The 144,179-nt window shown below is 41.6% G+C and overlaps 1 long non-coding RNA gene across 1 annotated transcript; it reads right to left on the bottom strand.

The window, feature by feature from the left end:
• Positions 1-44,739: 44,739 nt before the first annotated feature.
• LOC115790661 (uncharacterized) lies at positions 44,740-132,200 on the bottom strand. Its single transcript, XR_004020798.1, has 4 exons — positions 132,123-132,200; positions 58,066-58,202; positions 47,620-47,706; positions 44,740-44,816 (listed from the first exon to the last, which is right to left on the bottom strand). It is a non-coding gene; the product is annotated as an uncharacterized LOC115790661 (long non-coding RNA).
• Positions 132,201-144,179: the final 11,979 nt, after the last annotated feature.

Raw genomic sequence — 144,179 nt, 5'->3', positions numbered from 1 at the left:
CAAACCAGGGCTGAAAGACTAAAAGTTTGGTATTATTTAAGTGAGAAAACTGTTCTCTGTATGTATCTAAGTGCTGATATACAAATGCATGACTGTCCTCCTGCAGTGCGTCAGCGTGTGCACGTTGCACCAACAGCAGTGACAGTTAATGTCCTCACTGTCCTTTACAAGTGAGAAAGTGTCTCAAAGCCCATTTGGTCACATTGTGTAGGATTATCCCCCAACTGCAGAATACAATGCAATACAAATCACTGAGAGACAGAAATATAAACCATCAGTGGGGGATGATTAGGTCTGAAGTTAGCAAATCCCTGATCCACTAATGAATTAAGACTCCAGTCAAGAGCAGCATTCCTTTCTTTGTGACAATTTCTCTGAGCTATTCCCTTCACTTTCCTCACAAACAACAGTTTTGCTTAATCGTACTTAACGCATGAATGAGGAATTAAAACAAAGCACTTTTTCCTCTCCTGTTCAGCTCGCACAATTTGCAGTTTGTGCAATTAATAACGCACATGATCGCCTTAGTTATATCTGCACACACTTTTTGGGAGGTCTGCCCATTTGCTGGATATCAATTACCATTTTTTTTTCTGCCTCCTATTTATTCCCTTCTTAGGCCACGATTGGAGATTAATGTGCACTTCTAAATTACCACACATGCCGGCCATTTATCAGCTCCGAGAACAATCCTGCAGATTCATCCCAACGCTAAGTGGCGGAATATTCATGAAATAGGGGAAAAAAGGAGTAATTTTGTACACCCTTTGATGATTAAAAAAAAAGAAGGAATTTCTCATCTCACTCATTTACTTTGTGGGGTTTTTGTCATTGTTTTCTTGTGTGGCCACTCAGAAAAGGACAGGCTTCATTGTGGAGGCAAATCCTTCTTAATTTAGCTGAAAATATGGACTTGTATTTATGGGTTGGGGTGGGGTGGGGTGGAAAAAGGCGATACATTACGGTCAAACAATGTGATAATGGCGATAGCACGGTGCATTGTGCTTGTTTGTAAAGCCGTGGTGCAGAGGCCCATAATAGACCAGCATTCAATCCCTGACTTCAGTAATGACTTCGGTAAACAGAGCTTTCAAAATGAGTTTCTAAATCAGTGCATAGAGGCAGGAGAAGAAAAAAAAAAAAAAGAACAGGGGCTGGGGGCTTCTGGTCCTCGACACCCTGGCTTTAATCAGGCATTAGGAAAAGGGAGTGAAGATGTTATGAAAATGCGGCGCTGGCCTTTGTTCAGCGTCTGTCATGGCATTGACTTCCCTGACACAATGCTACAATGCATGACGGATCAAAGTAATTAAAGTTCCAATAATTTACCTTCCTCTGTTGCGTGTCAAGTCTGCCAGACCGGCTGCTCTCAGGCCCTTCATTGATTTCCTCACCGCTATCAGAGCGCAATCCTTAAAGACAGAAAGACACGAGGGCAGGCTGTGTGTGTGCGTGCGTGTGTGTTTTAATAACTTTCCATGCTCATATAATAGCAACGCTTCAGATGTTTAACCATTAATGATCACAGACAGATGACGGAGATAGAGAGACAAGTGCGTCTGAACCCTCCTCGCCCATTGCCTCCCTGTCAAATCGCTCTTCTTCTGCTCCTGTTTTCTGAAGTTGCCTGTCAAGCGCGCACGCATTAAGTTTCCTCGCCGGCTCAGAGCGGTCGAATCGGAGCTCGTCTGCTTCACCTTGTTAAAACTTCGGAATCTGGGAGAAAACTCGGCTTTATCCGCAAATCCGCGGGAGATTCAGACACCGGTATGTGAGGATTGTGATATCATTATCGGTACACAGAGGAGTAATTCTGTCTGCAGTCTAGGCCCCGGATTGATGTGTAATGCTTAGGAGAGACTCCCTGTGTCGTCGTGGCAGCCCTGTTTCACCACAACAGTCAGAATAAAAACTTGCCTCACTCATGTTCTCGAGGTTACTCCATCTCTGTCGTCCTCCCTCCCTCGTTTTCCCCTCTAAGGCACGACAATGTGTCATTGTCATTGTGGTTTTGCAGCCGGTTTTTGCGGCGAGGTGCTGGTGGAAGGAGAGAAGAAGAGGGGGAAGAAAAGGGAGGTGGGGGGGAGTCTCTTTTGAAGGCTTACCCCCCCAAAACTGTCTCTCCTCCCTTGACGAAAGTTAAATGGTTGAAGTATTCCTGTTCTGAGATGTGATTAGCATGTCACACATTAAAAATGCCATATTAAATAATCCCATCCTTCAGGCTTTACTTCCTCACCAGGTATTAGCTTAGACGGAGAATAATCCTAAGCTATTTGGAAGTGGGGAATCCACATAAAGATCTTGGCACTCGGTGTTTGAATTTCTCGATCTGCCTGGTAGGTGCGATGCTCAACCGACTTACAGCACAGACAGCGGAGGAAGCCGAGACGGGGCGCTTAGAGCTCACCGCCACGGCGCCAGGTTTTCTGCTTCTAATCTCATCTCTCTTCTCAGTCAAGACTTCGAGATTTGAGGTTCAGTGTGGTTGAGTTGGTTGAGTCTGTTTATACAAGTGATGGATGTCCAATTTGAAGCTTTTTGAGTGCTTTAAGAAGGGAAAGTTCACCTCGAAATCTAATTTACAAGTTTTTTTTTTCCTCTCTGGCCTTTTGTGGTATCGATCCACCTAGAATTTCTTGGTGGTTTTCCCAGTTTAGGAGACATCATCTACAGGGATACCTGCTTTCTCTTGAATATAAATGAACACGATGATAATGCTTACGTCCTGTTTGAACAAAATCCTGTCATCAAGGGTAGACGGACACTTCTTTCTGCACAGTGATGTATTTAAAGGGTGTAGTTCAGTTGAAATAAAATAGTTCCCATACGAAACTCCTCACAGCAAGGTTTGATTATGTCTTTGATGAATTCTGGAAAGGCGAGAAACATCTCCAGAACTGGGTAACATGGACTGAATCAGCCTAGACGAGTAAAGTCAGAGGGCAAAGTTGTAACATCAGGTTGATGGGGGTTGGTGATATAACCTAAAAATTATATAAGTAAGCAAGCACCGTTCAGGAACAAAAGTCTAAAATTGTTTTACGGTATAATACATAATAATGAAAAAGCATAGATGCAAGAATTAAAACAGGTGGGTCTTAGGATCTCTGGGTACCGAAGCTTAAGTTTAAAGAAAGCAAGTTCTCCAACTTAGGAGGCCCAACCTCAAAAGAGCAATCTCCTTTGGCCCTTGGTTTGGGCTGAGGTACCACCAGTAAGCATTGGTCAGATCAAATTCGCTCAGTGACAGCGGGGATAGGCTCCAGCCCACAACCATGACCTCAAATTTGATAAGTAGTTAAGAAGATAGATAGGTTGGGTGCCGGAGTCACTCAGTAGAAGAGTCAGAAGTTGACTGGTACTGTACAAGTCACATTGCCATGGTGCAGCCGGCCCAGGCTGAGCCATTTAGTTCCATTATACTGAAGAGAAAGCAGAAAGGCAACATCTCCAGAAACAGTGATTATATGAATAAAGAAGTCAATTAATCTAAAAGTGAGTTTCAAAACACTGATGTTCAAATAGAAAAATAAAATTACTTTTCTAATCTTCTACAATCAAAATACAAGTTCAATATCAAGATTGTACACTTGATGGAAATCAAGCTTGTTACGGCTTCTATCTCTCTGCGTAGCTTGCTGCTTGTGAAGTGATTTCAAACCTGATAAGTTCAGAGTTCATGTGACTTTATGAAGAACTCATTTACATCTAATGGAAACATAAACAGATTACACAACTGCAGGACAGATGTCTTTATCTTCTGTTGCCCGGAGGAGAGATGGAATGATGTTGCAATCAGAAAGTACACAATGGTCTCCTGTTGTTTTATTGTATCAAGAGTGTGATGATGGTAAATCTGATCAAAAGGGGCCCTTAAGGTCGATTTTGTTACAGCTGATGGAGACTTATTGGTGCGATAATTTGAAATTTGCCAGACATCATGGAAGAGTAATTTCAGTTCAGACACTGGAAACTATACAATAAATTTAAATATATTACACATTGGAGCATGTGAACAAGTCAACGGGCGCGGTGTCAATGTCAGACAAAGAGAGCTTTAAAGTCAGTGGGTTTGTTTTTGTCTGTGCTTGGAGGTCATCGCCCTGTGGCTGTGGATGGCTAATTATCATCCTGCAAATGGGTCACGGTTGTCATTACTTTAGGTCACATGATTGTATTCATCCAACATGTTTTTCTGTCTTTTTTTAACGCGCGATGACAATGGAGCTACAGTGATGGGGAAACTCCTCAGAATTTCCCCCTGGAGTTAAACATTTGTTACGCGGTCACAAGTCATATCAGTTCAGCGGTACGAGCGCACGCACATCAGGTCGCAACCTCATTCATTGGTTTAAAAATACACATTAGCTGTCCTTAAAAGATCATAAGTTTTATAATACTTTTTATATTAATTTTTATAAAGAGGAAAGTTGTCGAGACATTAACAGACTGTATTTTATGCAATAAAATATTCGATTAGGAACTGAAAACTTCTATTTTACCACAGATTTCTGCAGATCCACTTTTTTTCTTTGGATATCATAAATAAAATAAATAATTATTATACATTTCTTCAGTTCTTATGATACCTTAACCATTTTAGTCTATGGTTGCTGTCATAACTTTGGGAATGAATGTCATGGTAATTTCAGGCTTTTAATGATTTCTTTGAGCTGTTCTTTCTCCAGGGTGGAATGATTGTACAGCATACATATTTAATTACTTTAAAAAACAAGAATTGGGTGCGCAAGTTTCAATTTTTTTTTTGATTTTCTCTAATCCACATAGGGTCAAAAGTATGCATAAAGGCTTGAATATATATACATACGTGCTGAAGGTTCTACAATGTCTTAACTGGACAAGGCCTATTAACTTCTCATTAGTGGTCATTATTGACTACAACTGGTAGTTTCTCTTTGCCAGCATAGAAGGAATTTGTTTGACAATAATCTTTGGATTGACCAATACTCAGAATAGTGGGAAAGTCCAAGGAACTCAGTGAAGAGCTAAGAAGGAGAATTGTAGACTTAAATAAGTTGGGAAGGTCTCCTGGAGCCATTTCTAAACAACAGCAGATTCCACAATCGTCAGTTCAAACAACTCTACGTAAGTCCAAGTTATTCTGATCTCTCACCACTTTGCCAAGTCAGGAAGAAGACCAATTGGCACCTACAGATGAGATGAAATTGGTTATATTATTCACGAACAACCCACGAACCACCAAGGCTCAAGCCTGCCGTGAACTGGAGACTGTTGGAACATCAGCATCACTGTCCACAGTGAAGTTGAGTTTCACCATGGACCATGAGGGTGCCGACCAAGAAAGAAGCCCCCGCTCCAAGCTCGACTGAAATTTGCAGCTGCCCACATGGGCAGCCAAATGTCAAACTAACCAATTCTAGACCATATATCCCACTCTTGCACCCATAGAGCATCTTTGTCCTGCAACATCCTTAAAAATTGTTAATGTATATATGTATGCATTTTTTCAAGCTTTACGACTGACTAACAAATAACTGGTGAGTATTTGCAGACAAGTGAGTATCTTCCATGCAAACTATAGGCAAGAAAAGCACTTGCAAGGCGCAACAACGTCCTTGCAACCAATTTCACCTGGTGACAGGTCGACCTCCAGCAACCCCTTACCATTGGTGAATGGCCATCTTTCCCTAGCAACTGGAGGTTGCCAGGAGGTTGCCAACTGGTCTCTAAGCCTGTATGACTGAGGCCTAAAACAGTAGACTACTAATGTGTAGTGCCTTGGTGACTGTGTATGTCTTTTATATACCAACAAACTAACACATATGCCGCAGTCAGATGCTGCTATACTTCTGTTTTCCCTGCTGGTGTGGGAGGATTAATTTCCAAATACTCCTCAAGTTTTCAGGCCTGAAAGACAAAACAGGCTGTTTGCTTGTACTCTCTAAAATCAACCAAAACAAGTGTTACAAAAACAATTAGCATGATAACATATGTTTACATTTAGGAATCATAGTCACTCGGGATCATTGTCAGCTAACATCCACTGTGGATACAGTGGCTTTGAGTGTCAGACCATCCAACCAAACCGCATCCTAAAGAGGACTTAAGGATTTACGTGGTAACATCACGCTTTGCTCCAAAGAGGCAGCAGTCATTGTTTGTATGACCACAAGAGCACACTTATAATTATACTTTTAGGCATTTGAGGGAATAACAGATGTGTTTTGAGTTGAGACAGGCCCCAGGTATCTATTAAAAGGGTTCAAAGACACCACCAAACAAATTATAACATTGTATCACAACTTTTTCTAAATATGGGTCTATTATGGAGCTAATTATAAATACATGAATGAGAGCCCGGATAGTAAGTCAAAAACAAACCTCGGAGCAGAGTTGGAGGCACAAGAAGACACATGAAGAACAATTTCTACACGTTTGGCTTTCCAAAACAGGGATGTTTGTTGTAAAAGTATTAAAAAAAAAAAAAAAAGCATAATAGGTGATGGATAAAAGTTTTCAACAAAGCTCTTTCTTTCTGTTTTCATGATTTTTGGAGCCAAAGTGGGGACTGTGACCTCGGGGAGAGCACGAGCGCAGAGACAAAAAGGGCATTTTACTACTGAGTTTAGACTGTCCATAGGCATAACTGGCGACAGGATAAAAATATTATTTACACGAGTGTTATCACTCCACCACTGGCTACTGCAGCTGTGCTGGAGTTTTCATAATGAAACCTTTTTTCTTCTGTTCGGGAAAGAAAAAAATTAAGGACACAATCACTCTGAAATTTAGAACCAATAAACAAATAAATAAGAGTGTTTTAGTAATGAAGTCAATGGGATTTATGCTTTATTACTTCTATTAATTCTCTATGGCTGTATGCATAACTAAAGCCAGGTGGCAGATGATGCTTGAAGGAAAGCAAATAACCCATTTGTGTTTGTTGCATCGGTGAACATTGTCCATCCACTGTGGGCTTGTTGGGATGTGACCCAGGGCACTGGGAGTGTAAAAAAGCTCCTTCAGTGTGTCTCTAAATGCTAAATCCAGACTGGGAGGGTGTGTTTTTCCCTAAAGAACAAACTCTTTCAAGGGATTTGATTACAAAGAAAACCGCACAGAGTTTAGATCCCTGCACTTTTATTTGTGTAATTCAAGAGGCGTGTAATGCTGTTAATACACTTTCTGTGGCGAGTGTTGTACAAAGACAGTGGAAACGATGCTCCGTCTTCTATTTGTCTTTGACAATGTACGGATGGATTACGCCCAGAAACCATGAGTTATTCAATTTCCACCTGGAAAAGCTTAGCTGGCGTTCATCATATTATGAGCGTATCTGCTCGATTGGATATAATTCACACCTCAACGGAAGCTTACACCTGCTTGAGGGAATTAGGGCTGAGGCCTTTAATAAACGTTTAAACCTGTCAGACAAATGAGATAAGTGCATTCATGACCTGTTCCTCCCGTTCGCCGCCTTAATTCCATCTGAGGGGATCCCACACCGTACCTGCGGAGAGCGGGATATCCTGCATGGCTTTAGAAAGCGGCCCTTTGGACCAGCAGGGTGCCAATTCACCGTCAAAAGCAATTAGAAATATATTTGACGAAGGTCACTGGGCGCCATGGAAAGTGACAGGAATGATGGTATTTAGAGAGAAGGAGGAGAGGGAGGTAAATGCTAGACCTCTTTTTTTCCTCATCATCCATTATAAAAGCCTCCTCTAGAGAGCAAGTGTGTGTGTGTGTGCGCGCATGTGTGTGTGTGTAGAGGGAGGGGTAAGGGCCATGAGTGGGGCCCCGCCGAAAAAGACAGTAAGCGGATGCTAACTTCCCACTGAGAGAATTTCTCCAGGTCGAATGCAAAACGTTCCCGACTAATCATCCGCGCAGTGGAAACGCCAGCTGCGGCCCGTGGTAGGATTATCATTCTCATAGACCTCTTACCGAGCTTTTAGCTAAATGAAAAATCTGCTCCATAGCCTAGGGAGAAGGCAGCGTGCAGATAAGAAGGAAGAGTGTTTACCAAGAGGCAGCGCCGGTGAAAAACAGAACAGGTTTTTTCCTTTCCTCTGCAATGTAAAAATGGTAGGGGAAGAGATCATTAAGCTGGGAAAGAGGGAGGGGAGAGGGGGGAAAAAACAGCAACGGAAAGAAAATAGACTCGAAAGGAGAAAAGATCAATGTATTTACACGATTCATTTGTGACAAAGTTCTTCTGGGCTCATTAATTTAATGTTTCTGTCTACCTTCTGTCCTCGGGGCAACATGCAATTTGTTATTCTATTGTTCCCCACTCCTTCCCTGCTTCCTCGCTGCTAATATTTTCCATTACAAAGCTGACTTATAATCCTGGATCTCAAACGTCGGCCGAGGATAATCGAATCGTCGTCTTCATCAGCCCGCTGCCGGACCCGCTGCCACCTTTGGGCGTGATCAAATGAAATAATCAGTTTTAAAAGGAGTGCAGAGGTCAGCCAGGAGTGCGGTAATCTTATGAGGCTCTTTGCCCTCCCCCAAACACACACACACACAGCCAACCTAAGGGTAATGGATCTCTATTAGCGCTCTATTACCGACATCTGTAACAACGGAGCGGTGCGCCAAACATTGCTAACAAGGGCAATGTATTTGGAAGTCACTAGTCGGCTCCCTCTGGACACTGCCTCTCATTACGAAGCTATCAGGACCACTCTGTTTGCCCGGACACTGAGGTGGGTGGTGGGTTGGGGGAGTGAAGATGGGGCAGAAGAGGAGGGAGGAGTGGTGGGGGCACTGAAATAACAATTAAAGGCCTCTGCGGCAGTCCCACCACAGAGCTGTTAGGGGGTTTTGGGGGGGTCCCTAGGGTGCCCTAGAGGTCCAGTTGCTCTTGACCCTCCCTCCTCTGATCTGACAATGCCTAAGCAGGGAGGTTAGTTTATTATTACGAGACCCAAGTCACAATTGACTGTGAGGTTTGGAGTCAAACGTGAGTGGGAAAGTGCATAAATGATTTACAAGCCGAGGGATTTATATAAATATTACGGAGGAATGCCACTGAAGTCCCCCTCCCTGGTTGATTTCTCATGCTCCGCTCCAGCCTTAATCAAATAAACCTCTGAGTCTTAAAGGAGACCAAACCAATTTTGCTTTGGAAAATAAAGCAGCCTTTCTGTGAACTAGTTCAAAGTGATTACTCTGATTATAGCTCAGTGTAGAAGCATTAGATACGGTCTCTGTCAGTGATATTTTGATCTTGACACGGGTCTTTTTTGAACCGGAGGATCAGGGTGACAAGAGCCCCGATATTAAAGACATAGCCTGAGGGCGAAAGATGGGGCCTATCTTAGGAATAAAAGGTTACAATCACTTCCTGGCACTGAGGAAGGCAGCTGAAGGTGTCGCTCTAAAGCCATCATTTTTAAAAAAAAAACTGCTCAACCCTTCTGACACCGTCGGTCACAGTGCATTTAGATAAACACTCACGCGCACACACACAAAAAAGAAGGATTTAGAATAAGTCCATCACAGCAGCGCTCGGTGCCTGATGCTGACCGTATGTAGGCTGTCAAACAATGTGGAAATATCCCCAGCATGATGAGGCTTAATCCAATTGGCATTGGAGCCAAACTTGTAAACTAATCTATGCATTAGCCCAGCTGGCACCACGCACCCAAACACTCCTCTGGAACCTGGAGTTTGGAGCTGTTTGTCGCCCGTCAGCGATAAGAGCCCCCTGCAAGCCCTCTGAAAAAGTGGGCTTAGCTCCTATTCTTTTCAGCTGGAATCACTTTAGTCCATTTATCACTCTACCTGTCTCTGAGACCTATTTAAGATTAAGGTCAGCATAAGGGGGGGAAAAAAAAAAGGCTCCCCTCTCAGTTCTTTGGGTACTTTTAAAATTCATAAGTCAAGAGGCTTAGGCTTTCTCAGCGCAATTCTTCATAACAATGAGATTTCTAATATTTTATGTAAGAATAGCTGACAGGAGATTTTTTTTTTCCCCTTCTCCCCTCTTGCTCTGTTTCGCCCTATCAAAAGTATAAATACACCAGCGGTTTGACAAGACGGGAAGACGAGCACGCTCGCTCCTGACGGACACAAATCCCGCCCAATCGCATCACATGCATATCCCAGCGACGGAGCCCGAGAGGTGCGCTCTCCTCTCGCATCTGTGCAAATTTAAGAAGCAATAAACCTTTTCAGTATGCATCCAGATTCCCTGTCTGCTTTTCAGATGCTCCGAGTTACACAATCTTTGAGGTCGAACTTAAAGCGCGGCAGCTGCCACATCTTCTGTTGTTATTCCTGGTGTGTTTTTTAACTGCTGAATTCATTATAGTTGAGCTCTTAAGCTCCCGCAGAGATGCAGCAGTTAGTGGTAACTCATGCCAACGTTGCTCCTTATTATGGCCAGACTTCAAAAGTTAAGAGTGGCGATTAGATGATGCCAACGCACGGCACCGACTGAACGCTCAGCCTCATAAATGCATATACCGGCAGATGCCACGTCGGTCACGAGTGGCCGCCATACTTTTAAGGAGGAGTCGGGCCTTCTAATGCATGCATGTATATGGAGGTGTATGGAGGCGGAGGACTGTGAACAGTGTCATAACTCTAATTAAAGAGGGTTGGGTGGCTATAAATGGTAGAGCTGTGTGTATATATATATATATATATATATATATATATATATATATATGATAGCTGAATTTCAAAAATACACAGTATTTTTACAGAAAATATTTTTAGAGTTCAATGTACTGTTTTAAAATGAAAAAATTTCTGTATTTATTTTTTATTTGTTAACCACGCATCCGCACTGACCATTACCATTTATGGAAGCTTCCGTAAAAAAATGCACAGTACATTTTTGTTTATTTACAGATTTACATGCAGATGTTAACTATTAACATTTTTGCACTACTTAAATTGAGATTCTGGGCTGCATGAGAGCTAAAGCTGGACACAATCTGAATTTTTCTTTACCTGACATAATTTGGAGTCGAAGGATTACTTACTGTGAATATACAGCAAGTCCTCACCTGTTAAGCATTATTCCCAGTTGCTTGGTTTGGGGATTTCTTTAATCAGAACATCAAAAGCCACTGTGAAAATTTGGCATTTTATGTAGAAACAGATCAGATGGCTGCAACAAATATGCGTTTTGCAGCTCTCACGTACTTTGGCCAATCAGCTGGATTTTATTTTTAATTTTTATCATTCATATATCACATAAACAACTGTAAAGCTGTAAATTCTTTAAATCCAAAACAGGTACATATCGTTTGTGGGCTTCTGATTGGCCAACATTTCTTCCTCTTTCAGTTAAATTGCTACCTGTTGCTTTGGCATGCTCTTGAGATCATTTTTTTCTGTTTTCATGTGGACTGAGACACTTTTCTCTGCAAACACAGGAAAAATACCTGTTTTCAAAAAATACCCATGTATATGTGGATGTAGCCATACTCTGCACTAAAAACTTTGTACTTTTTGAAACTATTTGGAGGATTTAGTCGTTTTTGGCTTTGCATGTTTCCTGTATGTGCAGCAGCATTTAATCCCAGCACGTCATCATTCTTTGGTTAGTATTTAGCAGCACGCTCTTTATTTTATTTTCAAAGTTCACACCCATCCCTGTCCTTAGCTAGGTGAAGGGTATCCCGTGGGATAGAGATAACCTATTTGTACCACCAGTGCAGTTAAAAATGTCTAGAGATGCAGAATAGAAAATATTAAAATAACTTATTAACTGGTATGAAAGTGGGTTACATAGTTAGCCGGAGAGGCTAAAAAAAAAGCTTTTGTTATTTATCACATGTCCACTCCACACTCAAACATTTACCTCATGCCTATCCCTTAAATTTAAAAAAAAAAAGCACATAGTACAGTATATATATGTACAGAGCTGTAAACTCCCAACGTATTATTGAAACATCCTTAAGACCTTTAATCAATGGAAAATGCCACTTTGGGGTGAATGTAATGGGTTTCTGTTCCCATGATCTTGTGGTTAAAAAATATTCAAAATACAATACAATTCAAACTGTCTTTTTTAAAAGATATATTTTTGGCTTTATTAGACAGGAAAGTAAGGAAACTTCATGCAGGATATGGTTGGGGGCTGGTTTAAACCCAAGTATTGTACCCTGCAGTGGCTTTTGGCATAAGGGTCGCCTGCTCAACCAGGTGAGGTATAGGGACACCAGAAAAACATTATATTTTTAAAAAGAAGGTTGAAAAAACTACAGCCTGTGAGACCCTGACATATACTTTAAAGTTTTTTTTTTTTAAAAAAAAGGGTCGAGATCAGGTTTTATTTTAGTGAATGGGGCACATACAACCCAGTTTGATCTCAGGTAGGGGAGACCAGTAAAACCAGTGAACAACAACCTAAAGAAACGTGTTCCCCTTCTTGAGTTTAGTGCAGAGAGGTTTTCATGAAGTCCTGAAATAATTCACTGAGCCATCTTTACAACAGCCAGGACTGAGAGGCAGAGCTGTACCACTGAGGCCTGGATTGACCTCCTCACTTCATGTGGCAGGTCAGAGTCATGTCACTAAGAAGGGGGATTCAGTCTCCTGACTGGAATGAAACTGACAGTTTGAACATCTATTCTCCTGATGTGATGCATTCCTAATAACACACAGGATGCTTCCCGGTCCAGGTTTGATCACTAGGGGCCATATTCTGATCCACTGGCCACATGTTTGGCTGATTTTTAGAATTAAACTATCTTTCATTTGTTGGGAAAAATTAAACACAGCATTGGCGCTGATTGAATATGTTTATTTTATTTATTTTTTTTGCTTCATCTGTGATGTTAAGAAAAAAAAAAAGACATTTTCAAGGTTGACTTTTTAGATCTAAGAAATTAAACACATCTGTAACGCGCAAACACTCCAATCTGTCACTTAGTGCAGTTCAGAGAGTAAACAAGATGCAAATTAACAACAAAAAAAAAGAAAAGCTAGAGAAAAAAAAAGGATGAAAAGTACAATCCAAACTCCAAGAAAAAAAAAAAAAGGAGCCCTAGCTTATGCGCCCACACACTCGTCCTGTTAACAATCTATACCGCAGTCCATTTCTATAATACGGAGTAAATCCCAGAGCAGTTCAGCAGTGCAGTTAGCCTACAAGTAAAAGCAAATGCCTTGCAGTCTTGGCTGCTCGCCACCAGCTGGTGCTCCAGTCAGCTGTAGGTAAAGGGAAGGAGGGAGGGGGAAAAAAAAGAGCATGTTTTACATACTCGCAAAGCCAAGGGATTGGTTTTGGACCGGTGTCAAATTTTCTCCGAAAAACTCGAGGAATCTCTGAGTGCTTCTCACAACTCGGATGGCGGTGGATGTCTGCCACGGGGTCACGTACAGCTTCGAGTGCAGAGCGCACACTCACACATACAGACACACACACACACACACACACACACAGACACACTGCAGTGTTTGGATTGGTAGCACATGAAAAAGACTTTGAGAAGTATCTCTGCTGCAAGTTAGAGAAGTAATAAGGCCGCATTAGATGTCTCAGCTACCTCTAGAAATGCAAACAGACTTGACTGCAGGTGTTTTAGGGGTTGTTTAGGGGTCAAAAGCATACATTTTCACCTACATGGACTAATTCACACGAGGCTTTCTTCCTTTATTTGTGTTTTTCAACTTAGAAAAATTTTTGTTAAAGTTTGTGTTTAAAAAAACTCCTAAAAGGTGATTTTGAGTCACGTCTGTATTTGGGTCATTGTATTGGTGAAGGATGCAGGGGGGGTGATGGTGGTGGTATCTTGGAGGGGTGGAGGCTCAGCACGACGCACCAATAAATATGCCAAGCTGCTTTCTTTCCCCTTTTTTTGAAAGGAAGAAAAGAGAGATTTATATGAGCAATATAATATTCTTGCGTGTAAGTGATATTTGGGCTGGGGCGTGAGAGAAAATGCCTCACAGATGAATTGAATAATGGACCCCCCCCACCTACCCATTGAAGCTAAATAAGAAAATTGAAAGCACAAATGCAGAAATTAATTTCTCCTCTCTGGCTTTTTTTAGTTTTAGAGTGGGAGGAACAGAGATCTTCTGTTAAGCATTTTGTCTAATTGAATATTTTTGAATCAGGGCAAACTTTTTTTCTTTCCTTACACGACTAATTGCTTCACTTTAAGTCTTTTTATTTTTCCCCTTTTATAGGCATGCAGTAGCCCTCTAACTGTGAGCCAAAAGTTGATGTTGTTTTCCATTATGCCGCGGTAAAGTCTTGGCAGGAACACACTGGTACATCATACAAGTCAGCCTGCCCTGCAGTCCTTTATGTGAACGGTTCATCCCGAAAAATTCCTAATTTCATGTCTAATGATGCCTATTGTGGCAGCTGGCTTGCAATTTTCCTCGTGAGCCGCCTCCTCCATCCCTTAACCCGAGCGTCAGTGTCTTCTGTAAGGTGCGGCGGCCGGCCTCGGCTTCATTTTCGACACATAATGTAATGAATGCCACTTCAATTAGCGCAATCATTTCACGTTCCAAATGGAAACGCTCGCCGGCAAATGACAGCCTAATCTTGGCCACGCCGGATTTTCCCCTCCTGCCGTAAGGAAAAAAAAAAAAAAGGGGGGAGAAAAGTTCATTTGAGTAGAGTAGTTAACAATACCTCCTCATCACCTTGAGGCCATATTTAAATTCGCCATTGAAAGCTAAACCCCTCTTTCTCCCCTCTTTCTTCTCGTCTCTGTCGTTCTGTTTCTCCCCCCAATCAAAATGAAACAACCTAGGCCCCGGCTAATTAAGTGTGTGAATATCTGGACCCTAATTAACATATTTGTGAGACAGGCAGACGTAGGGAGGGCCTAGCCGGAGCTCCCGTGTTTGCTCACAGCTTGAGCGGCGTCTTCAGTTAAAAAGGAAGCCGAGGCGCGTTCGGGCTCCAGGTCTGCCCAGGCCCCTCCGAACAAGGGGTGGAGGGGGGGTGGGGAGAAAATGCCAGTAATTGGATGACCGTCTTATTATCCCTTTGTTGGTTGCAATTCCCTGATTAGCATTTTGGAATATTTTAAATTATAATCCAGGAATTAGGGGATTTTTTTTTTCTAACACCCCACCACCACCTCCACCCCCCACCTTTCTCCAATTAGCTCTGACGCTAAGCGGCAGGATGAGTCCGCTGAGGGTTTTTTTGTCTTTTTTTTTTTTACACATGCAGGCAGGTAGAAACACATGTCTCTTTGTGCGGAGGTGCATTAAACACTTCATTCATAACTACAAGATTAAAACACAGAGGGGATCAAAACTGCTTTTACCTGGATTTATTTCTCACCGGCGAGCTCACACAGAGCTTTGTGTTTCACATAACAGTCCAAACCATCTAAAACACTTGTTTTTTTTGTAGCCCTGTGTGCCCCACACCCTGTCATCCATCAAATATTTAAACGTTAAATTGTGCATTTCACAAAGTCTCCATTGTTGCTGAGAGGTGATTATCTCGACTGATTTTTGACTTCTCTGTATTTCTGGGTGCTTCCTGTTTATTTGGGTCAATGGAAAGCTCCAAACTGAAGCTTGTTTTTTTGTTGCAGTAAACTCGCTGCTCTGAAATCTTTTGTTCTGATTGTTTCAGTGACCCGAGGCATTGTGGATGCGTGCCTGAAGTTTCGTGACTCGGTTAGGTGGTTGACGGGTGCGGGTGTGTGTGTGTGTGTGTGTGTGTGTGTATTCCTGTTTGGCTCATGTGGATGTAAATACAGATGTATGTGGGTGTAAGCTAGAGCTTCTGCACAGCATGTGCATTTCTGTGTGCTCAAGAGAAGGAAAAACTGTGTGTGTGTGTGTGTGTGTGTGTGTGTGTGTGTGTGTGTGTGTGTGTGTGTGTGTGTGCATGCTTGTGAACAGGGCAGTGGCCCATGTCGTCCCAGGCCTCCTTCATTTAATTGGAAACGTAGATTGTTGAGTCAGCGTCAGCGCTCTAATCAGGGGCTTGTCTCTGAAACTAAGGGGACTAAATTTAAATCACAGCCGACCAAAATCGTCACTGTTTGTGAGGATCACTTTAAAGCCTGGAGGTGGGGGAGGTTGTTGTTGTTGTGAAGGACACAAGTCAATTCAGAGGATGGAGCCGAGTCCTTAAAGTGAATTATACAGCCGGGCAATCAGCTCGGCCTTTCACTGCAGCATCTAAAAATAACTTCAGTGGACAAGAAGTGGCAGAAATGTGTTTCTTTTCCAGCTGTAATAGTTTGAGGTGGAAGGTTTAAGCCTTCCTGTAGCTTCTATAGATGCTACTGAGTGTTGGGTCAATGATACAGCCTGATGTGCACCAGAAACGGAGCTGTAAATCTGTGATTAGTCCGGCTTATAAGCCCATAAAATGAAGAATGACACCAGAGTTGATTAAAAAAATGGGGCTCTCATTTAAATGACTTCATATTCTAACAAGAAAATCTAATGACAAGTGTAAGACAACATAGCAGAATGACCATCTGAAGCCAATCCCGGTATGGCTTTTGTAACACCAAGTACAAATGTGGCTGATTCCAACGTCTTCTCATTTTTCTGCTTCTGCGTTACATAAACTTTTTGGCTCCAACACTCAATCACAGCAGGGGTGCTTCTGGGATTTGTAAAATGGGGTGCTACAGACCCAGTTGGTGCTGCCTCCATAAATACGTAGTAGAAACATGGCTGCCCCGTAACAATATGGCGGTGGCACTGAAACACAAGCTTGAAGGGTGAGGTAATGGAGCTAATAAAATATGATCTGGTTACAGCAGTAAATCTGTTTAATTTTGTTGAGTGGCAGACGTAAATAACAGCGTCTCACACAACCTTGTTTGCAGGAGTTTGGGACTGGGAAACAGTGGATTAAACCACTGTGTAGTACCAGAGGGGAAGTCCATCTTAGGAAACTTATGAATGTATTGTTTTCCATATACACTGCTCAAAAAAATAAAAGGAAAACTTTTTAATCAGCGTATAGCATCAAGTCAGTTAAGCTTCCAGGATATTGATCTGGTCAGTTAAGTAGCAGGTACTGGTGCCATGAGGTGACACCTGGACCCTACAGAGGTCGCACAGGTAGTTCAACTCCTCCAGAATTGCACATCAATAAGTGCTTACTGCCAGAGGGTTTTCTGTGTCTCCCAGCACAGTCTCAAGAGTATGGAGGAGATTCCAGAAGCTGAGAAGTTAGGAGAGCTGGACAGGGCTGTAGAAGGTCCTTTATCCATCAGCAGGACCGGTATCTGCTCCTTTGTGCAAGGAGGAACAGGATGAGCACTGCCAGAGCTACAAAATGACCTCCAGCAGCCGCTGCTGTGAATGTCTCTGACCAAACAATCAGAAACAGATTTCATGAAGGCAGCCCGAGGGCCTGTCATCCTGTAGTGGGTCCTGTGCTCACTGCCTGCACCAGGGAGCCTGACTGGCATTTGTCATAGAATACCACAGGCGCCCTGTGCTTTTTACAGATGAGGCAGTTCCTGGAGGATGAAGGAATTGATACCATTGACTGGCCCCCACACTCGCCTGACCTAACAGAACACCTCTGGGACATATTTGAGTTCACCACTCAAACTGTCCAGGAGCTCAGTGATGTCCTGGTCCAACGTACAGCAGGCCATATTATATTGGCCTCAGTATACTGTTTTCCAAATAGAATTAAAGCATACATACCTATAGCATACCTACTTACAGTGATGTGTTGAAGAGAACAGAAATTTCTGGGGTGATGTGCCACCATGCACCCCCTTTAGCCCCACCCCTGCATCACAGTGGCATCAAAAACCACCGTCAGCTACTGTTTCAAAAGTTTCATTTTAAAGTAACAAAGGCAAGTAGAACTTGCTTAAAGTGTGATATTTCCACCTTAAGTTTGGAATTTATTTGTACAAAAATCTTTATTAAGCAAAATAAATCCCTTTATTTTGGTGGAGAGTGATAGAAAATGTAAAAGTTATGTTGGCGTGTTTACCACTATTGCTCAAAAAGTTATACAGTAATCCCTCACTTACCACGGGTGTTACGTTCCAGTGAAAATCTGCGAAGTAGGGATGCTATATTTATTTTAATACTTATACATTATTTTAGTAGTTATACACTATTTTAAGTTTTTATAAACCCTCCCCACACACTTATACACCAAATATATACATTACTGTACAACACATACTACGCATGTGAAGAACCAGTACCGCAAAAATCCGCGAATCAGCAAGTCCGCGAAAAGCGAACCGAGAAGTAGCGAGAGATTACTGTATGTGGATGTGGTCTGAAGATGTTGTCGGTGGTGCAAATTGGTCCTACTTCTCATGAACTTTGATTTTTGTGAATTTCAGGACTCCTGTTTTGATTTTTTTTAAATTTTTATTATTCAGGCTGATTGCAACTTTTATTTCTTGTGATGCTGACCTTTAACCTCATGGTGATTCTACTGATGTCTTTCCATTTTGCACTCCTGTGCTGTTCATGTCTTGATTTTTGTGATTAGTAGCAGTTTTAGTTCCCTCAGCATTTCTCTGTCTGTTCCTTCCTCCATCTCATCTTTCTGTTGGGCCCTGTTACCCTGTCTTTGGTATCATATCTTTTTGTCTAATCATTTCTGTGTCTTGGGTTTGTCTTTTGGTTATTTACAATTTTAATATGAAGGGAAGTTTTCTTGTGTTTTGATCTAGTTTCACTCTGACAGCCTCTGTGCCTCAATTCCTACCAGTGTCCTGTCATCTGTGTATATAGTCCTGTATTCCTTTTGTCAATGTTCATCACCTGGGTTTATCCTGCATTTTGATTATTTTTGTCCTAGTTTATCACCCATTAAAGGTTAATTTGATTTCATTCTTTTGTTCCTGCATTTGTGTCCTCACTCCAATGCCATACTCCAATTATTGCACATTTTGTGCCACATCTTCACAAACACGTAAAAAACGGAAATGAAAAACATCGGGCGACATTGTCTTGATGATCTCTTGAAAATATCTCAAACTAATCTGAAACTTGTTGTGCACGCTGTCAGTTATTGTTGTTGGAAAATCCAAATCAGGACAAACTTCAATCAGGAAGTCAAAATTGTCAGTTATTCTGTCTGGAGCTGATTGATTTTTTATTTATTTTTCAACTTTTTTTTTTTTTTTGCATCGTTGGGTGCAGATATACATAGCCCATATGCCTCCCAACATACGTAAAAACGACGCACATTCCTGTCATTCTATAACAATAGGACTCATCACCACAATTGTACCCACAATCTCTTGACAGTACTGACATGCATTCAGCACATTAAGATGGAAGAAATGTCACTTTAAACAATGGGAACGTTTCAACAAGTCAGTGAGTCCAAGGTTAAGGCCTTCTTGGATTCTCTCTGCAGGACAGCAAAGAAAAGCCCCCTTCAGAGCAGAAAACGACTAGCTCCAACTCTCTCGACTCTGCGCTGGCTCGGCTGCAAAACCTCTTAAGCCATTTTTCAAACACCAAGGGCACACGCCGCTCACATGGCGCTTACCACACGTATGATTTATTACATTCACCTAATGCAAGAAAATGTCATCCTTTCTATGGTGAGACACCTCCCGACAATACCAGTCAACAGCGCTTTGAATCGCACGCCTTCTTTTGTGCCGCTCCCGACGCCAAATTGCATTTGTTCCAAGTGTCACGTTAATGTATGAAAAGTTTAAGATGTCACTGGCGTAATCTGACAGCAGAGGTTTTAGTTAAAGCAAACGTGTCATATTGTACTTCTATTAGCAGGTCGCCATTGCACTATTAGTGACATCCCCAAGTCACTGGCGTGTCACCTTAATTTAAAGTTAAGCACTGTGACAGTTTAATATGCCAGGGAGATGAAAGCCCCCTCTGTTTCGGCGCCACGTCAAACCTTTTTTCAAATGGGCGATAAATAGGGCTTATTGTTTCAGCAATTGAGAGGAACTGTCTGTCTAATGTGCCTTTATTCCAACCGCCGCCACCCCACCCTCCTCCTCCTCCTCTGTCATCCTCCACCTCTTCTCCTCTCCCTTATGGAGATTTTGTTTTCAAGCTTGAGCGGCGCTACCTAGAGGTTGAAGATTACGCTTTGAACACAGGCTGAGTGTCTGTCAGCCAAGGGTCGAGCTCGGCTAAGTTGAGGAAGAAGAAGAGAGGCAAGGAGAGGAGAGGAGGGAGGGAGGAGGTGAGGCGTGGGGCCGGGGAGAGGACTTTAAACTCGAAGACAAATTGCTGTGTTGTCTCTAAGCCGTTTCCTGTCTTCCTCTCTTCTTTCCCTCCCTCACAAACCTAATCCACCCACACCCGCACCCCACCCATCAACCCCAGACCCTCTGAACTTTGACTCAATTTACAAAGGACAATAGCCATCCAGGGTGGCAAATACAGATCAGTCCTTCAAATGGGCGGGCAGCTACGTCCCTCACATGAAATTAGCCTGGCTCGCACATGCAGGGAGCTTCGCCTCCATCTTCTACCAACTCCTGCGAGGGGCCCCTGCTCTTCCCTTAAAACCACTTCCTTCCCCGTGACTGCCAAACCATATGTACAAATTGCCGTCAATAATTTCAGCGGCAGCAACAAGCAGCCTCTTTGGGATGCGGAGACGCCTCGCTGTGGGTGTCCTCTGACATGTCGTTAGCGATGGCGAGCTGAAAGTGACACAGGTTGCTCGCTCAAGAGAAACCAGCGCCCATTAGAAGAGCAGCAAAGGCCATCCCCTCCTTCCTCCTCAGCTGTCCTCAGGCTACAGGTGGGCAATTTTGATGGTTGCACAAAAAGGAGCCTGGGGGATCCTGGAGTCGAGATAAGGAGGGACTATTAGACCAGGCAACGGTGGAGGTGTGGGGCAGCGAGGGGCATTAGGGGGGGAATATCACCACGTCAGGCGAGTCCGTTTGTTTTTCCACGCTCCCTCCTTTCCCTCCTGCACCCCCACCCCACTCCCCTTCTATCTTTTTATGCGAGGTGGAGGAAAAACGAGGTGCCGTGAAGCTTGAAAGAGTGCCTGACATCTGAAGTCTTCTGATAGCTCCCCGCGATGCTCGGGAAAAAAATTAACTCTGACGCCCAGATCAAGCCTCAGGAGCTTAATTACATCAAAGAGAAAAGGATCCTTGTTAGATTCAATCCAAACAAAAAAAAAAGGGGGGGGGGGGGTGGAGAAAAAATGATCAGTAGTTTTCAAGGCTTTGTTTGACATTGAGAAGACGTGAATGTAAAAATAAGAGAAAGAGTGTGTGTGTGTGTGTGTGTGTGTGTGTGTGTGTGTGTGTGTGTGTGTGTCGGTGTGTCGGTGTGTGAGTGTGCAGAGGATAGAAAAGAGGAAGTTTGTCGTGCAGAAAGGCTCAGAGGAAGAGAAGAAGAGCGGGGATTATCAAAAGAAGACAAGTCATTTGAGGGCCTGTACACGACGCCGATGCAAGGACGCATCAAGTTGAAATAAAGTGACCAACGTGAAGGTCCAAAGAAGACAATGCAGTAGCTCTTTTAAAAAAAAATAAAATAAAATAAAAAGGTAGCTTCACAGGGGCCCTCTCCTCCCCCTCGGCCATCGTATTGACAGGGATGACAACGGTCCCACGACGCACCATTATCCTTGACCGTCAAGCCGACATCAAATGGGCAGGGAGCTGTCCCTGTCAAGGCCTCTCAAAAAGTACAGAGAAAGAAGAAGGAGAAGAAGAGGAGGAGGAGACAGAGCGAATGAGAGGAGAGCTCGTTACATACGTTTCTTTCCACCTTGCTTTGTCAAAACAGGCTTATTCAGTGTGTACACAAGCCTTGAGGGATGTTTCTTTCAAAAGAGAGGGAAAGAAAGGCGGGAGACAGGATAAAGAATCAGACATTCAGACACGAATCCAACGACTTGTTCTCTCTTCAAGGGGGCGATGCTCTGCATATGTTTACGTAAACCTTTACTTCACACTTGAAATGAAAGCAGGGGGGGGCAGGAGCGGGGAAGGAAAAAAAAAAAAGTGTGGTGGGTTGTGATGGAGGGAGCTTTGAAGCGAGATAAAACAACGCCGCTCCTCTGCAACGCATGTCGCCTCATCTTTGTGATGTTAAAAGCAAATTGATAAACAAGGGCTCTCGCTTTCAAGGGGTCCTGTCACAAATTCAGGGTGCACAGGCTTCTCACTTTCATCAGCTGAAGAGTCCCACATGAGTAAACTCTCGCTTAGCCGCCGCGCAACTTTCCTTGTTCTGATGCTGCTCATTATGATATACCATTTTGTCTCAAATCAAAAAGGTCTCGCTGGCTCCAGGCGGGCACTTCATAGCTGTAACCAATCACCTTTCTAAATATTTGCGCCGGTTTGGAAAAGCAAGAAATTGAGGCTCTTGTAGAAAATGAGTCTTTGTGCCCCTTCAGGAAGAAATGAACACTGAGAGGCTCACACGAGCGTGGTGGTGGTGGTGATGATGTGTGTTTTGGAGACATTCACAGTGCAGGGACCTGAGGCTGCTGGAGCACACAGGCAAGAAATGATAAAACGTGAGATCATTTGGTTTAATTTGGTGTATAAATTGTGTTATTCCTACAGTTTAACCAAAGAGTAAAATTAGCTTTTGCAGAGGGTTATCATCGTCTTCTGCTCTGGCAATATGATGAATAAATTACCTTAATTCATAACTTTCATCACAGATCACAGTGTTAGAGTGATATTAGCTGTGTTTACTGTCAATTCTAAAATATTATCTGAACATGTGGACTCATTCTAAAAAATAAAAATAAAAAATCAGTATTAATTATCTCTAATGTGTAAATCTGACGTCCAGTATGAATTAAATGTACCTTACAAAAGGTTTAGGTGGGCGTGCAATCACTTCTGATCATCAGCCTACACACAACCCCGCACACCGCCCTCCACCAGCCGCCCTCGGGCTGATGCACTCTTGTCATTGTAAGAGCCTTAACTCCCCTAATGGGAGATTATCCACTGCTGCAAGGTTAAAATCAATCAGCATTACACAGGGAAAAAGTAGCAAACACAGACGCCCACACTGTACACGGATTATTTCCACGGTGCAACTTATTTAAGTCACATGATGGCTGAATAGCTGAGTGAGAATATAAAACAAAAATGAGTCCTGAAAATTAACAGAACTTATGGCTATGTAATCTACACTGAGCAAAAATTCATTAAAATGGTTCCTTTAGGAATACGCTAGCAAGTGTTGACCTTTTGACCTTAAAAAAATAGACTGTATGTAAAAGATGGACACTGTAATGCTGGTGTTATGAACTGAAACTCGAGAAATTAAATATAAGCTGGAACTCTGACTAGATTGCAAAAGGTAAAGGCAAAAAATTAAACTAAGGAAGCTAAAGCGTAAACTGAGAGTATAATCATAAGTCAACAAACCAGAAAATATCTGCTACATGAGAAGAATGCAAAACTCCAAAAGAAATCAAAGCAAAAGTGAGAATAACGAAACACCACAGAACCCAAATATTAACATAAAAACTCAAAGTTCAGGCACAAAACCCAGAATCCATGACAGCTGGAGTTTTCAGCTGGAGTTTTAAAGCATTATGGCCACCGCTAAGTTTTATTTGTATTTCTTTATTAAAAATTTTAAGCCAGAAGTGACCATATTTGGACAACAGTTGGACTGCTAAGCTAACAGTTACTGCTAGCTACCTTAGTTAGCTTGGGTACTTGCTAATTAATTTAAGTAACGTATAAATAATATCAGTATTAGAATATACTAGAATTTCACTCACCAAAACTGGAGCACAGACTTGTTGACTGGTTGTTAGCACAATAAACAGTGCCGTAAAGTGAATTATTTGTTAAATTTTTGTAAAAAAAAGACACCAAAATGCCACTGTGGGCGAAAAGTCCAGCTCAGGACTGCATACCTTCAGGAGCTATAAAATATAAATGGGTGGGTTCTATAAAAAGGGTCAAATCCATACAATATTTTGAGCAGGGAAATTAGATCTAGAGCTCAAACCTGTTACTGTAGCAGGCTGTAAAAAGTTTTACTGCTGTAAAGTTGGACATTTTAATATGGAAGGATTTTGGAGATTATCCACTGCTGCAAGGTTAAAATCAATCAGCATTACACAGGGAAAAAGCTTTTGGAGTAAGCGTCTAGTGGCCATTAGAGGAACTGCAGTTTTGGCTTTTTGGCATTGATGTTCGTTTTTACCCTTAAAATTACTGCTTCACTTATCCTGATAATAAGATTTGGTAAGGGCATTAACATGTATAATGTGTCCATCTATGTTTTTGAATTTCCTGTTTCAGTGCAGGATTTAATAATAATGATAGTAATAATGTGGAGGAGAAGAAAAAGGTTAAAAATTTTAACACAGAGTTTTGAGTTTTGTTTTTACACTGTTTGTCATGCAACCCTGCATGATCCAGCACCAAGCTGAGTTGTGAAAAACTTCACCATCTATACATTTGGGGTTGTGGGGTATGCAAATCAGAGAAAGCTCAACTGTCATTTCATTCAGTCTCAAAATGTGACAAATAATGCCAGTTTTAACTGCTGAGCGCAAGTTATCCTGGCTCCAAGCACCATCTGAAAAGCCTCCAAGTACATTTCTTAAGAAATGCCTGACTTCAGCAGTAGTGCGTCAGAGATGCAAAGCATTTGGGTATCCAGACAGCCTGAAGCGAGTGCTCTGAGTAATTAAGAGTTGGGATTTTAATTTGGCCCTGGGCTGTGAAGAGTGAGGCCGTCTGCTCCCGATCTGGACACTGACACCAAAACTCAGGATGAGTCAACATCACAGTTTGAAGCACTGCTACACTGATCATGATGATAATGGCATTTCATGACGTCCAAACTGATGGTCTGTGCATCACATTATTCTCTAATAACACTGCAGGTATACTTATTGTTTTTTTGTTTGTTTGTTTTTTTTGTTTTTTTCAGAATAGCTGCAAACAGAGAGGCTGAGTTTGGTGTGAAATGTAAGCAACTACACACAAAGTGTATCTTATTAAGAGTTCAAATGAAATCCTTCCACAGAACCTTATGTCAGTAATGAGATGGGTGATGATTTATTTATATTTTCCACGTATTTAAACTATTTTTTCTTTTAATGATTCTTCAAATTCATTTATAAAGCCTGGTGGATGATGCCTCGTTAATTTTCTTCTAAAGGTCCCATAACAGTAGGAGCATTCAAGAAATCTGATTGGCCTTTTGGGCAACAAATTATTTAGAAAGTTTTCCTAAAGCGGAAAGTAACTCCTATCCTGCTCCCGGACTCATTAAAGTCAGTAACTTTTGGTGTGTGATTACCCTTAAATGACATCAATCAACAGAAATCTGGGGTAGATTTGGCTCATTTTTTGGACCTGTGCTACCTACACCGTGACCACAGGATTTTGTACTCTGCAGAGTCGGCCCCCACTAACAACCTCGTTGGCATTCAGCTCTGAAAGATTCATGAGAGGGCCAGTCAGACGGGCCAGTCTAATCATGGAAAAAACACCACAGGCCATCAGCCCGGCTTGCAGCCACTGAATTCAGTGAGACACCCTTAATAGTGTGCTTAACCTTTGAACGAGACGTGTGAGGCCAAATCCTGTCAGGGTCCCATCTAGCCATCGAGCCCTCAGTCATCACATAAGCTTTAACCATCAGTAGCCAGATTGACTACAGGCCTGGGGGGTGTGCAGGCACCCTTACTGGGCGTCATGCTGGACACCCTCCTGCTGGATGCAGCCTTCATCCCCCCTCAGATCCTCAGATGAGGGAGGAAAAGAGCAGTGGGTGGTAGCAGCATCAGGGTAGGGTGTCTGTCTTTGTCAGAACTGCTGTTGTCTCCTGGGGAATTTCACAACACCCCCTCCAGTCACAACCACTTGTACCTACATCTGTTCTAAAAAACATGGCGAAGCTGCTGGTCCTGCAGCTCCAACACAACTGCAGCGAAACAGGGAATGCACCTTATACTGTAATAACTGCACAGAGAATGGGATCAAGCTTCTTCTATCAATATGCACCTTTTCTCCATCCAAAGAAAGAAGTGCAAGAAGAAACATCCAAAATAAAAGTATTAATAGATTTATACTTGAACTTAGTCTTAAGATTCCTGATGTGTTCTTAGGCTGAATAAAAAAAATACTGTGCGTGAATAACATTGTTTAAGAGGGTTTCAAAAATCCAATTTGTAAATCATACACCTGTAATCTAAATGTCTCAAAAATCTTAATTTGAAGGCATCAGCATTGGGATTTTCCTTCATATAATGGCAGCACATACTGTAAGAGAGGATAGTCAGTAATGGCCATGGACAGGCAACACATATATATGGTATATGGTTGACTAGAGTGTGGGTTGACACATCCAAGGAAACGAGATGAGGGAAAAACACGCGAGATGAGGGAAGGTCACCAGAGGCTTGGACCAAGCTACAACATCATCCAATCCCAGGGCGTCAAATGCTAAATTTTGCTTAATTTTGCACTCTTTGTCTTGACACGGCCCTGCGACAGACTGACAACCTGTCCAGGGTGTACCCTGACTCTCACCTTATGACAGCTGGGATAGGCTCCAACTCCCAAGTGACCTTGACTTAAACAAGCACTTAAGAGGATGGATGGATGGATGCCTTTGACACACCAGGTACACCAATATTATACACCTAGAGATAATGGTCCTTCTTTAAGCGCTACAAAGGTCACATTAGGAGGGCTGGTGAATTCTTTTAGCAGTTCATCAAATAGTCACATTCCTAGGGCGCCCGGGTGGCTTAGTGGTGAAGCTGGAGACCACATACATATGCCGTGTTGCGGCCCGGGTTCGAATTCCAGCCTGTCGCCAATTTGCCCGGGTATCTTTCCCCCATTTCCTGTCTCCTTCCACTGCTGATAAAAGCCACTGTGGCCAAAAATGCAAAAAAGAATAGTCACATTCCTGATGACGTATCTCAAAAGGCAAAAACCAAAGGTTCACATTAGGAGGTTGGAGGGGTTGTTGGTGGTGAAGCAACTCATTTCACTGCTCACAGACTTTTGTTCATTATTTTTTAAAATAATTTTTACATTATTGATTCTAAATGCCTTCCTTGTTAAGTTTAGGTATTACAAACAGCTACATCAGAGCAGCATCTTTTCCAACTCTGTTTTCTCAGGCAGTGATGAGCAGTCAGTCAGGCCTGTACCCGGACATGTTTCTCGAGTAGAATCACTGTGGCGATCGCTTTGAAGTCTCTTTGGCCTCATTTTACAACTTTGCTTTGTGTTGTTGGCTTTGTTTTCACACTTAAACACTGAGCGACAGGTGTGTGCGTGCTCATTAGGACAGGGATTTGTGCCAGAGTGTGGGACTGTAGCCTGAGGTTTATATTAACTGGTAATTATTTGACAGTGCATTTCAGAACATACAGAGTTGTAACACAAATGTAATGAAACAAGTAGTGTAACAAATTTCAAGTAATCAACGTACTGTATTACTTTTTTATTTTTTAAAGTAATGAGTAATCTGTAATACATTACTTTTTGTGTACATTTAACTCCACACATTCAAAGATGGCGCCTACGCAGCTTGTTTCAATGTGACCCCAAATGGTACATTATGAGTTGGGAGCGAGGGACCTGTCGCACAACTGCCTAAAGCCACCGAGCAGGTAACATGAAGACACCAGCAGCTTCGAAGGGTTTCAGGGATTTGATGTCAACGTGGTGACGTCAACAGGCCATACTGCCACATAACCAGCTGGAAAATTCATTTAATCAAATCTAAAGACAAATAATTGGCACATGGAATTTAAATTTTAGAAATAAGTAGTAGAATTTATATTTAAGATCATTGTTGGGCTTTTTGAGGCTAAAGTGGTGCAGATATGTCAGTGAAAACAGTGCTATCGTGGTTACATTTGTAATAAAAAGTGTTTCTGTGAGGAGTGCTTTGCACATCACAGTTAAAATAACACTGAGGCACCTCTAATGCGAGATCACTTTCATCAGACTACCTCGATGTTCTCTGAAATACAGTACAAACAAACTACTGGAGGCCAGTGACCAGAAATGTGAAGCTGTGCTTGAGAAAAAAAAAAAAATGCAGTAATTGCAGTGTTTTATTTCAGGGGTCATATACTGTGCCGCATCATCCCCCAGGCCACCCACACTAATCGTCTTTTTCCGGTTAAAAACCTGTTGTTCTTTGCCCTTCAGTGGTCCTGAGTGAAGAGTGCACTGTCTGGCAATTACTGATGAACTTTTCAAAGTATTCATAATTGGATTGGGTGCAGTATAAAGTTAAGATGGTTATTTTTGTTGTGCATATTCAAGGAACAGGCTGTGGAAAAATGATGTTTATGGCTTCTGAAGAAACATTTGGCAGCCAACGGTCATTAAGAGGAGTCCCGCCAAGTGAAAAGTTGCACTCTTTACCAAAATACACACGAAATCAAGACATAAATACTCAGAGGGGAAATGCTGCACGCTTGCCTGAACTAACTCCAGCTCTCTATCATAATTTCATTAATTGCTCCTGAAGTCTATGATATAGCGAGCAATGCACCAACTGTGAAGAGAGCAAGCATATTTCCTGGGCCAAATGTGCACAGGAAAAAACAGTTTTATTTTGAACATATCGAGTCATATTGTATCCTGTGTCATTTGTTGAGTTAATGCATGCTGCAGAAACATACCAGAAAAAAAAAAATAGATTTTTCAGCTTATTCACTTAGCAAGTCCTGCTTATTATAAAAGCAGCTCAACACTAAAAATGATCACATTCATTTCCAAGAAAACCAATACAATTTAAGTCTCACGGAGCTGGATGTTGCAGCTCATTATTTCATGAGAAGTGTCCAATATACATTCGTAACCCTGAGTGCTGAAATGTATCAAGGAACGCATTCTGTCATCAGACTATTCCTGATTTTAATTTCTTGCTTTAATTGTTTTAGACTGCAATTCATTTGGTTTATGTACACTGATCCATTAAAGAGTCATTTGTTAAAATACTAAGTTATATTCAGGTTTACCTGTAATAACTCCTGTCTGTCAGGAACAAAGATAAAATAAATATCATATTGTTATTAGCTCAGCTTAATCTCCTGGTCATGTGGATAGGTCATCACACTTTAGTCTCTTTCCCACCAACAGGGTTCTGGAGCCAGTGCCTTTATTTGAACCGTTAGGAGGGTTTTCCACCGTGGAAGCACTTGGTGCTCGGCCGAAAAACGGGTTCAAATCCGGCCCCGCAAACTAGCTGGTCTTGAACCAAGAACGTGTGACGAAAGCGGCAGAAAGGCGTGACTCTGCCATCTCAACATCAAGTTTTCTACCAATTCAATTCAATTCAATTTTATTAATATAGCGGCAAATCACAACAAACAGTCACCTCAAGGCGCTTTGTATTGTGGGTAAAGACCCTACAGTAATACAGAGAAAACCCAACAGTCAAAACGACCCCCTATGAGCAAGCACTTGGCGACAGTGGGAAGGAAAAACTCCCTTTTAACAGGAAGAAACCTCCAGCAGAACCAGGCTCAGGGAGGGGCAGTCATCTGCCGCGACCGGTTGGGTAATACACGTATTACATGAGAAAAGCGAAGCGATTTTCACAGCTGTGAAATATTTTGGGCTCTAAGGCTGAACTTGCTGCTTTGTACCAGTTCATATCACAGATAAAAGGACACAAAGTGCGTACTTGTCGTCTTGCTCTAATCGCTGTCTGTGTTTCCCTCTGTGCTGCACACAGATGCTGCAGTAGTTTGGTTTGGACCATAAAACATATTTGCAGCGCAAGAAAGGGGAGCGTGTTCTCCCACGTTTGCGCTCTTCAGCTTCCGTGTCCAGACGAGGACCCGCCCACACTCATGCGTAAAGGAGCGGTTCACAGAAACGCGGTGGAAACGCGGGACCGTTCTTAAGTGTTTCGCCTGTTCATTGAAACCAGCACCAGCACTGGCATGAGCACCGGCTCCTTGGCGGTGGGAAAGTAGCATCTGTGACTTGATGAAGATGAAGATGAAGATGTTTAAAGATGTCATCTTTAAACAGTAAGAGAAATCTGTGTTTTACTGCATTATTTGATGGTGTTTGTCTCTGTTTGGTTCTCGGTATTTCAGGCCCTGTGGACCCTTTATGAGGCCTGGATTTGAGGATCCCTGGTGTACATTGCAGACCCTGAACTTCGGAATTTCATCTCTCTGTACACTTGTGTAAGGCAGAGATGGCAATAAAGTTCACTTTGACTCTGTTTGCTAGCAGATTTCCACAGTCACCAGTGGTTTGCATGGAAGATGCTCACTTGTCTGCAAGCATTCGCAAACCACTTGCCAAAAGGTTTGCGTTGCACAGTTGTGAAACCACTTGGCGAGTAGTTTGCAAGTGTCTGCAGGCAAGTCAGTGCCTTACATGCAAACAATGGGCAACCCTGACAATCTGCTAGCAACCAAAGCAATTGCTCGAAAGTTTTTGGTTTAGCTTTGTTACTGATTTCATCTAGTGACAGCCAGCAACGTCTAACTGGGGAATACAAATTTTTCTCTAGGCCTATGTGACTGGGGCTTTTCTACTTAGTCTAGCAGTCTGCTGCCTCCTCCGTGTGAGACTCAAAGTTGGCAGCACCCAGCATCATGAGCTTTGACTTCTTACGTCCAAGCATTTGTCCTGCAGATTTTTATACTCCATTATGTTTGCTTCATCGAGGGCCATTACTCTGTCCATTATGTTGCTCATTTCAAGTGCGTTCCCCACTCCATCGCTGCTGCCTGCACAAAGTATAAAGATGCCAACTTGCCGGCCAGCTCAGCATGTCTGCTTTTATTTCCTTTCATGGAGTGGATATACCATTTTATTAAATGTCATAATCCCAGTATTTTATTTGGACCAGTACAGCTTCTCAAGAAGTCTGCAGTTCTGCTCTCAACATCTGCAGATAAAATGTGTTAGATGATGCCATCATCTCAGGCATTATCTGGATTTTTTAGACTGAAAACTACGCTGGGAGTAATTTTCTGATTTATTTTATTTTATTGGCTTTTCCTTTGTTTGAGCCTTTTTATATATCAGAGGGGTGTGTCATATTTGGGCTACAACTGCAATTTGTCATCTTAAAATATAAATTTTCTTGTTTTTAACCAGCACCTGATAGGATGTAACACGTTACTACCAGCAGAATCAATCAAACAACAGAAACACAATGTGCTTCAAACTACCAGATGTTGGACTGCTAAAGGGTTTATGGTGCTGGGAGAGTAGATGCTACTGTACAAACAGGACAATCATTTGTGCGCAGTTTGGAAAGGGTGGAAGAACAGCTGAATAATTTCCAGTGAAAATCGAATAATTTTTTTATCTGAAATGCCAATCCTTCATATTTCACACTATTTATCAGAGGTTATCGGAGGTTAGGTTAACAAAACACAAATACATGGTTACTGTAACACATACATGACATTCCTGTTAGTGTATTCTGCATCGTTAATAGCGCCATACTCAGGGATTAAAGTGGACCGGAATGATTGGAATGGTTTTCAGTGCAGATGCCATTAAGTTGTGGTTGCGACATTTCAACAAATAGCAAACACACAAACTGTTTCTGTGTAGGCTGTCACACAATGTGCCTGCTAGCTAAAGGCACAGCTAATTTAATTTCAAGGGGGAGAAAAAAATGTGAGTTAAACACCATGTGAGATGGTCAAAGACAGGACAGGAGAGGAAGGAGTGAGATTACTGTAAAAGGTAAGGACTGCTAGACTGGGAATTTAAAGCTTAACCTTAATGACCTCCAATTTTTAAACAGATATTAGATCTATACATGATGTGTTGCTCAATTATGGCTTTTATCTGCAAAACAAAGTGAAGTGTACTAACTTTGCATTAGTCTAAGGGTGCTTGAAGATACTGGGCAGTCTAGTGCTAAACTGGTTAGTTTGACTGGTGCAGAGTCACAGTGGTTTTTATGGTCAGGTAACAGACATCAATTTAAATTTACCTCATGAGTCAGTCACTGAGGTCCACCTTTATGCTAGCTTTTTACTGTCTAAGGGTTGGAAATCGGCCACAATCGTTCATGTAACATCTGTTTATATCTGGTTGAATTCAGCTGACTAAATCCACAAAGATCAGCAGCAGCACAGGTCAGCTGATCACAGACTACACACACAAATAAGCTCAAAAAAAGAAATTATTACAAGCAAACTTAAGGTTCCCCCACCTGCTGAACCCCACTTAAACTCCTGACAATACTCATATGGGCAATAGCAAATCGAGCTAGTTTTTTAATTGCCTTTGTTTTTCCCTGCTTGTATTCTATATAACAGATGTTCAAGCTGAGTACATTCATTAGAATTCAGTAGAAATACAGTTTGTATTGTCTTATTATTGTGTTAACAATGCGGTTCAGTTAGCTTTGCACAAAAATAGCTGGTAGAAATGTCTTTGAAAGAGCTATTTTTTTACTTTTAACCTTTGAGTACATTTCAGAGCCTGCACACTTTCGCTTTTACTCAAGTAAAGAAGTTTAATCAGTTTCACTTCACCGGAGCATTTTTTAAACACAAGTATCTAAACTCCTACTTAAGCGGAGAATGTAATGTACCTCTGCCAGCTCTGCTGTTTATCTGCACCTCCTAATATTCACGCAGGGCTGTAAACCTCGTCTCACCGATATTTCCATAACAATAAATACCCTTCACATTTTGACCAAAGCACAGCTCTGTGTGCTGCAGTTTACTCTGTGTGCTCATTTGCAGAGTTGCATATACCAGAGCAGCTCTCGTCGGTCCACTCAGAAGGAGTTGGCACGATGCGTGCCAGTGTACAGGGAGGATCAAACAAACAAAAGAGCAAAAAGAGAAGAAAAGTTTTCAACACACACACACACACACAAAAAAAAAAAGAAGCAGAAAGAGATGAGCCCTGACACTGGCTCTGCACTGTACCCATCCAATTTGCTTTGTTCCCAGTTACCTGCCCCTGCCATCAGAAGGGGAACCACTGGGGGCCATATTGGGGCCATCTTTGCTCCCATGGCCCCCTTTCTCGCCACAGCCTTTAAAGTCCTGCACTGCGATGTGCATGGCCTTGATGTTTGCCTTGTACCCTACATGCAAAGCTATCATTATCCATGCCTCTTGACAATCGCAGGCCCTGTCTTTGTTACATCTGCAGCTCTTTGCCTTGGGCTATGACATGACTGTACGGTTGATCTCTTCTCTTTTACATATTGCTCCCTGTGTCTCTCTTTCTCTGTTTTTCTCTACTCAAACTGTGTACCACAGCTGAATCCAACTCTGATTTGACGACTTGTAAAATCTTTTACCTCTCAGCCTGTGTGACACCTCTGCTGCTTTGATCTGTTCAGCAGTTTTCCAGATAACTCGCGCTACAGTCGGGCAAAAATGTCTATTGATGTTCGGCAAACGTTAGCTTGCAGGTTTGCTTTATGTGGTAGTGTTTTTCACACCACCTCTAAAGGCATTTCAGACAATAACAACCCTGGCCGAAAGGCCATAAAAGTAGAAAAGATAAAAGTAAAAAAAAGGTATAATATCCGTAACATCAAATCAACCAAGAACTAAGCGTATAAGGAATTCGGTGTCAAAAGCAATCTTTGAAAAAGCCACAAGCTTTCTAATAATAAATACGAAACAGAATCTCCACATAACAATAAATGGACAGCATTCGCAAACTGTGCACCGGCCAGATTTTTGCCTTTGATCACTCCTTCTTGAGATAATCTGATGCACAAGCACAGAGGAAACCAGAGACGGTGAATTTCTTCACAGAGAGACACACAGATGTGTCTTACGCATGCTGTCCGCTAGTTTGATGAGCTCAACAAAAGCTTTCAGCCAGCTGAAGACAACATGTCCAGGTTTGAAGGCACACTAAAAAAAAACACCAAAAAAAACAGCAACAGATGAGTATATCCTCAGAACAACATTAGCTAAATGGATTACATGAATTTAGAACATCATTTGCAGATGAAACCATCTGGAAGCCTGCTGCATCACAAGCTTTCTGTACTGCCACTTTGTTGGGTTGGAAGATTCAACCCTCGATGCCGTCATTCGCTGGTGTCCGAAGTCCCGTTCTGAAGCCTTAAAGGTGGCATTAGAGTTGCTGCAATCTAGCTTTTATTTTTTTTTTAAATCAGGAGTGACCAGGTTTGAGTGATAGGGTGAAGTGCTAAGTTCTTAGCAGATAATAGCAAGCTTGATCAGCAAGTTGCATATATAAATTGAATAGCCTCTTGACAATCGCAGGCCCTGTCTTTGTTACATCTGCAGCTCTTTGCCCTGGGCTATGACATGACTGCACGGTTCTCTTTTACATATTGTTCTCTGCACAAATGCACATTTCTGCTAATTAGTATCATACAGATAAAATACTAGAGTTTCACTCACCAAAAATAGATACTCAGCTTCTTAGACTGTCTGTTAGTGCAAAAAGAGTAACTGCACGGTAAGGCAAACAACTTGTCAGGTAATTGTATTATTCAAGCAGTGATTTGACTCTTAGTCAAGGTGAAGCCTAATGCTACAGTCACACTGGGACAAACAGTGGTTGGAGACTACCAAAATTATTGCGACAGTGTGCAACAAACTTGTGATCTTGTTGCCTTTGAAATGGTTACATCAATGACAGGGACTGGGTCTGCCACCCCTCGCCATTGATGACAGTAGGTGGCAACAGTTTGGGGATTTTTACCAATTTATCACAGTTAATTTCCATATTATCACAGACAGATTGCATGTAAGTGCCAGCCTGACCCTGGTAGCAGATTGACTCTGTCTTAATGCCATTTTAACATCATCTTTATGCACCAGAGTTGCTTTGAAGTCACTCTTCTGTCAGTCTACAATTGAATGGGATCAAGTTGGCAATTACATTAAATCTGTTTGTGATAATAAAGCGATTAATAGTGATAAATTGGCAAAAATTGCAAATCTGCACTGTAAACATACACAGAAATTCACATTAAACAGAAATTCACATCAACCACTTATATCTCATATATTTCATTCAGAAATTCCTCCATAAATAGAGACATAGTTGCTGCAATTTAACTGCAAAATGTCATTGGCACTCAGCAGCCTTGCTTTTATATAGGAATATAACCAGAATACAACCGGTTGGCAACCAGCTGAGTCAAGTCCCCTATTGCATAGAAATGCACTGCAGACAAGTTGTGCTAATCGATGTGACTGCCTCTGTGTTGGCAATCTGTTGGCATTTATAAATGTAGACAGTGACTAAGACAGTGATTTAGATTACCAAAGATTAGCAACCTTTGGTAATAGAGTGATTGAATCTATCTGTTTGGACTGTTTCCTAACAGGTTACCTCCCACCTGGCCTTACAATCCAAAGCTGTCACCCAGAGTTACATGTTTAACTACAAATTGTGCAGTTGTTATCCAGATTAAAATTATATTTGTAGATTCAGTTTTTTTCATAGTAGGCTACAAATATTTTTATTTCTGCTGCAAAGTTGGGCATTTTGACACGGGAGTCTATGGGGACCGAGTCACTTCTGGATTCAGCCTCAAGTGACCCAAACTGCAGTTTGGGGCCATTCCTGTTTGGATTAGACCCCCACCCCCACCCCATCATAAATTTCATTGTAATTCTTTAAAATTGCAAAAAAAAAAAAAAAATGCATTGTATGTAAAGAAGACTGGTGGAGAGACAGAAAAATAGTACTATAGTAATGTGTCATTTCATAATAAGAATGATCCGATTAATCAAATTAAAGTTTTTAACATGTTTGTGTTTCTTTTCTACACAATAAAGGAATCTTTTTATTAAATGTTTACATGATTAATAGACACTACAGGAAAAAAAGGAGATGATTACAGCTATATAGAGAATTGTTTCCTCTATTATGGAAGTCACTGGATGCACCATGTTCTCAAAATCCAAGTCCAATCAATTATACACATCTCCAAAGTCTAAATCTACCCCAGCGTGCAGTCATTTACATTTTGTATTTCAGCCCAAACTCAAGAGCTTTTAATTAGTTTAGCGCCTACAGTCTGCCAAAGCTCGTTTGACCTTCACTCTCTTCCTCTGCTTGACGTCTGGTCTGTATTTTTGTTCCTCAAAATTCCTCAAAACACACCAACTATTACATGTACATATTCAGCCTGACTGTACATTTTCAAATCATTAATTCTTCTGTCAACTATTTGGAAGTATTTCGTAACGCATAAAGCACTTTTTAAACTTTGTATTTCCATAAATACTCTGTTTTGAAGCCTACACTGCTTCTGCGTTTTGCACCGAAAGATAACCTCTCACCTCCCACCATCACCCACCCCAAGTATCACACAAAAACACGACGTGGGAAGTCAACAGCACCCTTTCTCGTCGACCAAGGGAGGTAGAGGCTCACGGGCGTTTCACAAGCCCACCAGTGATCTTCAGATGAATGACCTACAGCTCGCAGCGCTCAAAGACCTAAACACTGCTCTGTTCCACCCGAGGGAGGGGGCGATGTGAAGGAGAGCGTAACTGATCAACAGTTTCACATAGAAATGATTGCTGGAAATTTCACTCAGTGTTCAACTCTGCACACCGACTCTGAGGGACATTATTCAAACTAGCAGCAGCCTTCAAACTCAAGCAAATCACCTTCTGACTAGCCCATTCCTGAACATGTGCTGCAGACCTGAACTTTGGTAGATATTACCTGCTATAGCCATCATGATCCTGAGTCCATGACCCAGGGTTTTAAGTTTTGGGTTTCCAAGTTCTGTTTATTCCATGTGCCCTTCAGTATACCTTGTTCTTAGTTCCAAGTTGCTTTAGATTCTTTCTTGTCTTGTCTTGTTTTATTATTCCCAGTTGTGCTTCCACCTGTTCCCGATCCTCTCGTTATTGTGTTGGGATATAAGGCCTGAGTTTCCTCTGTTCGTTGTTGCATCCTTGTCATTGGAGTCCTTCCTGATGTATGCTCTCCTGTCCATGTATGTTTGTCTGCTGGCTCCAGTCCAGCCCTGTTTAGTCCCCGTTTCCAGCTACTAAAAGCTGAAGTTTAAGTTGAGCTTTTGTCTCTCGAGTCCTGCATTGAGGTCCTCGACCTGCCTGCATCAGCTATTTCATGACAGGAGCTGTATAGGGTAATGGCCAAAGTCTACCAAAGGTGCAGAATGTTCATTGGCCCCCCCCGGCGACAATGAACAGGATAAGCGGTAGAGGATGGACGGACTTGATGCAGCAGTTGCATCCTGTTACACCACCGCACTCGAAATTGCTGAGCTCTGTAGAACTTCTTTCACAAATGCTTGTAAAGGCAGAAATATCCAAGTGAAATATCCAACGTCAATTTAAGTTTTTTTTCACACATCTCAAGTTGTCATTTTTTTTATCCTGGTATGATTGAGGATCTATTTTGGGTATCTGACACTAAATGAATGCTTATCAATCTGCAATATGAGGCCTTGCTGCTGAAAGATGCTATTGAGAGAGGAAGGTTTCCCTTTAAACAGCAGGATGAGAAAGGCATGAAACAGAACATGCAGTTTCACGTGGAGATGAGAGGGTTGGGGCTTTTTTCATTTTTTGGCAGGTTGTACATCCAAAGCTGTAGAGAGAGATGGAGAAGGGGAACGCAGATGCATGCAAAGTGCTTTGATTAACTTGCATTGTCTTTCAGCGTTGCTTTGCTAACACTGCACACGGCATTTAAATGAAGTCCAAGACAGGGAGGGAGAGTCGACACCAGAGAGCTTCTGATTCTCTCTCTCTCTCTCTCTCTCTCTCTGTCCAATGTCTATTTCAAGACCCCCAACCCCCAGTACGGGAAATTAATAATGAATGCATCCTGTCCGATTTAATTCAGCACTAATTAGGTCAGGAAAGTTTGGGAGCGAAAGGTACGGTCCAGGCCACGTGGTCGGGTCTCTCAGCGGGAAGCCACTTTCATGTGGCGAGAAAAAAGTTGAGCGTGGAACAGAGGGATGGCAGGGGCAAGGCCAGTGCCAACAGCGCCAGCACAGGGACGAAGGGCCAGGGCTGGAGACAAAGATAATAAAACCAAGAAGTGGCAGCTTCAGAAAGCCGCTGAAAAAAAAAAAAAGACACCAGGGAGATATCAACTGTGGGCCTTCGCTGAGTGGAAAAAAAAAAAAAAAAGAAGAGAGCTGTCAGTCTGTTTGTTTGGACTGTGACCGCTGAGAAATAATTATTCCCTTTTAATTACAATTTGGAGAAAAGAAATGTAGCGCTCAGGCTTAGGATGGCTCCTCTAGACAGGAAGGCTGGTGTGAGGCAAACGGAGATGCCCAGACCGCAGAGCAAAGTGCCCGAGGACTCACAAAGCAATGTTATCACCTTTAGCACGCTGCCGAGCCAAAGAACAAACAACTTTGATCCGACTGTGAGTGCACTTTGGCCAACTTGGGTGGCAGTGTGCAGTTTAAGCAGAAACTCTCTGGCAGGAAGAGTTCAGAGCACTAGGAGGAGGAGGAGAAGGAGGAGGAGAGGGGGGGGGGACAGATGAAGGTGACAGCTTTAGAGGTTAACCTCGATTTTAAGTCCCAACAGGGTTGGAAAATCCCGCAAGGCTAGATATCGCTCTGATCTTTCACATCTAGCTCACAGATATTGTACCAGACAGTGCCAATAATATCTCTTCAGGACAGACTGACAGACCTAAAACGTACTTCAAAGGTTCCCCGATATTCCTCCCTCTTTACTGAACAATGAGCTTTACTTCTGACATGTATTTTTAGCTGATAAAATAAATCTGAATAACAAATTCCTCTTCGGTACGAAGACTGGCAGACAGTAGCAGGTCCCCTGATTCAAATGATGCCAACCTGCTTAGTGGAGGCGATCCAGATGGAGTATCAGTTCAAGTACTGTAAATCTGCCTGATTGGAGGGGTTCAGCCATTTGCTGGAGAAGGGCGACTTAAAATCAAGTCCAGCTGTGATATTTTACCTGAAAATAACTTCAAACCCTTCTCATAGAAATGCAACCCTTTCCTGACCATAAAAATCAGTTAAACTACAAAGCTGTGAAAAAATATTTGCCCCTCCCTGATTTCTTAGTTTTTTGAATATTTGTCACACTTACATGTTTCAGATCATCAAACAAATTTTAATACTACACAAAGCTAACTCAAGTAAATAAAAAATGTAGTTTTTAAATTATGATTGAATTTATTGGGATAAAAAAAGGTATCCAAACCTACCCGCCCTGTGTGAAACCTGGTTGTGCCACCCTTTGGCAGCAAGAACTGCATTCAAGTGTTTGTGACAACTAGCAACGAGTCTTTCACATCACTGTGGTGGAATTTGGGCCCACTTTTCTCTGCAGAATGGTTTTAATTCAGCCACACTGGAGGGTTTTCCAGCATGAACGACCTGTTTAAGGTCAAAGCATCTCAATCTGATTTAAGTGCAGACTTTGGGCCACTCCAAAACCATTTTCAGAGGTGGACTTGCTGGTTTGTTTCAGATCATTGTCCTGCTGCATAACCCATGCGTGCTTGAGCTTCAGGCCATGAACTGATGGTTGGACTTCCTCCTTCGGGATTTTCTGGTAGAGAGCAGAATTCATGGTTCCGTCAGTTACAGCAAGTCAACCTGAAGCAGCAAAACAGCCCCAGACTATTTGACTGTTGGCCTGATGGTCTTTTTATGAAATGCTGTGTTAGTTTATGCAGATGTAACGGGACTCAAACCTTCCAAAAAGTTCAGTTTCTGTCTCATCTGTCCACAGAATATTTTCTTGGAGATCATCAAGATGTTTTTTGATAAATGTGAGACGAGCCTTTGTGTTCTTTTTGGTCAGCAGTGGTTTTCTCCTTCAACTCTCCCATGGATGTCATTTTTGCCCAGTCTCTTTCTTATTGCTGAATCATGAACTTTGACCTTAACTGAAGCAAGCAAGCTTGCAGTTCTTTAGATGTTGTTCTGGGTTCTTTTGTCCTCCTGGATGAGTCGTCGATGAGCTCTTGGAGTAATTTAGGCCGGCCGCTCCTGGGAAGGTTCACCACTGTTCCAAGTTTTCTCCATGTGTGGATAACAGCTCTCACTGTGGTTCACTGGAGTCCCAAAGCCTTAGAAATCACTTTGTAACCTTTTCCATGCTGAGAGATGTCATTGACATCACTGGCATGATGTGTTGCTTTTTAAGATCTTTCAGCCTGCTTCACGTTGTCAGGTTCTATTTACCGTATTTTTCGGACTATACGTCGCTCCGGAGTATAGGTCGCACCAGCCAAAAAATGCATAATAAAGAAGAAAAAAACATATATAGGTCGCACTGGACTGTAAGTCGCACTTTTTTTGGGGGGGGGGGGGGGGGTTGATAGAATCCGAGACCCAGAGCAGAAATTCCATCTTGAACGGCAATTTAAAATAATAATGGATTAAAGAACAGGACGAACACGGTTACGCCTACGTTATGCTAACGTAACACATTCAGCTACATGATGCACAACGAACACGTGTTCGGTATGTTAACGTAACATTAAGTTATTCAGATAACCATAGCATAAAGAACATACTAACAAGTTAACCAAACCATCAATTCATTGAATTCTTCATCCTCGGTGTCACTTCTAAACAATTCCGTACACTCCGTAGACGAAGCGCCGCTTCCTCTTCTGTGTCGCGTTAGTCAGACTCGTCGTCAGCTGCAGTTCCAATTATTCCAGCCTTTCTGAATCCCAACAGGATGGTTTGTCACTGAAGCCCATGTTTTCTTGATCCATCCAATGACTTCCAGGAAAGTTGGGTGGCGCATTCTCCCAGTTGCCGTTAAGCTGTGCTCTCCATCCATCATCCACTGCGCCCTCAGATTACGCAAGACTGCCTTAAAGCTCCGGTTCACGGAGATGTCAAGTGGCTGGAGTATTTTGGTTCATGTGTTATAAATGTCACATATACGTCGCTCCGGAGTATAGGTCGCACCCCCAGCCAAACTATGAAAAAAAGTGCGACTTATACTCCGGAAAATACGGTAAGTGATTTCTTGATTCAGCAGGTCTGGCAGTAATCAGACCTGGGTGTGGATAGTGAAATTGAACTGTTAATAACAAATGCTGTTAATAACAGTTAATTCATGATTTAACGGAGGGGCAATTACTTTTACACAGCACTATAAGCCTATTTGCTGAACATATTTCCTATTAATGATTAGTTTTTACTGTCTAAACAGAAGAAAATTACCTACTCTTAAACAGTAGATAGAAGGTTATTTGTCTTGGAAAAGATGCAAAGACATCATCCTAGTTAGGATTGATGACAAGAAAATATAACAAAAGAAAAAAACATTTACAGCTGGTGTAGCTGGTTTCCTGAAAAAACTTAATTTAACATTTTGAACACATTTCTCCTCTGATTACCATCTCACACACTCATTCTGATGGATTCTGCATCTTGCCCAAGGACACTTCAACACGCAGACTGGAGGAGCCCAAGATCAAACTATCGCCTTTCAGATTAGTGGCCGGCCTACTCTACTTCCTGAGGCACGGATGCCCTGCACGTAAAAAGAAACAAATTTAATGTAACAAATGCTGTGCCCCAAATTGTGCTCAAACTATTGTGAAATGCTTTATGAATACCCAGATGGTGAATGTGGCACCACCAACCAATTTTTAGCCTGTTTTTAAAAAAGCCTTGGACTATATTTCTGAGATGTTTTGCCATGAGACCAGGTTGTCCCGAGTCATCCCCCTAGGATGCTCTCACCACAACAAATAGTATTTGAGTCAGGCCTTTATAAGGGAGCTTCCTCAGGGCCTTTTATTTTGATGCCCTACAGTAACACAGTTCTGGGGGCAGATTTACATGCAGCTCTCTGTACAGACAAAAGCAACAGTGAGCTGAAAAGCAAAAAAATATAATTTCTAAAGACAGATAAAGTACTGGTAGAGAAACTTATTAACAAGCTGTCAGGAAACACGTAGATAAGCAGAAGAAACAGGAATGTGCATTAATGTCCTGCTTTGATATCCTGTCAGGAATAAAGGGTGTGATTGATTTCTGCAGCAGAATATCAATCGGTGCCTGGGAAACCTCTCCCTCCACTACCAGGCAAACAACAGTCGTGTTTACTGCTGCACCAAAATCGACGGAAACCACGGAGGTAAGCAACACGTACAGTAAGGCGAAGATAAAATTCAAATCTGTAAGACAAACTCCTTTTCTGATAAAACATCTAGGAGTTTGTTTTTTTCTGTGTTACTTTTCACTGTGAAAATGTTTTCAGCACTAAATATTCCTTTCCATACAAAGCGTAGATACTCATCTGTGCTTTCCTCCCAAGTCAAATGAACCCTTTGTGAATTAATTTAAACAAGAGCCAACAGGAAATTGACCTCTTTGCGGGAGCAATTTTAAATGAATGAACCCAGTTTCAATCAAGTGTGTAGAGTAAAAAAGGGGAAAAAAAGTAACCAGGAAAAGGTTTGGAGAGCCGTGGCACGAAACAAAGTCGACAGTTCAACCTTTTCCTTTTACTCGGCGCTGTTATTCAGGCCCAAACCTGCTCTCAGGATTTTAATACCAGCAGACCTTTCCCCGTCCTTTGGGAGCAGAAAAAGGAGAAAGATATAATCCTTTTCCCTGTAGAAAACGCCTGCAAGAGAGAAGACTAGCACCGAATCAAATTATTCTCATAAGATGGTATGACCTTAGCTACACTTTATTCAAGGCTTCTTACCTCCACAATTTAACTGCTGTTCTTTTTTTCCCCTCGACAACTTCTTGCCATGCATGAATCACAGGTTAAATGCATTCCTTTCAACGCCGCGACGGAAATATAATTATGTTTTACAACTCGACTCTTATCTGTAGCCTCCTTCATTTCCCCGCCGACTCTCGGTGTATTTTGAGGGCTTTTCAGAAGTACTTTACGGTGTGTCAGGTTGCTGTTCCTCCGTGTAAATGCACTATTGTATCATTCAAAAGGTCTCTTCTCTCCCTATCAGGGAGGCAAAAAAAAACATGGTGTAAATAACCTTTATGGTGCACTTCACTTTCTTCTGGCAGTATAAAAACTGCTGCACGCTGTATAGTAATAGAAGTTAAGTGGTTTTCAGAGGCTTTACAAAAGCTGTGAGTTAAAATCCACGAGTAGCTCCACTTCTATGAATACTGTACTGTGTCATGCGTAAGGAACACAAAGGATTTGTGGAGGCTTGACCACTTTGTTCATCGACCAATAGAAGGTGTAAAACAGCAGGTAGGCGGGGCTTTGGTATATCCCGTGACATCATACAGAGCCAAGCGTAGAAAAACAATCTGAAGCCTGACCTTTTGGGATTACCTGTTCATACACTGACCTCGTTACCTGAAACTTTGGCCATTTTTTAATATGAAACTCCTAACAGCGTGTTTGTGTATGACAGACAAAATGAAAACACACCATAGGTCCAAAACTAGAAAATCCCACAGGCCCCAGCCAATCTTAAATCTTCACTCTAATTAGAATACAACACAAAGTGATGTGTTTCCTTGAAAACTGTATTTAAAAAACATGAACAACACAGCCCCCCACCCCACCCCCCGCATCTCTGGACAGGATAAGTGGAAGATGGATATTTATATAAATATATAACTATACATACTTGTGTGTAATTTCAAACTGAATCTCTGTTATTACTGCGGCCCACCTGCAGTACCTTTGGCCCACACTTTGTGAACCACTGGACTAGACAGTTTGATCCTTTGACCTGACCTTTACTTGCACCCAAGGCAAAAGAGGCAGAATAATGAAGTGTGTGATCTCAACTCTACGCACCAACTGGATGAAGCTGTAACTTGACACAGGCAGTTCTGCTATCAAACCACACAGGTTACTCTTATATAGGGTTTCATTTTTTTTTTGTTTGTTTCTTTTACTGCTTATGCAGCTGCTGCTCCTCATAGATATAGTTTCTCTTTTCCAGGACACTGTGTCGTTCATGTCATATACATAGCTTCAAATGCTTCAGTGCTCCCAAATTGCTCCATTTCAGCCCCCAGTGGTCAGCAGCAGAGGGCTGCGACTGTACTGGGCCGTTCCCAGGTGTATGCAGAGAAGGCGTACAAATGTGAGAGAGAAACAACACCTTCTCTGGATGAATAAAGATAAATGAGACAGGGCCAGTTTCAGTGAGTAAACTCCAGACTGTTTCTGACACATGGAGATAAAAATACTCGCGGCTTGGTTCGCATCTCGATCGGTGACATAAATATTATTCAGTTTCAGAGTCTAAATGAAGGCAAAAAAAAAAGTGTTTTACTGCATCACTGCATGCAGCAGCATTGTGACTGTGTTGTGACTGCTGCAAAAAAAAAACAAAAAAAACAGAAAAATAAGAAATATTCTTATTTAAAGCATGATTAACTGCCATAAAGCTTCAACAAAGCTTCACTCTGATCTCCAGGAAACAAAGGATGTGATAACTTGGCTACAATTATAACAATTATGCTCCGAGTACGTCCTTCTTCTCTGTGTGTGTGTAAAAGACGTCAGAGGACAGGTGTCATCAGGTAGAGAAACCCCGACTGTGAGCTCTCCTTAGCTTTATCAGCCTGTCTTTGTCTAATCAGCTCCTATTGTTAATACTGCTGTATTCCTCATTAGCTGCCATTGTTAACAAGCACGTTTAATTATGCTAGTTACAAGACTGTTGGCAGAGCTCAAAACAAAATAATAAAATCCCCCTCCAACCCGTCCTATTAAAAAGCCAGGAAGACAGAAGGGTAAGAAGAAAAGCGGGAATGCAGAAAGGAGAAAATAAGAAACAGGAATACTAAGTGGGGGAAGAGAAAAAAAAACTGCCACGAAATAAAGAAGAAAGAAACAAAGATAGACCGACAAAAATAGTCCATGTGAAACAAAACAAACACTCTTTGTGTGGGAAAATACCTGCCGGGCTGCTGCCGCCACCGCCACCGCAGTTAGTTACCGCTGATCCCCGGAGAGCGGCTCTCCTGGGTTCCCCCTAAAACATGGCAGCAGAGGAGGAAACAAAACATGGGCGTCAGGAGTCTCAAAGCACAAAACAAATTATCCCCCAGCTGTTACATAACCCGTTCAAAGGCCTGAAACAAGGTGAGGAGAATATCACACGAATCTCAAAGTCTTTCAAGTCACTTCAGTCAAACACAAATTTAGAAACACCTCAGTCTAGTTCATTTTTGGTTATTAAAAACAAGAAAGGAAGATGGGTGACACGTCTAATATTTGAAATGTATTTTTTATATTTAACTAACCTGTAAAAGGTTCATGTGGTGGTGGTGGTGGTGGTGGTGGTGGGGGGGTGATAAAGAGATAAAGAAGCTGTAAATTAAACATAGTACTGCTTCAGGTAGGCTACAAAGTTCATCTGATCTCAGTCCAGGCAAATTTTATATATTGCACGCTATTTAAGCTGCTCGAGCCTGTCTATAGCTGCTTTGCATCTGCAAGCCGATTTGCAACCCACCTCCACTCTGGTTCCCCCTTTTCGTCACACTTCTTAATCAATGCCACGTCTGTTTTCATTGATGTGTGTTCCGATCTGTCTCGCAGGTCAAAGCCATCAAATTTAAATGGAAATAATCTAGAAAAAAAATCTGCTTTCGACTATAGCAGTCCTGAACGAAATTAATGTTTATTGCGTGATGAGTTTAGGGTGGGGTTCAGCCACATACAGACCTGAAGCATCAAACTTACAGATGGCTCGCCTGTGAGTCCAATCCTGCCAAGTGGATGTCTTTGGTTCGCAGAAAACCAGTGCACAGTGTTTGGATTTTGTGTATTTTTATGAAGATTTTTCAGGCTGTTCAAGTTAGGACAGGCTCCAGCCCCACAACAACCATGAGTGGATGGAAGATGAATTTAAGTAATTAATTAATGATGGATGGACCATTCATTGGCAAACAGTTCAAAATAGTACAAAATACTAACGTTTTGATGTGTTCTTTACAGATTATTCAGCGGTTTTACTGGTGCTAGGTGTGGCTAAAATGACAATGACACCCATAACATACAGTTTTTAAACCTCAAGTTCTGCATTTTGGCTCTCCCAATGGGTCTCCCTGAAAACAAAGACACTTGCCAATCACAGGAGAGTTGTACTCTAAATCACACCCGTATTTATAATCTATTTAACTCAAATCTGACAGTAATTTACAAAATATTGTTGTACTGTAAAAAAGACTTGGAACTAGCAACTGACACCACAAACACATCATAAAGGTGTAGGTTTAGGAACCGCCCCCTAGTGGCCACTGGGGAAAAATGCAGCTTTAAGGTAATTCCAGCTGTATAGGTTGAGGTTTTCCACAGTCTATGAGGTAATTCCTTCCTCTGAGGAATATTTTTTAAAGCTAAAAGTCCAATCTACAAGCATGTTCCCCTCTCCTGCAGTGACAGAGGGAGGATGTTGGGTTTTGTTTTGTTTTTTGTTTTTTTTTGGGGGGGGGGGGGGGGGGGGGCATACTGGGAGTAGGTGTGAATTATGCAAATAAATTGTGACACAATCTTGGACAGGAATCCAGTGAGGAAGAAACTGGCTGAAGGAGGAATATGGCGGCATTGGTGGCTGTGGTGGTGGCGGGGCCCTCCTTCCCCCTCCTCCCCACCGCTCGCTCTTTACCTTGAGGCAGGAGCTTATCTTATTTGCCGCCTTTTTTAAAGAAGTGTCAGGATTAACATAAGCACCTCCACCATTGTGCTCGCACTCAAAATAATTTTTATCTGCCCGCACTCTCAGGGGAGACAATCGGCGTTTTATCAGGTAAGCGAACCCCCCCCCCCCCCCCAACAACCACCACATGAAATGTGCCTTTCAGGACTGCCACCACCAGCCCTCTGTTTGCCAGTTTATATTTAGAAATACACCACTTCATTTTCCTGTCTCCAGAAAGGAGGCAGGATGATACAGAAGGCCTCAGGAGGGTGGAGGTGTGTGTGTGTGTGTGGAAGGGGGGGGGGGGGTCTTCCACATGAATACCAGCTGGTTAAAAAGGTACAAGTGAGGATAAAAATGCAACTCTTTTCAGATTATCTCATGAACCTGTTCACCTACACCTGTATCTGAAACATCATCTGCGCTTTTCCCACCACGACAAGCGAATTTTAAATGCTCCCTCTTGGTTTACCCCTTTTGCCCTGTGGAAATTGCCCATTAAGGGGATTTTTCTTTTTTCTTCTCTTTTGGCAGCTGAGGTTGACAGGAAACAGAGCAGGAAATGATATAATGGTTGCAAACCGGAGTGTTTCTCCCATGCCCAGCTGCTCCTCATATGACCTCGGAGGCTGAGAGCTGGAAGGAGGAGGAGGAGGAGGAGGAGCTGGCATGCCTGGCATTGCTGTCTATTCTTAACAATGGAGGGTTCAAAGTTTTATTTTCATTTCTTTGGCTGAGGTTTCTGTATGGCTGAGTGTCTGTCCATGTATGGCAACAATGAGAGGAGAAATTAATCTTAAGATACTGTAGCTGTTTAGGTGTTTTGTGCAGGGACAGTCAAAGAGAAAAAGAAGCTGGTGGTGGATTAGTTAACTAATAAGGACTTTACCAATAGTGTATGTGTTGATGTAGGTTTACCAACATTTAGCCAATACATATGGTGCATTTAATTTCAGTTACTCTGCCCATTAAAAAAAAAAAAAAACATACCATTTAAACTTTTAACCATAATGTAGTGGTTTACACATTTGCTTGGCTAGCAAAGGGTCACTGGTTTTATTCTAGCCAGTGAATAAAACATGAAGGTGTTGTGCTTCCTTGTCACAGGGCGTCAGCTAAAATTAATTTTTACCATTTAAATTTGTTCAATCTCTCCTTCAGGGTCGTCCCCTCGTGCGCCTCTGGACTGCTACTTTCCAACTGCTCCCAGAAGGTCCCGCTGTGAACACACAGAGGGCAAACATCAACCTCTGAGTCAAACTGACCCGACTCTCATGGGAGGATCAACACTCTGACTATAAATCCACAGACCAAACAGTAGTTCATAGCGTAAAGTTCTTCTTTCTAATAGGGTTACACAACATGAATTCATTTCCTAGGGTCAAATTGTCAATATGTCAAGTACAGACTGACCGATGTAGGATTTTTAAAACTACTACAATCCTGATATTTGGTGATATAAAAATCCATTACATTTTTCCTTTCAGACACCCGAAACATTAACAGATTTTTCTAACACATGTTATGTGCAGTTAATCATGACTCCTCACTAAGATAATGTGACAAATCTTGTTTTATTGTCACAAGTCATGGATTACTTGATTACACTCTGCGCATCTCTGCTAAGATCAGCTGATTGTTGTGTTTGTGACAATCCAAACAAACAGGGAGGTTCCAGAGTGTCCTTTGGTGGATAAAATATGTTACAGCCTTCGTTACTTTTTAAATTTTTACTTGCAGATTTTTTAAAAAAAAACACTGATGTGAGCCAGACCAACACAATTGTCCGTAACTTTAAAAAAAAAATATGTATTTAAAAAAAACTGTAACCAAACGCAGGACAAAAACTTTTAATCTACCTGAAAACAGGCAGTAGTCATACACAGAAAAGTAGGCAGCAATGCAAACAAGAAGGGTAGTAGGCAATAGGCATAAGCCCATAGAGCAGACCTAAAGTCATACATGAAAAGACCAAATGTAACACTAAAGGGAAAAAAAATCACAACACTAGAAAGTTGGACAAACAGAACAAAGTGGAATGGAACAGAGAGACACTTGGAGTTTATATACAGGTGAGTAGTTCAGTGACAGGGACCAGGTAAGGACAATTGAACAGAGGTGACACTAATGAGGGCGGGGCAGAAAATCACAAACATAATCTAAACATAATCACAAGCCATGACAAAAACGTACACAGCAAACAGACATACAGTACAGAGAATACATGTTCACAAAATTTGCAAATGCATGTGCAAGACCGACTGCACAGACACAAATACACATCATCCTAAAAGTGAAGTAAGAGAATGTACCTTCATAGTTTTATTTGTAGCTCACTGCATTTGTATTGAACAGAGCAATCAAGCTAATGTTAGAAAGACATTGTGATGGTCTTTGCTTCTAGTTTGTGCGGCACTCTTCAGTTTTCCACAACTGCTCAGCAAGTAGTTGGCAAGTGTTTGCAGACAAGTCAACATCCTCCATAGAACTGCGGCAATCTGCTGACATCCAAAGTAGTCAGAAGGAGATTTTTGGTAAAGTGTTGTATACCTCTTTGCCACTAATTTCACCTTGCAACCTCCAGCAACCACTCACAATTGGTTGGGTAATACCCATCTTGCCGTAGTGACTAGTGGTTGCCAACCGGTCTCTAGACTTCAGCCAGAATCGGCTCTCTGTGACATTGTCCTCTTCCCCAAATTAAAACTCAAGTTGAAAGGTCACTTTTTTAAAAGACATCCAGTTGAATTTGAGATGAACAAGTGCCCAGTTCAGAAGAGGACTAAAAACCATAAAGGCAAATGCAACCAAACTGAAATCAGATGTGATTTGAGAAAGTTTACGATTGCATCAGCTATAGCTCACGGTAGCCTCGGCCTTTTCTTCTAGTGTTTTTCTGTTAGGATTTTGCATAGACAGAGCGGTCAGCATTTAATTTAGTGTTCCTGATTTTACAAATAAAGGTTTGTAATACACACAGAAGTCAGATAAGGAAAGTAGCCGAAATCTAAAGTGTAAGCGTGTGCAGCCTGATTGCTTACTTGTGACTCCTCTTTAACAGTTAAAGATAATACAATTATATCAAGGCTCTACTCATGTGCTACATTACATCCAAGATTGTACAAGCCAAAAATGTCTTTGCATGCATGTGAGGGACTTTTTCCCATCTGTTTGAGCCAACAGCAGGAAATTATGTCATTTTTTTCCCCCTTCAAAGCAGAAACCTTCATACCTCTCTGATGCTACTCACAATTGGTTAATATACATTCATGATCTGGAAATAAAATCAGTTTTAAATAAAATAAGCGAAAGATTTATTTGGGTAAAACTTCCCAAACATATAACTTTTGCTATGCAAACATAGAGAAATGTTATTGGTTAAATGCCCCAGATAGAAAGTCTAAGAAAAAGCATTAAGTTTACTCTTCTTGGCTTTCCTGTTCACATTTAATAAAACATGATAAATATTATATGAACTCTCTCCTGTGTTTGGACATGTTTGGAGGGATGGACACAGATATTTTCACAGAATTCCTTGGCTAATTAGGCACACAGTTTTCCATCTCTTCCAAATTTATCTTGACTGGGGCAATGAGAGAGAAACCTCTGAGCCAAAGTATAATATGAAAGTTTTGCCCCTCCTCCATCTGCTAAATTTGTGCACAGAGGCTTAATTGGGGCCAAATCTTGTCAGAGCGTCTTCTAGTGAACATCCACTACAGGAGATCACCATAAGGATCCAAACTTTTAACAAACTAACACTTAGTTTCTTTCTGTTTTGAGTTTAATTCAAATCATTAATAGCACCTCTCTCTGATGAAATCAAACAGAACGACAAACTAGATCTTCCAAAATGACCAGAAAATTTAATGAACGCCTCTCTGAAACTGTTTCGACCAAAACTCAGCTCTCTAACTTTCAGAGGAAAAGGATCCATTGCGCTATTGCTGTTTAATACTATGTGTGTCTCATAAACTGGAAACTGAGTATATCATTTCTGATGAATAAAACCCTCAACATTTCAGAATAAATTCAACATAGTGACACTCAACTTATGTTACTGATTCTTTTATTCATTAAATCAAACTGGAGTTTTCAGCCATGTTTTAATGTTTAATTAATGTTTTTCTTAAATATAACCGAAGCATCTACAGTTAAAGTGCAACTGCAGTTACTGAATACAGTAAATAATGTCAGTTAAATATCTGCCATATAGACCTGTATGCTACAGACCCTGCAGATCTTTGATGGGTGTTTTAACATTTTTGTACATGCATTTTCATGATTTTTTTTTCTTACAAGTTACAGCTTTGAAGTCAGACAATATATTTTAGTAGTTCTACACATAAATATGCCTTAAAAGACCAGATTTACTAGCCTTTTACCTGTTGGGTCTGTTCACTGTGGTAGGCTAAATCATTCATGACTGTATGCGAATGAGGTTAACCAGGCCTTGGTGCTTTCAGGCTGGTTTAAACTACATTACTTTCTCTTCATAATGAAACAAGCTAACATGGTCCTCATGGTCCTTCTCTCATCCCAGTAAGACAGTAGCAGTAGGTACACCTGTGCAGCTCCACTGTTCCAGGTGCAGCTGCTTTATCTTTTCTGGTACATATCCTGAATATCTAGTGTCAAGTCTACTGTGGTTTGCAAGTCAGTTAATTAGAAAATAAATCACTTAAAAAAAAAACATTAGAGAATGATGCACCTACACTCACCAGTCACTTTATTAGGTATAGCACTTCAACTGCTTTTTAACACAAGTATCTAATCAGCCAATCAGATGGTACCGATCAGTACCAGATGTACGACTGGGGCTGGGTCCTGTCTTGGCACCAACCGAATGTACCAAACAACTGCTTGCTAATGCTAATGGCTGCAGTGCTAGCTAACTGTTACGATAGCGATGTGTTCTGGTAGCTAATTGCTGAAATTCTCAGCCCGGCATGACGGCACCTCAGCAAGGCGCAGCACCGGGCAATCAACCGCTGGCTAGAACCCTGCTGGTCTGATAAGTTGGAATTTCTGCTGCATCATTCAGATGGTAGGGTCAGAATTTGGAGTAAACGACATGAAAGCATGGATCCATCCTGCCTTGTATCAGCAGTTCAGGCTGGTGGTGATGTAATGGTATTGGGGATATTTTCTTGGCACACTTTGGGCCACTTAGTACCAACTGAGCTTCATTTAAACACCACAACCTGAGTATTGTTGCTGACCATGTCCATCCCGCAGCTTCCTGCAGGACAACAAACTGCTTTTTTCAACATGACAGTGAGTTCACTGCACTCAGATGGCCTCCACAGTCACCAGATTTCAATCCAACAGAGCACCTTTGGGATGTGGTAGAACGGGAGATTCTCATCATGGATGTGCAGCCAACAAATCTCCAGCAACTGTGTGATGCTGTCATGTTAAAATGGACCAAAATCTCTGAGGAATGTTTGAAGCACCTTTTTGAATCTGTGCCATGAAGAATTAAAGCAGCTCTGAAGGAAATGGGGGTCCAAACCAGTACTAACACAGTGAAGTAGCTGGTGAGTGTATGAAGCTCCACTGCTTCTCCTGCGGCTGCCGGGTCTTTTCTAATAGACAGCCTGCAGGTCTAATATCAAAGGTAATATGATTTAAAAATTAGTATGAAAATAAATTGTGATTTAAAAATATGAAATAAATCTAATTTAAACACATGTAGAAGAATTTAAGATTAAATAATTTAACTGAGCAGCTAAAGCTGGATCTCTGGGGTCCTCTGGTCTGAGCTGTCTGACCTTTTTGGATGGAAGGTCGAGGGTCAAAATTAGCATCTTTTTAAAGTCAGTTAATTAGAAAATAAATAAAAAAACACATTATTGGCATTTTATTGTTATTTGTGTTCATGGATATATTCAATTCTGTGTTATTAAACGGTTACTGCTGGGCAAAGCAATTTGAATATTCCTGATTATGGGCAGGATAACGTCCATTTCCACTGGATTACTATGCAACTGTGCTTTTGTTTAAGACGCTGCCATTATGGGCTGTGATCTTACATCAACAAAACAGGCAGTAAACACATTTTAAACATCAGCATCTGTCATTCTGCATCTGCACAAGTCTTCCATCGCAAAAGGTGCCAAAAGCACCTGAGATCCAGATTAGAGTCTGGCCTTTTCCTCGTCTTCTTCTTCTTCTATTCTCTTTCACCTGGCCACGCAAAACTCGATGAGAGCCGCTGTGTTAATGCGTTTTGTTGAGTTCGGAGCGACGCTCAGCTGTCAGCGTTTGAAACGGGTCCTCCTAGGGGTTCAGCAGCACTTTCACGCTCACCACGATAGCTGTGCATTAATGTCACTCACACACTCGGCACCCGTCTATATGCTCAGACACACACACACACACACACGCCGAGATAAATAGAGTCCTGACTATTTGTGTCGCACAGGCGTCTTAGTAAACACACAGGAAGCTATAGGAAGACACACACACCTGCATACATTTGTTCATGAGGTCTGTAAGTGCACACACAAATGCTCTTCTTTCTTTTCTTTACACACACATACAAGCCCCCCCCCCTTTATTTACAATGTTGCTGTGTCAGTCTGCGGTGTTATAATCTCCGACACATTTAAATAACATATATTACCCCGCTGTGTTGATGGCCAAGTAAGTACTCAAGCTCATCCCGGCCCCTTTTCATATTTACAGCGTGACTGATTTAAGATGGACTGATTGTGGGGATTTAATTACGGGGGACACAATGGCCACACAATTCTGTTTTCTTCTCTTCCCTTCTTGCGAGGCGCTGACACGCCGCACACTCGGCTGCACACTGCCGAGGAATGTTTTACACTCCAAATGAGCTGTGCTTGCAGAAGAATTTAATTTGATCTGCTGCTGTAATTGTGCTCTCAAAAAAAAAAAAAAAAAAAAAAAAAACAGAAGAAGAAGAAGAGGGATAGGAAAAAGGAGGAGAGGTGGTGGTGGAGGGTGGTTGAGGCGTGCTGGGGTGGGAGGGGTCGCAGTGCGTGCAACTTTAAAATGTAATATGCACAAAAAAGTAAATTAACTCAAGAGGAGAGGCCCTTGTGATGTGTTGACACTTGCACTCTTACAGGGAAGAGTGGAAGGAGGAGGAGGAGGGAGGATACAGAAAAGAGGAGGGGGTTAAGAAGAGGAAGAAAAAAAAAAGGGGGGGGGGGGGGGGATGGCCATGATAAAACACCACAAAGAAAAGCGTTATGAATTTTATTAATGACTTGCAAGACAGTATGCAAAACATCAAAGGTCCACGGGAAAGATTAATGACCCTGTGTGAGACTGTTTAATTACCTCCAGCTAATTAGATTCTTGACCAAATTTTTAATATCTGCGTTCGTGCCCGACGCCTAATTGAGATTCCACCGTATTTATCAATCTTTTAAAAAAAAAAAAAAAAAAACCTCAGTGGTATTTTTTTTTTGTTCCCTTTAGCCTTTCTTCTGCTGCTCCTGACACTCGGTCGCCCTTTAAAGAGCAAAATCTTGCCCAGGTTGGAGAGGGAAGGTTTCCAAAACAAAAACAAACAAACAAAAAAAACAACAAGCCACGAAGGAGGACTGATGGTTATTTACCCGCTAACAGGAGGAGGGCTGGTTATCAACCTGATCTCAGTTTCTAATGAAGTGCGCTTGCTAATAAACAGACTTAGCGAGCTCTGTCAACTCTCCTTGTCGTGCCATAATTCTCTTATCTGGACCTGAGCTGAGGGGAGACGAGCTCTCCGAGGAGCCGCTTCTTCCATCTACGTCTCGTTTCGCCTCTCCTTCCATTTCCCTCCTCCGGATAATCCGGGTGCTGTTTACCAGCGCGCGCACACACACACACACACACACACACGCACACACACACACACACACACACACACACACACAGACACACAGTTTCATCTAAATCGTTAGCTTTGAACTTCCAGCGCATATTATCTGTTCTGTGACCCTGTTGTTGTTGTTGTTGTTGCGGCTGCTGCAATAATTGCACTTGGATTATTGCAGTGAAGTCAGAGATGACTCTTCCTCTGGGTTCTCGGCTTTTTGTATGCAACGCTGTGGCTGTTTGCTCGGCCATTTCACCATCTCCAAATTGTATCGGGATCATAACTTCAAGTTCATTATTAAATCTGGCGAGAGCAGAGCTTCCCCACCTCGAGGCTGCAACATGATTACCAAGGAAGGGAATAAGAAAAGGCTGAATTCTGTAAACTGTGCTCATTATACGGACTTTTCTGGAGACGTACTTTTTTCACCTTTTCGGGCCTCTGCGAGTACTTAAGAAGCCATTAATTGGACTGCTCATAAGTCAAACGTGCAGGGGGGAAAACATGCAAAATTTATAAGAAGGAAAACAGTGTAAAGATTTTGATTTTATTCTTCAGTTTATTTCCCACATTTTAGACTTTCTTTAAAGAGCTTTCAGCACTTTAGAATCAGCATAAAAATGTCTCTAAGATCCAGGTTAACTTCAGATTTAAGGTGGTGCAAATGCCAACCTTATTTTTTCTCAAAGGCTGGAGTGTTTTAACTACTTGTGAAGCGTCTTTGCAGAAGGTGGTGTCACAGTCTGAGCCACGCACAGCACCATCTGCTGTGCAAACATCTGCATTACAATGGTAACCCACTTCCACAGCTAACAGGCAACAAACAGGCATGCGGTTCACTGTGAAATCATATCACTGTGTCAAGTTTCACAACACTAGTTTGAGAGAGAAGGGGGGGTAGGCCTTAATTAGAAGGCATTCGTTATGAAGATGCATCGAAAAAGCCCCCCCCCCCCCCCCCCCCCCACCCTTCAACCCTTCCGTCTGCATTTCTTCTACTTTACTTTCTGTCCGTTCCACCCTCATTCTTTCGCTCCCTCCGTCTACTCGCCTCCATCTGCTTCTCCGTCTCCCTTTAAAGACGGAGATCTAAATAGGAGCAGATCACCTCCCTCGCTGGCGTTTCATTAGAGGCAATTAGAAAGCCGATGCTGCAGCGTCCCATAAGGCTCGACGGGGAGAGGCAGGACGCAGGCCGCATTAGCTCGTTGAGATGAAGTATGTATGACAACGCTTTCATCAACGCGCAACAATTCCTCGCCAACGTCTCCGAGCCGAGTGTCAGAGGTACCATTCTGACAATTATGACAATTAACACTGTCAAAATAAAGCCATTAGCTTAGCAAGAGGGCAGAGTGATACACTTAATTACAGGGTTTTCTGTCAAAATGGATTCCCTTCAGACCATTTAAAAACATGGGGAAAAAAAACCATGTAATAAGTTGAGTGTATGGTGGAGGCCAGAGTAAAATAGCTGACGTCTCCCACCGCGCGCATGCTCGCCCCAGGGTCGAGGCACCTTTGAGCTGCAGCTTCCTGTCCGCTGAGCGCGACTCACCCGCAGAGCAGCCTCACGTCAAATTAAGGAAAAAGGGAAACATAATGTTCAGATGAGCAAAATAATCACATAATTTATCTTTAGGGGTGATTAAACAACTTTTCAGCTGCTTCTAACACTCGCCTTGTCTCTTGTGGTAAAGTGTTTTGTAGTGGTTGTTTTCAGGTATGTAGTTTGTGGCACTGTGAGACAAAATAAAGGACAAGCCGATCAGAATATTAAAAATAAATGGAGATTAGAAAATTAGCGTTAGCGTTAGATTTTCAGGCTCATGTGCAGCCCTGTGCCCTGGCGTTACATGAAAAGCACACAGCGCACAGTGGGGAGCAAAAATCATAGTCCTGCTTGCAACAGTACAAAGGTTTAAGCATCAAAATATACTTAAAGTACCTAAAGTAAAAGTACCCATTAAATCAGATGGTAATATTGGGTCATGATTTCCTTAATGTGCATATCTCTATTCACTGATATAATGGTGTAATAATAAATTGTAATGGATTTATATTCTACAACCTGCAGTATGTATGTAGTATGTAACTAAAACTTTAAAACAAATGGTAAGAAGTGCAAAGTACAATATCTGCATCCAAAATGTAGCTGAATAGAAATGCGGTCATCCAGGAGTACTGGGCCCTGTAAGGGTAGCAGTACTCGAGCCCAGGGATCAGGGGCCAATCATAATTTTGAGAGGGAGGGTGGTAATATCGGTGGATGAATAAATTATCAAATAGGATGGCATTCAGTGATATTAGTGGCTGATAGCACCCGGTCGACATCAGCTATTTGGGGACATAATGTCGTTGGCATTTATAACGGATGATAAAAAACAGACGAGAGAAACACGTGTCAACCATCGTATGAGTTCAGAGGACACTCCACAATCTCCCTGTTGGTAAAACAGTTTTGAAATGCAACAAACAACAAAAAACGCCCAGCCAATCCGAGCAGAGGGTAAAGAGAGTACTCCTGAACAAGCAGGAGTCATAAGTTCTTATTTACATCAAATATCAGATATTATCACATTGCCTAGCAGTCAACTTCCAATGACACATTTTTGGCATTTATACATCGAATTTAGATCCACGAAACCTGGATTATGCATATATCATCGAGCTAGCCACAACCTGGCAATGGACTAAAGTGACATTTATACTGTATAGTACAGCAGCAAGACAGGAGTACTGCAGGGCACCCACAAAATAGACTAATTTTTCCTCACTCAGAATTTATGACTTGCGTCAATATGTTTTAGTTACATATCGTAAGAGGGTCACACCACAATGCCTAGAAAAAGGAAACATTTTTCATTGTATGTCCCCATTTTTTTGTTATTCCATTTTTAACCCTTTAGAGGGCACTCAATGAACTACTTTGAAATTCAAAATGTCAACCTTTGAGTGTTATTGGAGGAAATAAGACTTAATAAGGTCAATGAAGTTACCATATTTGGGTCTTTGTCCGTAAGTGGTAAAAAAAAAAATTCCAAGAAGTGTACAAGAAAAGCACATATGACGAAAGGAACATGTACTTCAGAACATTAAAACAAACATAATAACTCTATACAACATTAGGCCATTTCTTCATGACCACACGCTTCCTAACCTCACTGAGGCGCTGGATGGGCGTTGTATTTAAAGTGAGCAGAAATGACCAAAAATAGTCACTTTCCCCATGAAGGTTTAAGGGTGTTTTTCAGATCGCAAATAAGACTGTAGCATAGCCATGCACTCGCACTGCTAAAATACCATTATTGTTAGATTGCTTTTGACCACAACAATGGTGAACAGAAAAGACTTTTGGGAATGCAGGTGATGACTGGCACATCTTTGTGGCTTCTAATATTTCTAAATGAAAAAGTACATAACTACATTGACCGCAAACTTGGCGTTAAGCCTGTTTCCTCACGAGAGTCTTCTTCAAAGCTCCGAGTAAGCAGTCTGTGGGAGCAGTGCAACTGGACCCCAAACTGCAGAAAGTAAACGGAGGGCATGGTCGCGTTCTCCGAGAGAAATATAAATATACTGTAAAAGGTTGTAAGATTGAGTTTTGTCACCTTTAAAATATGCAGCGGTGCCCATCTGTCTGCGGACGCTCCGGGGGAATCTGCTCGGCTTTGACGCGCCAATGTGAAAATACAATTACACAATCTCCAGGGGAACTCTGGCCTGTCACTTTGTATTTACCTTCAGTTCAAGCGAATGTGTAGCTGCTCCTCCGTCGATGTATCCATCAATCCAAACATCTTCCCTGAGTGGATGAGGTCATTCTTCACACAGCACAAACAGGGTCTGTTTCGGGGCTTTTTTTTTTTTTTCTCCCCCTGTGAAACAGTAAGAGCAGATGTGTTTAAATGACTGTCTGCTGTGTTTTTTTTTTATGGCATGTACCTGTTTTCAGAAATCCAAAGCAAATCAAAATCAAATTTCAGCAGTCTGCGGGCCCGGTGGGAGTGATACGTTAGTATTAATGTCACGCACGTGCTACTGAGGAGGCTACGATTTGTGCGACTGGAGTCAAAAGTGATGCATGTTTTGAATTATGAGACATTTGTGAGGTGAAAGCATTGTTCTGCAATAATAAAACAAGCTCAAATCAGAGTGAAATCAAAACAAAGAGGCCAGAAGGCGCACTTTAGGTGAGACATCACAGGAGGAAGTGTTTCTTTGTCATGCACTGGTTAATTTTAAGGGTTTCCAGCGTCGTCTTCTCATAAAATGCTGCAAAATGCATGTAGAACACGTTGCAGATTGGATATTCATGCAAGTTAGTGCAAATTTAAAGAGGAAAAATATCTTGATTGCACTTACAGAGACTTATACTATAAAAAATAGCCATGCTAATGTAACGCAGTTAGCTGGGGAAGTTTCATAACTATTAAAATTCTTACCTGTGAATACTAGTTCCCATATTATTCAGATTCTGAGTTATACTGCATTTTGCTACTAAAGAACATAAACATGGCATTTTCTTTTCTGCAGAAGCATTACAAGCACATAAAGAAAAAACAAACATAAGAAGGGATTTTTTTTAATATACTTTTTGAGAATGAAGTTGAAATGTCAACGATAAGATGAAGTCCTTTAGTTCATCGAGTAAATTTAGGAAAGTGGCCACTAGCTGCCAAGGTAACGGTGAGTTCCTGAAGTCTTAAGGCTGCATTCTTACCTGAGAGCGTCATTATAGAAATCAGAGGCCACGAGCACAGAAGGAGCCCTTTACCAAGTTAATGTTTCTTCTGAGCACTTCTAATAGTGCAGCAGATTGGGTACTGTTTCAATAAAAATTATTTTAAAATGTTTTTTAAAAAAGTGTGAATATTTTAAGACTCAAGATTCAAAAACAGGACGAATACTGTGGTGTGAAGACTTGAATCACCCCTCATTTTTTGATATTTTGCTTGGAAGTTGGGAAATAGCTGCGGAGATTCATTGAAGCGTGTGCAAACATACATGGAAATACAGCATAAGGCAAAAACAGTTTTTACAACTCTTACAAGCTTTAAACTCAATATTTGGTGTGACCACCTTTATTCTGCAGCTAAGCCTGATGCATCTCTCAGGTCCTGTTTCAGGTCAGGTCAGATTTCTTCGTCTTTCTTAAGACTTTCAGATCTGCTGTAGAAGTTTTTTTTTTTAGGTCTGACACTTCTTCTTTTGTCCTCCACTTGTCCAGTTTCCTCACTTTTTTAAAGACAAACCTTCTACTAATTTATACCTGTCATCATTCATAGATCAGTGGTTTGATTAAAAAGAAAAAAAAAAAAAAACATTCCTGAAAATGAGTGAAAAAGGAGCCAATGTCCAAACAAAAACACGTTCTTGTTTTTAAATGAAAAAAGTAAAGAGAAATGCATCAGAACATTTTTTTTTAATGTTCTAGTTTACTCTGGTTTTACAAAAAACTGAAAACAGTATTTAAATTCAAAGTTTGAAAATGTGTGACAGTAACAGTTGTGAGACTTGCAGGTTTTTTAAAAAAATCATTCTCATGTTTCGGGTGATTTGGGAAGGATTGCTGTGTTTTGCTGTTGTGCTTCTCGACAGCTGCATAAAAGCTGAAGTTACTGTTCCAAGTTTTGGTCAAAACACTAATTGTTAGTTTTGTTGTGAAGGGTGTCAGCGATACAAAAGCCAGTAGTAACTTTTCAATTAAACATAAATCTCTAAAAGCTTTTTTTTTTAAATGCATGTGGTTGTGAAAAAAGTAAAAATAAATAACATAGCATCACCATTGTTTCAGTCTGCATTAGTTCTGCTGTTCTCACTGTGTGTCATAATATATATACAATAATATGCATTCTAAACACCATTTCTGCCCCGCCCTCTTCCTGCAGGAAATCCTCATTAACAGACTGAATTTCAGCCTAAAGGTCACGGTGGTTTACTGAAGGCTGTGACCCTTAAACAACCTCTGGCTTCCAGACGTGTTCTGGGTGAAACTGCAAAGTGACAAAGGTGAGGGGGTCAAAAGTCTGGTCCAAAATCACTCTTCCATAGTAAACACCGTTCACTGACCAGAGCGGTAGCCGAAGCTGTTCCAGGTCAGTGAGGGGGGTCTCTTTCAACGCCTTTGCGATTGGTTTGTAATTAATGATCTCAAACAAAGCGATAAAAAGTAGGGGATATAATTGATTGGAGATTTAAATGCTTCTGTGATTAGCAGAAGGGAAACTTTACTGTTGAATAGTTGAATACTACAACGTGCTGCTACAGTTTGGAGCAGAAAGTCACAACTGCAGCTATAAATAAACTTTAGCTCTGGTCAAAGTCTTGCTAACTAAACTGAAACAAGTTCAGACAAACTGCACAAACTAAAGATGTTATTTCGGTATCATTTCATTTCTTCAATCTTATTTCCTGACTTAATCCGCATCTTAGTGGAATCAGCGAGTCTGTAAATCAGCCCACTCTGAGCCGTGGAGGGCTCACAGTTGCTGCCGGTGCCTCTTCCCTTTTTGGTTTTTATCAGAAAAGGAAGCTGATGAGTCCCTTCAGATAAGGGTTGGAGCCCTTCGCTTAAAGCTCCATGTTAATAAATGAATATGTTCTCCATCACGCCAACCGCTTATTGTATTTCACAGGGACGAAATGCAATTTGTATCATTTCTGCGCCGCACATCAAAGGGAAGTGGGCCGAGCGCAATGAGTCACTGCACCGAAAACGCTCTGTTTCCAATCGAAGAAAATCAGATCTCGACTCTGTTTCTTCAGTTCTCTTTACATCTCCATTTGTTTGATAAGGCTGTGTGTGTGAGCACTGACGGTAAATGGGTGGATAAGTTAAGGCAAAAATGGGCAAAACAGGCTGTCAGCTTATCAATAAATGACATCATCTGCCCCCCAGACGTCTCTGCCTGTCACATTGGTGGCACTTGAATTAAAGAAAAAAACCAAATCGGCGGGATAAAAATGTCTTTTTTTGTCCCATTAGGATTGTCTGGATGAGTCAGTCAGAGACACCGGGGACAGTTTGTCTCCAGCTGTCTGTGGAGACGGAAAGTTTACAATGTGCTGACTGCACAAACCAACTACTGACACCCTGCACTGAGTACAGTTAAAAACAGTAGATTACATAACAGGGGGACTAACTTTAATAGAAGAGGCTGGACACTGTCATTTCTTTAAGTAGTCTTCAGGAATAGTTCTCCAGGCTCTTCTTTGGATGTTTCTGCCTTTTGTTCTGTTCTCTGTCAGGATGATCCCACACTGCTTCAGTAATGTTGAGGTTCAGGCTCTGGGGAGGCCAATCCATGACTGACGGTGTTCCACTGTGTGTTTTTCTATCCAGCTATGATTTTACTGCACTGGCTGTGTGTTTGGGATCATTGTCATGCTGAAAAAATGAAGCTGTTGCCAATCAGATGCTTTCCAAGGTTGGATCAAAATCTGATGGTACTTTTCTGTGTTCATAATTCCAGCAATTTTAATACCACTGGCTAAAATGCAGCTCCAAACCATGACAGAGCCTCCACCTCTACTCCATCAGACCTGTTGCCCCCCTTCCACTGAGACCATTTCTGATGAGGCTTCAGTGATCAGCAGATCTCAGGCCCTGTGTCGGGTCTTTGCTGGATTCTTCCTCTTAGATAGTTTTTAAGGCCTGACACTTCTTTTGTAATCCTCTTATCTGGTTTCTTGAGTTTTTTTTTTTTTTAAGGACACACACACCATGCTGAGATATGCCAGGTTTTTAGCTAATAGGTCTTTGGGAATCATCTTGTTGGTGTAAAAACACAATTTTATGTCTGTCAAACTGTTTTATCTTTGGTATTTTTCATAGATTCAACTAAAGAAATGGGATCAACTGATGTATTTTTGTGACAGGCTGCTAGCAACAAAGTGCCTAAAGATACAATTTAAAATTGAGTCTTTTGTAAATTGTCTGTTCTGTAGACACAGAACTGACTCATCCCTTGAGTTGAAAATGCTTGAGAACACAGAAAAAGTAAAAGTAAAAGAAAAAGTAAAAAAAAAAACCTTCATAAAGTCTGGAGAACTGGTGCTCAAGACCACTTTAAAAATTACAAGAAAAGTCTGACTGCTTGGAAGCAAAACATAAGGAAAGGAGGGGTGGCTCAAGATTTTTGCACAGTACTGTATATGTCACCTCTCATGCAAAACGGTCCTGGGTTTGAATCTACCAGTCAGCTGGGGCCTTTCTCTGTGGAGTTCACATGTCATCTCTATGGGGCAAAGGGTCAAAATACAAGTTACACTAAACTTTGACTTGAGCATACCACACACACCAAACAAGCAAAAATAACTGGAGCATTGTTATTACATTTCTCTGTTCTGCTTCCTTTAAACTGAACACACGTTTAAACCCAACATTACGTGAAGATGGACACCAGATCAGAATGAAAAAAGTGAAAAAGAATGGTGACCAAGCAAGCCAAGGTGGGCATTTTAATTGAAACATTGAATCCACAGCACCAAGCAAAAACTCGTGCAATGCCACAGCAAATCCAGGAGGGTTTGGAGAAGGGTGTGACGCTTCCTTCCTCCAAAGTGTTCCTCCAGGGTCTCTCTACAGAGAGCTCCAGCTCTGATGCTAAATATTCGCAAAGCTACCTAAAATGAGCAGAATCCGTGGCAATAAACAACATTTTACAAAACCATAAATACACTGGATTACAGTAATTACTGCAACTTTGCTTAAGTGAGGTATCGACTAAATTAGACAAAACTACGATTTATAGAAAATAACAAATGGTCACATTCAAGTTAACAGATCAGACTTTATCATTTGCTTCGTTATTATTGGTGTGGGAAATACTAAACTTCAAACTGAGGCTGTCCCTGCTGCCTGATATTATTGGCCTTATTTATCATCTGATATGAGCAACCCCATGACAACCACCAGGGCAGGAAGCCTCGGAAAGCCCCCTTTCGAGAACAAAGGTGCTGTTGTGTGCTTTGTTTGGATATTGCAATTATGTTGAATTTTTATTTGAGTGGCATCATACACATCCTATTAAAGTTTTAACACGCAGGGCCAACAATTAACCTCCATGAAGGCGGGGGGGGAAGGGGGTTCAGAATGTTTTGCATGCTTAAAAAATGTAGAATTACAGACCATAAGTGCACACACAAACAATTTAACAGTTGTATTTCTTTGCTGGGCATATTTCATCCCTCACAACAGAAGAAAAAAAAAATGGATTGGAAATAAAAGCTTGAACACCAGAATTAAGACACCAGTCTTAATTGCATTTGCATTTAATATATTTTCCACAGTTTTTTTTTTTTTTTTTTTTAAACTGAAACCTTTCTATTCAGCTGTGCAATTACCTCAAGCTGCAAAAGGTCTCCGTTGTAGTGAGCTGCAATGTGAAGCCTGTGCAGTTTGCAAAGCCATTTTTTCTCCCTGACACATGGTGGTGATGATGATGGTCGAGCTCATTAGCTGTCAGCTGTCAGCCTGTAAGGCCAAGTGTTTGTGACTTCTTTTTAATGTATTTTTGAAAACAGCAGGAGCCTATGACTCTGAGCAAACCTGGAGCAAATTACACAGTGGGAGGTTTTATTTCTGACTGTGACAAACTTGTCCTTTTTTTTTTTTTTTTTTGGACTCAGAAATTGGAAAAAGATAAACATTACACTTGTGTGTTGTTATGTTTTGAGTCAGATTAATCAAACACAGAAAATAATTAAGGAAAAGTTTGACAAACATCTGTAAAGTTACAGAAAAATTCAGGAGGCTAAATTTGGCAGCCTTTAATTATATGAAACAACAGCGTCTTCCTCTGAAAAGCATGTAGTAAAATAACATTGTTTTACCGGGTAACTACTGTAAGCTATAAAAACAGGTCCATAAGAAACTATTCTTCTACAATGTACTTCCCATAATATACAGTAAACCTTTTCAATGGAAAAACAGTAAAAAATAAATATTAAAGAAAATTACAGCAAGACTGTTGTACAGTGTAAAAACTAGAACAACCGTAAAATAACAGTAAGAAATTGTTATTCTACAGCTTACCTATCATAACCACAATCACATCTACAACTATACTAAACTATTAAATAAGTGTCTTACTGTAAAAGTAATTCAGTAAAACACTGATTTAAAGCATAACCACTGCACTGTTTTATTTACTGTAAAAAACAACAGTAAGAAGCTGTTAGTCGACAGCATACCTACAGTAAAGTCTACAAAAATTACAGTATGAAACATTGTAAAAATGCATGTGAAATTTATCATGTTTTAATTTAACAGTAAAAACCTGCTTCACAATGTAGCTGCTGTAATGTCCAACCACAGAGTGTACTGTAAATCCAGTAATCTCCACTTTGTTACTACTAGAGCCCAACCAGTTTATCAGCAGGCCAGTATTACCTATTTTCCAACCTACCTGTGTGAGTATTCATAAGGGCAGATAAATTAAAATTTATAAAATAAATTCCACAACAATCAGCTCAATCTGTTGTTCTACAACAATAGATTCATACTTTAAAATATAAGGAAATGTGCTAAATATTGCAGTAAGAATTGTTTTTCCTGCATCATATCTACCTTGTCCTACAAGTCTTTTATTGGATGTGCAATATTAAAATATAAAATAATGTACAAAATAAAATAAAATGTTAAGAAATTGTTATTTTAACTGTTGGGTTTGCTCTTGGGTTATTTTCTTTTTCTGTCCCTATTGTAAAACTTTATTACTGTAAAATATATTTAGGAGCATCTACATCCATTATTACTGCAGTCTCAGTCTGTATGTTCTCAGCCAGCATTAAGCTGATTGTCTTTCTTGCACTATGACAGGATATCTGCCCCTGACTCCTTACCTTGCACAGTTACAGTAGGGCTGCTGTACTTTGGAGACAAGCACCAGCTGGATATGATTAATCACTGGACTCTCTGTCAGGGAGATCATTGCAAAGCATAAATATGTTGAAAACCACATAACACATCAATATTGAAATGTAGCACAGATAAAATAATTACAATGAATCAAAATTAAGGATTTTTAAATATTAACTATCTCAGAACTGCCTTCAAAAAGCCTTCTTCAGTGACTAAAAAATTTTATTCCTACTTTTTAATTTCATTGTGTGCCAGTAACAGGACTTTATTTTGCATTTTAAAAAACTGTAACAAACCATAAGGTAGTGCCATGGCTTGTTGTTAATTTTAGGCATCAGCATATATGATATTTAATTGTATTTATGAGACTGTACAAAGACATTTGCACTGTAAAATTTCCTGTATTTTAACAGCAGTTTGATGCAGTGGTAGAAGAGAGATTACCTGAAAACAAAATATCGATCATTTTTGAAGCAGCTCATTACTGTTTTAAAGCAGTTATTCGTGAGCAGAGTTGAATACCGAAGCTCAGACATTTTCCTCTAAATATCCGTATATAAAGAAATGGACACAAATTACAACAAAGATGAAACTGAGCTCAAAATTTGCACCTTATGCATCTTGAGCATCAAGTCCTGCCTTCTGTGTAGCGTTCTCTGAAATCACTCTCTGCGACCCCCTCCTGATCTGCGTCATCGATCATTCAGTCGGAGCCGGTGGCACGAGAGGGCATCTGAGAGTGAGTGTGTGTGTGTCGGGGGGGGAAGGGGGGGGGGGGGGGGGCACTTCAAAGGTAGGTCGGACTCGGCCTGTCAGGCTGGCACGGCCAAAACAGCATTGTGTTTGCACAACAATGGACAGCCATTACAGGGGAGACCGTTATCAGCCGAGGGCTACCAGGGACGGTTCCTGTCTCATTGTGATCCATCGGAGCAGATTGTGTTCAAGAGCGAGTTTAGACTAAACATATTAGGGCGTAAGAAGACACACCTGAGGCTTATCTGATGGGAAATGGAAGTGGCCACAATATCCCACCCCCCTCAAAAAGAAAGCATCCTGCCCGGTTGTTAGATTGCGTCAGCAGTTTGTATTCCTGTGTGTTCTCAGACTGGATTTTACAGTATATTAAGTAAGCTTGTGTCAGGATGTAACTGTATATAATGGCCCTCACTTATGTGGGAGTCTTTCTCAAGCGTGATTGTCGCTGTCGTGTGTGTGTGTCAGCGTGTGTTCCTTTATTTTCTGAAGACAACATGTGGATGAAAATCCAAGAGTATCTCTCATGGAAAAGTCAGTGTGACATCTTTTAATGATAAAGCCGTGGATGAATTGTGTATGGTGCTTTTACGGGTGTGTATTACTTTGTGTGTGTGTGTGTGTGGGGGGGGGATAGTGGAGTGAATAATTCAGAGAAAAAGCCGTTTGTTTTCAGGGGGCGAAGGCAAAGACACATCTGAAACATATGGGAGGAAATCACATTGAAAGCAGTGAGCAGTAAATTAATGGTAACAGATGCCAAGATGTCTGGCTAGTGTGCTTTTTTTTTTTTTCCTCCTCTTTGCTTTTGTTTTCTCCGAGAGCTCTTGCATTCTTAATGTTGGGAAATAATACAATTAGGACTTCCTGCTCGCATGCAAAGTTGGACATTGTCACTTCTTCCTGTCGTACCTAGCTCAGTCACTTTTCCCCGCCGTGGTTTAATTGATTTTAATTCACTCGCTTGCGGATGATGCCATAAATTATTGATGCCACCTTGATGATGCAGGCTTGCTCCGCTGATGAGATAAAACAGAACCGTGGTTTTCTCCGTCCCACCCCTCCCTCCCGAGGAGAATATCTTGGCATATCAGAAATATGTCTAAGCTTCAACAGTGTGTGTACGGGGGGTTGGCCTATGTCCAAGCATGAGATGCAACAAAGACAACCTTGCTCTTAATGGCACATATCTGGGAGATGGAGGAGCCCGATACATGAAAGCGCTGTGATCATTACACTGATAGCAATTATCCTTCAGGAGGCTCTAATGGCGGCGGCCTCTCTTGCACACACACACACACACACACACACACACACGCACACACACACACACACACACACACACACACTCACAAAGACAGCGACAAGCTTGCAATCAAGGGTGGCGGGCAATTAAATGCAATGCTTTTTGGTGAACCTTTAACGACGAACAAAGCCTGATGAGGAGATTTAATAAAGAACAAAAGGAAAAATCAGGACAAGAGAGGGACAAAGAAGGGGGGAAAAAAAAAAAAAAGATATTAATGTTGTTTATTAATCTATTCTTAATGCGTTGCAGTGGACTGAGGGGGAAGGGGGTCTCTGGAGTAGAGCCGTGGCTTTGGCAGCAGTATGATTGAGTGCAGGGGCCAGTGTGTCAGAGGGACAAAAACAACAAGGTAATTAAAGCTTAAAGCGTGCCGTTTATGCTCCGCCATCCGTGACAGCGTAAGGTGTCTTCCATCCAAGTCCCCGCCGCCCCCCCTCCCCCCCTCCGTCGGATGAAAAATAAGTCAGGTAATTGTCATTGTGCACTGCACGTCATTATTTATTAAAGGGGTAATTCATCTTCATGGAGAAGGCAGAGCAAAGCAGGTAGGCGCTGGTTTATCTGTCGGGATTTTACAGGAGAAATGACAAACATACAAACACAAACAGCGAGAAACGATCCTCAATATTACACTCCCTTGAGGTTCGTGCGCGTGTATGTGCGTGCGTGTGTGTGTGTGTGCGTGTGTGTGTTTGTTTGTGCGTGCGTGGTGGCAATGGAGAGAGTGAAAAGTCACCACATGGAGAGAAATCTTTGAGTTAAAGTTTTTGAAAGCATCAGCAACACCCCTCACCACGCACGCACACACACACACACACACACGCACGCGCGCACACACACAGAGACACACACTCCTTTTCTACAGTATATTTTTTTTTCAAAGTGCGGCGGGTTGACTAAAGAGAACGCTCCCCGTTGTTTTTCCTCGCGCGGTTACAAAGAGGCGCGTAAAAAGTTACAAGGTTGTCCCCCGTGGGGTTAGATTTCAAACAGCACCTGTCAAAGCAGATGGGGCATTTAAATAAGAGTCTTTAAGAGGTATTTGTTACAGCGGAGCTCAGGAGTACCTGCTGTGCTCGCCGATGCTTTTCACGGCTGTCGTTGCTCTCACAGAATCTGTTTGCTGTGTTTGCGGGGATAAACATCACATTAAAAAAAAAAAAAAAAAAAAAGACACAAAAAACCCACTGAGGCTACAAATTACAACAGAGAAGACTGCATTTATGTAACTGCTGAGGCGATGGAAGTCATGTCTGCCAGTACTACTGTGCATGCAAGTGTACAGCAAGATGTATTACATGCATTTTACATGTACATATGGATGCTTATGGTGTTACTAAAAGCTGGAATCTAAGAGACAAGAGAAAGATGAGGGGGGGGTCATAACAATAATATGCATGCATGGAAGCAAATGTGTTTTTGTGTATAGGCCTGCATGTTTGATTGGAAAGATTCTGCAGGAAACTTTCCAGGAGCAAAGAAAAATGTGCTTTTTTGTTGGCCTGGTGACAGGACAAATATCAAATTGGGGCTCGACATCTTCCAGTGTTTGTGAGTGCAACTTGCAGCGCACAACACAAAAGAGCACGCTGGTTTTGAAGATGCCCACCGCAGAGTCCTGACGACACTCGGGGCCTCGGCCTCAGTGTGAGCGCACACCTGGGAATTTGGGCCGAGGCTGTGACTAAACATCACCCCTGGACCGATGTGTCCTCGCGGCCGAAATGTGTCCTCAAAACAAACAAACGCAACCACCTATAAGACTCGTGGACTCCTCAGAGGCTTCAGTTAAAAGAGATCAAAATAAATAAGTCCATCCGTGACCTTTTCGAGTCAGGAAGGACAAAGTTTGTTTCTTTTTTTTATATCCATTGTGTTCAGTTAGGGTTGCTTCATATTTTAAGACCATGTATTACTATTTTATGACCTTTATTGCATCAAAATGTCAAAAACTATACTACAAATGCCTCACATTTGGATCTTTTATTGTTCCTAACTGTTGTTGGGAGGTTTTTATTGCAACATGTCACTTCCACGTCCACCCCAGACAGTTTCCTGCACGTCACTCGCCCCCACTCACTACCTGCTGCCACAATGAAAGAAAAAAAGAAAAAATTAATTAGCAGAATTACTGAGCGACCAACACAGAGCCCAGATTTGCATCTTTAAGTGGACCTTCTAAGTTATTGCAGATGTGGACATGGTGACATCTGAAGAGCTTTTCTGAGTAAAAATAAACTTTTTAGGCACCTGCAGGACCGGGATGTTGTCATTTTCAGTGGGTAACAGTTTTATCAGATCCAGTAAACAGCAAAACTAAACTGAGAAAGATGCAAACAGCAGTCTCCTGGCTGATGAACCTGCGATTTATGACCCCGCAGCCCTTCCAGGTCTCTAAAACGGGGATGTGATCTCCCAACGGCCAAGTGTGATAAATCCACACCACAGGACACCCTGTGACGGGAATGCATTGTCAGTGTAAAAGATCCCACTGTTTGCCCTTATTTGACATAATTGTTGACAAGATCGGGAATGGAGAGAGGAAGAAGAGGCCGCTGACAGGCCAGGAGTTGCCATGTTTGAGATTGATCCCCTCTTGAGATGACTTTCCTGTCAAACTGGAAGCCTGCATGCTTCATCACTTTGTGCCCTGCTTTTTCCCGGGGCTGCGACCACCGGGAGACCATGAACACGTGGTGGTGGTTATGGGGGGGTTCGCCGCGTGATACTTCGTCCCCACCCTTACCTCAGCGCCTAGTGCCACAGTACCACGCAGCTTTCTCAGTGCCAGAAAGGAGACACTGGTGGCTTTGCTCCTTCTGTCATTTCCCTCTCTCCGTGGCCCTTCCCATCTTTCCATCAGCAGGAAAATAAATTTTTTTTAAAAAATGGGACGCCTTCTTGTTTTTTCACATGCTAAACTTCATTCAGATTGTCAGACACTTTGGAACTGACAAAACGCTTTCTCCGACTCCCCGTCATTCCCTCGGCTGTCAGAGGAGATAATAAATAAGAATGACTCCTGCGTGGGCGGAGGCAGAAGGATCCAGACAGAACATCAAGAGATGGACAAAGTGTTTGCAGAGGCCTGTGGGGAAACTCGGGTTAAAATCACACGTCGATGTATACACATACACTTACTGTAGGAAGCAACCCCCCTGTTCCCCGAAGGCTTATAATGGGAATAGGCAATGTGACAAAGAGTTAAAGGCATGGCAGGCCTGCGTTCCAGATAATAGGACAAGCTGTCCAGAGTTCCCACTTCCTGCTTTGCTTCGGTCAAACAAGGCCTAATGTGGTGACTCTGCAGCCGGCTGGGGGTTTGAGAGAGGGGTGGGTGAGTAGATAAACTAAATACAGCCTCGCCACGCGGGCTTCGCCAGACACCAGCTGTATTTACAACTCAAAACTTGAGTTTTAGAAAGGCAGCAACTTCTGATGATAAAGTCAAAGTCATCCACCGAAGAGCGAGGAGTGTGGTAAAAGAAAAAGGTGAAGCACAAGACGTAGAAATCGGTGGTAAATCCAGCGACATCAACAGCCAGATGAAAGAGACACAAACAACAGAATGCCCTTGCTTTGTGGGGGTTTGCAATACTTTGCGAGTGAAGGACAATTGGTCCTCGGTGTAAAGTGAGCGCTTGGCTTTTAACGGACCTCTGCATGCCAAGTCCTCAGCAGGCGAGGCTGGGGACGCTACCTTCGCTGTCATTCAGCCCCATCTCGTCGACTAATCTTCTTGGTGCAATGAAAGAGCTTAACAGCTTTGCAACACTATCCCTCCCCAAATGTCATTATCACAATGTACTGCGCCGACCGACCGTCTCAACCGGCTCCCTGCTTATCGTTTTCTTCATGGGAAGTTGAAGGCAGGCGTCCGCTGACATTCACCAAGCTCTCTCTGCAGCTCTTGTCCTTAGCGCGCCAGACAAACACATTCACAGAACATTATTCAGAAGTCATTTCTGCACTTTTGAGTTTATTGCTTGTGTGTCTGTCTTTGTTGCACACTGAAACTCAGTGCTTGTATGTAGTCACTCCTCACTGAAACGCAGCATTAGTGTTGAAAGTACTGCTCCCAATTTAAGAACGCTTAACTATGTAATGAAATAGTCATAAATAAAGTATAAATCCAATAAAATGTACTGCATGCATGGCTTGCAAACAGATAATAAACACATATTTCACTTTATACTGTGAAATAGATATATATTTGTGTGGTTAGAATACATTGGCAGGAAGACTGAGGTGGTCATGTAACATTTTCACTCACCCAGCACTGTGGAAAAATGCCGAACTCCTGGGACTTCCTGTTATACAGTGTTAGAATTACTATTCAGTCAAGTATAACTCAAGTATTTCCTCACTGAATGTGTTTGTGTATTTAAATGCCAGCCAAGTGCTGTAACTAAAACACACTACAAATATAATACATTTCTGAGGTGCTGAAATTAAAAGACTCAAAGTTTCCTACAATAAAGGCATCTAACATAGTTTCCAGCATCCATCTCTATATTAATGAGAGCCCAGTCAGTAGGCCGAGTGTGCAGCGACTGGAAAAACTAAGCCGTGACACCATTTCTACATTTTTCCAAACACCTGATCTGTAAACCAGCAGATATATTGTTCAGGTCTTATATCATAAGCAGCTACTTTACTAAAATGATGATATGATGATATCAGATCTTGTGTCAGGTCTTTATTCTGTCTTTCTTAATGACATGACATTCAGATACTGCTCACCTGCTGTAGTTTTTTAGGCCTTACACTTTTTTTTTTTTGTCCTCCACTTGCCCACTTTTTAAGGGCACACTGCACACCAGGCTGAGATACATAAAGTTTTTAGCTAGCAGCTCTTTGGGAGTCACCTTGTTGGTGCAAAAATACTATTTTATGTCTGTCAAACTGTGTTATCTTTGGTATTTTTCATAAAGTCAACAAAAGAAATGGGAACAAATGATGTGTTTTTGTGACAGGCTGCTAGTAACAAAATGTGTAAAGACACAACACTGCTTCACCCCTTGAATTAGGTGTGTTTTTTATACTTGAATGATTCATAGGTCAGAGATAAGTGGCTTAACAAACAAAAAAACATTCCTCTGAAAATGGTCAGGTATGAGGACTGGACTGAAAATGAGTGAAAAAGCAGCCAATGTCCAAAGTAAGACCTTCAGACAGCCTGGAGAACTATTGCTTTAAACTATTACAAGAAAGTCTGACTGCTTGGAAGCAAAATATGAAGAAATGAGTGGTGGCTCCAGACTTTTGCACAGCACCGTACAGCCTGCGATTCAGCCTTATTCTTCAGTGAGCTTCCTCTAATGCGCATACATCTCTCTCAATATGTCTGGATGTACATTGTGTGTTGAGACGTATGACATACATATTTCATCGGGATGAGGACGTCTTTCCTTACGACGGGTCCCAGCGGGGGAGCCACCGATCTGCCGCTCGGTCGTGATCTCCGAACTCTCTCTCCCTCACTTCACTCTTTGTTTACTCTCACACAGAGTTGGTGATGAGTGCCCAGCCCCTCCTCTTCCTCTTCCTCGCCCACCTACCCACCACCCACCACCTCATTACCTCCTCTACCTGATGGGCCCACTCCTCTTCCCTCCTCCTCCCCCCTCGCTCCCTCTCCACTTTTATTTATATATTTATCTATTTTACCCCGGCTTTGCGGGTTACCGTTTTTAATATCATCGGTGAAACATGATTATTACCTCTTAATGCTGAAATTACGGGGGCATTCTTTTTGTCATCCTCGCCGTTGCATTTTTCCCGCGTAGCACCCCGTGGCAGGAACATCTTTATCTCCCCATGTGCTCCTAGTTTTAAAACCTTTACCCCTGCTGTTTGAAAAATATTTCTCATTTTCCTCCCCCATGGCGTGGAGAAATCCCCATAGGCAAACCATTAGTGATCTTTCTGCCTTTCCCAAACACTTATTACTATCACCCGCACTCCTTGAGCTGCCTCATTGGCTTTTGGTAAATTATGCAAATAAGGTGATGTTCGAACATATAGTTTTTCTGTTTTTCTGCAACTGCGCAAGTTTGCACAGCCTTCCACCGAGCAGCCGCGACACCATTAAAGTGACTGAGCACGTCAGCAAGATTTATGCATCAGTGACAAATTATAATGCTTTGTCGCTAATTTCCCCGCTGCTTCTTCAACGCACAGGTTTAGTTATGTGTTTGCCTTTTGGGGAGGCCTTTGGTTGTGAGTTTTAGTGTTTAGTGGGGTTTTTTTTTTTCCCTCCCTCTCTCTCTCTGCATATCAATGTCCCACTTCTCTTCACATCTGCAGAGACAGGAGGCTGCAACCCAAGCGAGTCAACTGTGGTGTTTGACTCATTACAGACAATATAAAATCTATTCTGGAGTTTCACTTTTCTTCATGAGATTTGCCAGAGTGACTCTAAAGCAGATAGAGGGGGCGAGGAAGGGCTTAACTTTAAGACTGTACATTTTAGGGTACCTGCAGATAGTAGAAGGTTTATGAACACTATGTAAACAGCTATTTTTACATAGTTATACCTGTATAAGAAAAAACAGTGAATTTCCTTTGCCCGGTCTTACAGAAGGTTCGAGGTGGGATGTAACATCTCTCAGCTTTTGAAGAAAACCGTGACAGTGTCCTAAGAATTAGTGTCATTAGAGAAAATTGTGCATTGTCGTACCCTACTGAACTATAAAAGTTTGTTTTAAATTCACGTAAAGCCCAAATTTAAGCCCAGCTGGGCCGGACTGCTGATAGTATTACAGAAGCTAGCTTTCTTTTTCTTTTTGACTTTTAATGGTCAATTAATTAAAAAAACAGATGTTAAACAGCTGTTCTAAAAAAGCGCAATTTCAACAATATGTCTTATCACATGTGCATTATAGTTCAAAGTGCAGCTGCAGAAGCACTAAACTTTCACATGCAGAGTCTTTGGAACTAAATAATTTTGCTCATCATGGTTTAAATATGTGTTTAAATATGTTAAATATGTTAAATATGTGAAGATCTAAAATTTTAATATAATACATTCAATGCAATTTTCAGGCTTTGGAACCACCCCAGTTTTAGAGGTATGATGACTTCTCAGTATGGTTGCAACTTCTAACATCTACTGTATGTCTTTGTTCCATTGTGGTTTGTACTGTACTGAGACCAGTACTGAACCTCTGCTGGCAATTTTGTACCTTAATGCAACGGTGCAAAATGGGCCTTTAAAAAAAGGAGGTAATATAACAGCTATTGCTGTTTGAATCCAGTTTCAGTCAACATACTGTTTGGATTCCTCCATCAGCTCAAAGATAGCTACAGAGAATTAATAGATCCAGACTGTCCTTTGCTCCACTAACTGAGCCTTTTAAAAAGAGAGATGGGTAACACTATTATATATTTTTTTAATAGTATTATTAACTCACTTAGAAATGGATGGCATTTGTGCAGTGCCTTTCTAGTTTTAGTCACTTCTCAAAGCTCAGTATTACTCAGCAAAAGGAATTCAAAAGGATTCCTCCATCAACCGACAAAGAGGTCACCCAAATGACTCTGGCTGTGGTGAAAAGCTGTAGAGAATTAATGGAGCCTTACCACCCTCTGCACCACATACTGGGCATGCAGCTGTACTCCAGTGGCACAACAAAAAAATACAGAAAATGTTTTCCACCTCATACCAATACCTGCATTTATTTTACAACCTTACCTGCCCCTATGGCCAACTTAGAACCACCACCTCCAGACGTTCAACCCCGATCGTCTTATCTATGAGACCGCAGTACCAGCCTCTTCACCATCTTGCCTCCAGAGGAGGAAACTGAATGATCTGATCTGCTCGTTATGAAAGCAGCTGAAGCATCTAAAGTAGTATTTTTGCTTTACATTTTATTGCCCACTGTGGAAATGCACACTTTTCTGAATGCTGCTACTAAGTAACAGTTTTTATATGAATGCAGAATTTCTCGTGCATTTGCTTTTATATATAAATCTCTCTGTGGGCTGTTTCCATTTTACCTATCTATGTACATGTGGAAAAACAAAATCAGTCTGGATTTAGCTCTCTACAGATTCAGAACATAATAAGGAAAACAAGCATTTAGCTTACAGAAGGAGGTGAAGCATTACTGGTTGCTGTGTTTAAATCAATTTTAAAGGATGGAGAAAATAACAGTCTTGGTTAGTGTGAGCCCTTTTCCTTGAAGTTTCCTTGAAACCTGTTTTAAAAAATTCTACTTTATTTAACTGAAATAGACTACAAAGTTTTAAGTATACTGCCCCTTTGTCCTGGAATAATCTACACAAAGACCTGAAATCATCATTGGTTATTATGGGGGGATTTATTGCATATAATCTGGATATTATGTGAGTAGTGTGTGATAGCAGCATTTGTGTGTACCTGTCTCAGCTCCCTTAGCCAGGTCAATCTTGGAAAACAGATTTTTAATATCAAACAGACTTTTCCCAGGAAAAATAAGGGATATAAAAGCAGTTTTAACAATGCTTTTCATTCAGGAAAACCTTGAAATCTAATAATAAAATAAATATTTTACCTGATTTCTTAGCTTGCTACCCAAACAGACTGACTTTGCATCTAAAGGAAATGGTGCAAATATGCAACTTTTGCTTCTTGGGAACATATATGTGTCTATGTATCTTTTTGGCCCTCAAAAAGTACCCATATTTACCAATGATTAGTCCTGAAAGGGTATATTCAGGTGCAGAAATAGACTTTTACTGTACCCCTCTTTCTGAGAGTGCAGTACATAAATATTTCCTCATTTTACATTTTAATAGCCCGAGTGTCGAAAAAAAACCTAATTGAAAAATCACATTAAGCATAGATGAATACTGTCAGAGGGGATCCAGCATCAGTCCTCCCTCCTCCCTGAGCGAGCAGCATCCCACCTTGCCTTCCTTCCTCTCCTCTCGCTGCATAATTGTTTTTCATTTACTTTGAAAACAGCTAGCTGAAAAGATGGGCCGTTTCAATGAACAGATTAGGGCCTGCGAGCACAAACAAATGACAAATCCCTCTTAACCCTGTGAGCCTCTCGCTCTACGCCCCCCCAGCCGCCCCACAAACACACCTCACCCCCGTCAAACATTCGGGCTCTGGCAATGTTATTAAACACAACTTTGTAGATTTACTTCCTTCAAAAGTGCCATTTAACCAGGCGGCGGGCAGGAAGGAAGCAGCGCTGGGAGGGGAATTACAGGTTGCCAGCGTTTCGTCTTTGCGGAGGAGTGACAGGGCCGTCATTTTGCCGGCGGGGCCACCTCCCGTGTTGTTGTGACAACCGGTCATTATACATCGCCGAGATGCTCTCAGCTGCAGGTTTCAGCCCAGATGCAAATGGACGCAAATGGGCTCCGACCGCGACCAAGCTAATAACGTCCTTTTCATCAGCTTTGCTTCCTTTTTTTTTTTTTTCTTTTTACTCTCCTCTCAGCCTCCTCCCGCTTCTTTCTCCTGCCCCCAACACACACACACACACGCACACACACACACACACACACATACATTTACCCTTAAGGTGGACAGTTAAGAGCGCAGTTTCAAGAAGGTGTTTTGATGCACTTCAAGTTATTTGCATTGCAGTTAATTACAAGGGAGCAATAAATTAGTGACGCCTAAAACCAACATCAGCAGTGAATAAAAATCTAACACCTGCATTGCCTGATATTATTAAGCTTAATGAAGATGAAGTTAAGAGAAACGAGGAGGAACGTAAGTAATTAATCTACATATTTAATATCTAACTTGAATACTCTGCTAAAACAGAAGAAATAGAAAGGTCTAATGCTTTTTGACCAGGTTATTGGGTCCCTCCATCTATTCAGCTATATTTAATGGATGCCCTAATCTTTCTATAACAGCTACAGCTTTTTTGGTTTTGGTTTGCTGGCAAGTCAATGAAACTACATTTTAAATTTATTTTTCGGAGACTCCACTTCTTTTAACATTGTACTCAAATCATTTCCTAGAAGTCTGGAAGGACAGAAATATGGAGCTTCAGCTCTTCCCCTGCTACATTTAATGCATGCCTTAAATCTTTTGAGTACATGAGCAGGCAAAAAAAAAAAAAAACCCACAAACGTTTTTTAAAAAATGTCACAGACACGTTGGCACCATGTCAGCACCTTTAGGATTCTGGAGATATTAAAACAAACCGGGAAGCTTGTCAGGTTCATGGGCCGATTCCTGTGTTTAAAGCTCAGTTAAAGCTCAGAGCCAGTGCTAATGCCTTTCTGTTATTCTTTATTTATTTATTTAATCCCCCATTACGTGCTGGAGAAACAATTGAATTGTCATTAAAATCGAGCTTTTTTATATTCATCACTCCGTCTGAAGATTTACCTCAAAAACTGAGATGAAATTCTGCAAATGTCAAATATCAGGACCAATCACATCTGCGCACCTTTCAAAACAAAAACTGGGTGCACACGTTTCAATTGTGTTGCTCTCTTAAAATGATAATTACAAATCGTGCTCATTTAAATAGCTGTTTCATATTACAGTGATGCAGTACTGATTTACAGTGTCGATTTTGTTGTGAATATTACTGACTTCTGCAAGTGAGATAAAGTCTCTCTTTGCATGCTTTCAGTGGTTCTCACCTGAGTGAATTAACACTTAATCCCTGAGTTGTTTCAACACTGACTCGGTTTCTTTCCTTCTCCTCTGTCACTGTGCTGCAGATGCTGTCATGCACGTGCTTAGAAGAGTTAGACTTTCTATTCTTACACAACTATTAATATCCACAGATCTCATGTCAGGTTTTTTGTTGTTGTTGTTGCTGTTAATAATTTAGATCCAAAAATCTGTTGCATAGAAATCATGCTCCACAAAGGCTTCATTTAATAAATAGCAGAGCTACAATGCTACCGTGGTGGAACAAGCAGATCTAGGTACCACATCTTTGTTTCAGTATTAAAGTGTGTGAATGCACAGTCAGTTTGACGGGCGTTAAAACCCTTTCCAGCGTCTCTTTGTCTGATTATTTCACTTTCTCTTGTTTCTTGGATAAAAAGATGCCATCAAATGGAGCCCTGCTTTGTGCTGCTATTTATCCAGAGAGAGAGAAAGGGGGGAAAAAAAAGAATTATCATATTGCTTTTGGTAATGCCTGCTCTCATTCTGGGGTCAGATTTGATTTGAGTAGTAGTCCATTAGCACAAGTAAAATGCTAGTGTTTTGGATAAACAGAAGCAGCAGGGGACAGCTTTTTGCAGACAGGAACTGTCTTTCTTCTGCAGGTCTTTTTGGTTTTAATGGGACAAAATGTGACAGGTACACACAAACCAGCCGCCGCTCAGCGGAGCCGAGACGCAAAGTTAATATGCAGTGTTTCCTAAAGCTGAGAGCGCGGCACTGCAGACCCTTCAGACTTAATAGGTCTGTAAGCGATGATTATTTTGGATTGAAAAATCTCCACTGACAGAGCCGGTGTGGCAGCACAACACTGGGTACAGTGTTCGGGAGGCTGCCGTGGTCGTGCGATAAATAGGCAGAAAGGATGTGCTGATGTTCCTGTACATTAATGATGAGGATTTTCTAAACACTCATATTTAGGATGCATTTGAGGTTTTGAGCTTAATCGTGAAATAAGGTGCAATTTACAAAAAAAAAAAAAAACAAAATCAACAAATTTAAGAACATACACACAAATGTTTAAAAAAAGCACTAAAAATAACCATAAGGTAAAAATGTAAGGCGCTTGTAAGATTATTTTTAACTTTATAGATTTATTGTACATATTAGAGCTAAATATTATAGTTTGACCTCCAACAAGGAGACTGTGATTGGTTCAGTTTTTCTTTTGGTTTTTGTTTTTTTAATGCAGGATTATGCAAAGAAATTTACATAATTCAATTGATTTTTAAAAAAAATATTATTCAATTTATTTTTTATTTATTTACTTAATTTTATTTATTTATTTTTACTAGAGGTGAACCAAGTGCCACCTTCTGGACCCAATCATTTTTAGAAGGGTTCTTGGGCCATTTTGCCACTTCTGCTCATAAATATGTACCAAACTGAAACAAGAACACTTTGAAGACACTGTCTTAATGATATTTTCTTGAGAATTCCAAACTAATCTAGATCCAGATATCCTTCCGGATCCAGGGACTCAATTCATGTAAGATGTGCAGGGACTGGAGAGGTGTGCAGTCTTTAGGTGCTCTTGAAAACCTTTTCAATTGCACCACAAGCACTGCTGAGGGTTAGACTGAATTTAGCCACATGCTTAACAAGCCTAGTTTCACTACGTAGGAATATGTTACCCTTCAAATCAAGTCTCTTGCAGCCATTTTGGTCTCACATCTCTTCCGTAAGATTTCCATTTCGGTATGTCAGATAAGAGAAAATTCCACAATGAATGAGTAAATGTGAACCTTCTCCTAAACTTTAACAGGTCAGTGGCAATCTGGCGTGTGGTAGTTCTCAGTCACACAGGCTTGGAGACTAGTTGATGACCTCCCTGGTGACCACTGATCACGGGGGAAAAATGTGTGTTCCCCGATGCCAACCATCTAGCAAATGAATTTGTCTGTTAGGAGCTGCAGGAGGTTATAAGGACTTTGGGCTGCCAGGGGGTCGCCGACCAGCCTCAGTCACTGGGGCTCTGATGTTGTACTTCTGACAAAAGTACTTTCCAGTTATATATTAGGGGTATTGGCTGCAAAGTTCTTAAAAGCATATGCATTTGTCCTAAAACACATGATGCATTTCATGGCATTTACTAATGCTAATTCATAAGATGATTAGACTATGCAGATTCATCATTGTGTTTGTTAATGGGTCCAGTTTTAGTTTTTGAATATTTATGAACAGTCTAAAAACACACTGGCAGGTCTTCTGACTTCGCCTCTGAGAGTAAAAGCCAATTTAAGTAGAAGAAGAAGAAGCTAATATAAAAAGATTGTTTGAACTGCAGTTTAGCAAATGTAATCCCTGTTATTCTCCACGTGGATAGCACCCAAAGCCTCCTGAAGTGCGATTGCCAAATAGAACTTGTACTACAAACTGAAAGCGTCTTCTCCTTTTGCCTTCAGATGCTGTATTTGGTCAAGATTATTATACTTACCTCAAAAAATTACAAGTGTGAAAAAACATTTTGAGTACTTATGAACTTTTTCAATCATACAACCTGACAAATACCACACATATCATGACAGCAATGACTTGCATTAACAATGAAACAAACAAACACTAAAGTGGCCTGACGTCAAACATTTAACGCTAAAGGAAAACGCTATTTTATCTTCTTCTTTCAGCTGCTGCCTTTAGTGGTCACCACAATGGATCATCTGCCTCCATCTCACCCTATCCCTGCATCCACCTCTGTCATACCAACTCTCTGCATGTCCTCCTTCACTACATCCATGAATCTCCTTTGTGGTCGTCTTCTTCTTCTCCTGCCTGGCAGCTCCATCTTCAACATCCTTTGTCCAATATATCCACTATCCCTCTTCTGCACACGTCCAAACCATCTCAGGTTTGCCTCTCTAACATTGTCTCAAAAAACTTTGCCTTTGACCCAAACTGTCCCTCTGAATCATTTCTAATCTTGTCCTTCCTGGTAATTCCCATCTTCAGCTCTGCCACCTCCAGCTCGGCCTCCTGTCTTTTGTTAGTGTCAAACTATACAACGTAGCAGGTCTCACTGCCACCTTATAAACCTTCACTTTCGGTTTTGCTGCTGTCCTTCTGTGAGCCAGTTCGCTCCCATCACAGTCCCTACCTTTGAAGTCTCTGATCTCACCTCCACATTCCTGCCTTTCCTTCTCTCTCACTGCTTCCTAACACACCTTCCCTCTTCCTTTGTCTTTGGCCAACAGTAGCACAACCAGCACCTGCTTGAATAATAGCCAGTATGGAAATCTCATTCTTGATGATTTGCATGTTTGATTTGGCCAAGATTTTACACCGGATCTCCTTCCTGAAGCCGTCTTCCCCATTTATCCAGGCTTGTGACCGGCGCTAGCGCTTAGCATTCACACACACTAACTTTTAAAACTGTCTGGCACATGATATGATGGTTTTGAGCCATCACTGCCATTAATCCGAGATGAATTGTGATTCTCAAAAAAAAAAAAAAAAGGAGAGTCAGTAGAGAGAAGGCCTTCCCCTCAAGGGTCTTATCCTAAGTCCGCCCAACACGGGAGGCGTGTATTTAAAGAGCACCGATTACCATTGTGAATTATCTTTTTCATAGCAGGCATGCGCGGGATGCTTTGAAACGCACAGTGAGGGGAAAAAAAATCCTCCAAACGCGGATAACACAATTTCAGGAGAAGTCCGAGCTTTATCTTAGCACATAACAAGCCGAGCATTCATAAACTGCAGCTTCAATTAGATAATTGGATCACTCGCTGGAAGATTAATTGCGTATTATAAACTTTATGCTTGATGTGTGCTGGACTGCAGCATGAACCAGCATCAGTGGACAAGTGCTAGCCAATTCTAATTTATCCCAGCGTCTTTAAAAAGAAAAGTTTAATGTCCACGAAGAGCACAAAAGTCTCATGTGTCTTCTTCTGTTGCAGATATAAATGTTTGCAGTGGTTCATTTGTGTCTTTACAGGAATCCACATCTAAAAAGGTTAAATTGGGCAATACAGACCAAAGCATAACAAACACCATTATGTCAGTGTCCTTGAGAAGCTCGAGGCACGATACTGTAAGGGAAAGAGAGAGAAAATGGGATTTAGGATGTCTGGGCCAGAATTTATACTTCCTTGTTCTGCGATAAAGTGCTCTATAATCTGGAAATAGAGTTTCCTTTAAAATATTACGTTTGAAGACAGAGGATAGGGGAGGGCGGAGGGAGGTGGAGGAGGGTGGGGAGGGGGAGAAAAAGCAGAGCTCAAAGCAGGCCTCATAATCTAATAAATTGATTTGCAATATCCTCTGAAACTGTGAACTGATAAATGTAGCTTCTCATGTCGCCCCGCCTCGTCCCCAGCTCTCTGCGTAATGTGCTTCGGTGCATTGAAAAGACAAAAGGACAGCCCCGGTAGTTTGGAAAACTATTCCAGTCGCCTTAATGTAAGCGCTCATCTGGGCCTCGCCACTGGTCACCCAAGGATTAGGGGCTGCTGCGCTCCTAAGCTCGCTTTCTCTCTGCGACCCTCCCTCCCTCTGCTTTTTTTTAAACTCTTCTATTCTTTGACCAAACAGTAGTATGCACTCGAGACGAGGCATTAAACATCAGCCGCAAAAAAAGCGGCGGCGGAGAGGGCAAACAGATTATCCTTGGATATGAACTCCCATGTTCTTGGGATTGCTGGACAGCTGTATCCAAAATGAACAATAAGCGTTCGACTTGGGGTCTGCAGCCGCTGTCGCCTGCACTGGCAGATTGCGGCAGCACACAACATAAGATCCGGTGACTTCACAGAGACGCCGCAACACCAAATGGCCCCAACGTGTAAAAAATAGAACTAATCTGAGGCCCCTGAGGTTTGTAAACTGCTGTGTTTCCAGCCTGGGGGGTGGGAGGGGGAATTTACCACCCATGACTCCACTGGGCGGGTGTGGAAGATGCCACCCTACTCTATGCCTTCGCCAAAACATTGCGGTGCACAAAAGACGGAGAGAAAAAATAACAAAATGTGATTTGCACCCAAATCCTCTCAAGCCCTCGGAGCGCGGCATGAAATGTCTCTTTGCAGGAGCCGAGCAGATCTCCCACAGGTGCCGCTCCTCCTAATGGCTTATTTATTATCGTCGCCGTCAGCCACGTCAGCCTTATCGGACGTTTTGTTTGCTTGCGAGGTGTACCTGAGACTCAGGGAGGCCTGCGAGGGATTACCGCCAATCTGGACCGGCGACAAAACCGGTGAGAAGAAGCGTCTAAGACGAAGAGAAAGACAGCAGCTCCGGGTTTGGCACTCCAGCTTGGACCACACAGATCACCGGGGACCCTCGCGTGAAAACATCCTCTTGTCAGTGTATTTAATAAATGCCACTTGACATTGGGAGAGGCTTTAGCGGCATCTCCACACCCCCACCCCCACCCCACTCCCTGCTTTGGAGGAATGAGGACTTGCTGTGGATTTGGGCAGTTGGCGGGGCCTATCTCCACACTGGCAGGAAGCATCAGGGATTTCATGGCTGTTTGCCCGCCCTGGTGCTTTTCCTCTGCCTCATGCCCCACTTGGGCAGACAGTTTCATCTTTTCTTTTTTTTTTCTTTTTGCTCTTGTTTTTTCTGCAGTCTGAGTTGTTTGGATCACAAAGATACTTACATTTATCCCAGCCTGTATATATGTGACCTCTGAGCATGAGGAAAAAATTATAACTACACAACATTAAAGCTTCTAAATCTACTTTAAATCAGGAATATGAATGGCTTATTATAGATTTTTAATGCATCCTGAAATGTCTAGAACAGTTCTTTGCTCTTTTTAGTTCAAGTTATGCATTCAAGAAGCTCTGATCGGTTTCTCTTACTGTGTGTTTTGTAGCTAAAACAGTCGGTAAAAAACAAAAGCTTTTGTGCTTCAGGCTTCTTCTGATTAGAAAAAGCTACCTTTAAATATCCTCTCTGTCATCTCATCCTTCATTCAGGTTATTGTGCTTAAATTGTTCTCTAAATTGATTGTTTACTAGATTTGGTTTTTATAAGGCTGTAGTTTAATTTCCTTTGTCAATATGTTGCGTGATGTGATTTTTGTCTTGTGGTTTGTTATATATTACGTATAGTTCTGTCTCTAGGGGTTATTCAGATAACATTTCCACTTCTTATCACAGTAAAAGTACAAAAAAAAAACAATCTTTCTATTTGATCCTTTGCTCAGGTCAAGTAAGCTATGGAAAGAAATATAGCTTTTGAATGACATTCACATTTGGGATTATCTATAGCGTAAATAATTGATCAAATGGCCTTTTTTTCTCTCTCAGAACAGGCCTATAGTTTGTAACTACACTTGTAAGTAGAACCAGTCCAATTAAGTCACTCGTTGGTAACTTATTTGACAGAAGTTGATGCATTTCCTCCAATTTCTGACCATTTCATTAACAAATGTCGGCTACAGTGCTTCGCAGAAGTCTCGAGTCACCCCTCAGTTCTTTATATTCCACTTCCAAGCAGCCAGACTTTGTTATAATTTATTAAAGTGGTCTTGAGCAACAGTTCTTCAGGCTTTCTGAAGATCACTCAAAGTTGCTTTTTCACTCATTTTCGGTCCAGTCCTTATACCTGAACATTTTCATAAGAAAGTTCGTTTGTTAAGCCACTTAACTCTGACATATGAATCATTCAAGGATAAAAAAAAGGTACCTAACTCAAAGGATCAACTAGTGTTGTGTCTACAGATAACAGACAACTTAAAGTGTATCTTTAGACACTTTGTTACAAGCAGCGCTCACAAAACACATAATTTGTTGTCATTTCTTTAGTTGAACCTATGAAAAATGTTAAGCGCAGTTTCAGATGCCGAATGCAGAAACATTCATTGCACCGCTATGAATCTCGTTTCCATCACTGACAAAAAAATAAATATTTTCTGGCATCCATATGTAAAAATCTGGGTTGTTAACTCAAATTTCTGAGAAAATAACCTGAAAACTTGAGTTATTAAGTTGAAATTTTGAAATAATGACCCAGAATTTTGATTTATGGATGCCAAAAAAACAGTAAAAACATTTTTCAGTGCCAGAACAATACACATATACACTAGCTTTCCATACACTGAGCTACTTCCACCAGTTTCTTGCATTACCGCCCCATTCTGGCAGCTTTAGCTCTCTGGCACCACTAAAAACAACTTATATTCTTTTAGGTCAGTGCCAATTATTTTATATTCATTTTAGTTGACTTTTTATCCTTCTGTTATTTGACTTTCCAACATTTGCTAAAATTTTTCACATTTTACTGTTCTGTTGTGGTTCATGTTCAGCAGAATTCTGTTTGTTGTTGCTTTCCTGCTCTGCAAAACACTTTGGGCTAACTGTGTTCATGAAAGGTGTTGTATAAATAAAGCTGTGTTCAGCTGCCTTACATCTGGAAGAGATCTGTTTGCGGATTGTTTTGTGCACATACCACATGGATGCAAAGCATTGCCTGGCTTGATTCTCCACTCTCTGCTCTTTAAACTCAAAATTCCCCCTAAATAATCCTTTTTAAAAAGCCTGTTTGTGCAAGGATCCCCGGGTAAGGTGCTAAGAAGAATGAGAAACATCAACAGCACTCAAACGTGCTGACACAGGATGGCAGCCTAACATAAAACTAATAAATCACAATAGTAGTTAACTCGAGAGGCCTTATTTTGCAATATGAGCACTCCACAACATTAAAGAGAGAAGCCCAGCAATTTCGAGGATCCCCTATGAGCAGCACGTGGCGACAGCGGGGAGGAAAAACTCCCGTTTAACAGGAAAAAACCAAGAGGACTGCCATCTGCTGTGACTCTCTATTGTTTTTGCAAAGGTGCTTTCAAGCTTCAAAAGCGTGCATAATTTTTTCTTGCGTGTTGGAAGCTGAGTGAGGGTGGGGGTTAAGAGGTGCATTAATGTAGCTGCAGGGCTCCAACATCTGCATAGCCTCAGAGAGCATCCAGCCCACTCGACCAGCCAGCAGCTGTGGCCGCCTCTGCACGGCCTATGGGCAGCTATGCCTGGGTTTTTTGTTTTTTTTTCTCTCTTTTCTTCTTGTTCTCTCTCTTTGTAAAACTTTGAATGTTCCTCTGTGTGTGTGTGTGTGTGTGTTTTTATGTTGGAGAAAAGAATAAATAACCAGGGCTCTGATTTGGCTGTGCGATTACGTCGCTGCGCACCACAGACTGCACGGAAACTCCAAAATAGTCACAAACCTGCGTTCTCACACGGAGTACAGCTGGGGTGTGTCAAAGCCCACAGCACCACTAATGCAATGTTTGACTGCCAAACAATACTGAGCCTACACCCCCACACACACACACACACTTACACACATACTTACACGCAGGGAATATTGAGTCTCATCTCTCCAAGGCCAGATGATATCACCCACCCTGCTTCTCCACCTTTTCACACACAATTACCAACCAGCAAAGAACTCTCTTCCCCTCTCTGCTTCTCCCGCTCTCTCAGCTGGAATGGCAAACGCTATAATTACAGCAATCACCTCAACACAAGCTGCACTTCTGCTCACGCTCCGTGGATGCCGGTTCACAGCCCGAGCCGGGTCGCATCGGCTGCGGAAGATAGAGACCGTCATGATGGATGGGCAGGAGCTTTCCAGGCCGCTGGTCATCATCAGCTTGGTGCTAAGGAACCCCCCCCCATTTCCTGCTTCGCAGTGACCCCTTCCTGCCCCCTATCAGCCCCGGGATGGGTCCGGGTGTTCGGTCACATGGGGAGGGAGGGCCGTGTGAGATCAGAGCTCACACAGCAGATTAATGTGGGTAAACACTCCAGGAATTGTCACTTTTCCTGAGGTTACTTAACCGCAAAGTAAATAAGAATAATCGCAATAATAATACATTTTTATTGGTGCAGCAGTTTTCGCAGCAGAGATAAAGTGCTTAGACAAGCCTAATAATAAATAAGCCAGACACAAATTAATAACAGGAGAAGCAGCCACGCAGCTCAGGGTAGGTAAACAGTACAGGATTTCCTTGACATAAGCAAACATTTATGAAACAAAAAGCCCACAAGGTGCCTAACACTGGAGCTGAATATTCATGATAAGCAAAGAGAGCAACCCCAGGTTTCTGCTCAGATGAAATAAGTGGAAATACAGTAAAGGCACCCCAAATTACTCAAACTAAAGGTAAGAACAACAAAAAAAAGCACATCTTTTAAATATTTCTGTTGGACTGCGTATCCCTATCATTTCACACTGCCTGTTATTTTCCCCCCGAAGAGCTGAAAACCACAAACCCCAACGTGGCATTTATTACTAATACCTTTGTTTTTACTGCAGTGTGAACACAGAGCGGGTTGGTTGGAAAAATACCGTGAGAGAAAAATTAGGATATTCGTTTCAATTAGGACGACTCTTCCTCGCTGCAATCTATCAAAGTCAGCGTCCGTTTCCTCTGCAAAATGAAACACGAGCCCTCAACTCGATGTTGTATAATCTTCTGCGGCCTCAGCGTGAACCCTGTCCAAAGATAGCAAAAAAAATAAAATAATGGATGTGAAGAATGAAAAAATATTCTTAAAAAAGGGGCATATTTGGCACATCAGCTTGAATTGATCTGCTCTGGATGGGTATGAGTGCTATTATTTCTTACTGGGAACCGCACTCTTCCATCCTTCCTCCTTCTCCTCACTCTGAGACATGTAATTTGTGTGCATGGCCTCTGGTGTTGTTTTAGGCCGCGCTCCAAAGCCACTCTAAAAAGGTATGTGGCTTTGGCGGGGGGAGAATAAACAGCCACCTCATTTCACTCTCCCACGTCTCGGACGGTCGTCTCTGCTCCTCTCGACCCTGCTGGCTCCCCCGATTCCAAAGAAAAGCACACATAAAACACGGCACTTTGGGGAAATCAAGAGGCAGGAGAGGGAGTCGAGGGCAGAATGGCTAAAAAAGGTTACAGCGTGGATAACGGAGTAATTTAAACAGACCACAACACGGGAAAAAATGTAGATACACCAGTCTAGACATCTGTCTTGTTTAATGTTTTGGTTTTTCGTATATAGTGATTTTTAGGTCCAATTAGAGAGGAATATTAGTACGGTGGCCCTGAGAGGTCAAATGCACCAGAACTTTAGAAAGCACAAGTGAACAATGCTGCAAATGAACACAGAACACAACAGAAGTAGAAACAGAAAAAAGTGTTTTTGGGGAGACGAAAAGTGACAGAAAACAAAATACGTGAAGAAGAAGAGGACAATTCTTCAGTGTTGCCAGGGAGAAAAAGATGCAGGTAAAGCGTGTTTTAGTCAAATGATTCATTGAATGCCTTAGATGCATGTTTGCTATTACATTTACTGTTAGCTTATCACTTCCTGCTGTGAGCTGTTCACTCACGTTATTGTCTCCCTGTAGTAATGCCACAGCTGGGGTTGAGGAAACACACTTGGAGGCCGGAATTCTCTTCACCCGATGTGCAATTTATTTGTGCTGTTTACATGGCAGGTCAGGCTGGTGATATGACCAAAAAAGGAGATACAAAAACAAACTTAAAACTGTTCAAAAGAACTCAAAAATTAACTAAACCAAAGAAACCCAAATGCAAGGCCAATGGCTATTGGGTCCTCACCACCACACTAGACCTGTTTTGCCACCCTCAGTCACTGTCAGGAGCATTGACCCAGGCCTATAAAACCTAAGCTCCTCCCTCAGAATAAACCACATGAGAATTCACCAATTAACTCTTTCAATTAGTGATTTTTCTACCTATGAGCAAAACAAAACATCCCAATCCCCTCTTCTAAAGCTTTGGCACAAGATTGTGAATACATTAGTTTGTTTACAGTGTATCAAAGACTACTTCACAAGAAAAGAGTGGTAAATTCCCCCTCTGCATTCTTACTCACATATTGGGTTCCCAAATCTTCCCTCACTATCAAAAGATTTGGAACCTTCCACATCCTGTTTGGCAGTCCGGATCTCCAAGATGGTGGCAGCACGGAGCAGAGCATTCAACAAATATTTCGGTAATATTTATATGACATGGCTTTGTGCTAATAAATGATTTTGAATATGTGGGCCCATTGTATTTTATTTTTTTATGGCATGGAAATAATGAAAGTGTTGATGTTTAGTACCAAAAAGTACCAAAAATCTGCATCCTATTGAATCTAACTGAACTTAAAGTAAACCAATGAAGGACTGGACCACAGTAGCATTGGCCTCACATTCACCACTAAAACAACCTCTATTTTGCCAGCAAGATGTTATAATAATAGAAGTCATTGCAGTCTCTTATTGGTCATTGCCACATTGAGACCTCTAGGGCATGGGTTACCCTGTGACACTCCCCAAAAACACTACCATCATGTTTTGTTAGATTCAGTTTTTTTGAGTCGCAGGGTGTTTGACCTCTCAGGGCAACTGTAGGAGACAAAACTCGGAATTTATGAGATAAACGTTTAAACGTACACAAGAAAAATCTGAGATATTAGCTGTTCTAAATAACTCACAGGTAAAATGTTGTTAGAATGTCAGCCGCACCTCTTTCCAATTGCAGTAAGGTAGAAAACAAGCTACCAACTCATTTTCATCAAAACAAGCCACCCTATAAGCTCAGATGGATAACACCGGTCTCTATTTGCAGCTGACTAACAGGCTTTTTTCTCTCTCGCTGGCTTCTGTTGGTCTAAAGCGTCCGTAAACATAGCTATACAATTATCTGCATGGCACAGAACTTCTTCACAGATAGCAGTGAATATTTGATCCAGATATGGACCGCATCTGCAGCTTTCTATCAGCCACATTAGCAGCGAATCAGTGGCGCTCAGCTGCAGCTCCAACATACATGAGTGACATTTGAGTCATGAGTGCCAAAAATAGCTCAGAATAGGCCCAAACTGCTGACACTGCTGTTTCAGCTTCTGCTGTGAACATACTGACCTGCCCAGTATACAACAGGATAATGGACCAATTATTGGAAGAGGGTCTCTTCAAAGTGCCAAAGCTTTAAGGAAGTTGTTCAGGAAGTCTTCTTTATTCAAGTATATTTCCACCACTGTGAATCCTAAAGACTGTGGCTAAAGAAGCATGTTTCTAGAGCAGTCATTCCCAAATCCCAAAGTCAAGAGTGCTGCAGCCCACTTAAAAACCAGGAAATCCAACCCCTGGTTGTCTGATAGCAAAACATAAACAACACAAGCTGTTGGCTATAAATTGCTAATAGAACACAGTCATAAGTAAAGTGCTAATGCCAACATGTGACCCAGTCGCCACTGGGACACAAACTTCAGTACAAGAGCAGTAAATTTAGGTCTGAGTAATGAGTAATACCACAAACTAACCACCCCCTATTACCAGTTTTAATTCACTTTTTATACAAATAAAAACATTTATATAAATATGTAACTATGCATACTTGTGAGTAATTTCAAACTGAATTTCAGTTATTACTGCGGCTCGACTGCAATACCTTCGTGACCCACACTTCGGGATTCACTGTTCTAGAGGATCAGTCTGTAAACCGCCATGACTTCCCATCCTATCTGCCTGCAGTGTTTCACCACATGTAGACTTTTCCTGGGTGGCCAGTCCAGGTAGAGTGAACAGAGAGAATAACACCATCTGTAATTTGCTACAGATCTCTCTTTTATTTTGAAAGTCCAGCCCCTGTGCCCCGACAGCCTGACCTGGTCGCTGCTGTGGTGGTCTTCAATATCATTAAACTTCCCCTTAGCTCGTGGCTAGGCAGCTTCCAGCTTCAACATGCTGGACAGCAGCTGGTGACCGTAGTCCTCGCTCTGCTCTGGAAATCCACTGAAAGCTGGAAGGTCACTCTGAGGAGAGCCTGCAGCAAGTGGAGAACTGGTTCATGCGCTGCTAAGCCAAGCTCAAAGAGGCTACGAGGAAGAGCAATCACTACTGCTGCTAACCGCTCTGTGGTGATCAAGTGAGAACGAAGGACATGAGACTCACCGGTGAGGCTCCATTGTTCATTGACCCTACATATCTATTTACATCTACAGAGGAGCACCGTTTAAATGAAGCTGCTGATTAAGTTTGCTTCATCTGCCTCGTTCCTTAGTGTTTGGTGGGTGTCAGCCTCTGTCATCATCACTCTGGTCGAATAATTTTATAGCCTGCCTTCTGTGAGCCCATCAGCCTCTGTTCTCTTTGCATCTCAGTGCTCCACCTGCTTCATCTCTGCCACAGCCAGCATCTCGACTCCAGGGGGTCCCGTCTAACTTCCTACCAATGGTGGTACTCTGCTAACTAGTAAATAGTTTATCACTCAAACTCTGTGCTTCATTAAATACAGTTCTTCTTTTTTATCTTCTTTGTCTTTCTTCTTCTCCTCACCCTATTCCTAACATCCTCATCTGCCACACAACCCTCTGCATGTCCTCCTACGTCCATGAAATATTGTTCACTTCTTTCAAATGATATCTCCTATTATTTATTTAACTATCTACAGAAAAATGTGTACAACCAACATTATCACAATCAAGTAAAGATCAGAAGTATTTCATCAACCATGAAAAAGGTCAGCTGAAGCAAGGATGAGCTTGAGAGGAAATTGAACCAGCCTGAAGGTATATTTTCTACATGCTCTCATACTGTCAAACAGCAGTTTAAAAAGATTAAAAATCTGCAGCCTGCTTCATCTATCACAGCGTCCTCTGACTAAAAACAGCACTGCTGTTATGTTTCTGTTGAAGGTGATTCACTTAGACAGCAATAAATTAACTCTTCGGGACACTATCTGTTGTTTGGACAGCACAGAGGAGACAGATGACCCTCCATGTGTGCATGAGTAAGTGCAGACTTCATCGAAACTGCACTTATACCTCTGTTGGCGCCTGAGAGGTGGTGAGTGAAGGCCTGACAAATCGGCGGTGACAGATCCACCTCTACCTGGCCCCTTCCCCCGCTCCCATCAATGTCGGCGTCGTGTCGGACCTGACGGGTAACGGCCCGCGGCGCCGCGGAGAGGTCCGAGACTTCACGGCAAAAATGCCAAACACGCTCGACGCAAACACACACAGCCCCTTTTCTGTCACGAAGAGGATGCGGAGGTTGCGAGGAGAGGTCGCTCACGTCTCACCTGGTTAAGAGACGCTTAAGACGGCTGGCAGGCTCGTTGGCAAGACGTTTGTAAGAACAGCAGCGAGTGGAGGAGGTGATATGGCCTTGGGGTTGTCTCTGACCTCAGAAGACAAGGATGAGACAGACGAGAATGGGCCTTTTTTTTTTTTTTACCTTGAACAGAGTAGTAGAGCTGCACCAAACATGAGTCAAATAAAGGATACTGGCTTAACTTTGGGTTTTCACGTGACAGTTTTGGCATGAGTTCACCAGGTTAGGATGAATTAAATCCTACTCATGTTGTGGGGCTCAAAAAAAACCTCTGAAAAACTCAGCAGGAGTTCCTCTGTGCAGAAATCATGACCTAGTTGCTCAATAAAATCCACCAGTTTTGTGCAGGAACTATTTCCTCTTTTATGGACCATAATCCATCAATCAACTAGACCTGAACTTCTCAAAGCTTAAATGCCTGACTGTAAATTTAGGGACTCTGCATATGACTGATGCACACATTAAACCCTTTTATTTTTAATGTGTCTCTGCAGTATACGGTGGTTTCTGTTAGCAGTTGTGTTAGTAATTTAACCATTAGTGGGGCAGCTGTTACAGTGCATAAGCAGTCCATTTGGGTCCCAGTGACCTAAATTTCATCATCACTTTGTTTTGTTTGACTTGTTATTTTTATTTTATCTCTCCGGGTCCTGGCATTTAAGCATTTGTTGTTTTGTCTTAGTTTTCAGCTTTTTAAATGCCAGAAACCACACACAAAGGACACAGGTTAAACATTATAATACTCGTCATGCTGTACATGGAGTGAACACAACTAAACTCAAACTTTCAATTCACTCAAATCCCTGAGTCAGAAAAGTCCAACACCAATGAATCCTTCAACTTAGAAAGTCAATTTTGACTCCTGAAAGAGTATTAATTAATTAATGTTTTTTTTTTTTTTTTTTTTCTTTTTTTTGGGGGGGGGTCTCTCCCATTTCTCTATAGAGTAAACACATCTACATTAGATGACCGACGGCTGGCTGTCTTTACTCAACGTGTAGTCACAATTGAAAGATGCTTGGATGCCTACTAGGGGTAACCCTCGTTTCTCCTTTCTGAACTCAGCGTTTTGTGTCATATTTCAGATCTGTTTCCAGAACAAAATGACTGGGTGTGCATCAGAAGTTAGCGAGGGTGAACTTTGTCTATATTGCATACCAGGGATAAGCTTTGGAAAAACCCGTAACGTATTCTAATGGTCGTCAAACCACGTCTTTTAATATTGATTGATACTAACATGTCAGAACTCATCATTAAGAGTACAGGGGAATTCGTCAAATGTCGTCTTTATGGGGGAAAGAGTTAAATGTTACCTGGATGCCACCGTTAGACTTTCTAGCAAGAGAAAGATTGTGTTCAAGAATTGTTTTCTACTGTTTATCGAGTAGAATAAAATTAAATAAACAAAATTTTAAAAATGTTAGTGGTGACTTGAACACACAAACTTGTGTTTGAGTTCACTGCTTCCCCCTAACTGTCTTGAGTTTATAATGTTGTGGACAGAGTGGGGATCATTTTAGGAATCTGACGCATTGTTCACCACGCAATAAATAAAATGTAATTCAGCTGTACAAAACCATAAATGGATTAAACGTCCTGTTTGTTTTATTTAAAAAACAAACACAAATGCATTTAATTGCTTCTCTGCAAAAATCTGATCTATATTTGAAGAGTTCAGATGCAACAGCCGCTAAATACTGTCTCCGCCTAGCCTGAATTATCCGTGTGTTGTCAAAAGCCTTTAAACGCCACTTCCCACTGCCCGCAAAAGCTTCTACATCCCTAGAGCCAATCAGAACGCAAGATCAAATCATGTGACTTGAAGTATTTTCTGCACTGCCCTGCACTGAAGAGTTTTGGCTTTTGTTGGTGGTGAGCAGATTCTGTAAGTGAGTCTAACGTTATTTTGTGTGTAGAAAAAAATTATTAACCTTGACTATTTAAAGGAAATAAAAGTTGTAACAAGATTTCTGTCTGTGAAACTGCAGAAGGATTGTTACTGGCTGCCGAGCGTACTCGCTGGCCAGCGTGGAGCCAGCAGCGCTTCCGTTTCCTTTGCTTGTGGGGTAACCAGGCGGCAGAGCAAGCTGGGCAGGTCGGCGTGTACCCGCATGTGGGTGGCACCAGTCAAATCTACCCCCCCCCCGCTCGCGTCCCTTCGTCGTCAAAATAGTAGATAATATTCAGAATAGTAGACACTATTCTGATGACGGATACTTTTTAACTAGTTGTTAAAAAGTAGAAAAATGACTATGTTAACATTTTTGACAAAAAGGCAGTTTGGTCTCTCAATAATAACCTCACCATTGCCTGAAAACTTTAATTATTGAACTTCACCATAAGAGCCAGATAAAAATGCTCTCTTAAAACTAAAGTGTCCAGGCAGATTTAGACGGTGGCATCTGAACTCTTCATTTCTTACTTTGTGAGAGGCGTTCTGACCCGTGGAAATGATGTCGACATCATTTGTTGTACGAATGAGTTTTTGGCTCTGTACCACAACCAGCTTTGACCAGGGCGATGACGTCAGGGTTTCACCCATGTGACGCCCACGTGAGCTTTAATTTATAAAGAAGCTCCACTACACGAGCATGAACGACCAATGTGTCCTTGAATTGGACTAGGAAATAGTAGAATAACAACTATTCAGTAGCATCTAAAGTTGTCTTTGAGTGTGTCCATACTTATGAAGGAATCAAATTTTTTAAACAAACTTGAAGAGAAATGCTGCCTCGGTCTTCTTCTGTAACCCACTATGAGGTCACCGAGGTCTGGCCTTGGTCTATTTTTTCTTAAATAAACCAGTAAAAATCGGCACCAATCAGGGCATGATGCTCTAGATGGCTTTTACTTTGAAAAGTCTGACTGGGTTGTGTTTAGGAGGTCAGGCCGAAGCATGACTCCTGACAAATGATGACTGGCTGGTTTGGGCAGCAGGAGTGAATCAGAGGTATAGCAGGGCCTGAGATACTGAGTAAGTAACTTTTCCTGTTGTGCTACATTAATGTCAAGTGAAGGAATCACTCTGTACTTGATTTTATTTCATTGTTTTATTTGTTAAATAAACAGCTGCTCCTGTTCCTGTTGGCTAAACTGCAAATAAGGACTTAGTTTCCTCTAAAGTGCAGCCTTTTCTGATCACATGTGTTACACCAGAAAAAAAAAACAAAAACAAAAAAATCTGGAGCTCACTAATTTTTAAACCCTGGTTTTGGCCCTGCTCTGTGGTGCTGGATCATCAGTGTGAAAGAAATAGTCCATTATTTTCTTGTCATGCTCGAGTATTACCAAGGCCATCGGCCCCCTGGGGGGGCCACACTTTGACAGAATGTAAACATTAGTCAGCTGAGCTGTAACCTTAACAAGCTGCAGCCTTCCCTCTGTAGACAGCAGAAAGAAAACAGTACTGTGCACAAGATTTTTAAGGATGTAAATCAGGTTATAAGACACTACTGTTGAGTTTGTTTGTTTTGTTTTACATAAATGGAGTGTCATTTAGTTCTGTTACAGTCAAGAGAAGGCAGACCTCTGAAAGCGGGCAGCTCACACCGATTAAATGCAGATGGATAAACAGCACCACGGGTCAGAGGAAAAAATGGGTGACAATCCGTCTTATTTTGAAGAGAACTGTTCATTTAACCTGCAGAAAAGAGGAACATTTTATTTTCGAGGCACTTTTTCAATTAATGGGTCACACGACACACACAAGCACACCTAACACCTCCTTATAAGAGAGTCTTATTCATTGGCGACCCCCCACCCCCTCCAGTCCCTGACTATACATCATGTGACAGTGAGTCTATTTGTGTCACAGCAGGTTGGGGAGAAATGTCAGAAATGAGCACGTCTTCGGCTCCTCCACACATCTGCTAAACAAAAGGCAGGAAGCTTATCTCTCCTCGCCGCCGAAGAAGTCACTACCATGTCCAATCTGTCATTCATCAATGTAAAGAAGCAGCTAAAGAAAAAAAAAAGGGGGCTCTGGTGTGTGCCCCTTAGGGCTCCAGAAAAGCATCATAAGCACCATTAGCACCTATTATGTGCCTATTTGTGACTCTGGACTGTATTATTTAGGCAAATTCCTGCATATTTATTAGGCTCTCTCTCCGGAAGCAGGAAAACGAGCGAGCCCTGTGCTGTTCAAACATCACAAACCACACTCCCGACACATTTTCCCAGGAAACAAGGTGTGCCGGCTAATAGGAAGATGCAAGGCAATCACGCAACGGCATATGGAAGGAGACGTAAACGCTAAAAAGCTCTTTATAAACCCCTAACAGATTCATCTCATTGTTCTCCAGATGCCAGTTAACGGAGCCAATTGAGATTTTAAGCATTTCTGAACAACAAGAGGTATTTAACACCATCTTTACACACACACACACACACACACCGCTTCACTTATTGTTTTTCCTTTGATGGAATTTTCTTCAAAGCGCGCCTCTTAACGTCGGCGGATCATCCGGCTCGGCCCTCCTCATTTTTCTTTTCTCATTTTTTTTTTCCCAGCTCCAGTTCCTCATTTGCGTGTCGAGGTGCTTTACCTTTAGGAAAAGAAACATCAGGGTTTATTAATGGCACGAAAAAAAAAAAAAATCTCTGAGACTCTCACGCGGAGTATTCCTCTCCCCGGGAGACTAAACAGAACAAGAAATAACATGAGCGGTACGTATTAATGTATGCCCTTTGATGTCTGGCTTGCAGAGTCCTGTTGCAGCATTAACAATTTAACTGAAACATCACATTTGTCAAAACTAAATTGTGCATCTAAGACTGGAGGTTGGAGAGGAGACGTACGTGTCTTTGGCGGCGTTGGAGGAGAGCAAAAGAGGCCCAATTAGAACTGTTTTTGAACTGGAGCAGAAAAAACCAAACTGTGAGCTCAGGACGGCCTGCTGCACTCACTCGCATCACACATTAGCTTAGCGCCCTCTAGTGTTCAATTATGATGCTTTAAAAAAAAAAAAAAGATTCAAGCATATGACATAAAAATGCTGCATGTATATCTCCTTTTATTATTAAATAACACACATGATCACATGTCACTGAGCAGAGGAGCTTAACTCCTTGAGATAGATGTGGTTCCTTCATGCAAAAATAAAAAATATAGTGTGTTTTAGTCATAATAAAGAAGTCAGTCTAATGTGTGTTTATATTGTTGAGCCTATTAAAGACATGATGTCTGCTTGGAGATTTAGGGCAGCGCTGGAAATAAACTTCTCTCCTCATGTCTCACTGGCTTCCTGTCTTCTTATATGTGATAGTATTTGCTTGCTGTGCAAATACAATTAGTCTGATATCAGCTTGCCAGATGGCAGAGGGGTGAGCACACTGTGGCTGTGGTGGGTTTCTTCTTTTCGGTGCAGACACCTCCACCTCGCCTTCCCGGTCTTTAGCTCTGCTGTCCCCTTTTTACGACGCCTCCTGATGTTCAACGAGAGGCTGACAAGAGGAGTTTTTCCTCTTCAGCTGCCATTTCTGAGCTTTAGCAAACCAGGAGTTATTGAAGTTGAGTTGGATTTTCCATTGTTACTTACTCCCGGAGTGGGTTTGCTCCTTTCTGTTTGGATTTCACTGTTTAAAATGTTCCGTTTTTTTATTATGTTTTTACTATTTTATTTTATTATACAAATAGAGCATGTACAGTATTTGACCAAGCATTAGATGTAGGCAGCTGACACAGTCATGCACGCATCTCAGTCTCAACCAAACTGACTAAAGCCTTAGTTGTGCATGACATCACTTCCTCTAGTTTTCTGTTTTTATCTCAATAGTTTTTTTTCCAAACTGTTGACCTGCTCCACCGATGCAAACAGGTGTGTGTGTGTGTGTGTGTGTGTGTGTGTGTGTGTGTGTGTGTGTGTGTGTGTGTGTGTGTGTGTGTGTGTGTGTGTGTTTGTGTGGTTGGTGGACATCTATACACCCACTCAGACCAGTAAAAATGTGTTCAGAAAGATTACACCCCTAACTGATGAATGTTTCTGCAGCCACATGAGCTCAAACTGGACTTCCTGACCTGTGCTGCGCTTGATTTAAAGCCTGATTTGTAGAGACCCAAACTTCTATGCAATAAAGCATAAAACTGGATTAACATCATGGAGAGAAGGTAAAGCTACAACACTGAGCCTGCGCTCGTATCCTCTAATAACGCCGATCTGCCCAAATGAAAAGAGAAAACGCTGTCAAAGCACAATGCTGCTCCCAGGAATAAAGCTATCTTCTAGTCTTTAATCTTTAATAATTAAAATATCCTAAATGTATGCCGAGCTTCCCCTCAGACGTGCCAGTAAACATTACACAAATCCATTCATCCCTCTGCAAACAAAACCCCAAAATCATTAACCAATCACGCTCAAAGGCAAAGTAGCACTTGAATGGGGGGAACACAGGCCGCGTTCACTGGGTAATATCTGGCAATTAATCACTTGATTAATATGCCCTTAAACACACAAAGTGACAGTGACAAATTCTGTTCGCACGTTTGCGATCCCGAAAACGATAATTGTCCAATGAAAGTCTCATTTGTCAAAGACAGAGCGGCGCAGGAGCCTCCAGTTCAGTTCATAATGCACACGGTTGTTTATATTTGTAACACTGCATTTCATATAAGAAGGCATCGTGTTACAGCCTTCCCTCGGGGATGGGGGGGGGGGGGGGTTCATCTGTTCTTAAAAACTAAAGAAATCCCAAGAAATTACATCCGGCCTCTGATTTTGTCTGATTTTGCTTTCCAGTGCTGTTTATTTCAGCTTTAATGCACTCGCTCTCTGACAAACAGGATGTTTTCCCCCTGCTTTGACTGACTGGATCGTCGTCTCCCGCTCGTCGCTCCCTGCTGTTTCTGGATTCATTTGAGTATCAGCATATGTTCTGATCAATACCAGTCTTCATACCAGTGGCTTTAGCACGGTGCAGATTAGGCGCTCCACAGCTGCTGCAGAGCCGTAAAAATTGCATCAGACGTGGAGAAAAAAAATAATAATAAAAAGTGCGTGTGTGTGTGTGTGTGTTGAGAGGAGGGGGTGCTGTTTTTTGTTTTGTTTTGTTTTTTTTTTGTTTGCTTGGTGTCTTATGTTGGATAATTTTTTAAAAAGCCACTACTTTCTCTCACCTCGCCTCAAAACATCCACAAACAGCTCTCGGCTAACATAAAGCAGGCAGAGAGCCGAGGAAGGAAACTTCTGTATTCCTCTTTGTCGAGGTCATGAATATCCAAAACACAACGCAGCTTCATTGGCCAATAAGCTCACGCGACATCACGCAGGGAGGCTGATGCAGCTGCCGCACAACTCCCCCCCCCCCCCCCCCTTAAAAATATTATATTACACTCGTGTGGTGTTGAATTCTCTTTATTTATTCATGTCCTGTTTTTCTTTGCTATAGCCATCGCAGCGGTGACCTAATTTCGTCATATCTCCTTTCTCCCCCCCCCCCCCCAACCCCTATCGTGTTTTCAAAAGATTGAAATTAATCTCAGCACAGAGTTAAAAATGATGATGATAAAATGAGCGAGAGTCCAGAGGGAAAATCACTTGGTGTTGCAGCTACAAACCATGTGCTGTGAAGACAAATAATGCAAAAATAAAAAACGGGGGGGTGATGCAGCAGAGGACGCTGGACTTATCAATCTGACCTCGGTGAATAAAAGCCAAACTGTGAATGAAAGGGAATGACTTGAAAACTTCCCTTTTCCTCACCTTTTTGGCCGAGCCTTTCTTCCATGCTGTTGAAATTGCCAAATCATTCATTATTTATCAGTTTTCTCAAGTGTGGATTCTTAATATTCTCCAATTTCAGCTTTCTTTTCTTTTTTTGTTTCATGTTAAATTTACTATTTGGGGGTTTCAAATAATTGGACAGTCAAAAAAAAAAAAGGCATTCCTCCTCATTTTATGGCAAACAAATGATCAAAACCCACACACACACACACACACACACACACACACACACACAGATGGAAATGACATGAATACTTAGTTATCACAAAAATACCTTTCTTAGTGCTGAAATTTGAAGCTAAAACCTCCCTGTGAATTACCGCAGCCAGAATAATCTCTTACAAACGAGCCTGATCCTGATGTGAAGCACGCCCGTCACCCAGCGTACGACAGCGTATTGCTGCTGCGCCGTGCAGAAGCCTTCAGCGCGAGGGATGCGTGCAGATGAAGGGCTGAGGGCCCGGCCAGGCGGCGCGGCGGCCGCCCCGGAGAGGCGCTCTGGGAGCTGGGAGGGGGGCTGCAGCAGCCGCGCTCCCCTGGTACTCGGCTAATGAGCTCCACTGCTGCTCAACGCGAGCCTCCTTCGCTCCTCCAAAACATCACTCGCAGACGGAGCAGGCTAGAGAGAGAGCAGCACACACACACACACACACGCAAACGCAACCATGGCATGCAGCAGGGCCATTACACACTCAGAGAGCAGCAATATGCATGTTTTAACATGCAGACACAGACTAACAAGTATTCACACTGTTATATGTACAGAGAAGTAAAAAAAAAAAACACACTCCCTGAGCTCGCTCACACAGCTGCTGCACGGCCAACTTCAACAGAGAGAGAGGCTGAATGTGTGCTACACACTTATGAAAGACACACACACACAGTATTACTAGAGCTGGACTGAAAATAAAGACATTACGCACGCCTGAGTGTATGAGATAAATGTGTATGGACGGGGAATTTCTTAAAAAGTGTGGATGTCAGTTATCTGTGATTTTCAGCTTTATAAGTCTTAAATGGCCCGTGTGGGAATATGTATACATTAAAAAAAAGAACAAATCCAGAAGACCCCACAATGATTAGATCCAAAATGATCGATGCAAACTCTCCTGAACAGCATGATGTCGTCAAAACAGCAGCAGCATGACTTCCTCTGCACCTCACAGCTCTAAAGCGTGCAGCCATAAAACCAACATGGACTTGATCAGATTTCTGGCTCAGGATGGATTTTTTGGGGGAGTTCGGCCATTCACCTAAGCACAAATGATCCATATGCAGTAGAAGCCTGGCCTACCTCATTTGACAGATATGTGCTCTTATCCTTTATTTGTGGTGCAGCGATAAACATAATAAAAATAATGATGCTTAAGTAAACTCCAGCGATCGAAATATAAAGAGCAGGTCATGTTCCCTCAGCTCTGGCTAAAAATAATGCAGGGAAAACTCTGCAAATATGGGCCGAGTCCAACTCAGTCCCCAGTTCAGATCTCTATAAATCAGAGCTGAGAGCGGCTCTGAGCACCTCTAGTCTGTAGTGCTGGCTATGCAAGAAACAAGTCACTGATTAGTAATTTCTAAAGAAAATATATAGTTTTGTAATAAAAATCCATACTCTGCTCCAGTGTATTAAGAAGTTATCAATACACTGAGAGCCTCAGACAGCCTGGGGTAAGAGTGCAGTAAACAGTAAATAAACTTTATGTACAGATGTTTGTGGCAACAATCAAGATCTGGGATTTAAGAAGCCCGATTCTGCCGAATCTTTCTTCCTATTGAAAGGGAGTTTTTCCTTCCCACCGCCACCTAGTGCTTGCTCACATGGAGGAGTCATCTGATAATACTGTAGGCTCTTTACCTTACAGTGCTGCTGTGATATAAACAAAACTGAACTGCTTGCATCTCCTAGACTTGCAGAAACAACTGAGCCATGAACCATGTCAGAACATGTGCTACAACACATCAGATGCATGAAGCCACTATCTCACAACTTAGAAGATTTAAAGGGTTAATTCAGTTCTGTGGTTATAAAGCAGCGATTTCTGAGAGTCCCAAAGATCCAGCACTTGGTCCAGTGGGGAGAAAAAAAACAGGGGGGGGATCAGGGTACAAAGGGACCTTTACCCCTTGGATCCTGTCCAACCTCTAAAACCAGTTCCATGACACCACTCGATAATTGGAAGCAATGATTTTCTTCCCACAGAAACTACCCCACCTTCTCCAGGAAGTGCTACATAATAATTGGTTCTTAGAGCTGCTAAAATGCAGACTGGTTCTCAGAAGGCACCAGAACTCTCTCTCTGTGCAGGGACCAGCACCACTTTGGTTGAAAATGTGGACTTAATAGATCTCAGAGTTCATGCCTTAATGGGTGGGAGCTGTTTGGAGGCATGCAAAGGAAAAATCATCCAGCAGGGGTTGTAAGAGGGTTTGGTTCATCAGTGCAGTCAGCTAGAATAAGATCCCAAACTGTGTCCTAAAATACTGAAAAACTGGTTCTGCATTAGTTTATCCGTGAGAAGGGGCATAAGTCCTGGCCCCAGTTAAAAAACTGGGAAGAATCAGCCAGACACGTGCACGAACTCACATCCACATATCTGCCCTCATGTCTCTCGCTTACCCCACACACAGGGCATCTCTAACCATCTTGATGGTCGTCTTATCCACAGCAGCGGTGAATAAGACTTCCAACAATTACTAACACTTACAGTGAGATGCCCGATGATGTCTTTCCAAGAAGCAAACAAATTGAATTCTCTTTTATTCCAGTGAAAGAAATCAACTTCCCGTAATTACCCCACATGGCAAAAAAAAAAGATAAAAGAGAGTGATAGGAAGTCAGGGGAAAAAAAAAAGAAATTTGCAAACCATATCATTTTTTTGCTGAACATTTCAACTAATGATATTGTAATAAGATGCCTTGCAATGGAGTGGGAATGGAAAACGTAATTACATGCATTAGTTTATCTAAGCGCTTGTACCGTCGCAGATCCATCAGTTTTTCAGAGCTCATCTGGAAGCCCATGCATCACTGTCAGGAGCCGTTTGATGGGGGGAAAACGTGTTCATTTGTTAGCCTCGTTTAAAAGATGGCGCCTCAGATTCACTTAGGCCCAGACGGAGCAGAGCGGTTATGACAGCGCCATTACAAAAACGCACACGCAAAAAAAAAAAAAAAAAAAAGAGAAAAGGTCTGAGACAGAGCACTCTGCGCCTTGGCAACTTCATCAGCTTTTTGCATTAAGGTGATTACAGTCAATGAGAAGAGCCGCGGTCGTGTTGTGTATGTTAATGATGAGATGATGACACGGTAACAGCTATTCCACCTGGACTGACGTTAGATGGCGAGACCGTACGCAGCTCAGCGTTGCTACACTGATGCACCTGCACTTTATCATACCTGGCCACACTTTTTATGTGGCTTTTCCTTCATGGATGTGTTGGCTTTGTTATCGGCTCAATATGAGACCTTATATTTTTATATTTCACAACTTTATTTTTCTTACTCTGCTATGTCTTATAAATATTCAACATCAAAACTGCTTAAAGTTTTGCTGCCTTTGTTTGTATTGACAACATTAGGAAATTATACTGCTTTACGGGGACTCTAAAAATCACATTATAGTCTGCATCCAAATATCATGTCACATTTGACCTCTGACCTCACTTTTACATTTCATGCATTTCTTTCAATCTGACCCCAAAATTAAATATTGTCATAAGAAAGAGAATGAGTTGTATAGTTAGTCCGAAATAAACATCTGCCGTGCTGCCCTTACATGACTTTTTACTGCACTACAAACTTATTAAAGTACATGTGAAAATGAAAAAGAAAGCAAAATTAATATATATACAAAGAAGTCTTTAAGTCAAGGTGCAAAAACTGCTTTGTTTCCAGTTTCCCTTCTGGTCTGATTAATCTGGTATAACTTGGACGAACAAAGGTTTGATATTGTTTATGAATCTGCAAAGCAAAGACATCAGATGAACTGACTGAGCATCCACCCGGGTTCAGGCAATGTTCACCTCAAGAAGAGATGGCAGCAAAATGACCAATAATAAGAAGGTAAGCTGCCAGGAAAAGGGTTATGGTCCTGCAGGGAAACCTAGAGTTCTGAGCCACCTAGCTAAAAAAAAAACTGTTGCACAGACTGTTGGATCATAATTTTAGGGGTCCCAGTGTTCCTTTTGGCCAAAAATTCAATTAAAACCAAAATTTCCAAAAAAATCAGTGGGATGAGCAGGTTCCAGTGCAGGCAGTTTTTTAGACATCTTGGTTACACAAAATACAGACAAAAACCAAAACACAGACAGTAACATTGTTAAGTCTAAGATACACACAAAAACACAGAGAGAAGAAGAGAGAAACAAAGAGACGGAGAAAGATGCAGAAACAGGAAGAGAAGAAGAAGTGGGCATGAAAGGGAAGAGCAAAAGTGACAGCGTGAGACAAAGAGCGGGCCAACATTTATATCTTAAACATTGTAACTGCCCACTTGCCTTTGACCCCTCCTAATTTACATAAAGTCTCAACCCCAGAAACCTGAACCCCAACCAATCACCTGTTGAGGCTCTGCCAACTCTTGTCCCACGTGGGCTAAAGAAACAAACGTCAACAGGGTACCTCCATGGTTTACAACAGCTCTGCCAGGTGTCATAATATAGGATCTTCTCCCGATTAAAACCTCTGCTATGAAAACACCTCTTTGACAATCCCCACTTAGCTAGAACGTATCTCCTGCTAATCTATGTTACAAAAACACAGGTGGGTCTGCAGAATTCCACTTTTGGAGCCTACCTGTCACAAGACTTCCTAAAATACAACATGAGGTTACAAAGTCATGTGAACCAGAGATGTTCCTGCATCCTACCAAGGCCTCAAGCGTATATGAGTAATAGATATAACAGGCCTTACCTTTACCCCAGTAAACTTAAAGCAGACAGTGTTCATTAACTCAGTGTGTGTGTGACTAACATGCTTCAATACATGATATAAAAATAATAACAGTAAATACCAATATAAAAGTAATACATTCCCAATAAGACCATGTATATCCCTTATGTTGAGGGAAAGGGTCAATGCAGCCCTTGACCAGGAATGACTGGATGACAAACAGTTCAAGGTGTTGATGATGGTTTGAAACTCCTCGGCCTGTCGAGCATCTTTGAGCTGTTTGAGTTTGGTTCACTTACCCCTCTATGGCATACCCAAATGGAAGTCTTACAAAAGAAGAGGTTGTATGAAAGGTTTCATCTTCTAGTGTCTGAAGCTTTGTTTATTTAGTACATGGCTAAAACCAAACCATACCCCCGTGGATCATCAGTGAGCTGGTGGCCGTTAACACCACAAACCAACCTTCAGATGTCCTGACGCAATAGTAAGCAGCCGGTCTTAATGTTGTGGTTGAGCGGTGTGTGTATAAAAAACCTCCTTCTGTGGAATTATTTTTACAGTAAGATAATGCACAAGTGAACTGAAGAACACAAGAAATGATCTGCCGTGTTTCTCCTTTTTATTTCCACAATTAAATTAATAACTTGATTTTAGCTCGAGATCTGTTTTCACACGTGTACTTGCAGATCACCTTACATCAGACGAGCAGTAGATAAAACCAACTTGAATATCTGATATTCAATAAAAGGTTGGTATCATCTTCACTTTATTATTCTAAGCCCAGCAGCTGTATTCCCTGCGGATCTTTCGGAGCAGAGGAAAGAACTAACACAGGCTGAATTCCCAAAGGGGCCACAAATACTTAAAAAAAAAAAAAAAAAAGGACTAAAACTACTGTATTCATGAGGCGCTCAAAACCTTCGGCAAACTTTTGCAGATATTCTTCAGTTGCATATGAAAGGTTTTTACCACCCAAAGGATTGTCACACTTTCTCAAAACTGTCATCTGATCCTTACAAAATAAAAGGCAAATGATGGCATGATATACCTCCTTACTGCTGATATCCACCCAAACTTGGGCTCACAAAAACTTCCCCTCATTTGATGACACTGCTATTGTTTCTGGTGCTATAACCAGTAAAAAAAAACTAGTCCCCAGGCTCCCTCTTGTCCTCGTGTCATTCAGTGTGAAGTACTTAGAGACCTGGGGAACAGGCAGCCTCTGATCTTTTAGCACTTTCTCCCACGCAGGCCAGAGCTGAACAAACATCCACCCATGTGGATCAGATTTATGTCACTGGAATTTATTTCCTCTCTGCAGCACCAATCAAAGATGACCACATAGATTTCTGCCTGCAAAAATACACAAACAAACATTTACTTGAAATATAAGCTACATAATTAAACTGATCTCCTCCAGTAAGCAATGCAGGCCACGCAGTTGTCCATCCTACCTAAACAATTAGCTTGTGAGCGAATGCACTTAATTATTAATTTAATAACCCCGGGAAAGTTAAGCACATGTTGTGTAATTGATGACACAATTAACGGGTATGAGGTTTTTCAGGAAACTGTCTTCTTAAGAGACAGAGAGGGGGAAAAAAAAAAAAAAAAAACAGTGGCTCGTGCAGTGCTACAGGACACCATTATGTTCCTCTCAACTCTTAATGGACATTAAACATGGAGCTGAAGAAATACACAAGCACAATTGAGTTAGCGGGCACTTACAGGGGAGAAGCCTTGCCCCATACATTTGCGTAACAACACATAACTGTCACAAAATTACATGTCATTATTGAGCAGATCATATGGATTCCACTTATTGTTGCCTAATGGCCTCTTTTTTTTTAAAAATGTGGTTAGCCCACAGTTTACAGATTGAGGATGCCAGGGTGTTGTCTTGCCCACCCTCCCACCCACCCAACGAAAAGCAGAATCTGCTTATTCAGTTACATTTCAAACGTCAATTTCCGTTTGCAATCAGCTCGTTAAGGCTGACAGCTTGAAAGGCAACCATTAATGACACAGACACCGGGTCCTCGTCTCCAAGACGGGCCTGTTTCTGTGCAGCCGGCAGAGGAGGTGAGCGTGGAAAAGGCAGCAGCTCACAAGTAGATGGAAACCGCCCCCTGCTGGCCTTGAGGGGGAAAGCTTGTTCTTCTATCCAATATCCAATAGTATGACAGTATGATACATTTGCACAACACTAGATCAGGAAAAATGTGTGTTGAGAGGCCCTGTTGTCAGGTTGACAATTACAAATCAACATTTTTATTCATGTTTAATTCATACGACCCAAACAGATTTATTTCTGATGCAGTTCATTCAGCATGATTTATTATGGGTTTGGTAACACACTGTGAGGTTTGAGCACTCTGGAACTTGGATAATACTTTGTGCAGGACATCAAGTTTGGTGCACACAGACTGCATGATGATGATACACAACACATGGCTGTAACTCCTTTTGTGTTTATTTCCATGCTACATGGAAATGACACTTTCTGTGCTTACAAACATGCGAGCTCACTGCCTCGACAGGCTCAAGCTGATCCTTTTGGGGAAGTGATTTTGCACATAACGGCAATTAGTTGCACAAAGCAAAGGCAATGAATCAGTTGACCTCTGTCATTTATGAGCATCTTAAAAAAAAAAAAAAAACAACAAAGAAAAATGTTGATTATCTTGATTAAATTAAACCACAATGAACAAAAACCAGCTTTAAAAAAATGGTAATTTAGTTGCTACTGATTTCCGTTGATGTCTGGTTAACTCTGAGTAACTCAATTGTTTTCAAGTGTGCCACTAACAAAGGATCAGCCACATGAACTTACTGTAAGTGCTCCTTACTCAATGAAATACATTTCAGATTATTAAATAAAGCTAGCATGTGCAAGGATTCTCCTCAGAACAAGGGCAAAAAGGTACAAATTACAAGCAAGTTCACCACTAATTTAAGTAAATAAATTCTTTGCATCTAATGTAATGACAGTTACCTGCATGACTTCTTTCCTCTTGCTTTGAGGATCTGAGAATTTAGGGTGCTAATGGGCTTCATTCATAAAATTTTGATCCCCATAAACTAACAGTTTCCTTTTTGTAAGCGTGGGAGAGTCTTTGATTAAGCCCAGAGTGGGACAGTGAAACTCGCCACTGAAAATAAGCCTAATTAAAATCTTTTAAGGTTGCATCTGTTTTAATTAGTATAATGGAAACTCTGGGATACCCTGCTGCCCGACTCTGATTGCTTTGTCAATATTTATTTGCTTTGCTACCTGGTGAAACCTCTCAAATGTCATCACAGATGATTTTTCATCAGCCTTAAACATTTACCAATCCGCAACGTGACCAGCTCCGCTTCAGCATTCAATTTAAATCCAATGATTTAAGCCTCCAGATGTTTTGCATCCACTGAGGACAATTATGTATTTCTGAGCCTTTAGCAGGTATAACATTTTATTCTCCCCCAAATTGGAGCTCCCTCATTTGGAAATGGAAATCTTTGTGTATTAATTTTTTGGCAGCTCCTCTTGCATGATTCATGAAAGGCCAGTAGAGGGCTAATTGTTCGAATTAATTTGTGTAAACAACTAAGCAAGAGATAACAGAATTACATCTGCACTTCCTTGGCACGGGTTCAGGAGTGACGGGCCTCGACAGGCAGCTGCATCAAGACGGCATCCTTGCCAGGAATTAAAAGCCACAAAATATTAATTAATAGACTTTTTGTTACGTTAATCTGCACCAAAAGGTTTAAGGGGAGCAGGATGGGGGGGAGCTGAGTGTTGGGGAACACAGCGCAGAAGTAGGCAGTGTGCATAATTAGAATAAATTAGTCTGATGAAACATTTTAAAAGAAGGATTTTTTTAAAACCCCAAAAAAGTGTGGTTTAAATAAAATTAAAAATAAAGGAGGGAGCGGCGCTGGGGTTGGAGTCAAGTTTTTGACAACCTCATTAATCACCATGGTAATGGCCTTGTTACAGTTAGAGCCCATTTGCCCTTCTGTCTATAAGCGGTTGAGTCCAACGGTGGGGTAGCGTCTGCGAGCAGCCCCCTGGCCGAGGAACAACCAGGCCGAGTCCCAGGACTTCTGAGTGTGGAAAGCAGAGCCAAGAGGATGCAGGACCATCAATCACCTGAGCTTCACAGCTTTCCCCCCCTCCTCCTCCTGTTCTCCCCAAATTGAAGGAGCAGCCCATACTTTGCACTTGTCAATTTGGAGCTTTATCTACATACTAGAGGCTAATGAGCCATCTCAAACTCTTGATGGCCGGGATGTAAATGATCTTAACTAGCTCTATGTCTTCTGTCAGGAGTTATAGGGCCAACATGGGAGAGAGAATGGAGGAAGGGAGTGTGCAGGGTCCTCCAGTGCTTTCAAATAAGTCACCTTTTTTTTGCCAAAAATGGCATTTATTAAAGGTCACACCAACCCTGCAAGGGGCACCTGTCAAATATAAACAATAAACTAAAAAGAACACATGAATCATGCTGTACAAAAGTGACAACATAAAACTGTTTCTGCTGTGATTTCTTTAGACGTGAAACACGGTCGACTTCATCAACTTAAACCTTTAAGCTTCCTGTAAACACGTTTCATATCAGGGTGCTTAAAAAAATTTCATACTGCTGGACCAGGTATGTACAAACTAAACTCTATATTAGTGCTCTGCGATAGTCCTGTGTGGCAGCGGTATATTTGCTGAATCAATTCAACTGTGAGTTATGGATTTACAATGTAATGTTGGAAGAAAATCAAGAAATATTTGTGCAATTGTGGTTAAAAGATGAGAAAATCAGCTCTGAAATGGTAGCGTAATGGTGTCAAAAGGACAAGGTTTAAATTTACAGAACAGTGGTTTGTAGTGAAAGACAGGAGCGGTGGGTACTTAAGGTGAATGCATTGTACGAGCTGCTCAAAGACAGAATAACATACATATTTTATCAGCTACCAGCTTCTGCTAGATCCCTGACTACCTTGAAAGAGAAGTGAAATATGAGTCACTTCTTTCAGCATCTTGGTGTGTTTCTCAAGAAGATGACTCTTCTATCAGCTGCTCCCTCGTTTAACAGATTTGGCACAGACTTTTACCCCAGGTGCTCTTGCCGATGCAGCCCTCCCTGGGAACTGTCCTGCCTCCTGGTCCTGAACCAATCATCTTTCACGTGTCAGTTGAACCAGTGATGTGTTTCTTTCGAAAAATCCCTGAAATCCAGTATTGAGGTTTCTTACATGACGTCATACGCACAGTGCTCGAGATTCAACCACCATATTGGACGTGATGCAACCACTGCTTGCTAGGGAAACGTGCATTCCCCGACTGGTTGGCAATGGTTCCTGGAGGTTGCTGGTTCTCGCTGGGTGAAATTGGTTACAAAGAAAGTCCTACAGAAACAAACCTTCTAGCAATTGCTTTGGTAGCTAGCAGATTGACACAGTTGCTGATAGTTTTTCATGTTTGTCTGCAAATACTCACTAACTTCTAGCCAAGTGGCAGAACAAGTTAATATGGTGTGATGCAAACCAGCTCGGAGAGCAGCTGGAAAGTCTTTGTAGACAAGTCTGTCTACAAACTCTATGGAACTATGACCGGAGCAATACAATAGGACAGTACAATACAATCACAAGGAGGTTTTTGCCAGCTGCTTGGGGAATACACATTCATTCCTAGCGCCCAGCGATTGTCAGATAGCCTCTTGGCTTATCTGATCGGGGCCTTATTCACTTGATCCTACACTGTCATCATGACTGCCCTACATCCAAAATAGCAGACACATTAATCTCACCTGGTTACAGAAATTCAGTGATAACCATGCACTTAAAACAGTATTTGACTACTCAGGTATGGCCTTGCACTGCCTTTCCAAAGTACTTCAAGTTAAGATGATGAGGCCAGATTTCCTCAAGGTAGAAAGAACTTGTAGAATCATTTACTTTGCCTTACTTGGTACAAAAAGAAGAGGGCACCCCCACGTCTTTACTGGTCATGATTTTGCCTGACATACTTACATGCAAAGTGCACAATGAGGCACACTCAGAACAAAGTGAATGGAGGCCAACGTACACTCACGTATCTTTGGTGTAAAATTGGCTTCGTGCTGCGTCACAAAAGCACATCAGCTGGGATTCTCCAGAAGTGAGCCAAGTAGGACTTCAAGTTGAGTTCTGAAATTATGTTTTGGTAACTCAATTCTGGCTGCTGGATGTACTCCTCCTCATCCTGTTGGCTGCCAGAGGCCAATATTTGTCCATTTCCAATACCACCGTATTCACATGAGTAACGTGAGGCTAAACCTGGTGTGAACACACTGTAAGGGTGTCTTTCCACTGTGAGCATTTTTTATACTTCAGACAAATGTTCTTTTCATCCCTTCATTCAGATAAGACCTGTCTAAACTTTTGCCTGCAGCTCATCTTACTGACCTTCACCTGACAGCAGACACAAAAAAGCATAATATAGATAGATAGATGCCAGAGGAAGACTTCCAGGCCTCCACTCATCACATTAAAAAGCAGAGCAGAGTCCCGAGATTTAACACTTTGGTAACCTTACTGATAGAAAATGAGAGACAAGATAGAAGCAAAAGATAAGCCATGGCACAAAAACCAAAATATAATGCTTTAAGGAAGCAATTCTGCATGCATGTAATCTGGTATACTGACCACAGTATCAGTAGACAAACAGAGCGAGCGATAAATACTAGACAGGCCATGCTGAGCAGAGAAAAAGGACAGCAAGCAGCCCTGTGAGCATCTGGGCAAAGCTTCTAATGACTACTAAAGCTCAGTGAAACTGAAAAACCTCAGATGAATCACCTTTTCCAATCAGTTACCCCCCCCACAGGGCTCGAACCACTCTCTCCCACAATCATATATGCAATGTAAACACGCTGCGAGGACGCCCATTTCTCTTCCGCTTCTTTTCCCGCCACCATTTTAAGGTATATTATTACAATAAATTATGGCTGTAACGCGGAGTGGGAGGCAGAGAGAAAGTGGAGGCTGAGCATCCATTTAGCTCTGGTAAACTTCCCCCCGTTGCTGCCAGTTCATGATCACCCATCCAAACGAACTATTTTATGCCCGACTTGCCTGATGCATGAGAACGAGAGTGCTGAACAATTTTTTTTTTATCTCTTTTCTTGCTCCCTCTGCCACCAAAAGAGAAAAATCGATGGCAGGACACAAAGAGGCCATTGGGTTGTGTTTTCTTTAGCTTGTGTCTGCATGAAGCACGACTCACCTGGGCCCCGTTCATCTCTGCTCTGAGGAGGCCACCTACACCGACTCCACGCCTACACATGACTTCAGTCAGAGCAGGGATCAAACTGTCACAGTGTGCTGTGCTTTAGTCTTAAGTGTAGCTTCAGCTGCTGAAATGAACTATGTAAAAAAGGCTCCATATTACTGTGTAGATTCTCAGTCATCCAGGTCATAGTAGTCTCTGGAGCTTGAAAAAGGCCTTCATCAAATCAGCTAAGATGCACAGGAATGAAGGCCAAACACAAACTACAGAGAATAGGAAGGACAAGAGGAACAACATTGTCATCCCATATGTGGCAGGCTTGTCAGAGAAACTCAGAAGAATTTTCTCCAAGCATGACATCTCAGTATACTTCAAACCAAGTCACACCCTAAGACAAAAACTGGTTCATCCCAAGGACAAACCCGCCAAACACAAGATAAGCGATGTAGTGTATGCTGTTCAGTGCAGTGAAGAGTGCTCGGACCTCTACATTGGTGAAACCAAACAGCCTCTTCACAAACGAATGGCACAACATAGAAGAGCCACCTCGACAGGACAAGATTCAGCAGTACATCTGCATCTGAAGGAAAAAAGGGCACTCTTTTGAGGATGCCAATGTTCACATTTTGGACAGGGAAAACAGATGGTTTGAAAGAGGAGTGAAAGAAGCCATCTATGTCCACTGTGAACAACCATCATTGAACAGAGGAGGTGGATTACGTCACCAACTTTCCCCCACTTACAGTGCTGTCCTGAGCTCCCTTCCCAGACGTCTCAACCCCCATTCACACCTTTGTTCCAGTGACCTCAATAGGCCACAGGAAACAATGGAGCGGAGTCCTAAATTGGTTTCAACTGAAACCACTGATTAAATATGACCCACGCCCCCTTCACACCTGGGCACATGTGTTCACGCACATGATCAATAGAGGGTCATAACCACCTCCAGGGGACTACGCCCACAGGGGTTTAAATACCTGGGTCTCTCCACCATTTGGTTGAGAACTGAAGAAGCCTTTCGGATGAGAGGTGAAACGTCTTCAAGAAACAAAAAGAAGTCCAGTCGCCTTTTTCAAGCTCCAGAGGCTCCATATTACTGTAGTAATACTAATACAAGCAGGAGCCATTTTCATATGCAACAAATCCTCCCACTGCAAAATGACATGACATGCAGCAGTACTTTAACAGCAAACAAAAACCCAATTTTCAGGCTACGTCCACACGTGCACGAGTGTGTTTCTTTTTTTTTTAAAGCAGGGATTTACGACTTGAAAAATATTTCAGGCTACAAGTCCATAATATATCAAAGCCTCGTACGTGTGGCAGGGGGCCTTACTCAGAGGACCAAAGCCTGAGGCTCGTCCAGGATGATTTTTTAAAAATATATATATTTTGGGGGCTTTTTACCTTTTTTTTGTGATGACACAGTGGCAAGAAGACAGGAAAGCTGTTAAGCAGTAAACTGCCACGGCCCTCTGCTTTAGCCCTACCTCACATGGATCACGCGGTGAGCCAAAGCAGCGCCCAAGAGAGGCAGTTTCTAAGTTTCATTTCTTTCTTGCTTTGCCAAAAAAAAAAAAACTACTTTAGGAAAAATAAATGGTCTGAGTTAAAATACACCCTTTTTTAAACATCAAACGTGTGTTAGAAACTTTCATTTTCGCTGTGAAAGACGGCAACACAAAGGTTAGTAGCATTTGGGCATGATGACCGAGATCGGTTTGATCAGTTTGTTGATTTAACCTTTTGCTAAGCGGTACTTTGTTGTGTTGTTGTGTGTGTTGTTCTTATGACTTTTTATATGATCTTTTATTGTTTTACTTAGTATTTATCGATTCTTTATATTGTATCATATTGTGTGTATGTTTTTAACAATGCTTAACCGAAACAAATTCCTATCAACTTGTCGAGATGGCAATAAATGATTGAATCTTGAATCTTGGTGCAATGGTCACCTCACAGCAAGAAGGTTGTGGGTTTGAATCCAGTCTGGGGCCTTTCTGTGTAGAGCCTGAGTTTTTTTACACAGTAAACCTGTGCATGTGTGTCCTTTGACCACTTGGTGTCAAGTTCACGGTTGGAAATGGCTGGTTTGATGTGGAAGGACACAAGGGCCAACTCAAATCCTTTGAATTGTTTATTTTTTCATGCAATTGATTAGTTGAAGCATTTTAACAATGATGGGTTTGATAGGTTGAAACCCTTTAAAATAAACCACAGAGGGAAAAAATAGGATTACTATAAATGCTAATTATAGGAATAATAATGAGTAGATTAATTAATAATAATTAGAAAAGAATTACTATTACAGTAAAGTTCACATAGTCTACATAAAGATTTTATAAATCAAGTTGCATAAATGACTTTACTTAAATTAAGTTGCTAAGTAAGGTCTACATTTTGGCCATCTTATTTTTTGAAAGTAAAAGCAATGAGTGAGACATCGATCTCGTCTCTCGCCCGCCGTAAATCCTCCCCTGCTTTCTGGTCCTTTTTGGCTAACAAAATTTACCAAATGAACAATAAGACTTGAAACCAGCAACAGAGACCATAAACTCATCAGGACAGAGTCGGGTCAGGTTACGGAAAAGCTGGGAAGAAGGGTATTTCTCTCATAGACTTCTCATTGCAACCAGAGGTTCTGCATTGCCTTTACTTCTCAGACACCGACACCATTTCGTATACACTGCCGTTACAATGCAACCTCTGCAGAGACGACCTATGGGGTCATCTCGTGGAGGAGCGCAGTCTCATCACGAGGCCCATTTCCATGTTTTCAAATGAATAAAAGGGTACACTGCTGATCAAAACAAATCCCACTTTTCTTTCAGACCACATCTGGAGGGGATTGCTATGTTTTAGTGGTGTCTGAAATCCGTACTGTCTTTGTTTTTTTGTTTTTTGTGGGGGGGTGTTTGTCAACAAGTTTAATTAAATCTGCGGCTGAATTTCATCTCGCTGCATAAAGGGCCTCTGTCTTTCAAAAGAACTGTCATCGTCACTGCCAATTTTATTCTGTCCTATTCTCACAGCAAATTAGAAAATGACAGCTTCATGAGGATTGATGATCACAAATGCAGGCTTGAAAACTTTGAGAACAGCAGGAGAACTTTATTCTAATTGCTAGTGCAGTTTTGTTCACCCCAAAGATTACTCTGATTAATAAGGAGGAGACAAACACGATTTAGACATAAGAAGCTCTCAGCAGGATAATAGCAGCGAGACTAAAGTCATACGCACTTGTGTGGAAATCAAAACTAAAGTGTCACCCAATCCAGAAATCCTGTGTAATTACACAAAGTGCATCATATCCATCAGACCCAAACTGGTCAGTTTTAACAAAATTATACACTCCAACTCTGAGATGAATGTTTATGATCCTCAAAAGTCTGATCGGCTCCTCAAAAACATTAGCTCTGCTCGCTTTGATTTCTTAATCATCTTTTGCTCCATCTCTCCTCCCAATCACCATTTTTCCACCACTGACATCCAGACAGTTGGTGCTGCCATGTTGCTCGAAGCCTCATTTTTCTTCTTCTTCTCTTATGCTGCTAATATATTAAGCCTCTTCTTCTTCTCCTGATACATATTCGCTCTTGATTGTGGCTGCCAATTAGCCGGCGAGGCTGTGGCAGTTCATCCATCTGACTTAAAGGTTTCTTGCCACTAATTTTGACGGTCGGGTCAAGTAGCGGAGGGGCCCATTAATTGGAATAATGAAGTCTTCAGTGAGTGATCATCAGTGACTTCAGAGTGCTATAAATCCTTTAAAGAAATCATCTCTTTATTTTTAATGTTTGGCTTTATCGTCCAGCCAGCTGCTGCAACGTCTCATTTATCCAAGACTTAATAAACATCATACATATGATTTCGCTTTCTCTCTCTGCTTTTTCACTCCAGTGTTGATTATTCTTATTCCTGTGCTGCCTCTCTCTGTAGCATTTAATTTGTTTTCATCCCTCCTTCCCCACTTCCCGTGCCCCCTTTTTTCCTTTTCTCTCTTCATTTTCCGACTCTCTTTTTTCCTGTACTGTATCGTCCACTTTTTATTATGCTTTATGGTTTATTTTTTGTACTGCTTCTATTCTTTTCATATTTGACTGCTTAAGGCAATATATTGTGATTTTAATTTAAAACCAGAAACATGCTATAAAGAGGATTCATCAAATAATTCTGATTGAAAATTTGAGGTGGTTATCCCACCTCTGACAGTTGCCGGTCTTCCCAGGGGTGGACATCCCAGCAAATTAACCCCAAGGTCAGATCGTGCAATGCTCAGAGAAACTGCAAAAAACCAACATCTGCAACTCAGACTCTACAGGCCTCAGTTAGCATGTTAAATGTTAAAGTTTATGACAGTACATTTAGAAAAAGACGCAACAAGTATGGCTTGTTTGGAAGGGTTGCCAGGAGAAAACCTCCTCTCTCTAAAAAGAACATGGCACCACAGCTTAGGTTTGCAAAACTGCATCTGAACAAACCACAAGACTTCTGGAACGATGTCCTTTGGACAGATGAGACCAAAGTGAAGATGTTTGGCCTTAATGCACAAAACCAAACTCAGCTTATAAGCACAAACACCTCAGACCAGCTGTGGAGGGGTGATGATTTGGGCTTGGTTTACAGCCACGGTACCTGGGCACCTTGCTGTCACTGAGTTAGCCATGAACTCCTCTTTATGCAAAAGTATTCTAGAGTCAAATGTGAGGCCATCTGAATGACAGCTAAAGCTTGGCCTAAACTGGGTCATGCAACAGGGCAATGATCCCAAGCAGAGCAGCAAATCTACAACCAAATGGCTGAAAAAGAAAGAATCAGTGCGCTGCAGTGACCCAGTCCAGGCCAGAGCTCCACCTGCTGAGGTGGGACCTCAAGAGAGCTGTGCATAAATGACTGAACTGAACCAGTGTTATAAAGAAGAGCGGGCCAAAATTCCTCCACAATGTGAGAGACTGATAAGTCCACACAGAAAAACATTACTTCAACTTATTGCTCTTAAAGGTGCTTCTACAAGCTACCGAATCATGGAATAGACTTAGTTTTCACACTGCTTCTTCATTTTGGTTGAATTTTGCTATATAAATAATGACAGTGTAACATGACGTGTTGTTGTAGTGAACAGAATGAGAGCATGCCTTCAAGCTTATCAATTCCTTTTATCAGCACACTTTTCTGACAGCTTCAGAAACACTGGCGGCAAACTCACGACAGCTTTTAGAGCTTTCTGTTACAATGCAGGCCATTCTTTCCCCAAGGGGATCCGACTGATCAGTAATCAATAAGAATCATTAGAGATTTGGACTCACAGGCAGAATCAATAGAGGCACTGGTATCAATAAAATGTTCTCACCCTCTGCTTTGCTGCTCATTTCTCACTCCTCCCTCCTCTTTTACCCTGTTCCTCAGCATGCTCCCTCCTACCCTCCATGTCTCACTCCATTCCTCCTCTGCCACTTCAGGTCTATATTTGCTGCTTGGCTGGACAAATAGAGGATCTATCTGTGCACAATTTACTGGCCGCCGACTGCTCCCATTCATTTTGTTGCCAGATGGCAGACAGCTTTAATAACCAATGTAACAAATAAACTGCAGGGGAAAGAGACCAGGAACCTTCTGCATACTGTAACAGGCAACCCAGCACGCTGATGCAATCACAGATCTGCACACAGTCAAATACTGCAAACATGTGCAAGAAAAGTGCACTCCGGTGTGGACCGAAGTGCACTTGTGTGCAAGAAAAGACCAACAATATGTTTATCAGTTTACAGTGAAATTGTTTGGAGAGCTATAGATGCACAATACAAAAATACATGAAAAAATAAGTCAGTAAATAAACTAATATATTATTAAATGCATACAAATCAGCAGTTATTAATTTAAGCATTTGTTTTCACTTGCTTCATTATTTTTGTATTATTTTGTAATTTGCCCAATGATTTATAAGATTATGCATTTATAAATTTAAATTTCATAAATTATGTATGTACTGTTTCCCCTTTGCACTTCCCAGAAATGCAAAAGGAACCATAAATAAAAAATTACAGGTGAATAAATGTAAAAGAAAATGTAAATATAAAAAATTAAATGTGAAAAGGAACAAAGAGGGGAATTACTTCAAAGATAAAAAAAAAAAAATCTAACGTGTACATTAAAAAAAACAATTCATGCCACATTTTCTAAATATTATTTTTGATACATTTAATTACATTTTCATTTATTTAAAGAGTCATTTGTTTTTCCCCCCTTTATTTCTTCAGCCCTTGATTTATCAAACTTTTACATATTGTTTTCAAGCAAGTTATAATTAAAAACATTTTAATTGTAGTCTGAAAATCTGTTTCTTCCATTTAATATCTTTATACCATTTAAGACCCTAGCTCTTCATATAAATATTTAATTGCTGTTGATTTCTGTTGTTTGCTGCTGTCAGAAGTGCATGCTAATGGCCTGAATTAACATTAACAAAGAGAGGTAGTTCTGCAGAGTAGCTACAGAACAGCTTTAAAAGGTCAATATGAATAATAATCAAGCTATCTGTTTCATACATGTTAAGTGACGTATTTGAATCTCAGGGTATCAAATACTGCTGCTGTATCAGACGTCAGTGGCATCTTAAGGATCCAAGCACAGTGTCCTTTGGCATCTGAGCCATCACCCATTGAAATACCAAATTCTGTAAGCTAACAATCCTGCTTTGAAGAGCAACAAAGTTCACGTAAGGGTGCATACAGGGTCGCAGCGGCATCATTTGCATACTTCTTGCTTTGTTTTGATTGTCTTACTTTTACTTTCTCTCCCTCCTTGGTTAGATGCATGCATCAAAAACTATTGTGGTAAAAGTTTGTGGTTTGTGTCTCTGACCCCTTCCTGATTTCTTGTTTTTTTTTACATATTTGTCACACTTAGATGTTTCAGATCATAAAAACATATTTTAATATTAGAGAAAGATAACCTGAGTAAATACAAAATGCTGTTTTTAAATGATGATTTGATTTATCAAGGGGAAAAAAAAGCTATCCAAGCCTACCTGGCCCTGTGTGAAAAATTTATAAAAATTTAATGAATTCTGCTCTCTACCAGAAAATCCTGAAGGAGGATGTCCGGCCATCAGTTCATGCCCTGAAGCTCAAAAGCACATGTGTGATGTAGCAGGACAATAATCTGAAGCACACCAGCAAATTCACCTCTGAATGACTCAAAAAACATCCAACTGAGATGCTTCAGTCTGACCTTAATTCGCCCCTTCAATGTGGCTGAATTAAAACAATTCTGCAAAGTAGAGTGGAGCAAAATTCCTCCACAGTGATGTGAAAGATTCATTGCCAGTTATCATAAACTTGATTGCAGTTTTTGTTGCCGAATGTGGCGCAACCAGTTTTTAGGTTTAGGGGTCAAGGATAGCTTTTTTTCCCTTAAGAAATTAAATCATCATTTAAAAACTGTACTTTGTATTTATTATGGTTATCTTTGTCTAATGTTAAAATTAGTTTGATGATCTGAAACATGCAAGCATGACAAATATGCCAAAAACTAAGAAATCAGGAACATGTACATATGATATATTTTATTCTGAATATGTGATAATTATTGTGATTGCCTTTCTTTTATCACTGATGTGTGGCAGACAGTATTTCAATTTTGTTGTACAAAGTATGACTGCAATGACAATAAAGAGTTTTAAACCTTAACCATGCACATAGACAGTGTTTTAAAATGTGACACCAAAGGGTCCTGATCAGGCATTTGCCTATATGTGATCACTGAGATTCACCATTGTTGCGTCCTTGTAAGGACACTTTGTGCCTCTGATGCCTGGCGCTTTGTCAGAACAGCAGTACTTGATGCCCTGGGATTGATAAAGGGCAGCCAAACCTCAACATCTACCCACTGGCAGCCACATAGTGGGCTTCATTTTCATCCTTGTGGGCTTTGACTTTTGTGATTCATCAACGTTAAAGCCCGTTCTGTGCCAGCTGAGGTTGCATACAGCTGCTCGAGCTAACAAACCTGTCTTAATCTGTTAAGACTGGAGAATAAAAAATTAACTAATTCGGGCAGCCAACATGTTTCCTTCCATTCAGATGAACTCAAATGTCATAAACAATCTCAAAACTGACGTTTAATATAACCGAAGTTTGTTTTCTTTTATCAATTAGAAAAGCATCTCAAAAACTAATCAGTTAATTTGTTTGACTGCACTATCCTCGTGCGATTTATCAATTTCAAACACAATGTTGTTTAATCTGTTTAAAATATCCATTCATTCACCTACAGTATCTGTGAGTCAAGTCATCAGTCAGTTCATTTTTTCATATATCAATCTCCAGCACTACTGCACGTAGCTGTTACTCACAGTGACAGTGACAGAGTGACTGCCAATAAAGCCCAACAGTGAATACATGTCAAAGACAACTTACACCAGGCTGTGTGTGACACTGCTGGATTTCAGACATGAAAGATGAACTCGATTCGGCCCTCTGACAGCGAGTGTAAAGCCTCTGTGCTTTCGTGGCGTGGCCCGAGTCAAATTGTTCATTTTACCTCTAATCGTGTCATTTATCAAAAAGCTGCTCAGCCGTGTTAGTAAGTGCAGTTATGCTAACTAGATCTGAGCGAGGCCACAGAGAGTACCAGCCATCATTCAGCATCGCGGGGCGGGTCGAAAATGCGTGTGAGCTGCAGCAGGTACCAAACAAATTTTCTCAGGGCCAGATTTAAAATGTCTCCTTCAGGAAACATTTACAAACATAGATTTTAGTGAATCCTTTATATGCCAAGCCTTATATGTGTGAATCCTTGCATAAGAGTGCATGCAGCCTTTGAATTGCTATTAAGCAAGGCAGCAAATACAGTTGTGGTCAGAAGTTTCCATCCAATCATCATGGGCATGAACGTAATGGTAATTTTGGGCTTTTAATGATTTCTTTGAGCTGTTGTTTTTGTGAAATGATTAAACAGCATACACCTTTAACGACTTTAAAAAAACAAGAATTTGGTGCACAAGTTTGAATTTATTTTGGATTTTCTCTAATCCACACAGGGTCAAAGTATATATACAGGCTCAAGTATACTCATACACCCCCACTAATATTTGGTTAAATGTGCATTAGCCAGTTGCGCCTCAACCAAACACTTTTTGTACTCATCAATAAGCTTCTGGTATAATTCTGGCTGGATATTTCATCACTCTTCTTGGCAGAATTGAGTTCATTTAAAGTGGTTGGTTTTCTGACACAGACCAGGCTTTTAAGCATAGTCCACAAATGTTAGTCTGCTTTATCCACTCCCAAACCATGTGTGTTTGATGTGTGGTTGGGATCATTGTCCTGTTGGAACACCCAACTATGTCCAGGTTTCAACAGTCTAGCTGTTGATTTATGGTGAAGTTGAAGAATTCGGAGGTAGTCCTCATTATTCCATCCACTTTGTGCAAGGTACCAATCACATTGTACATTCTGTATAATGACAAATAAAGGCATTCTATTCTATTCTAGTAGCACTGTCAGGAAAACAGCCCCAAAGCGTGATGCTACCACCACCATGCATGGTAGTTGGTGCAGTGTTTTTAGGTTTGAAAGCCTCACCTTTACTCTTACAAACATACCTCGTCATTGTGGCCAAATAGATCAATGAGTTCAAAACTGGGAGATAACATCTTCTGACGACTGAACAGTAGATGGATGTTAACATTGTTTCCACATATAAGAGAGATCAGATGACATCCAGTGATTACAGGAAGTTGATAGCAAACTTTAGTTTTTCAACCAAGATTAGACATAGAGAAAAACCAGTCAGCCAGTAGCCAGTCAACATTAATAAGCTAGTTGCTGGGAAAATTGCTAATATCCTTCAACTGCTTCACCAGAAAGGATCTCTTCAGACAAACTCCACTGTCTCAGACAGTAGCTGGACACAAAAATCCTTCTGCTCTTGAGTTTTAGGTGAACCAGAACTTGAAGCAGGTGGAGAACTGGCTCACACAGCACTATTACCATCAGCAGCCGAGGCTGAGGCTTTTTGCTGGATGAGACTTACCAAAGAAGCAGCTATTTTGTTTTGTTTTTTGGTTATTAAGTACCACCACAACCATCACAAACACTGTGTAAATCTGTCAGAAATACCATGTCACTCACTGGTCCTGCTTGGAAAACTCAATTTTATCATGTTGGCTTTTTGGAGCCTAAAGTGTCAGATGAATCCATAAAAATACATAACTCTAGGGACCATAACTGTTTTTGTACCTTGCTGTAAACCTGGTTATTTCTGCTCCAGCTTCAAGAGGACACTAGAAGAACTGCGGGTTTTGGCATGACCTGAAGAAGCTGTGACCCCTGAACTTACACAAGGTTTCAGTACTGACCTACAAAAGCCTTTGGTCCATCTTTAACTCACATGGCTGAGCAATCGTTCTCCGGCATTAAAAAGAGCGAGGCTGCCTCCCGACAGAGCTGCGACTCGAGCAGCTGGGTTATGTGTCTCTGTCCTCCCACTGGGCTCTTATTCAGACAGTATCAACCCAGGGCAGAGCACCACAACACAAACACCGGTCAATTTACCCATTTTGCATCCAATTCTCAGCGATGATTATGAGCCGCATTTGTGCAGCTGATGGAGAGATTAATCTTGCTTTGATAGAAATATGTCAGTTTCGGCAGGCTGTGATGGATGTGATTTATCACTCTGGACAAATCTGTGCCTGAACGTTCCTCCTCCTGACAGCTCTATCGTGGCAAGAATGTCCCAAAATGTCACCTGTTGTACGCAGACTGACCTTCTAATTTTCTAATTCAATTTCGAGAACTCCCCTACCCACCATATCATGAACCAGTAATAACAATTACACACCGTGACTGGCTCCAAAACCTGCAATTCCCCCACTTTAAATCAAAACCCAAGTAGTCTTTTATTAGGCTGCCTGGTTAAATCAATCTAAATCTAAGCATAATAACTCTCTAATCAGGTGCTGGGGAGAATAATAGGTTGTCACGCTCGAGGAAAAATAGGCAATCATGGAATGTTTTCTTTAATTAGGCCGACTAAAGTAGAAGGGCACGGTGGGAGCGCGGGACACATTCATCATAGCCAAGGTGGGAAATTACTTCAATTACTCAGGAAGGGGAGAGTGAACAGAATTACAGAAGTCAGAGAAGCAGAAGAGAGGAGACCGTGATCTGCAAGGAAGTCCAGATGACACGGCAGGGAAAGAAAGCCGAGGACAGAGGAGGGAAGGAGTGAGGGAACAAAAAGAGGAGGAGAGAGGAAAGGCTGAAGGATTTCACAACTTACTGAATACATACAGAAACATTGTGTCGTGTCTCTTTATTTGCCTTTATTTTGTTTGTATTTGTATGTAATCTTTAATATAAGTGAACATACAGATTCAATTCAGTTCAAACTGTTTCCAGACCTATTGTCACACTTGCTTTAGCACCTCTTTCTTATATATTTTACATTAGTGAAGTTTCTTTTACATTTTCTGTTCCTACTGAATTGTATTCGATGTGCTTCAGTGTCATCATTCATTAAAACTCAGCTGAGATCATCACTTTAAGCTGCTCATTTCAGTTTGGTTTTCTTTTTTTTTTTCTCCTTCTCCATCCAAACAAATAATAAAAGCAACAAAAGATGTATTGAAATTTAAGTGACTGGAGCCTTGGTGAGCTCAGCGCATGAATCACCCACAGCTCTCAGTAGAGCTCCAGAATAGAAGAATTACTTTCGCCAACTGCAGTCCAACAAGGTGGATTTGGGAGTCCATCCAAACTTGGGGTCAGTGGATATCATTCAGCTGCTTCCCAAAGAAGCAGCTGAATGATGTCAAGGACTGTCATAAGTGCAACTTGTACGGAAAGCCAACCCATAGGCCAAACATGATATGGGCCAGGTGTAGCTGGTTGGCAATGTCTGAACTTTCAAAATAAGAGCAGTGGGATTGTCCACTCAAATTGATCACTGATGGCATCAGGGGGTTGAAAAAACAAAAGTAAAAAAGATAAAATGATTCTCCAAATATACTTGGATGGCTGTTAATACACTCACTGGCCACTTTATTAGGTATTGGCCCTTCAGAGCCTGAACTGTTGAGGCAGGATGGATCCATGTTTTCATGTTGTTTACACAAACCTACCATCTGCATGTCGCAGCAGAAATCAAGACTCATTAGACCAGGCAACATTTTTCCAATCTTCTATGGTCCAATTTTGATAAGTCCATGCGAACTGTAGCCCCAGTTTACTGTTCTTAGCTGACAGGAGAGGAACCCGCTGTGATATTGGCTGCTGTAGCCCACCTGCTTCAAGGTTCAATGTGTTGTGCAGAGACTGTGCATACTGTGGTTGAAATGAGTGGTTATTTGAGCTACTGTTGCCTTCCTCTCAAGTCAAAGCAGTCTGGCCATTCTCCTCTGACCTCTGACAGCAACAAGGCATTTTCACCCAGAGAGCTGCCGCTCACTGGATATTTTCTCTTTTTCAGGCCATCCTCTGTAAACCCTGGAGATGGTTGTGTTCTAAACTCCCAGCAGATCAGCCATTTCTGAAATACTCAGACCAATAAACATGCCACGTTCAGAGTCACCTAATCAAAGCCAAGTTCAAAGTCACTCACCTTTCTTCCTCGTTCTGATGTTCGATTTGAACTCAGCATGTCATCTTGACCATATCTACGTGCCTAAATGCTATGAACTGTTGCCATGTGATTAAGCTGAGTAGATGCTTTTGTTAATGAGCAGTTAAACAGGCATACCTAAAAAAGTGGGTGTGAGTGTGACTGTGAATATCTGGCAGCCTGACTGCATGAAGTCCATACTGTATGTGTTGGAACCATTATGAATTATTACATCACAAAGAAACAAGACAAAGAAAGAAGACCGAAGAAATAAGGGTTAAGACAAAATGATAGATACCTTTTTGGGGTAAAGGAAAATGCAAAACAGAAAAGGAATGAAGAAAGTTTTGACTTAAGTTAAAAAAAATGAAGGAAAAAGCAGGAAAGGACAAATGATGAGACAACAAATAAAGGAAAACAGTGATAAATATTTAAAACAGAAAAAATAAGTGTTAAAACTACTACCAATAAAACTGTGAGGGAAAAAAATCCATCATTTATCCTCAAAATTGGACCCCTACCCAAATCTTCAACAACCCTCCACCACCACCACAGAGCTCCCAGTGTCTGTCAGCTTTCCCAGAATGCAACGAGAGTGCCACTGAGCGAGCTGTAATTCCTCCCGAGACGATGAGATAAATGGCCTCTTACTGTAACTGGATCTATTGATTCGGACGACACTTTGGCTAGGTCGTGGATCCAGTTTGTTCTGTGACTGAAGACCTGCCAGCTCGGCTACCGGCCACGTAAATACAGAGATGATGACTTCTGATAGCTGCGACTCGCTGGCTGGCTCAGTGCTCCGCACAGACGAAGCAGCTGCCATGACCATGACAGGGACAGAGGTGCTTTCACTGGTCCTTCAAACATTATTAGGTACTCTGACAAATTAACGCAAAAATGTCTCCTAGACTTTTAGAAGGGAAGAAAAGACTACACAGCACCATTTGGACATAAAGTCAAGGGTCTTTATTTTCAAACAAAAGAGTTTGAAAGGCTTTAGTCTGGGTTGGAGTGTGTGGGAAAGTGGCTAGAGCCTTTGGAGAATTAGAGGTGTGCACTGAAAAAAATTCTTAAACAAAAAGAAAAAGATTTATCTTCCATTTTTCACTGTTTGAAGAGATTTCGTATGAGCAATTCAATGGGCACAGGCCTGCCAACAGTTTGCTCAAAACTGCTAAAATCAACGTATTCCTGTCTGTTGACAGAGCATCTACACCACAAATATATACGTTAACACACATACCTAAATCATTAAATCAAAACAACTCTGTTTTAAGAGACTTTCAGCCTTGCATATAACTCTACATTGATCACCCCTGGTTTCAAAATCTTAGCTGTCTTTTGTTAGTTGGTGGCAGCAAGTTAAAGTGCTAGGATGCTCCAATCCCATGTGTTTCATTTTACAGGTCTTGTCAGAGAGGGTTCAGGTAGAAATTAAAGTGAGAACCCATTCATTTCTACCTGAACACACTCTGACAAGATTGTAATTTAAAGGGCATCGATCTTCATTTCTAGTTCCGGTTCTTGGATTTTAGCCCTGGGCTTCACTTAAGTTGCTTTGCATAAGTCACAGTTCAAAATGTTCCTGATTTCTCGCCTTGATGCAGTCCCCTTGTCTGAAATAAGTCATTTTAGCTCCACCCTTGCTCTAAACAAACTTTCTTCTGATTGGCTATCCTTTGTAAACGGAAGGTCTCCAGATAGATGGAGCTGTGTACCCCAGATGACCATATTAGGCACACTATGCTTGAGAAAGAAGGCAACTGGACTTCTTTAGGTTTGTGAAGAGCTTTTGTCTCTAATCCAAGAGGCCTCTTCAGTTCTTAAACAACTGGCAGAGAATCCCAGCTAATAAACCTTACTAGGGGTTTATTACCTGGGATTCTTTTGAAGGTGTTCCCAAGGGTCGTTGATCCACTATTGGTCACACAAGTCATCGCATGAGCCAAGGTGTGACCAGGCACCAGGCCAATCGTCACCAGGCCAAAGGATTGTTTCTAGGGAGCTAGAAACACAAATACATTTCAAAAGCCCGGAGCAATGAAAACACAGGAGACAGAACATTTGGAAAAGCATAATTGGTCCACTTTTTGCTTGTTTTAGTAGGTGCATGAGAACTGATCGCTCTGGAAGGCACAATCTCAAACTGGTATTAGCAGAACAAAAGGCAGTGTGTGTGAACATCAGTATTTTCAGTGTATCATCAAGCTTGAACCTCGTCCACAACGGTCCTGATAGCATAAGGAGGAGGAGAGGCCTCTGTCAGTATCACACCAAGGTGGTAATCAGGCGGGGATCTGAGGCGATCAATAAGAGGATTGCACTGTGTTCACATTTCACAAATGTGCAGAATCATCAGGTTGGAGTGATCCATCATGACCTGATAGCTGGTCAATGGCAGAGCAGCCTCAACCAGATAAGAGGTAGAGTTTAGCTTTTTACCTTCTCAAAGGGTGGTGCTGCTGTAGAATGGTTTAAATCCTCTGTCAGATTTATCTCTTATTTTTCCCTCCATCATCTGCTCATTTTTTAATCTACCTCCCCTCTCCCTGTCTCACTCATCCTTCTGCTTGACTGACTGGAGAGCTCCATCACCATCATCATCGTCACACAGCCAGCCCAATTTTTTGTTATAAAGGCAATAAATCACTTCAGCTTTCATCTGTTGTTATTGATGAGCGACCAATTATTTGTCATCTAATACGCTGACAAACGATGACCCAGGCAGACGGATCTACTTCTTTTTCCCCCTCCTTCCTCCGCGGGCTGATGTGACACAGGACAGCGGTGATGGATTATATCCTTAAACTGTTACTACACATATAAGATGGTGCTCAAATCTGACATCTCACTTAGGCTGGGTTTCCCCGCTTTAAATACTGCATCATTTACATCACAGAATAACAAAGAGAAGATCACAGAAATTAGATGTAAACATTTATGCACTATATTGCCAAGAGTATTCACTCACCCATTCAAATCACTGAATTCAGGTGTTCCAGTTACTTCCATGGCTACAGGTGTATAAAACCAAGCACCGAGGCATGCAGACTGCTTCTGCAAACATTTGTGAAAGAATGGGTCGCTCTCCTGTGCAACAGTGTACTGTGAAATATATTTCATATGGCCTTCAGATTAGCTCAAGAACAGTGTGTGGAGTTTCATGGAATGGGTTTCCATGGCTGAGCAGCTGCATCCAAACCTTACATCACCAAGCACAATGCAAAGCGTCGGATGCAGTATTTTGTGGGGTTGTTTTTCAGAAGCTGGACTCTGCCCCTTGGTTACAGTGAAAGGAACTCTTAATGCTTCAGCATATCAAGACATTTTGGATAATTTCATGTTGCTCACCCATCCACCCATTTGGTGTGGCTGGTTTGACTGGCTTGCACAGAGTCCTGACCTCAACCCAACAGATCACCTTTGGAAGACTGTGAGCCAACATCTGTGTCTGACCTCACAAATGCGCTTCTGGAAGAATGGTCAAAAATTCCCATAAACACATACTGGAATTTCCACAAGGTTCCAAAATCTTGTGGAAAGCCTTGCGAGAAGCTGCAAAGGCTGGGCTGACATCATATTAAACCCTATGGATTAAGAAGGGGATGTAACTCAAGTTTATATGCGTGTGAAAACAGACGAGCAAATACTTTTGGCAAAATAGTGTATGTATGGACATTAGTTTTAAAATGCTAGCAATCTGTACCATGACTTCAATTTCATGTGCTACACTGACTGAAGTGAAAAAGCATGTTCGAACAAAGCTGCAGCCTCTGGAGCTGAAAAACTGCAGTTCCTCTAATGTCCACTTGAGGTTGGTTACTAAAGCTACTCAGTCCCCGTAGTCCCCTTGGTAGCCTGGCGCTCCCAGCTGCGTAATTGCATTTAAATGCCAACAGAATTGCAACCATGTACAATTAAGTAATAATTATTTTTTGCATATAAAACCAGAGGATTTACATATCATGCATTCAACGTGTCCCAGATTGCTGTATTCTTCCTCTAACGGGTTCACTGAAATCACGTAAAAAGTGCTGACAACAAAATGTACTCCATGCGCTTTACAGTTTTCATTAGCATGTACAGCTATGGCATTTCTGTATCTATAATAATAATATGTAGATACAAAAAGTGGTTTTAAATTTCTTTGTTGGTTAGTTCACTTTTTAGCTACTTTCTGTAGTTACTGTGGATTTCCTTCATACATATTATTATAATCAGGGTTGTGAATATTCTATTGATGTATAGTGTGTTGAAATATTCCACAAGATGGTACTACAGCATGTATAAATGTAAAGATATGGTCCAGCTTTACAGCAGAAATAAACATGTTTACAGCCTGATACAAAAGAGAAAGGTTTGCTCGCTATAGCTAATTTCCTCCTTCATAACAATTATATGGTGATTTCTTTTAATAACTCGTGATTAATTAAAAATTAGACGTGTGGCTGTTTGTGTGCTGACACAGATGGCTGTAGACAGTCCTGTCAGAACACTGTCAATGATCTGGACCACTAAACTGGGTTTTTTTACCTTTTGATAGAATAATCTGACAAATATTACAGTGTACGGTGAAAACAAGATTATGTGAGAGGCAACAGTTTAAGAGTGAGATTTTATTATTAAATATCTGTGTGTTGACACTGCATCCACCATACATGTCAAGTTTTGTATTTAAAATGGCCAAAAATAGAAGTTGCTATATGACAGCATCACCTAATTTGCATAACTGGTCATTTGCATGTAGTTGCAATCGAGACTGTAGGAGACGGGAAAAACAACTTTGGAGAGACAAAAAGTGAAGAAAAAACACCCTAAATATGTTTAGAACTACAAATGATCTTTATGAAATAACTTAATAACTTTAATGCTTTGCCTAGACCCACATTACATAGATCAATTTTATCCCGTACTGTTTAATGTTAGAATATCAAATTTAACAAAAACACTTATGTGGGGTGCAACTACTAGCTACATTCAACCCTCCTTTATCTGGGCCACCGTTGCCAACTTGTGTAAGAAAACTCGCTGTCGGCTGTCTCAAAAGTTTATAAAGGCCGAAGCGAGGACCAGGGATGGGGTTGGGTCCCCCTCAGTGTCGCAGCAAGAGGTGGAGGGAGCAGGTGGGCGGGCTCAGTGTTTAAGTGAGGTCCGGGGGTTGGAGGGCGGAGTCAAAGCAAGGGCTGGGCGATGCCAAAGTGTACGAAGGGACGCAGTACGAAGGCTTTATGTACACAAAACACGGCAACAGAGGAGGATTTCACGTTTCCGGTCTATCTCCAAAACTCTCCAAAAGTCGCCGATGTCACAGGAAAAAGTCACTGAATTTGTCGCTAGTCGCTTTTTGGAAAAAAAAGTCGCTACGGGTGTCTGAAAGGCAACACTGAGCCCAACCGAGGTCCAGTTGTTGTTCCGGGTTTGTTCCCACTAACCTCCCAATAACTGTCACCCAGGCTGCAGGTGGCAGTTCTCGCAAGGCTAGTGAGAGAATTCAGTTTGGAGCGGCACAGGAATGCTTTTTAAAAATTATTATATTATAATACGGGAAATTTACATGAAAATACTAATACAGGAGGACGGTGGGACAGAGGGGTAAAATACGGAAGTTTCCCAGCCAAAACGGGAGACTTGACAGGTACGGCATCCACCCAGTTTATCAATGCAGCTTGCTAACCAATAACTTAGCACTCCACCCTCTGGTCTAAATATAGACAATTCTGGCCATAAAAACAAGATGGTGGTGGAGAAAATGCTAACAGCGAAGTCCCAAAATGTCAAGAAACCAGTGGTTTGAGTCACAGTAGCGGTGGCTATCTTTTATATACAGTCTGTGGTTCCAAATCCTCTGGCTATAACGGTGCCAAATCCTGCACCAACATTATCACCCCACTGTCATATTTACCACATAGTTGGACTCAAGAAGCTGCACCTGCAGACTGACAGCAGTTTTAAAGCATTTCTTTACAGGAAATTGGAGAATAAAACACTAAGAATGACTACAGGTGACTACAGGTAGCTGTGCAGGTAAGCTCTGTCTCTGTTTCAAGGAAGGAGGCTCTACTGCAGTGGCGAGTGTGCAGTGAGGTAAGCTGCTGCTGGTGAATGCTCCTTTGATGAAAGACGACCAGCTTGAAGAAAGAGGTAAGTGTGGAAGTGGGTCTTAACTCAGTTCAGTCCACATAAAAGCTGGGATGGCAGAGAGGTCATCCCTCCAGCCATTCTTCACCCTTCAGCTGCGCCTTCACCAGAGGAGACACTGGAGACAGACGAGCGAGCAAGGTTTAAAGGGCATGAAGCAAAAGCTAGCTCAAAGCATGAAGGACCATGAAAGCAGCAACAATATGGCAGAGAGCCGAACCACAAGCCGGATTTTAAATACAGCTCACTGACGAGGAGATGAGAAACAGGCTGAAGCTCAGGATAATCAGAAGCTCTGCCAGCAGCCGGGACCAAGGAAGAGGAAGAAAAAAAAAGAAAAAAAAAAAGCACCTACAGTGCTGTGAACAAGTCTTTGCCCCCTTCCTGATTTCTCAGTATTTTGCATATTTGACACAATTACATGTTTCAGATCATCAAAGAAATTTTAATATTAGACAAAGATAACCTGAGTAAATAAAAAAAGAAGTTGTTAAATGATGATTTTATTTATTAAGGGAACAAATCTATCCAAACCCACCTGCCCTTGTGTGGAAAAGTAACTCATTTGTTAAGGTCAGAGTTCATGATTCAACAATAAAAATGGCATCCATGGGAGAGTTCAAGGAGAAAACCATTGGTGACCAACAAGAACACAAAAGCTCGTCTCACGTTTACCGAAAAACATCTGGATGATCCCCAAGAAAATATTCTGTGTACTGACGAGACATCTGTATGGACCGATGTAGAGACTGTATTGACACAGCAGACTGTGTGGTTCAGTGGTATGGGTATTATCTTATTATCTGTCAATTATAAATCAATATTTCAGTTTCCAGTCATGTAAACATTCATGCTGGTTTCATCAAAAAATTGCACATATATTTCGCTGTCATGTCACTGTATTTATTTATGTGGGATAACTGACACTCCAACCACGTCACCGTAGCATGTCACGTGTCGTGCAACACCATAAAATGACAGGTGAACAGCGGGTAATACACAGGCATGACACATAAAACACGCCACAAGCAGCATGCTGTTTCTATGCACTTCCATGACTTCACATAGAGGCAGCCCTGTCTCAGTAAACACTGTGCACCAGTGGATCCTCATTCAGTTTTACTTCAGTTTTAATTATCTGTAATATCCTTGGCCCAGACTACTAGATCATAATGCAATCATGAATGAGAGCCAGGTTGTAAAAAAATTTACTTTTTTATGGCTTGTGTCAATGTGTAGGCAATGTTTTTGCTTTATAAGGACTCCAGACAGGAGGAGATTCGGCAGCATCTTCATTTCTTTGCATTTCTTATAAGTTAGGTAATAATGGCACCTGGGTGGCTTAGTGGTGAAGCCGGCGACCACATACATATGCCATGTTGCCCGTGCGGGCAGCACAGGTTCAAGTCTCGGCCGGTCGCCAATTTGCCCGCGTATCTTCCCCTGTATCTTTCCCCCATATTCCTGTCTCTCTCCACTGCCCATAAAAGCCGCTGTGGCCAAAAATGCAAAAAAAAAAAATAATTAAAAAAAAAGGTAACAATGCATCAGCAGCTCTCAGACTTACCTGTTAAAGGTCCGTCTGTGGATTTGAAGACGTCTCGTAACGTGAGGCAGCAACACATTGGAGTTCACCGCAATACTGCTGTAAAAGAAGAGCAAGAGATCAGCGTCAAATCAATTCCCCGTTATTCACTGTGCTATTCATGATTTCCACACGTTTCTACTGAAGCTTAAGTTACAGACGAGGCTCAAATGAAACCAATGAAAAATATCTCTGCAAAGATAACGTCTAGTATCAGACGTTTAAAAAGAGTCAACCATTTACAGCCAGAAGAATCAACTACAGTACCTACAGTATTATTAGTAATTATGGAGTAAAACTAAATATTACTACAAATGTTAAACAATTCATTCAGATTACATGTGATTCCTACAGCACAGGGCCATCTTTTACTTTACTTCCACGCCACAGTACAGTATGTACCAGGGAACATATTGTATTTGTTGCTTCACCACAAGTATTTTAACATGTTTAGTCACTAAATGTATTTGTGTTTCACATTTTATTTAGTTTTGATCGATTTTTAATCAACAAGTCTACTGTAAAAATATAAACAGTAGTTAAATAACCCTTAACTAGCTACATTATAGCATTAAAATGATGCTTAAGCATCATAAACAAGCCAATAAAAGTATAAGAACGTGTATATGTTACACTGTTCTCCCTAACAAGCTGAATAAATAACTGCAGACATTTATCTGCTTCTCCCGCCACAGTTTAACAGTAAATAATTGTTGTAATTAACAAAGCACGACTGCTGTTTTCAGGCCAGGCTAACCAGACATATAGTTAGCTTAGCATTAGCCGTAAACTTAGCATTGCTCCTGTTGACAACAATGGAAAACTAGCTAATGAGCTAATAAACATTATGAAGGACTCCCAGTCTACCTCTTCCTCAGTAAACAGGCTTTCCTGTAAAACCACAACAAGCCTCGTTAAATGGACAAAAACTGTATTTTAGGTCATATTTTCTACAGTTATGAGCTATGAACAGCTGTTATTGGGAATCACCTTGTTGGTGCAAAAATGCTATTTTATGTCTGTCAAACTGTGTTATCTTTGGCATTTTTCATAGATTCGGCTAAAGAAATTGGAACAAATGATGCCTATCCCTGTCATCCTCCTCTGTCACTCATACCGTCTGCATATCCTCCTTCACTACATCCATGAACCTCCTCTGAGGTCTTCCTGTTCTCCTCCTGCCTGGAAGCTCAATCTTCAACATCAAGAACATCAGGAATGCTGCTGCTTCTTCCGCCTGAAAAATACATTTTTTTTAAATATTTCAAGGCATTATTAATTTTCTTGAATGTCAACTTCTTCATTGCTGGAGATGTTCAACAACACCATAGATACCCTTGGCAGAAATCTGCATATCTAGACTCCCCAGCACTGCCTCCGAAGTGGCCTCAGCTTCATCTGCATGTAACCTTTCGTTTGACCACTAGGTGCCAGTATTTCCCCGCGGTCAGACTCTCGGTCCTCAGTGTGCCGTTTTAAAATGCACATTTATTGCTCCCTAAATTAATAAAACCTGCACAGTGACGTTTACATATACTATCAGTATGCTGTGTTAATTTTTAATCTTTTTGCTTTGTGTAATATAATAATCCTGTTTATCGCAGTGGGTGCACGCCTGCGGTGCTGTTGCGCTTTAGTGCATTTGAAGTGTTCGGCCACCAGAGGGCAGTGCTTGACAAAGTAACGCGCCTCACATGCACCGCAGCCGCTCTCTTGGGATAACTGGAAGAATTCATTAGCAGTATCACGTTAGGGGAAATTATAGCTGCTGGTTTGCATTGAAAAGGCTTTTCTTGTGTAATTTGGCCAATTTATTTTTGGATAGTCTCATTATTAATTCCCTAAAGACTGTTAAAGTGCCTAAATAAAATAAATGATTATTTGGGTTCATACTGAACGTCTAGCTTTTGAAAAGGGTGGAAAGAGCTGCCGATACAGAGTGATGATTCCTCTTCTTCACAGGGCAGATTGATTTGAATGTGATTTTAAAGAAATCAGGCACATTGCACACTTTAATATTTTATTTCACACCAATTTCATGGCGTTAAAGGAGATCGTTTAGAGAGGAACAGGTATGTATAGCAATCATCCTCATAGAGCATGATTTGATGCATCGTTATGCTCATGAAACACAGACGTTTCCTACTCCTGTTGCTTTAAATTTTGGCCTCACTAAACAAAAAGTTAAGATATAAATGCGCTTTAACAGAGCAGTGCTTTTATTCTCTCAAGTGTTATTAAAAAAAAAAAGTCTGAGTCCCATTTCATTTGTCAAAGAGGTACTTAGGAATGAAAGATGCCCCCCTCCCACCCGTTTTTTTCCAAGGACGAATGAGCTCATGCTGCTTGGCCCTCTGCCTGGACGAGGAGGAAGAGGAGGAGGAGTCGGATGCATTCATCAGGTATATTACATCACCACGGGCCAATCCGCTGCTCTTTGGCACGAGCTTTCACAGCAACGTCTGTCACTGAGTTTAACATGTGCGAACTGGTTCTGAAGGGAGCGGGTGACGGAGGGTCGAAAGGTTAAATCGGGTTTTATTAAAACATCATTGAAGAATTCCTCCACGATTCCTCCAGAGTTCTGATTTTCATACAAATTTCTCCGCAGCCTGCGTGGCTCAGGGAAGAAATCCTGCAGGAATGTGTGACTTATAAGCAGTGAATCTCATTGGCTCTTTTCTTACCTTCAAGCGGCAGTTGAATTTGATTTTGTGTGTCTTTTTTCTGGAGGAAAAAAAACAAAACAACTTTGAGGTCACTTGATCAATTCTGCAAAAACAAAAACCACAAAGTTGCTCCTCAAGTGTCTTCGGAGGTCTCAGCTCAGAGTTTTAATAATAAACCACTCTGCGCATCGAGTTTTCCTGCAGCCGCTGAGAGGCAGTAGATTTGTTAACTCGGTCTGTCTGTGTTCATGCATCCAAGTTTGTTTTTTTTGTCACTGATGTTTTGTATTGCTCCTTTTTAGGCTTTTGTGGCTTAAAAAAATAATCTGTGTTGTTCAGCTGCACTTTTTTAAAGCATGTGGATGGATGGATGGATGGATGGATGGATGGATGGATGGATGGTGAACTTCTGGTGATCAAATCCAGGTGGTATGAGGTTTGAGTCGCTTTTACATTGTGGTGTTTTGGATGTTGGTGACATTGTTGCTGTAGTTATTGAAGCTCTTTGATGTTGAAGTGGGTAATGTCTAAATGTGATGCCTCCTACATTGTGGTTGTGTTTTTGTATTATCCTTTTATCCATTAGAACAAAATAAAACATTTTCCCTTATGACAGGAGGCCTCAGTTGCACAGGCCCAAGAGACCAGCTGGCAACCATCTAGCAACCATCAGTCGCAAGGGGAAAATGGTTGGTAAGTGGTTGCTGAAAGTTCCCACACGGTGGATGCAATTTTAGTATTTAGTGTTTTTTCTTAATTTATAAACCTTGTTTTGTACTTTACATGTTTGCACTTTGTTTGCATGCTTTTATTTTGAAAAATGTTATCAGTGATACATCCTACCCACATCTCCCTAGTTGAGGCAATGAGGTGCCTACATGTCCAGCACCATAAAGATCAAATGCCTCTTCTAAATGACCACGCTGACAAGAGGCTTTGAGTTTGCTCGTTTACATGGGCCAGCCGAATTAGGGTAAAACTGAGAAAATAACATGAAATGCCTTTAGAAGGAGTAAACAGCCATAAAAATACACAATGTCAATGCAAAACAACTTGGCTAGCCAAAATACTTGATCATCCTATCCTTACAAATGCGTCCACTCACATGTACTTAAAGCTATTTAGATTGCGTACAGTTCTAGATTTAGATTGCATACTGACAATGCCTTCAGCAACCATCTCAAGTGAAGAAATTGCAGCTACACCAAAGAGCAGACCATGCTTTCCCTCAAGTAATAACAGACTTTTACTTAAGCGATCATTCAACATGTTTACAAGTCTATCCTTGAGGAATCTCAGGTGATGCCAGAAGGTGGTGCCAAAAAACTAAACTTTCTTTAAGGGGCATTCATCTAGCGATAAAATGCAATCCTATATAACTGTTTATTGCTTTCAGGAGCATTTGTTTTAAGACTGCTAGTTTGCGCTGAATATCTTGGTTGCCATCCCTCTCTACCTGATTGAAAAGTTGCTCTGTTTGCTTGTCTATAAGCTACCTAGTAGCAGCGTGGTAGTAAAAGTTGGGAAAGAAAAATTGCTTCTTCCATCTAAACTACAGGGCAACTGCGACAATCTGAGAGCAACCTAAGCAATCACAAGAACATTTTTGTCCTCTTTGTGACCGATTTTCACCAAGCGACAGCCAGCAACTTCCAGCAAACCCTCACCGACTGGTCAGGGAATGCTCGTTTTTCCAGAGGTTGTCTTTAGGCCTGTGTGACTGGGGCCTAAGAAACCCACAGGAAGTGAAACTTGAACAGGTGACCGCTCAGGCCAGAGTCCTTCCTCTACAGAGATAAATGGTCAAAACACTGTTTGGGGAGCTACTGCTTCCAGACAATCTGGCTAATTTTTGGCAGTTGCCCCCTGCTGGCCCTGAAAGAGATCACAGATTTAAGGCACTTTCATACTTAGTTCATATTTCAGATCTATCTTTTTAAGACAGCGTGTGTGAGAAATAAATCACAGGGGCAGATGGGAAATGTGGTCTTTCCTCCGGTCACAGTGAGGACAGGGTCTAAAAATGCTACAGAAACCTCTCGAGGTCACCGGTGCTCCAGGACGCTGTTGGTACACAAAGCGAGGCTTCAAAACTGTCAGCCTCACTCTGCTTCAATCTCGCTGTGTGTGTGTGTGTGTGTGTGTGTGTGTGTGTGTGTGTGTGTGTGTGTGTGTGTGTGTGTGTGTGTGTGTGTGTGTGTGTGTGTGTTTTACCCCGACATGAACCCACCATAGATAGAAAGAGTTGGGAGAAGGTGAACAGGGCACACACACACACACACACACACACACACAAATATGATTAGCATCACCCGCCCCTCGAGAGAGTACACTGTGTTCAAACTAGATTATAGCCTGTGTCTGCACTTAAACTGAACGTGCAGCTCAACATCAGCAGCTAAACATCTGTATCTCTGCTGTTCAGCATTCAGGAACTCGCAAATATTGATAAGATTCAACTTAAATAGTGCTGCAGGAAGAAAACTGAATAAATGATACCGCATTGTATCATAAATCAAGGTTTCACGCAGATAAAGGCAGTAAGAGAGTCGAAAGCAGGTGGTAGAAGATCTAAAAAAAAAAATAGGTTGGATTCACAGACTGTGTCAGAATAGTTTGTATTCCCGTCCACGGATCGGTGTTAGGTGGTACAGTTGATTTACTACTTGTGAGGCTGTTTAAACTGATTAGAAATCAGGTTCACCCCACGAATGAGCTGGGAGTGATTGCTGATGCCGTTTGTTTGACTTTCTCGCTTTGCACACACAATGTCACGAGCTCATGCTTGCACATGTCATTTGAGGGGAAAAAAAGAAACAAGAGGAGAAAAAAGAAGCTGTCGCCTGCGTCAGCTTTCAGTGTCACTGTTTTATTCCAAATGAATCAAGAGAGCGGTTCTTCGGCCTTCTTCATGTTATGTACCCCCACACCCTGTCAGATGGCCTCTGATCCCTTCATCGACACTTCTTATGTTCAGCTGTGTGTTCATTTGAATTCTTTTAAAGTGAATCTGGAAAACTTTCAGCCAGCCCTTCGTAGCTCTCAGCAGTTTGAGTCCACCACCGACCCATCACAGTCAGTCAGTCAGTCAGTCAGTCAGTTCCTGCGCTGCTTTTCAGCAGACCCAGCAGACACTTTATTAGGTACAGTTTGCTAGTAGTGGGTTGGACCCTTTTTTACCTTCAGAGCTACACAGATTCAACAAGGTGCCGCAAGCATTCCTCAGAGATTTTGGTTCATGTTGACATTATAGCATCACACGGTTGCTGCAGATTTGTCAGCTGCACATCCATGATGAGAATCTCCTGTTCCACCCAAAGGTGCTCTAATGGATTGAGATCTGGTGACTGTGGAGGCCATTCGAGCGCAGTTTTAGATGATTTGAGCTTTGTGCCTTGGTGTGTTATCCTGCTGGAAGCAGCCATCAGAAGATGGGTATACTGTGGTCATAAAGGACATGGTCAGCAACAATACTCAGGTAGGCTGTGGTGTTTAAACAATGTTGAGTTGGTACTGAGAGACCCAGTCCCCCTCATCATTACACCACCATTAGCGCTTTCATGTTGTTTACACCAAATTCTGACCCTGCCAACCAAATGTCACAGCAGAAATTGAGATCTTTCGATCTTCTCTTTTCTCTTTTCCAAGTTTGGTGAGCCTGTGTGAACTGTAGCCTCTGTAGCCTGGTGCCACTTCTGTCTTAGCTGACTCTGGTGTGGTCTTCTGCTCCTCCTGCTGTGCAGAGATGCTCTTCTGCATATCTTGGTTGAAAAGAGTGGTTATCTGAGTTACTGTTGCCTTCCTCTCAATTTAAAGCAGTCTGGCCATTCTCCTCTGACCTCTGACATCAACAAGACATTTTCAGACCACTCTCTGTAAGCTTTAGAGATGGTTGTGAGGGCAAATCCCAGTAGATCAGCTGTTTCTGCAAACCAACACCCACGCCACATTCAGACTCGCTTAAATCACCTTCCTTCAATTTTGATGCTCACTTTGAACTTAAGCAGTTCATCTTGACCTAAACACACTGAGCTGCTGACATCTGATTGGCTGATTGAAAGAGATTAAAAGAGAAATCAGAAAAATTAAACGCAAAATGTTCTCCCAGAACCAAATTGAACATGTCCAAACAAGGACGTTATACACAGACTTTTAAACCTGAACCATCAGTTATTATATTTAAGAAGAAGAAACATTAAGTGAATATAACTGAACACTTAAACAAGCTAAAAATATAAGATTTTAGGACAAAAGCAGAAAATTTGGGCCACACGTGAAAACTTTGGTTGGACTGATTTCTATTTAGGAGATCAGCATTTCTTAAAGCCTCTCCACATGGCTGAAATTATCACACCCATCAAATTAAACTGCCTTTTTATCCCTATTATCTCAGTGTTTTATGAGTTTGAATGGCTCCTCGACATATATCACATTATGCTACAGTTTCAGTCTTCACCGAAAGGGAGACTGAATTTCAGCATGCTGTATTAATTAAACCAAATCCAATCTTAAAGGTCATCAGAAGACTTTTTGCTTTCAAAGACTGTGAAATGGAGCCAAACAGACACAGTCTTGTCTAAAAGTGTCACAGACTATTAACTGTAATAATAAAAGTCACTGCTGAGCCTTCTGGAGGTGCTGCAGGCCTAAATCAATGAAGCATCTGTGATGGGGCGGAGCCTAATCAAATAACCCAATGACTTACATGCCCTCCCCCAACCTTCCCTGCAAGAGCCGTGCCAGCTTTCTACATAAGACGATCACTGTGGTTTAATAGCATGAAGCGATAGTTAGATCAGATACCGTGTTGGCAGCAGCTCCCTCTGTCTCTCTCCGGCGCTATCAAGCAGCGTGTTTGGAGCAGCGATGACAGCGCTGGCACAAACAGGGAGTGCTGGAAGCTGGCCTCAGACCAGCGGTGTTTTGTGTGTGTGTGTGTGTGTGTGTGTGTGTGTGTGTGTGTGTGTGTGTGTGTGTGTGTGTGTGTGTGTGTGTGTGTGTGTGTGTGTGTGTGTGTGTGGCGCCTGTCTGGCTTTTGGCTGCAGCTCAAGGTTGAAGCCTGCTGGAATCAGAGGAATATAACTGCAGATGCCAAATGTGGACATCTATATATCAATTTTTAGAGAAACTGTACATAAAAAGGAGTGTTATGCATCCTTTAAGGTCTCAAAGCAGCGCAAACTTCCACTAATCTTGAATCCCTTTCGGTTTTAAGGTGCTCCTGTGGGTGCATCATGTGGTCCTGCCAACAACAACCTGCAGGCAGAAGGAAGGACGACAAATGCTGGATGTTCAGAAAGAGTGTCAGATTAAATTTAAAGGCTTTAGGACAGCAGCTACCGCGGGCACGGGATAGATGACATCCCGTCAATGTGACGGCTGGTGGCAGGAACTTTGACAAACTTACAGTGCACTTGTAGCCATGGACGGATTATAAAACAGCAGGTCACTGGGTGCACGGGTAAACATACCGAGGACAAAGACACGCAGACTGGAAAGGACTTTGTTTCACATCTCTCTGTGGGCATTTTCATTGCTTACAATCAGTTTGCATCTTTGTGTAGTCCATTTGAGGTCATTTGTGTTATTTTGTGTCTTGTTCTTGTCAACTGTATCTCTTTATAGTTTGTGTCTCATTTGAAACCTTTGCAGACATTCTGTTTGTGGTTATTTTCATCACTGTTTTACCTCCTTAAGTCTCTCTGAGGTTGCTGGCCATCAGATTTAATTTTCTGCCTCATTTTTAGTTTTGCATCCCTTTGCAGCCAGTCTTTGCATTATAATTTTGTATCTCTCTGTCATTGTTTTGCATCTGTTTTTGTTGTTTTACATCTCTTTGGTTCTGTGGGTCTCAGTTTTTTTTTTCTTTATGACCATTATCCATACTTTGACATATTTTATACTCCTGTCACACGGACACAACGAGAACTCGGAAATTGTCCGCATTGCTCCGCAGACATGCGTCGTGTCCGCAGAACAAGCTTTCAAAAATTAGGTACAGTTGCACTTTTGAGTCTGCAATCAGCCTGCAGTGCATGTGACGGCTCCGTAATGCATGTGTTCAGTCCGCTAGTCCTCCACAGTCAGGCTGAAGGTTTCAGAAAAATGGTGAAAATACCTTGGGTAGCCCTTCCCCAACTTTCTGTGACCATCCACAATGATTTTTCGCACGGATGAGCAGCGGATGTCGTGTTCACTCCACCACATCCAAGGTCAGTACGTCCTACCAACGCAGCAAACCACCGCCATCCGCAACACGTGTTCGCCATCAGGTTCACCAATGTGCACGCTATCGGTTGTTTACATTTCCCATCCACCGTGTATTTCTGCGGGTTGCTTGCGGTCGCTTGTCTCCAGGATTCTTTGCATAAGTGTGACAGGGGCCTTAGTGATGAGCGAGGACCCTCAACTGCTGACTCATAAGCAGGAAGGGATCGAATAAGAGCAGAACTTTAATTGAAGGCTAACTGAAGCCCACAGGATCGCAAAATAGCAAAGTCCATGAGTAAGTACAGGAAACACTACAGATAACACCAGGAACTCTGGAACGACAGAAACCACAGTATAACACAACAACCAAAACACAGTAAGCAAACTAATAATCAATGCTTGTTCTAGAAACGGTAAAGCTTCAGTTAGTTAGACACCCATCTATGCATGTGTCTTAATATCAGAAAAGAAAATATCTTGGAGTATGTTTATATTCAGATTCAATTAAACCTATTGTCAAACTTCGAAATGTAAGAAATGTAAAAACTTTCATCTACATTTCTGCTGTCAGAGACATAACTTCTCTCTCTATACTGTTTGCCTACATGACTAATGATTTATCTTTTTGAGGAATTTAGCTGCAAAAAAAAAAGGCTATTTCTTTCCTTTTAAAGCGTAAACCTACTGAATATGTGCAGGATTCACTCTCTGAATATGTTGTTTGCACAGTGGTATAGCAGGATATATAAATATTACACAGCCTTTTATACCAGCAGAAGACACACTGTTCACTCTTTTTTTTTTTTCTGTTGCAAAAACATTACCACAGTTCAAACCCACACACGATGGCAAAACAGCAATAAATGGAAGCTAGAAAAGACAAAACAAATCACAGGATTTAGATATTTTACACATATATAAACCTAAACTCAATCCAGATCCTAAAATTAACCTAAATCTAACTCAGATCAAACCGATTCATGAGCCCTACACTGACACAAAAAGGTCTAAAGCTCATGCTGGACCTCACAAAGAAAAAATCACGAGAGCACACTCCTCACCTCTCCCCCGGTGAAGTGTTTTCGCTCTCAGTAATAAGGTTGGCCAGAGGGGAGGAATCCCACAGCGATATTTCCACAAACACACACAGGACAGCCAACCAGGAATGTGCGTAAACATCCTGAGGTGTGTTTCCTCCATCGGGCCGAGCAGTTTTCCTCTCACCTTATTTCAGCCGTCACAGTGGATCAGCCCACACTGCTGGTATAACCGATGACCTCTGTGACGAGATGCTCCCTGACAGTGTTTCATCCAGTGGAGTCACATCTGAACCACAGACAGGCACGGGGATTCTGTTAAAGAAGCCTGTTATTAAAATAATTAAAAAGCCAGTGCTCTAATAATGCCCCTGTGAGGCAGTCATGCAGCGTTTCTATCTGCTCCCACTGTGTGTGTTTGCAGCTGAAGTGCAGATATTATCCGCCGGTGTTGTTGTCTTGTGGTCTGGAGGGTGTAATCAGCCCGGCCCACCGGCTCGCTGTGAATGCTCCGTGCTTATCGCCATATTTTGCAGCGTATTAAGTCGACCACAGGCGATTTCACGCTGTGGCCTTCTCACGTTTACATGCCTGCCTTCACCTGCTGCACGGTCAGGGAGCTGCTGCGTGCTCAAAAACAGGGCTGCAGAACCAGAAGGACGGCTCGCTTTCCTTCTGAGGGGCTCATTTTGGTCTGAGCTGTAGGATAAATTTATTTTTACCTTCATTTTTTGTTATCAAATGACACAGAAATAAGTGTGAAGTTCACTTTGGGACACTTGAAGTCAACATATCCTAATATCCTAATCCTAACTGCCTCAAGAAAAATAAAAGTAAGGTACAAGGATATCATAGTGGAAGCATGTGAATTTCATTTCCTGTTTTATTTTGTATTTCCTGTGTGTGTAATATTCTGCTTTGCCTTCGTTAGTATCATCGATTTGTTGATGTGTCAGTGTTTAGTTCACTCAGACAGAGGACACCCTTTCCCTTTGTGTTGGAGCCATTAGCAAGCTAAAGCTAATTAGTTTACTAATGCTAATCAGTTAAATGCCAAATGCCGTGCCCGCTTGCTAAGTGAGTGATGGTGAACAGTTAGGCCTGAATTCGACTTCTCCGTCGGGTACATATGTGACCGGAACTCACGCGGTAATCACAAACCTTGCAGGTTGTGTCGACCTGACCTTTTTCACTAAGGCCGCTCACGGCTCCTGGGATTTTATATTTAATAGGAACCCCGAAATTGTTCTTTGAACTCCCTTTTTCCTCTTCTTCCCTCTTTCATTCATGCTAGTCACCATTTTGCTTTCTGTAGCCCTGCAAAATCAAGCATGAACAGGACTATCGCAAGATCGCGTGTGCACATTGTGAACAAAATTGGCCTCGCCCGATGGTAGATTCCAAATTACGTGAAATACTTCTATAGTGGAGCGATCTAGTGAGACAAAAAATAACCATCTGGTATCTGTGACAGGGCAAGGTGCACGGGGTGCGGGCCCGCTTGCTAGTTGCTCTGATAGCGAAGAATTCCAATAGCGAACCGATGAAATTCTCAGCATGGCACAGGGCCGAGTGATCATCCACTGGCTAAAACCCTGTAATCGAATTATCTGAAAAACATTTTTGGCTTCCTGTGTTGTACAAACCACCAAAGAGGATTGTTTATCGGTTTGGTGAGTGAATCCATCACCTCTGTAGCCTCAGAATGTCCATCTTTTATTCTGTGTATGCTCCTCACCTGGTTAGTATGGCCCGCTGACTTCCTACCTGTACACAGTCATGTGAATAACTAAGCCCACCTTTACTGTTTCCACAGGAATTAAGAGGGAAAGTAGCAGCCAGCTGCTGCTAATCAAATGTACTTGAGTAACTTATCATCAGTTGGTGTGACCACCTCTGTTAATTACAATAAAACATTTTATTTCTAAGTGCTTTTCAAGATACCCAAGGAAACTTTACAGCAGTAAGAACAAAACCAGTTATAGAGAATACAGTAAAGCACAGAATAAGAAATGGCCAAAGGAGGGAAAGCGGGTAGGCCATCCTGAACAGGTGAGTTTTGAGCTGTGATTTGAAGGCAGGAATAGAGTCTATATTGCAGATGTCTGATGGGACAGAATTCC

This window comes from Archocentrus centrarchus, chromosome 2 (genome assembly GCF_007364275.1).
Source record: "Archocentrus centrarchus isolate MPI-CPG fArcCen1 chromosome 2, fArcCen1, whole genome shotgun sequence".
NCBI lineage: Eukaryota > Metazoa > Chordata > Actinopteri > Cichliformes > Cichlidae > Archocentrus > Archocentrus centrarchus.
This window is presented reverse-complemented; position numbering and strand designations above follow the sequence as displayed.